General features: G+C 38.9%; 4 protein-coding genes and 2 long non-coding RNA genes across 20 annotated transcripts; 3 read left to right on the top strand and 3 right to left on the bottom strand.

Moving 5' to 3' along the window:
* The first annotated feature begins 11,090 nt into the window (after positions 1-11,090).
* On the top strand, positions 11,091-11,564 carry LOC122533337. The gene is made up of 3 exons (XR_006307685.1): positions 11,091-11,240; positions 11,321-11,388; positions 11,470-11,564. It is a non-coding gene; the product is annotated as an uncharacterized LOC122533337 (long non-coding RNA).
* A 3,608-nt stretch (positions 11,565-15,172) lies between these two features.
* Positions 15,173-22,322, bottom strand: LOC122533349 (homeobox protein six1-like). 2 transcript variants are annotated; one of them, XM_043662970.1, is made up of 4 exons: positions 21,346-22,322; positions 19,805-20,290; positions 16,478-16,803; positions 15,173-16,410 (listed from the first exon to the last, which is right to left on the bottom strand). In XM_043662970.1, the coding sequence occupies exons 1-4, from the start codon at positions 21,684-21,686 to the stop codon at positions 16,235-16,237; spliced, it is 1,329 nt and encodes a 442-aa protein (XP_043518905.1). In that variant the 5' UTR covers positions 21,687-22,322; the 3' UTR covers positions 15,173-16,234. The 2 variants fall into 2 exon arrangements, with proteins under 2 accessions (XP_043518905.1, XP_043518906.1); XM_043662971.1 differs by having other exon boundaries at positions 19,805-20,266.
* Positions 22,323-25,155: 2,833 nt separating this feature from the next.
* LOC122533356 lies at positions 25,156-47,709 on the bottom strand. The gene is made up of 3 exons (XR_006307692.1): positions 47,605-47,709; positions 37,613-37,615; positions 25,156-25,187 (listed from the first exon to the last, which is right to left on the bottom strand). It is a non-coding gene; the product is annotated as an uncharacterized LOC122533356 (long non-coding RNA).
* On the bottom strand, positions 37,108-43,956 carry LOC122533354. The gene is made up of 7 exons (XM_043662985.1): positions 43,689-43,956; positions 42,717-42,871; positions 41,151-41,339; positions 40,961-41,077; positions 40,114-40,201; positions 39,897-40,035; positions 37,108-39,308 (listed from the first exon to the last, which is right to left on the bottom strand). Exons 1-7 carry the CDS (start codon positions 43,729-43,731, stop codon positions 39,098-39,100), a joined length of 942 nt encoding a protein of 313 aa, XP_043518920.1. The 5' UTR covers positions 43,732-43,956; the 3' UTR covers positions 37,108-39,097.
* On the top strand, positions 45,000-46,647 carry LOC122533355 (macro domain-containing protein CT2219-like). Of its 2 annotated transcripts, none has more exons than XM_043662988.1 (6): positions 45,000-45,121; positions 45,327-45,456; positions 45,670-45,927; positions 46,000-46,116; positions 46,173-46,381; positions 46,459-46,647. In XM_043662988.1, the coding sequence occupies exons 2-6, from the start codon at positions 45,435-45,437 to the stop codon at positions 46,543-46,545; spliced, it is 693 nt and encodes a 230-aa protein (XP_043518923.1). In that variant the 5' UTR covers positions 45,000-45,121; positions 45,327-45,434; the 3' UTR covers positions 46,546-46,647. The 2 variants fall into 2 exon arrangements, with proteins under 2 accessions (XP_043518923.1, XP_043518922.1); XM_043662987.1 differs by having other exon boundaries at positions 45,028-45,256.
* Positions 46,838-118,642, top strand: LOC122533350 (serine/threonine-protein kinase MARK2-like). 13 transcript variants are annotated; one of them, XM_043662980.1, is made up of 15 exons: positions 46,838-46,987; positions 53,167-53,309; positions 100,598-100,681; positions 103,311-103,526; positions 104,456-104,834; positions 105,862-106,082; positions 106,594-106,705; positions 107,458-107,612; positions 107,879-108,098; positions 108,896-109,093; positions 109,835-110,036; positions 112,327-112,494; positions 114,964-115,084; positions 116,056-116,144; positions 118,222-118,642. In XM_043662980.1, the coding sequence occupies exons 2-15, from the start codon at positions 53,235-53,237 to the stop codon at positions 118,226-118,228; spliced, it is 2,247 nt and encodes a 748-aa protein (XP_043518915.1). In that variant the 5' UTR covers positions 46,838-46,987; positions 53,167-53,234; the 3' UTR covers positions 118,229-118,642. The 13 variants fall into 13 exon arrangements, with proteins under 13 accessions (XP_043518915.1, XP_043518919.1, XP_043518918.1 ...); XM_043662983.1 differs by lacking the exon at positions 46,838-46,987 and adding an exon at positions 46,994-47,133; XM_043662981.1 differs by lacking the exon at positions 46,838-46,987 and adding an exon at positions 47,786-48,196.
* Positions 118,643-118,648: the final 6 nt, after the last annotated feature.

The raw sequence follows: 118,648 nt of genomic DNA, 5'->3' as shown, positions 1-118,648 counted from the left end.
ATTCAGACCTTTCGTCCTACGACATGATTGAGTGACCGGAGGAACATAAATGCATGCGACTCACGAGATAGATGTGAAGAATGTCGATCGATGCTGTACTGGAGCAGGGAAAGTCGTGAAGCTCTTCGTCAAGGAGATTTCATTGAGAATCTCATGTTGGAAGTGGACGCCGTGAAAAATCTCTTAAAAAACATAAATATTTTGTTCGAAGGTACAGTGTTATTTGTGAAAATTTAAATTTTAATAATGATAAGAATTGGGAGTAATAATTTGAAGTGTTTTTGTTTTATAATTATAATTTCACATTCGACTTTAGTAGAAAAAGAACTATAAAAAATAAAATATAAATACAAATGCTGAAATTCTTACATTTTTAGCTTTTGAAGTAGCATAAGATTCTCTAAGAGGGGAAGTGGGGACTACAGAAGATCTGTAACAAAAGATTAGAATTTATATTTAAAAGCAAAGCAAAATCTTAAATTAGAGGTAATGAAAGATTCTTACATTCTTGGATTTGGAACCACCGTTGGATTTTCCCCAAAAAATACAAAAAAATTGATGAAGCGTCTGTAAAAAAATAAATTGAATATTATATATTGTTTATAAATTTGAAAAATCGAACAAACTGAAGTATAATATATAAAACTACTTACGATCTTGACCTCCTGAAGAGACCTTATCCTCTTGAACACTGACTCTAATACCGAGAACGAATATTCATAATAAAATACAAAAAAAGAAAAATAAAAGATTATCAACGCGCGCGTTTAAGTCTTGAATCGGCGGACTCACTGACTCTAATTTCCACGAATTATAGCTTAAATGAATTTGATTTAATAGGAGCTATTTTGCTCAGAAAAATATTTAAAAATTGCGCAATAAACACTGATTTTACCAACCGCATTGCGCGCGGTCGCAAAAATTTTCTGAAAATAACTTTACCTCCTGGAGAAGCCTTATCCTCTTGAATACTGACTCTAATACCGAGAACGAATATTCATACAGAAATATAAAAAAAGAAAAATAGAAGACTATTAACACGCACGTTTAAGTCTTAAATCGACGGACTCACTGACTCTAATTTCGCGAATTATAGCTTAAATGAATTAATTTGATTTAATAGGAGCTATTTTGCTCAGAAAAATATTTAAATACTGCGCAATAAACATTGACTCTACCAACCGCATTGCGCGCGGTCACAAAAATTTTCTGAAAATAAAGCTGATTAGTAGGGGGAGGGCAAAGAGTACATTCATTTAGAAAATACTGTTATTTTTCCAGAAAATGATTAAAAAGAAACCTGAATATATAGTAAAGATTAGTTGTAAATTATAAAATATTTCTCAATACCGAATACTGTAAGCAGAAGACAACTATTTGCAGAAACTGTATTCTGAATGTTCGATACTAGAATATGTAGTATGCACATTAATAATATATCACATATTATGTATATAATAAAATATCACACATGTTCTAAGTATTCGAAAATATTTGCAGAAATCAAAATTTCATAGCTAAATATATTTAAGAAATAATACAATGAAAAGCGCGTGTGAAATCTTGCTTTGAAACATTTCAATTGCGCGTCATCGTTCGCAAAAATATATAAATTGTATCTCAAATATATATAAATTGTATCAATAAATATTACCGAAAATGAATAAAATGTTACCAAATTTCCGTGAAAGTTCATTAAATTATGCATAATAATCATGGCACCTATGCATTCTGTGCTATCATTGCAACCAAAAAGTAACCTACAAATAGAAAGTTAGAAGAAATATGTCAAATGAAGGCAAATATGCAAAAGTGGTAACGAAAAGTCGAAAAAGAGTCACGCAAATAAATAAGTACAACATAATAGCCTTACACATGCACGTAAGCGTTATGTTTATGTTTTGAACCTCGAATTTCGAATTCCAAGGCCTTCTACGCCTTATTTTGCTTGAAAAATGAAAACTTCGATTATATTACGTACTAAAATTATCATTTTAACTATTGAACTATTACGTACATTCTTAATAAATTATTGTTGAATTTCATATAAGAATTACGCACTATGAAGTTAAAAATAAGTAGAAAATGTTATAATAGAAGTGAATGTGTAAAGGCATATAATAAAATACGTACATGCATACAACATGTAACAGTGAGTTAGTCAATTATAAGGTTACAATATTTGTATTGAATAGAATTGAAATTAAATTTTAGTATACAATTATAAATAACTTTTAGCACAGTACGTCCTATTTAAATATTTATATGCTATTATTTTTTTAATTGTTGAAAATTATATGTAATAATCATTTGGTTAAATCTTACCTCGAGTTGATGCATAAAATATATGTTTTATTTTAAAAATACAAAACACAAACTAAATCTAACTATTGATGTAAATTTTTACTTGAGAACTTCTGAATGATACGTCTTTCTGGATAATTCTTCTGAATAACACTTCCTTCTTTACAGACGAGATGTGCTTCCTTCCGCCATGTTCCCGCTTTAAAATCGATCGTGAGAAATATCGATATATTCGAGAATCGTAGGAAGTGATTTCCATATTTCGCCGTTGGGGCGCTGTAATCGCATGTTTTGCAGGAAATACTGAGAATAAAAATCTAAATCAAATACACAAAATTCATAAAAAATGCTTTTCGCAAGGAACGAAAATATTCATACGAATATTTAAATATGATATGATTTATATTTAATTAAATATGATTTAATTGAAATTTGAATTAAATTGTGATTTATTCTAAAAGATATTTAAATTATTATAATTTTTATTAATTACTATATATTACTGTATATGTATGTATGTATGTATATATGTATTTGTATATATATATATATATTACTATATAATTATATATTATAGTATAAGTATATAATTATATATTATTACAAGAATTGGAATTTCATTGTCAAAATACAAAATTAGATTTTATTAATTAATAATAATCGAAGTAAAAGAAGAAGAAAGAATGGGAGGCTCGTTTAATCTTGTCGACTTTCATCTTGTTGTTAGTGTCCTTTATAAACTTTTGTATAATAATATTATATAGTTTTGCAATATTATATATAAATTACGAAGCATGTACATATATTGATTAAATATCGAACAAACGTGTTAACAATTATGCAATAAAAAGAGCGAGACATATAAATACCTCTGCCTTCAATGCAAGAAATCAAATTTTAATACATCTTCATGAAGCTCTATCGGATTTATGAATAATTATAATGATGTCCGTTGGAATTTCGCAGCGCCATTTTTAATTTCATGGCGCCCTCTGATACTTCGAAATTTCACTCGCAATTCACCAGTAATCTGTAGAAAAGGAAATCAAGACTTCCAAATGAATGTATAAAAGGAACAAATTATATAAAATCAAAGGAACAATAATTGAAATCAAGTCAGGCTACATCGAAACTTTCATAACCAAAATACTTTCGAAAATTTTCATGACAAAAGAAAACAATCAATGAGAAAAGGATAGTCAGTTATAAAGTACAGTAATATTCGATAAATTATTGAATAAAAAGTACCTAGATGAAATGAAGTTCACGTAGTTAATGTGGATACGAACGTCGAAAAAATAATGAAAGTTTCATGCAGCCAATAAACATTACGCACAATAACACATCCTGTCATCTTCACGATCAACGATACAATGACATCACTGCCAATAAGTTCCCGCCATAAACTGAGGGGTGGGGGAACATGAGCGCGCGAAAATACGATTCGATCGATTTATTGAAAAAGCAGTATTCTATAGTATTCTAAGAGTACTTTCCACAATGAGCATATTATGCTGTACATAGTTACACATGAATATCTGTGTACAATCTTATGCATTAATTTATCCTATTCGAGCCAAATTGACTATTAATTAGTAAATGTACAATTTAATTAAAAGAAATAAATAATTTTAATGATTTACACCAATAATTTGCATTTATTATGTATATATTTCGAAGATGATATTACAGATTACGTTCACAATCAACTTTTATTACAATATTCAATGTAGTTTGTGAAAATTTGAAAACTACTTGCAAAAAATTTTCGATCTAATAAACAAAATTTGGAAATTTCTAACAATTCATTTTAAATATGCAAATGGCACATAAAATAAAAGCTAGGCATCTTAAAAGGACGATGCAATTTCAAAAGTTGACAAATTATGCCCATTTATTAGTGTTTCTCTACATTTAATGTAAATTAGCTCGGTTTTGACATAGTGGCGCCATCTATCGGCAACATAGAGGTACTATTTATTTTCAAAAATGTTTATTTATGAATTTTACGTTTCAAAAGGGATATAAAAAGAAAGCTGGGGATGTAATTAAAAAGATAAAATTATAAAAGTTTGCAATTTCATTCTCTAAATTATTTTTTTTCGCAAATGAAAATTTCTCTGTTTTGCGCAGTAGCAAACACTAGTGCCGCGTTGTGGCGAAATGGAGGCACTAAACCCTATGTATTTATAATAAAGAAAATAATTAATTTTAATTATTTACATCAATAATTTGCATTTGTTACGTATATATTTCGAAGGTAATGAGACCGATTACGTTCAAAAATAACCCTTATTGCAAAATTCAATGTGATTTGAGAGAAATTAAACTCCACTTTACAAAACTTCCGATATATTAAATAAAATTAACAAATTTTCATTAATACGTTCTAAACGGCAAATGTATCATAAAATAAAGCCAGGTGTCTGAAACGGATGACACAGCTTCAAAAGTTGACAAATTATTCCTCTTTATTGGTTTTTTTTCAAATTACTGCCCAAATTTCCAGTTAGAGGTGGTGGTGCCATCTCCCGGTAATTGTAGGGTACTAACTATTTTGTTACCTCGGTAGAAATAAAATTTTTTTTTGCAAAAAAAATAGTTTAGAGAATTCAATTGCGCACTTTTGTCATTTCATTTTGTTAATTAGATCCCCAGCTTTCGTTATATACCTTATTTAATCCGTAAAACGCAGGAATAAAAATTTTAAAAAATAATTAGTACCACGAAGTTACCGATAGATGGCGCCACCATATCCAAGTGGAAGCATTTTTCAGTAATTTGAAAAAAAAGCCAATAAAGAAGAATAATTTGTCAACTTTTGAAATTGTGTCGTTCGTTTAAGATACCTGGCTTTCATTCTGTGTTTCATTTGCCGTTTAGAATGTATTAATGAAAATTTTTTAATTTCGTTTAATAGATCGAAAGTTTTGTAAAGTGGAATTTAATTTCTCTCAAATCACATTGAATTTTGGAATAAGGGTTGTTTGTGAACGTAATCGGTCTCATTACCTTCGAAATATATACGTAACAAATGCAAATTATTGGTGTAAATAATTAAAATTAATTATTTTCTTTATTATGAATACATAGGGTTTAGTGCCTCCATTTCGCCACAACGCGGCGCTAGTGTTTGCTACTCTATAGCGATTATGATAATTTATATTTATATCACATATATTACTATAAATAAATAATAACTCCGTAATTAAGTTTAGTTGTTTATATAAAAATATTATCAATATCACAAAATACAATTACTAATAATTTAATGAAGATTACATAATGGAAGTTAAATGACGAATAATTTCTATAAATGAAAGTTAAATAACGAAATAACGAATGAAGAATTTCTACTATGGCTACAATATATATAAATGTCAGTAAACATTTCCATGGTGATAATAAAATTAATAGCTATTTTTAAATATTCTATTGTTTATATTAAATACACATCTCGATGGAACATAGATGTCGTTGATCTAAATTCTTCGAAGTAGAGGTCGCTACAAACCTAGTCCATTTGCACTAATTGCTAAAAAATCCTTGTTCAAAGGAATAATTTATCAAGTTTTGAAACTGAATCGTTCGTTTAAGACTCTTAGCTCTTGTTTTATGTTCTATTTTCGTCTCAAGATTAATAAAGATTTTCAGAATTGGTCATTGTTAAATAAAATAACTCTGGTGGAAGGTGCTAGGAAGTGTTTATACGAATATTTTGTGTTTCTTTGTGTTTTTTTGTATCTTTTTGTGTCTTACTTGGAGCAAAATCTGTTCCTCATTAATCCCTGATCTACTATTCCTTTTTTCTTTAAATGTTTCTAATTACAGGGACACTTAACCTCAACTGAACCTAAAATCATGGATTTCCTCATTCAAAATGTTTTTTTCAAAGTCTCATACACTCTAGCTGCGCAGCAATCACAGTATCATACACGAGAACGCTCAGTCATGTTAGACTGCATCAAAGGTACTTTGATTTAAGAATATATTGTTGAAATTGGAAGTTTAACGGGCTGCCGAATATCAGATTATATCTAGGAATTTCTCAAGGACTAGTTTGCTTATACCAAGATAGCAAGCACATGGCTGACAGGTTAACTGAGTCATATGGAACATCAAATCTCATTCTATAGAAATTCGACCCGTCATTTCTAAATGAAAATGCATAATATTCTGTACCTTATAATTTCACACTGTGTCATTCTTGAAGAGCATATATTAGACGCAATATATTAGACCCATCTTTTAGGCCACCTTCATTAGAACAAGTCTAAATGATTTAGGATACACACACAACTTGATCCTTTTGTTGTCAGATGTATTTCTAATCTGAAGACATTCCAAATGTACCTGAATCCAACTAAATTATGATAATACATCTTACTGGGTATATTTATCAGCAGACAAAGTAGCTTTCTTATGCAAGGAAGAGGATCATGTGGGTAAATTCCGCATAAACTTCGACTCCCAGCCCATGGTTTTGCACAATTCTAGCATCATATTACAACAAAATAATTACTGATCCAGTCGTCCAAGCTGAACAGTCAAAATCTTTTCCTGTGTTACCTTCATTCCAGATTTCTGTTACATCGTTACCTCAAATATATAAACTGAAAGCTAAAAACATCATAAACCGTCCTATTGCCACCCCCAAGATGCATCAAGAGACAGCTTATTAACTTCAGTTCTTCCAAGAACTCTTTCAGTGATTTGAATACTGTCAAAGATGATAGACCTAAAACAGTTATTTGTGTACTAAAGAAATCAAGAAACGCAATAGTTAACAGGACAAAGACTACCATAGAAGAAATCTCCTTGCTATTGCTGCCTGTCAAGGATTACATTTTGGATCCTACTCAAAATCACCCATTTTTAAAGTTTTCAGTAGTTCCTACTAGATACGACAATCCCAAAATCTAAGAAACAGCGTTAAACCATTCAAAGGATATACCAGCTCTAATAAAGATGCTTTCCTCTTCTTTACAGAACTTAAAATAAAAGCCTCTTAACTTAAAATAAAAAGCCTCATCATAAGAATTGTCAAACGCCTCAACAGTTCCTATCCAGAAGATACTGTGAGTGAGGATTTCTCTCTTCTAGAAGAAGATCCTAATTAGATTAAAGTTATTCATACAACAGTTATTCAGCTACAACTGTTACATTGTTACGAATTTTCTTTTGGAACTGAAGAAGTCTTCGCTCTAAGCGCCTGGAAATTCAGTCCATATTAGTCAATTATGACATCCTCATCTTTATTGAAACGTGGCTGACTCACAAGGAAAACTTTAATTTCCCATGATTCATAGAGTTTAGAAAGGATAGAACTCATTCAAAAGGTAGTGGAATTCTAATTTTGTAAAAACGTGACTTTCAAGCAAATTACTAACATCAAATCTCCTGAAATCTCAGTAAAACTATGAGAAGTTAATCGTTATTTAAGTTATATTGAATTATAGCTCTTTATTTAAATAATGTGCAGGTAGAACTGAATATATTTCTCTGCTACAGAACTCCAAACCTCACTTTCACACAGGATCAATGAAATCTAATTGTTTAAAATATTAATGCTAAACACAACTGCATTTTAATAGGTGATTAACGCTCATTATTCTAAAAATTCGAATTGCAAATATACAGATAGCAATGGTAGAAGATATCATAATGCCTTGGAAACTTTAATCTTCTACTACATAATGATAACACTTGTACATATATTATCATACATAAAAATTTTAAATCCAATATTGATCTCTATTCTTTACTTTTAATATTTCTGGCAAAATTGATACTGTTGTGTATCATGAGACTTGGGGTTCTGATCATTTCCCGATTTGTTCTAATATTAAGATGGATTAAAACTATTACCAGAAAAATTAAACAATATAGACATAAATATATATAATTTATTGGATTGAATATAGTGATATTTCATCAGTAAAAGAATATAAATATGATAAGAATATGAAATATAAAATAAGAATATAAAAAAAATATAAAGATTGGCACTGGGATTGATAGTAATTAAGACGAAAAAAAATTTTATTATATACTTGATTATTTACATTCATTTAAAAATATAAGAAAAAATTGAAATTATAAAATATATTTTTATTTTATTTTATATAAAGGGCGTAACAATATTTCTATAAATATTGTTATTTTTTATCTCATGGTAGTTTCGTATGAACCGCGCTCGTATTGGAGTTAGTTAACGATTACAGCGCCACTACTCGGTGAAACACGCAACATAGTACCTACGATTCTCGAATGTAATCGATATTTCTCGTGATCGATTTTTAAGCGGGGAAGAAGCTTCTTCATGGCGGAAGAAGCACAATTTTGTCTGTAAAGAACAAAGTTTCATCCAAAAAGAGGTATCGTCCAAAAGTTTTCAAGTAACTATAGATCAATAGCTGTTAGACTTGCGTTTGTGTTGTAAATTTTTAAATTAAAACTTGCATTTTTAGCTTGAACTCATCGAAATCTGCCAGAATTCAGTTCTAACAGTACAATTGTTGTGACATTGTAACTGTTGACTAACTTACAATTGTGATGTTAATGTTCGTGCATACTCAGTAGGTCGTAAGTTATCTTCTTTCATTTTTACGAGTTCTCGATTCACAGGAAAGTGTCTGAGACAGTATAACCACAGATGAAATATCTTGGCACAAAAGATTTGAATTTAATAAAATATTATACATTAACGGATGAAAGCAATCATTCTTGGTGAAAAATTGTTAAGTTTTAAACTGTGAATGAAAATATGTATAAAACTTACTTTATGAAAGAAAATATGTATAAAAAAATGTTCACTTGGGTCTCATTTGAATCTCAAGCATGAAGCATTTACTTTTACAATCCTAAGTTCGTTTTGTTGAGAGATAATTCTACATGATACAGTGAGTAAGAAACTAATGATATTTTTCTTATTGAAAAAATTGTAAAAATTCTAACTTCTCAAAATTCGCTAAAAAAATATTTTTCATGATCAGAGTTACAATGATCTTGAAGATTATAGTTTTCCCTTTACAATGAGTCCTTAAAAACTGCTGTACAATTTTTTCTAGATTTTATTAAATTTCATCAGAGCTAAACGACGAAATGTTAGAATTTCTTGAATAGTTATCATTCAATCCTAATGATTTAAGTTCAATAAAACGACGAGAAAATATCGTACAGCTAGTTTTAAGGAGTCATTATAAAAAAAATATTTCAATCTTCAAAATCATGATTGATCTAGTCATGGAGAAAATTTTTCACTGATGAAAAATTTCTCTTCGATGAAAAAGATTTTTGAATATCTTTGAAAGAAATGACCTCAGGATTATTAAAGTATTTTTATTATTATTATTATTATTATTATTATTAGTGTATGAATATTTTCGTTCTTATTTAAGAATTTTAATGAATTTTGTGTATTTGATTTAGACCAGAGTTTTTTACTTTTTATTCTCAGTATTTTCTGCAAAACGTGCGATTACAGCGCCCTAACGGTGAAATATGGAATACTCTTCCTACGATTCTCGAACATATCGATATTTCTCACGATCGATTTTAAAGCGGGAACATGGCGGAAGGAAGCACACCTCGTCTGTAAAGAAGAAAGTGTTATTCAGAAGAATTATCCAGAAAGACCTATTATTCGGAAGTTCTCAGGTAAAAATTTACATCAATAGTTGGATTTGTTTTTTGTGTTTTGCATTTTTAAGATAAAATATGTATTTTTTGCATGAACTCAAGGTAAGATTTAACCAAATAATTATTACACATAATTTTCAACAATTAAGGAAATAATAGCACATAAACGTTTAAACAGAATATACTATGCTAAAAGTTATATATCATTTTATACCAAAATTTAATTTCACTTCTATTCAATACAAATATTGTAACTTTATAATTGACTAACTCACTGTTACATGTTGTATGTATGTACATATTTTACTATATGCCTTTATACACTCACTTCTATTATAACATTTTCTACTTATTTTTAACTTCATAGTGCGTAATTCTTATATGAAATTCTTATATGAAATTCAACAATAATTTATTAAGAATGTACGTAATAGTTTAATAGTTAAAATGATAATTTTAATACGTAATATAATCGAAGTTTTCATTTTTCAAACATAATAAGGCGTAGAAGGCCTTGGAGCTCGAAATTCGGGGTTCAAAACATAAACATAACGCTTACGTGTATGTGTAAGGCTCTTATGTGTGCTTATTTACTTGCGTGACTCCTTTTCGACTTTTCGTTCCCACTTTGTCGAGACAAGTCGAGACAAGACATTCAGTTATCAGATTTCGAGACAGTAAGACGTATTACATCGCATTAGGTTTGACGGCGTCGTTTCTTCGATACTCTTTTACTTACATTTATAGTATCATTTAATTAATACCCGTGTGTTTCGTTGAGCATCAAGATAACGAAATCGAGTAAGATTTTAGAGATTTTCTTGCTGATTTTTCTTCAATCACTCTTACAATCACATATACCTTGTCTCGTACACTAGCGTCGTTTTGACATACTCTTTTACTTCCATTCTTTAATACTTATTATTCTTCATAATTATTTTCTAGAAAAATAGCAGTATTTTCTGAATGAACGTTTCTTCTGTCCTTCCCCTACTAATCAGATTTATTTCAATTTTTCAGAAAATTTTTGTGACCGCGCGCAATGCGGTTGGTAGAGTCAGTGTTTGTTGCGCAATATTTTAATATTTCTCTGAGCAGAATGGCTCCTATTAAATCAAATTAATTCATTTAAGCTATAATTCGCGAAATTAGAGTCAGTGAGTCCGCCGATTTAAGACTTAAACGCGCGCGTTGATAGTATTTTATTTTTCTTTTTTTATATTTTCTCTTATTCAACATTCGGTATATTAGAGTCAGTGCTCAAGAGGATAAGGCCTCTCCTGGAGATCAAGATCGTAAGTAGTTTTATATATTGTAATTCAGTTTACTCAATTTTTCAAATTTCACAAAGTATAATGTTTGATATTTGTTACAGATGCATCACAGCATCAATTCTTTTGCATTTTTTGCGGAAAATCCAGCGGTGGCTCTAAAACTAAGAATGTAAGAATCTTTTATTATCTCGAACTTAAAATTCTGCTTATAAATATTGTACAAATTCTAATGTTTTATATTTCATTACAGATCCTCCACAGTCTCCAATACTCCTTTACCTATTCAAGGAGGATCTTCACAACGACTTTCCTTGGTCCAGCATCGATTGTAACGTTCTTCACATCTATCTCGTGAGTCGCATGCATTTATGTTCCTCCGGTCACTCAATCATGTCGTAGGACGAAAGGTCTGAATNATATGTACATTTATAGTAATATTAAAAACTTATAAAATCAGAATATCTTCAGTATAAATCTTCAGTATAAAATATCCATGTAAACAAATAAATTATAAATATTTATAAATAATTATTATTAAAACGATTTCGTTTGAGCACTTCATAGAAGAGAAGACGGATATCCTCCGACTTCGTTGCTATGAAAGATGCAGTTATTACTTACTAATACTGATGATATGTTTTGTTATAATAAATAATACTTAATAATTACTAATTTCATCTTCTCAATAATAGTATTGATTGATTGAATTAATTAAGTTAATAATTAATTTAATAATTATGAACTTCAGTAGAAATTGAAATATAATAGATTAGAAATAATATTTCTTTCCGTAGAAATATGTATGAAGTTTTATGTGCAAGAAGATACTTCGCGACAGGCAGATTTTTGAATCAAAGCAACAAGTTTGAACACTGCAAATACTTTCGTATTTTCGAAAATGTGCTTTGATAAAGAAGTCGCCTGAGGTTGTTTCTATTAATACTTAATTTAATACTTTAGAGTCAGTTGTTTAATTGTGATTGTTTGAGTCAATAATTATTAAATTTCAGAATATCTTTTTTAATGAATATAATTCTTGTTCATTGTCTTTATTCTCTTGCAATTTCATTAAATTCTGAAAGAGTAGAGTCATTAGAGTTTGAAATAAAATGATAAAATAGTCCGTTAGATACAACTATATAAATTAATCATTTTTTTAGTTCAGGATTTCCAGGTTTAACCCCTTCCGTGTTCATTGTCAGGATCTCACTCACGTGCTCAGGTGCTACTTGGGTGAGTGAAAGACATTGGGCACGATGACTATAGATTGTAATTTTATGAAAAATTTCTCAGCGACTGACAATGTATTAGCGTATCGTGCACGACGTATTTTCCGCATATGTGTGTGTGGTTAGGATGTGGAATTGCGTCGTTTTTATTGTATTTCATTCATTATAAGTTGTAATATTCGAAATATTTATGCACATGATTTGAAATTCGCATTTATTATACAATGATACTTATTAAATATTTTGTAATTACATTATTTATCAATTATCCGGTCAATTGTAGTAATGATTCCAAGTCAACTTGCACATAAGTTGTAATTTCTATAGAAATTATATGTATTTTTTTCGGTTATTAATATTAGCTGTAAATATAAACGTGTTTTATTCACGTTTTACGCAATGATCGCTAGCCATTGTCAGTCGATTTCAGGAAAATGGTACGTAAATTAGAGTGTGAAAGTTGTATGTTAAACTCGGGTGTCGGAGGCGTCTCGGGATGTCCTCTCTAGTTTAGGTCTGCGCCCGAGCGGTATGTGTGAGAACCGTGGAATGAGTGTGTTGGTGTGCCTGTTTTGCCATTTTTTAAATATAGGGCGACTGTTAGGATAGGTAGCATACTCTCTGGTGTGAATGTGTTTAATTATAAGTAGGTAGGGCCGGGCAGGTTGGCACAGTCTCTGGTCGCGTGTCCTTTTTTCGCGTGTCCAACCTGTTTCAGGAAATCTAATTTGAAAAATCGACAGCGAAATTGGTAGAAATGGAGCATGCCACTTGTTTCTGGTTTTACTCTTCGATTTTTCGAATTTAGTACCGCGGTCGTGGTCGCGGATAGGTCGCGACTAGGTCCCGAAACGAACGTTTATGTAGGTATTGCTCGAGCATGCACATGCGAGCGGACAACGATCACTGTGATCGATAGTCGTCCATGTGTATTGAGGTCAGCTATCGCTGTTTATTTTTTCATTTCACCTTTATAAATTGTTTTTTGGTTTGTGATTAGAAAGACTCGAGCTAGATGTAAGTTTCAGCGGGCATTGCGCTCGAAGAAAGAAAAGGCTAAAAGCCGAAGAGGCCCGGCAAACTGCCACGAAGAGGGTCACAACAAATGGCTTCTCATCCTCTGGATCATTTAAATGATTCCAAAGCATGGGAAATCATTCTCGTTACTACTTTGTCACTATGCTCTTTTAGTATTTGTAGTTGTACCTTTTCTCTCTTCTCCATCATCGTTCATCATTATTGTGGGCAAATCGCGGTTTTTCTTGTTAGTGTTGCGAAAGATTGATTACGGGTTGAATTAGAGTTGCGAAGAAATTATAATCGTGTTTGCTTTAGAGTTGCGAATTATAATACCGCGATTATTTTTGCAGTTTTGATTTTTAATTTTCATAGTTGGCTTAGTGTTATGTAAATTTATTTTGCGTTTTGTTATTTTAAATCATATTATAGATTCATTGCTTTTAATTAATTTTAGAATGTTAGAATATTTAAAGTAGTTCCTAGCCAATGATTTAACGCGCAAGCAACCAAGGTATCTCGTTTGCTTTTCAATCGTGTCCGTCACTTCTGTCATCGGTGTGATTAAATTCCAACAAATCATAAGTTTCTAAACGTCGTGTTACACCATACATGTTAATTACTGTTGTCGGAAGATGCACCCGGTCGTTGTTTCGCCGATTTTAAAATCAATCAGTGTCGTCTTCGGTTGCACCGGTGTTTTTACGTTATTCGATATTAATCAACGATTTATTTCCAACTTTACTACTCGTTTGGCCGCAAAGCGATAGGATTTCGCGTCGCGTCTTTGTTTTAATACGTTTTTCGATACTGTTCAAAGCATAAATCGAATAACATGTTATACCGTAATTGATGTATGTATTGTAATCGATATGTTATCCAAACATATGTATGCAGTCGACGCCGAAGCACGGATGAAGTTTTCGCCCAGTTTCCTTGGTCCTTTTCGCCGACTACATCGATCATTTTCTGAAATGGTGAGTTTAAATTTTGCATAACACGTGTATTGGTTCGACTAACGAAATGTCATTTATTCGAAGTTTAAACTTGTCAATTGTCAATCATATGGAAGAAAAATAAATTTGTTACAATCCGTATGAATGTTCATTGTTAAGGATTTATAATGAAAATATAAAATTCCGAAATTACATATATATTTCAAAGTTTATCTTTAAAACTGTTCCAACAGTTGCTGGAAATAGACATTTAAAATTTATCAACGAAAAAATACATATTTTGAAGGAGCTGTATACAGGATGGAAATCATACAAAAATGATATTTCAAGTGCAGCAATCCATAAAATAATTTCATTGTCGAATTAAATTAGTTTTTATGTACGTTCGTTGGGATATTTTAAGTATTGAATTAAATCTCGTAGATCGGAAGGAGGAGAATATGGCGGGAAAAAGCATGCACTACGAATTTGATTATCGTATAGGTTAGAGCGTGTTATTTATGATCGGTAATCTAATTATCCGTCGATAATATTAAAAAAAAAATAGTGTTTTGTAAAATTAAACAATTTACGATTTCAAATTCAAAACAACTAGGATCGTATGCTACTCCAATTAAAAATAGATCATAGCGATTGACTACTTTTTATCATTGATTGTCATTGTTGTTATTATTATTGCGATTAAAGGATTGCAAACGTCATAAGGAAAGAAATGTGAAAATTTGGTCTAACAAGAATCAAGACATGATTCACAGATTTATGATTTACTTAAACTATACATCTAACGCATCTCGCACATGGTTGTACAATAAAATTTTCGTCAAAGCGATACATCGTTCTGCGAGAGATCGTTTCATTCCAGTTGTGGGACACGAGAATCGAGTTGTCCAAGCGTACTCTGTTTATTCGTAGGCTCGATTCCACGGTCGAAAAATATATTTTGCACCAGAAATTGAACACTGTGATCAACCTATATTTACATACTACATGCATACACACATACTTACATGCACACGTACATAATACATACGTATGTACATACGTCGACGTACTGCCGACACACGCATGCACGTGACTCAAGCGAGTAGCAAACGTTGCTTTCGTCGCGTCGAAATAATCCGATATTTCCGAGTGAAGGAACATTAACTCGTTCGATCGTCCTCGAATCGATTAAAAAAGGAAAGTGAATGGTAACTGCGGCAACTTGCGACCGGTTCGCGTCGCAAGCGGATCGTTTTCAAGAGCTAGAAGGAGACAGAGCTTCGTCCTGGTAAACCCACGACGCGTTCGCGTAGAATTCGCGAAGGGATACTACGCGAAACGAGCGAGACTTGGGCGCAAGGAAGCGATCCGCGCAGCGACACGATATCGATTTGCATCGGTGAAATGCGCTCGTTTGCACGGTCGTTTTTCTCGCACACAGAGGGAGGAGGGAGGAGGAGCAGCTGAGAAAACTCCATGGCGAACACCTTTTGAGAAGGGTGCGCCTTCGAAACCAGTTCTCCTTCGAGGGAAGGCTCCTCCCAGAACATTTTACGGACGAGGTTGCGCCTTCATTGGCCAGGGAACGAGGCGTACGATCGCGCGAACGTTGGATCGCCTCGTTCCTCCGAAACCGAACGTCCGCGGATAGAAAAAATGTACAAGAAACGTTACGCGACACGAAGGAACAGACCGATTGCGTCGCGTGACGCAACGCCACGTCGATTGTGCGTGGGAGACCGAGTCAGGCAAACGCGTGAACACGCGAGAACACGTCGTCGATTTGACCAGGGTGAGCCGCGTCGTTCCGATCGTTCCCGTAATCGGTTGGTCACGTCGAGTGCTGAGGAGGCGGAAGCGTAATTTCGTATCCGGTCGGCATCCCCTGTTGATGGTGCTGATAATGATGAGCGCTGGACATCATTTGATGATGCGTCTGCTGGTAATACTGATGATGCATGCTCGAATGGCTCGAGTAGTAGACCGAGGTCTGCTCCGTGTCCTTGCCTGGAACAAGAGTAACGATCGATAACGATCGATCGAGAGGGAAGAGCAAGGTGTAAAGGAAACTTACCGGTTTCGCAAACGCCGCGTCCGTAGCACAGCGTTTTCACGTCGTTCATGGGACTGAGGCCGCCGCTGTGAGGATGCGTAGTGTGCACGGAGGACGGAACCACGGGTGTCGCGTATCTGGGATGACGGGGAGCCATAGGACTCATGCCCATCGGGCTGCACGGGTTCACAGCGATCGGCGACATGCTCATCGTCGAGAGCGGCGACATCGCCAGATTCGTGCCGTTCGAATCGATACTCTGCAACGATTGAATGCTTTCCCCGTTGCTCACCGTGCTGCCGATCACGTTGCCGGCGTTATTCTGGCAGTTTAACGGCAACATGTCCCTGAAACGAGGAAAACGAAGGAGTTGTTGAGGCAACTCGATCGAATGAACTTCGCAACGCTCGACAGGATGCCGCTCGAACGAAAACGAAACGCGAGAGACACGTTGTACGTTACGGAGTCGATACAAATGCGAAAAAGAGTCAGTTCAAAGAAATCTCCCCGTCGCCCCGCAATAAATCGTCCGCGGGTGTCCTGTGAAATGTCGATGGGGATGAAAAATCGGAGAAAAGGTCGGAACTGAGAAACACATGCGAGCTTCTCGCATTGTCTTACGAGTCAGAAAAAATATCCACGACCCTTGGCCTAGGAAGGTCCGAACGATTAGAGGTTCGTAGGCGCGCACACACGCGTCCCTCTCTCGTTCCGAGAATTTCTTCGTCTTTCGGCGAGGAAGGTTCCGGGCGGAGGAAAGAAGAAAAGGAGAGAAAAGGCGGTCTGTTCGCTGCGCATTGTTCCGCGGTCGGCGGAATGAAACGCTCTCCGACCATTTGCACGCGCGAACGTTCCTCCCTTTGACCTCTGGCCGCGCTACCCCGCCGTAGCGATCTTTGCACAGCTAGTCGCACAGCGAGCCGTATATGCGTGTATATGCGTACACGTACGTGTTTTCGCCGCGTCGGCGTTGGTACTTAACGTTAACGTTGGCGACACGCACGTGCACGCACGGTGGTCCATGTGCAACCAGCTCCGCCCCTGACCACTTGGTTCCTGCCACTTCGTTCGCTTCGTTCACCTCCTCCCCGACGTCGACCTTCTCTCACCGCCCTGCTACGAACCGCGCATTTTTATGGTCGCGCTCCAAGGTCTGAACCACCGAACGCGTTTCTCCCTTTCTTTTTTTTTTTTTTTCCTCATTATCGAGCCGATTTCTTTCGGAGCCCACCTACAACTCGCCAATGACCGAGGCGATACGTACGTTCACGGGGGAATCTTGGCCGAGATCCGAACGATACGAACCACGATAAACGGAATAATGACAGGATGGAAACGGAGAAAAGTAAGCGTCGGAGAGTAAAACGCGCTCGAGATAAATGGGAGTGAGCGTCGGGAGGGCCGGTCGTGGCCTTTATGTATATAAACTATTGGTAGTGCGAACAGCTCAATGGTGAAACGAGAGACGTAACCGAAGCTGCGTCATAAAACGGTAATAGGGCGTCGCGTTTCCTTTTCGAGTGGGACCGAGTTAGGGGCCGAACGAGGAGAACGCTCGGACGGTGGATTTTCGCGATCGAGAACGATTTTTCCCGGTCGACGACGAGTCTCGCGAGGAGGCTCGTGAACGAAGAACCAACGGCGATGGACGAAACGTGAAAAATCTTCGGGGAACTCTTTTTTTTTTCCATCGAAGCGAGCGATGTTGCGTCAGCGTACGGTCCAAAGCCGGAGCGTGACCACCGAGCTACGTCGTAGCCATAACAATGTTCTTCTCTCTCTCTCTCTCTCTCTCTTTCTCTCTCTCTCTCTCTCTCTCTCTCTCTCCTATTACCCTTATCCATTATATACGCGCGCGATCTACACAGCGGCGAAATTCGAGCAAAATTTTCTGGGATGAATTTCACGGAAACGAGGAAACGAAACATCGAGCAGAGCAGAGGTTAACAGACGATCGACGCGATCGGTTCACAAGGTCGGCAACCTTCTCGTTAAAGAGGGCGCAACGATTAGCTTGTGAAAAAGAAGGCCTAATTTTAATCTCGTTGAAGCTGCAAGCTCAAAATTATTAGCATTTAATTTCTATTTGATTTAAACAGATTTATCGATACAAAATTCTACTTGCAAACTCAAGTATGCGTGTACGTACAGTAAAGAATTCTTTATCCAAACCATATTTGTTTAAAATGTATCGCTGGAATAAAATATCTGCTAGTGACTGAAAAGATCATCACTTGGTAGCAAATTACTGCGATTTATTGCAGTAATGTAACATTCAGGTATTAAAATATTCTAAAAATAAAAGTTCAAGTTCTAAAAAAAGAAAGATTAACACTAGAACTATCAGCGATTAAAACGTAGTTTCAGAGATGTTAGTGGGTAAAAGAAAATAAAAAACTTCATAGTATAATGAAGTATACAAGCTTTTCTTTATACATTTTACGAAAAATCATTTAAATCTCTAAAAATACACTGTTTCATGTCTATAAAGTATCCAATAAAAATTACAAATTGATCATTTTGATCATTTTGATAGTTCTGATGTGAAAGACGAAACGAATATATCAATATTTGACATTATAGATCTTCAATTAACTTATCAATTTTTAAATGAAAATCGTTGAGTAATGATCGATGTTTGGATTTCAAATGTACCTATTCTATACTTAAAGGAATAATGAATTTCTCCGAAGATCTGTTGAAGATCTATTAAGTGCCAAGTATCACGTTAATCTCATCTTTTAACGTATACCTGACTTTGTAAGTAAGGAAATTGTCGAACTTTGATTGCTTCAAGAGTACATTTTCTTAAATGATACTTTTGAATTCCAAGTGTTCCACGTTACTAATCTGACGCTTGTAAATCAAGCACAATAACGCGAGTATTTGTGAAAATGCGTTGCGGACACACGGCTACGGCAAAGAACCGAAGACAGAGCAAGACGTGGGTAGTATAAACGTCGTAATTTCGTTTGCAAACGTGAATAGAAAAGTGAATGGAAAAAAAAAAAATGGTAGGTCAACGTTGTCGACGAGTTGAAATGTTTCCTGCAAAGATGCACGCACCCCGATGATTACCCCGACTCATTCCGGGAATGATTTACCGTCTTGGAAGCGGCCAACCTCTCGAAAAGGAGGGAAAAACGCACGACCCTGTACACATGTCGAAACACTTATCGCTCGGTGGAAAAGCCGGTGACCCCCCGTTGACACACGTGCCATCCATGCAAGAAAGTTGCGAGAGCAGGGCACGCTTGCGTCTCAGAGCAACTTCTCTGGCAAGGAGAATTTCCCCGCGAGAGGCGAAAGAGGAAGGAACGCCTGAGAGAGAAAGGAAGACTGACTTACGGTCTCGTCTGCGGCGTGCGATCCCTTTGCCGTCGATTCTTGAACCAATTGGCCACCTGCGTCAAGGTCAGGCCGGTCTCCTTCGCCAGGTTCTTCTTCTCCTCGGAGAGCGGGTACTTGGTCCTCATGTAGCATTGCTTCAACGCGTTCCTCGATCGTTCCTTGAAGCAGTACACCACCTCCTCGCCGTCCCAAATGGTCTTTGGCAGCGGGTACTTCTTCCGTAGCCGGTATTTGTCCACCGCGCCAAGCGGCCTGCCGCGGATCTTCTCCGCCTCGCTGTAATGCGACTTGAACCACATCTGCTGCAGCTCCGGGTGCCGATCAGGTGAGAAAGGATGGCTCTCCAGGATGGAGTAGAGCTCGTGGTAAGCGCCTCGATGAAAGGCCACCGTGGCTCTCGCTATCAACACGTTCTCGTCACGGCGGAGCAACTCGCCGGGCGGCAAAGACCATAGGAGCCTGTTATCGAAACAACGTCGTGCCCTTCTTTTAGATTCGCGGTATCCGTCGTACCGTGCGACCAATTCGAAAGATCCAAATGTGGACGAAATGGAAATATCACCGTTTCGAAAGTATATCAAGCGTTTAAGTGCGTTGATCTTTTTGACTAATGATTGTTTAATGATGTTGTATTTGTTGTTATATTTATATTAATATATTAAGAGATTCTTGATATAAATGAATCGCACGAATCACGTAAACCGGCAAGTAATTTCGACTCGGTGTTGTGCACATCGTCGAGGAAAATCACGCAAGAGGAAGTACACAGATTTTCGTTCCAATTTCAATTTCATATGTTTCGAAATTTAAATTTCCAACTTCAATTCATAGAAACGCTAGTATGAGATAAAATATTAGCGAAGAATGTGTGAATACGTCTTTCAATGAATTTGAATCCACCTAGATCGTTCAAATTGGCCAGTGGATTGATCAATCGTCGTCGACCACGAGTTCTTTGATCCGCGAATAACGTTAACAGAAAGTTATGGAAAGAAGTCACAGAAACGCACACGGTTCTGGTTTGGAGCTTTCAAAGATGAAGCCGGCAGAAAGCGGTTCGACCAATGATGATTATTTGAGATTCCCAGAAGAATTCTCAGAAAACAAAATAAAAAAAAGAACTTTTGTTTTCTTCTAAAAGGAAGATCGCAGAAAGCGGATCCAGATGATCCCGAACTGAAACTCGTAAAGGGCGAATTTTTTCGTGATACAGAAGAGGTCGATATAGAACGACGATTGTTTGCAATCCTCCGAGAAATCGAGCATCGGGTCGACGGAAAAAAAAGAAGAAAATAAAATAAAGGAGAGGTAAAGAGCGAAGAAGGAACAGAAAACTTCCCGAATTGGAACTTATACATAAGAATAGGTCGTGAATTCTTGCAACAAATAGATAGAGACCCGGCTGACGATAGTTGCGTGGCATCTCTCAAAGTATCCAAGCATCGAGTCGACAAAGGAGAAATTAGAAGAAGGCAGAATGAAAGAGGAGGGAAGAAAAGAGAAAGAAAAAATGGCACGGAACAAGGAACGATGATTACCTCGTAAGCTTCTCGATATCCTGTCTCTGCGATAACGCCTTGCACATACAAGATATCTGATCCGGCGTATAGTTACTGGCTGTAATTCCCAGAGAAAGCCCGCCGATGTTTCCGATATTGGCGGGCGTATTCGCGGAACTGCAAGTGGTCAGCTCCTGCGGATACTGAAGGCCGCCGTTCGACGCCGCCGTCAGATTTTGGGAATGCGAGTGATGCGTCAACGAGAGCCCGGACATCGACGAGTCGTCAAATTGCCCGGTGGACGCGTTCCGGTGCATGCCACCGATCTGACTGTTGCATTCGCTGTTCGGCGACGATAGTTGGTCCGAGCTATCGGGCATTCTCGGTGTCGATTCTCCGTTTCTCGCCGATCATTCGAGGCTCATCTCTCCGACGTTCTCTTCGCGTCGCACGCAGCTTTCGCGACGTCCGAGCGTTCCAGCCGCGACCGCACGATCGTCTCGCGACTCGCGTTATCGATCGTCGAATAAACACACGCCCGTACGTGTACCTACGATCCGACGTAGCTTATCGCGGGAACAAGCACTCGCTGCACGAACGATCGACGTTTATTCGATGAGCCGCGCTTCATTCACGTCCCCGCCATCCGTGTCTTCATTCATAAATCCTTGCCGCCGGGTGCGCGTCACTCGCGTCTCTGATGCAGCACAGTTCCATCGAAGCCAGAAGCCGGAAGCATCCTTCAACCTTCGCTACCTTCGTACCTTCTATGCATCTTGTTCTTAACGAAACCAGCCACTGCACACCGCACCAATATCCGCCGATAATTTACTTCCACGATTGGAAACTTCGCACTTAATGATAAATTAGACGGTTGAGACTGGTCGGTCGATCAATTATGAGAGAAACTATCGGGATAAATCTGACCGCGTGAAGACGCGTTAACGCGGTTCTACTGCAACTGGCATCAACTCAAATGACTATCGTGGTGGTGCCAATGGTACTGCCGATCGCTCCGCACCGATGCCGATGCCGATGCAGTTGGTGGAGGAGGTTGTCACGACGGGTGTTCTCTCTCTTGCTTTCACTCTTGGTCTCTGCCTCTCGGTCTCGTTTTCTCTCCCTCCCTCTCTCTCTCTCTCTCTCTCTATCATTCTCTCTTCATCTTCCAGTCGACCTTCTTTTTCGTTTTTCGTGGCGCATTCGCACGACGAGGAGTGGAGCGCAGCACGACGCGGTCCGAAGCGGTCGGTCCTCGCGATTGGTCGCCGAGGAGCGTGCAAACTCGTCCTATTGGAGGTCGCCGGGGGCGGCGCAAACTTCTACCCCCCGGCCGGAAGCCACCCCATTCGGTGTCCACGGAAACCGGCTTCTTCTCTACGCTGTCACCTCACCTGTGAACGTCTCCGACCGACGCGAATCGTTTCCCTTCCCTCCAAATCGTTTCTGAACTTCTGAAATTCTCCGGCCGTGTATATTTCGTGTAACTTTCTGTTTCCGTTCGAACTTTCGAACCCCCTTCCCCCCGAAAATTGCGCGACAGCAGATTGTACGTACGTGCGAGCGAAACAAGGACTCGTGGAGGCGAGTTGGCGGGTTGCTGGAGAACCGCGCGAGGCGAACGACAAACACCGGAAACGGAACGCGACAACGTTACCGTACACCGTGTTGTGATTCTACGCGGTGCTATCACGCCTCGCGTTCAATTAATTTCAACAACACCGGCAACCGATTCTCTCACTTGGTCTGTACTCTTCTTTCGTGCTCGTCACTTCGACTCCGACCGCGCTTCTTTCTCCGTCACCGTCTTGAGGACGCGCGTGTATCGAACAAACGGAAACTTATCGGCAAACGGTGCGCGCCGTTTGTCGTTCTTCGTCTTCCTCTCGCCTCCCGCGCGAATTCATTTTCGCTTACAATTAGTAAGTCCCCACGTTTTCGCATGATTCGAGTTGGATTGCAGGCGACGAGACGCGTCTATTGAATGTACGTATCGCGTTGACATTTATTATTACACAGAGCGAGTTAACGTTACTAACGTTAGCTAAGAGCGACGAAAATACGAAAAATACTGAATTTAAAGAGAAACAAACGAATACAGGAAAACAGCAAACCCTCGAACTGCCAATTAACACTGGAGCTTAACCAAATTGGTCAAAATGGCCGATTTGCAATTTTTATTAGAAATTTTATGGATGTAAAATAGGATGTATTTTTAGAGGTTTAAACGATTTATATATACTATATATTCTATTGCATTGTTTTTCTATCTCTTTTGACTTTAGTGTCTTTCTAATGGAAATTCTATGCATTAGTCGCTGGTAGTTCTAACGGTAGTTCTAATAGATAAAAATTTGCCGACTCGTAGGTAACTCTTGATTCACAGCAGAATTGTAGATGTTCATCTTCCAGCGAAAGTTATACTATATTGGGGCGGGAAAATTGGAAATTTAGGGGAAGATAAATTTCCATTCTCAAATTCAAGAGTAAATTCAAGATTTTTTGTTTATTTGCAATTAATATAGAAAATGGTAACTCGCGTAGACACGGCTTGACAGTTCAAGAGTTAATACGGTAGTTAATACGCTACTTCAACAAATACAATAACCTAATTCCAAAGGTAGGCCCGGAACCTGGGACCTGTCTAAAAGGTCCAACGAATTGCCTGGAGAGTTTGTAAATGTACAGATCCTGCGGATAGGATCAGTAAACATGACGTCGAAGGCCTGAACAGGTGTGCGTCTCTGAAATGGAGCTTTCCATCAGAGTGCAATTACTGCTAATTGAAAGCATCAGATATATTTATACGATACATAGGTGGACAGGACCTTGTTTCGTCCGTCGGCAGGAAACGGATGAAAATAGCATCGAGCCTGACGGGCCACCGTCGGCGTTACATAGATCAATGAAAGCCGATGTTCTGGCAGAGACACAAACGAGCGCGTCTTTCGACAGTCGAGAAAATCTCGATCTCGTCCGCCACGCCTCGGCAATCCTTTGAATCTGCTCCGCCTTTCCCGACTAATTATCCCAGTGGCTGATTCTCTAAGCTGACTTCACCGAGTGACAAATCGCGTCCGCGCGACTTTGACGATTTCCCGTGACCAAACTCACCCTGTCACATTGCCATCGACTGTTCTCCTCCCTGCACGCTGATGGAACATGAACGTGCACATACGTGTATAATATATATTTATAGAATTTGCACGCGGTGAACGCGTGATCGCAGCGAGAGGATAATTTTCGAGCGGGATACGCTCGAGACACGCGGACGTATCGACCAGACATTTTCGGTTCGCCTGCAGGGAAAGTTACTTGAATTTGGAAAGCGCGCGCGTCAGACGGAACGATGACACTCCAGGTAGAAGCAAGAACCGATGATAGATAGGGGCGGTGCCGCGCTTTGCGATGGCGTCTCCTTCGATTTGGTGTCGGATGACCTCCGAGCCGCCATTTTCCCGCCCTCTCCCCCCCCCCTCTCTCTCACTCGCGCTCTCTCTCTCTCTCTCTCTCTCTCTCTCCCCCTCTTCCTCTTCCTCTTCCTCATCCTCCTTCTCCCTCTCTCGCCTTCATCCCCCGAGAACCCTCTTTGTATTGTCCCCGGCGCAGCTCCCCCGTAGGACAGGGGTGCGCTTTCTTATCAAAACGATTCCCCGAACGAGTCGAGTACAGCCGAGTCGATCGCTCCTCTCGCTCCGCTTCTTCTTTCTACTTTCACCTCTCCTCGTACGTTCACCACCCCTTTCGTAGGACTGTCGCAAAAATTTATTATTAGCAAGATATATCAAAGTTTTGTTTCGTTGTTTGCCTGTAGTCGTTCGACGAATAATTTTGATTTTGGAAGGAACACGATGAGTGAAGAGAGAGAGAGAGAGAGAGAGCTTTGAACTCGGTCGAGCAAAGAGCAAGTTCGTACCTGGATAAACGGAGGTATTTCCTAGCTCGGCGAGTAGGAGGTGAGTGGAAATGGGGGTGGATGGGAGGGGGCGAAGGCTCGCTACGATGGGACCAGAAGGGAGGGTGAACAACGTGAAGGGGGCGAAGCAAAGCGGAACGCAGCGGAACGGAGCGGAGCACCGTCACTGGTAGTAGCACAGCGCCGAGCAGCGTCGTATTTCGTTGTACCGCGTTTAATTGCATTCCAAAATGGCTCTGTGCAAAATCGACTCGACGATCCTCCGTTTGTCCTCGTTCAGACCCTCGAAGCTCATCGGAGCAGCAGCGGAGCGGACTGCGAGCGGGCATCTTCACTGCCGGGCGTAAATCCAGATAAATTAAACCGGACTCTCTCTCGCGTCTCTCTCGCTGATTCGAACTTTCTCGGCGCCTCGCGAGCGACGCGGCTCGACGCGACCGACCCGTTCGTTCAGCCACTGTCCACGACGATGTCAAGTATTCTACGGTTTCACCTAAACCGGCCTGTGGAACAAAGCGCACAGAGCGAGGAGAGGAGAGATGAGAATAGAGGGCTTTGCGACGACGCGCTCGTAAGTGGCGCGAGCACCGCTCTGATGGAAGAAGAGACGCGTCCCCCGTACAGACGCTATTAAATCGCGTACGGTTTAGAACTCCGTTTACGTGAATCTGCATAAGGGGGATAAATCGTTTGTATATACATACATACATACATACATACATACATACATACGTGTATGATTGGAGCAGGATTTCTCCTCTCGATTAATGATTTTTCGTTCGCGCGATTCGGCAGTTCGGGTTCAAACCGAAGTGGATTCAACCGGCAAGAGTTCATTTAATCGGGTATTGACTAAAATTCGAATCGAATAAATGGAATTCGTATAAACGTACTTGTGATTTTGGATGTATATTGAAATACACGTGTGCGTGTGGCTTGTGAGAGGCACACGTGTATTAAGAAATCGAAGATTTTTGGTTTTAATACGCATGTATATATTATACACGTATTATTTTTATTACAAATTACCGACACGTATTACACACATATTGTGTGTATTACACATCTTTTAATAATCGTAAGCTTACACATGCTTTTCTGGTATCGTTTCTATCATGTAACGTACAATTAGTTTAGGAAACCTTCAAATATTACAAGTGAATGATTTTAGGTGTCAGAAATGATTTGATTAAACATGCTTCCTGTAAAACTTATCTATTCTAATAAATAGCTACAGTCAATTGATAAGTACGACTACGAATTTCGCATTTATAAGAAATTGCAACATGCGCACAATGTCCAAAAATATATAAAATATCCAAAATATAGTGCTTATTGCAACAGTTAGCGTGTAAAATAATTTCCTGTTATTTAACTATATCTTCAAAAATATAAATTTACATAAAAATCTTCACCTGCTATAGGTAGACAAAATTGTGGCTTTAGGAAGTCGGTTAGTCTTTTCTTCTAACTGAAAATCATTCATTTCATATTTTTGTAATCGTTTGTTGATAAAGTACAAAATATTGAAGCGTGTAACTTTCAAATTACACGAGAGATGTTATAGAGGATACGCTTGTTAACTCCACATATACGTCGTTTAGTTGAAAGATTTCCTGAATGTTATAGATGAACGATTTTTAGTATTACAGAGATTTTTCTGATTTAACGAGACATGCTCCTGATTTTTAAATGTCGCAATATAAAAAAATAAAATTATTGTTATAGACACTTATAAAGATTATCGTGCATAAGTATTTAGATAGTTCTAAGTTATTGCAAATACATGAAATACAGCTCTAATCTTTTTAATTTAATTGTAACATATACAGTTAACAAATCATCTGATATCACATAAGTAAAAAAAAAAGCAATAATTGAAGATGGCCGATAATTAATTTTGCAAGGGCGCGTTAATTAGCAATCTAAAATACATTCGTTCAATGTTGAGATATTAGAAGAATTGTCAGTTATTTATTGGAAATGAACATGAAACTTTAGTGATGCAGGTATATTCCCTGTTTCAGATTAAATATAACAGAGTATGAGTTACGATAAAATGCAGAAAATTAACAATAACATACCCACCCTTCAATAGCATTGCATTAGATATGCAATTATTTATGCACGATAATGTTATATGCATATTTAAATATACGTGATGTGTATGTAGCAGAAATATTCATGTATTAAAAATTACACGGATTGATTTACTACACGTGTACACGTATACAGAGTGTCCGGTTTCAATCTATAAATGGAATTATTCCATTTATAGATTCCATTCTAAATGTTTCAGGCGAATCTTCTTACGCTTCGTGGGGAAAGTAATTTGATGAAATCAGGTGGTGGCATTTCGGAGATTTCAGGATCAACTTAATGTTTTCAAATAGTATCCTATATCCAATTGATGCATCTCCTTCTGTAAGAAAAAAAAAAAGTATTAATCTACTTGCTAAGCTATTACATATAATTTGGGAGATATTTTAACTTCAACTTCTAAAATTTATACATAAAGGACGAGGAAACGCAAGGATAGTACTCTTATGTTCATGCTGTTCTTATCTTTCATGCATAGATTTTATAAAATTGAATATTAAATTAAATATTTTAAAAATACTAATAGCATTATAGCAAATAGGTTAATACCATTTTATAGAAAACAAAAGGATACGTCGATTGGTGCACAAAAAATATAAGGTTCCATTCGAAAAGATTAAAGATATGATAGTTTAGTGTATATATAACGTATATTTCACACATGTACATCAACAAACGACACACAGGTTGAATTTCACGAAAAAAAAAAAAAAAAAAAACAAAGAACCTGGCTCCGTTCGTCAATGAATTTCCACGTTTGATCGGCGTTCCTGTTCGACTCGCATATTTTATATCTCGTATTTCCACGTGCAAACCCGTACGTCGTTGCATGCGCGCGCGTATTAGTGTCTGTAAAATTAATATCGGCGAACAATAAGCAGCGGGTTGGGCACGCGGGGTGTCGAAAGTACCGGCATGACGCGATGCAACGCGGCGGTCGCGTTGGTGGCCGACATCGGACACCGGCTCGTCGAGATAGCGGCTATCTTCGCGCGGCCGTGTATCGCGTATAAGCGAGGCGACTAGAATCGTCGACGATTATTTTTAGAAGCTATATATTCGTACGTACGCGCTTACCTACCGCGTCTCACGAACGGCGAACACGTCTAAGCAGGTGAGCGAATGCGGGTCCAAAAGTTCTACTCTCCTTTTCCCTTTCCTTCCCCTTTTGAACTTCGTCGTACGTCGCACGACGTACTTTCGAACAGAGTTTCCGAGAGAATGGCCGATGGCTCGAGATATTTCCCACTTCCAATCCCGAGATACCTATCTACTTAACGCTGGAAACCATCGATGACCAAGAGATATATAAAATTCGTGTCAATGGATTGCGAATTCGTGCTTTTGAGGACATCGTTTCAGAAAATGGAATCTCGGTAGTGGCACATCTTTTTTTGGACGCTTTATGTATCTTTTGCGCGTTGCGCGGGCTTTTGTACAACTTTGGGATGAATACACAAAAGACTGCAAAATCTATTTATATATAAAGCAACGATGAACGTTAGTCTTTCTGTGAGAAATTATTAAAATCTCTACTGCAAAATGCAGAAAATTTCTGTACAAAATAAGACCAAATTGACTGTATCTTTCCATTAATAAACGCGTATCCTGAAATTGTTAATTTTAAAGCACACGTTGCGCATCTCCGCGACCCCGCTTCTTAGAATCGCAGAGATGGCATGGGACTTCGATCGAAAATCTCGGGGGCGAAAAGAAACGAGAAAAAGATATAGCGAGATTCCTCCCGTTCCACTCGGGACAATGAGATATCGCGTTAGCTAGTGGATTAGGCGAACGTAATCCGTCGGTTATTTCCCCATTAACGGCCGGTGGAAAGATCGGCGCGGCCGATTCTTTGGATGGAGAGCGCGAACAGGCGTGAACACAGGTAGCTCTTGGAAAGACCTTTCTAATACCAGAAAATATGCCCTTTATGTGTCACTGGCCACTTTATGTCACGGTTCCATGTCAATGGATTCGCGTTCCAGATTCGAAGGACCGATTGGTCCGGCAGCCTCGCTCCGTACCACCCTGTCGTTCATCCCCATGTACCTTTCCCTTGTTTTTTTCTCTGATTCCCACCGCAGTTAGTTTCACAGTTGACAAATATGCTCAGCAATTTTATTAAATTCTTTTGTGAACGTAATTAACTCGTCAGCGCGTACGTGGAAAGGATCCAGCGGAATCACTGATCTGATAATTGGATTGAAGTTATCCAATTGTAAACGTTATTTCTTCAGTTCTTTTGTATGTATATCTATATACGCATGTATTAATTATTATTTTTACAAAGGAGCATAAAACGTACAGATAATATGTATATTTACTGGGTGTCCGCGTAATTACTTCCGTTTCGAAAAGCCACGTGTGTACTGCCGGTTTAAAGGAATGGAATTTAGATAGAAATATCTAAATTCGTAGGTTTAATTTAATTTATTTTATTTTAACGGACACGTATAACTTTTAACAATTGCACAATATAGTAATTAAATGATCACAGCAATGATTAACATTTATGATGCATTTAGATCAAACAAACGAATGCTCGTTCAGCCTTTGCTTTCACTAAATCTGTGCTTGGATCATTGTAGTATAATCAATGAGCAGGAATTTGTCAAAGTGGCGAACATTAAACTTAAACGTCTTTATGGAAAATGTTCAATCGTATAACCTATAGAATCTTGTAACGGACTCCAACCAAATCCAGATCAAAAATTTTTAATATTTTATATAATATATACTCTACAAATACTTAGATATTTTGTAAATTTTTTACATTTACTTAAATTTCTCAAAAAATACATCCACGATTTTAAATAACTGGAGTTTCTCGCGTGTTCCTCGAAGCTCCAAATAGATAAATATAATCTATCTGACGCTTTGGACTTTAATCCTGAGGTGAACTCGCGATAGAACACCGAAATTCGTTAATCGCTGTTTGTTGTTTCGCGTTTGTTTGTTCTGTCCATCTATCGTGGCCTATCGTGTAGTTTGCAAGGGGGTACGCGCGGTGCAAACGTAGGACGTGCTAATAGGCTGAAATTGTCGATTACACGGTTAGTTAGGCGCGCTCGGTGATTTGAGGGTAGTCGAAACGACGGACTGTCATCGTCCCTGTTGTAACGTGCATCGGCTAGACGCGTCGCGCGTGAAACGAACCCGACGGTAAGCAGTCGCTGGATTAAAAGGGGGTTTTCAAATGAACATCCTCGAAAGGAAAATGCGCGATCCTTTTTTACTTTCTCGCCTTTGTTCGAGAAATCGCGGTTCTGAATGTGTTGTACTGAAGTACGCGTGTACACGTGGCACGAAAAATGTGTCTTCAGAACGTTAAGAATGTTCGTAATACACGCGGCATTACTTTATACATGTCTTCGGTATCACACGTCTTCTTAGTATTTTTAATACAGCATTACACATTTTTTTATACATTTATTATATATGTATATACATGCATGCATATAAGTATAATATATACTTATATTATATATATTATCTTTAAGTACAGTCTTCATCACACGTACGCATGTATGTTTTTTAATTCAGGGAATCGTCGAATGTCACAGGATGAACGATTTTTAGCGAAGAACAGAGAATGTGCCGATTGGATGAAGCATGGATTGGACATGTTTCTCCATTATGTTACGATTAATTAATAACATTCTCCTCCTGCAAGTATAAATTTCGATTGTGCAGGGTTAATTGTAGCTATTTGCGCCAATTGAAAATTTGACAACTAATAATCGTTGTAAATCATTCACTCGATGTTTTTGAAATGGTGTACAGACAAAGTACAATTGTGGATGCATGTAACTTTTTAAGTTACGTGATATTGTAGAGGGTTGAAACGTATGCTCATCAATTATTTACTTTATTCCGATTGAAAATCTATTAGGCAACTCATAATCGTTGTAAATTATTTACTCGATGTTTTTTGTAATGATGTATTGGTAAAATACAACTATCACACCTGTTACAAACAATTATAAAGAGTTGAAATGTATAATTATCCGATTTTTATATTAACAATCAATTCAAATCACAAGTGCAACATGAAATCAGATGTTGCATTTTCGTTCTTGAAAGTTGTACATTGTACATCGAAGTATTTCGAAAATGTTGGTATATTATTTTCAACTAGAACTTCGCCTATTCTTTGCTCGTTAATCAGGAATTTGTGCCATATTATATCGTCCCGTAGAAAACAGGAAATGCATTTGCAAGGCTCGCGTGTTGAAACGTGTTTCGCGCCTGTTTGGTATTTTGATTTGACGTTGTGGCACGTGTCGCTCGCCGTACTCGGCGAAACCGTTCCTGATATATATGCTACCTGGCATATTCGACCTCGTCTTATCTGCGAGGCTTGTGTCAGGTGAGTTTTGTGGGAAAAAAAGGTGGACGCAGGTCTCTAACGAGAGTCGTCTTACGCTGACTCGCACGATTTATCTGCAGGTAAAGTACGATTCTTGCATCGTGGCATCGTGGCATAAATCTGCCAAGTCCCAGAAACACGTTCTCACACTCGGTATTTCTTCCCTCTTTTTTCTTTTTGCGTTTCAAAATTTCGTGGCCGAGACAGACAGACAGACAGACAATCAGTTGGAAGGCCAGGGTCGGAACTGGCGTTTCTCGTTCGCAAAACGAAAAAGGACAGATGTTTATCCTGGACGCGCCGCAACGTCGAAACGTTGGTCTCCGTAGGTGGAGAGAGTATCGATTCGAGCTCGTCGACAAATTTTTTCGAAAAAATTCTCCTCCCCGGTTCCGCTTCCTGTCCGTGGCCGCGGCCGCGCCCGCGCCTCGCACCAACAATAAAAGGCTTGACGCCATACAAGTATTTCGCCGCTGTTATGTCGACAATATGTTCCGGATCCTTAATAACGTCGACGAGCGAGCGGTATTAAGAGGTATTACAAAGCGGCGACACTTGAATGCGCGTCGAGGAGGGTTCTCACTCTTGAAAAGAGCATCTGAACACAGAGAACCCTGTTGCTCCCTCGATGTTATTATGAACTCCCTCCATTCACGCCACGTTCCTGTCTTTCCCTGTAACCTTTCCCCTCTTGCGTTCTCCCTCTCTTTCTCCGCTCCCTTCCGCCCCTCTATTTTCATCCTCCTCCCAATCCGATGAAACTTTCTCCGGCCATCTTTTACCCTCGTACCTATTCGATGCAACTACCTACCGAAAATACACGTGCATACATATGTATGTATATACGCGACATCCTGCGTGCATTTACCACCGCCGAATTGAAAATCCTGCGTCGCGAAATTCCTTCTCGTGTCGTTCGACGTCGATGGTTCTCGCGTGATAAAACGTAACACGTTAGCGATACGTAGAAACGAGGTAGAAACGGCGTAGAGCCGGGTGTGAAAGAAGGAGAAAAGAAACGCGAAACAAACGAAGAGAAAGTTTGGTGGGCTTCGCGTTACATCGTTGAATCTGTCGGTTCGGAGCACCCCAGTAGGGGTAGATGTTCACATACGTGGACGACCAAGCAGCGTGTTGCCAGCCCTCCAACGTTTCTCCTTCGTGCACGTGTGTCTGTGTATGTGTACGCGTATCATTGTCCCCTTTTCCTCTCGGGGGCTGGCTATCGAGCGACGAAATCGTCCATACCGCAACCAAGATTTATTTAATTAGAGGTTACACCCTCGTTTCGCGTTCGTGATTTATTCCCGGGGAATTAAGCAAATTTTACACGACGACCGAGCAGCGACGACGTCGCTTTTTGAACATTTTTTTCTAACGGGAGAACAGCAATCTAGCCAATTAAATCTCATTCGATCAGTTTGTGGGAAAATTATCGAGAAGATGGCCGCGCGATACTTTTCGAGATACACGACGATAGTCTGTTAAATCGTTCCACGGCGCATCGCAAGCTCGTGCACGTATGCGAGTTGTATTAGGGACGAAACGCGCTGTTACCACGATTCTTCGCGCTGATCGTGCAAACATTTCAAGGCCGCGCCATCCCTTTATCGGCTTATCACCGACGAGTTGACCAAGCAACTGGCTATGCTGTGAGAATCGAGTAATTATCGCGTCATACCTCCGAGAGTTGTATTTATAGCATCTCCAGGAAGCGTCTCCCCGATCTATCCACGTGTACTGCCGATTAAAACGCGAATGCCCAGCGTTTCGGAGAAGACGTTTAAGTCTTCTGCTCCAGAGCTGACGCTCTTTTTTTTTTTTACAGTAGACGGATGCAAAATTTTCTTATGCACGTTGTTGAATCTTTTTTTTTTTTCCTTTTACTTTAGAATAAATTCTAAAAAAAAAAAAAAAAAAATCGAATTTTGAAAAGTAGTCGAAGAATAATCATCGCGTCGTTTAGTCGGTGTTGACATCCGATCATGGTGGTAGCATTAGTTTCTTCAGTTTACACAAACTGCTTAAACAAACACTTGGAGTTCTGCAGCTTGTCAAAATATAGGTGCAACTTGTTTTCTGCCTCGTAGCCACACGAGACTGAGGGCCAGGTAGTTCGAGCGGTTTTTGTTGCGGACTAAACGGATTCCCAGCGACCTAACAACCGAACCACGATGCGCATTTCGCTCAACGAGGTGTGAAGTAAAGCCTTAAAGAGGAAACGAAAAGCCTGTCCGACCGTTAAAGTCGCGTGTAGAAAATCTGTACAAATGTCAGGTACAGTGTTTACGATTGTTTCCCCGAGGATTTTGTACTTGAACCGCATTATAGAATTAGAGATTAGTGTGTTTGCGGATCCATGACCCTGTACAATGGGAAAGACATTTTTGTTAATGATGCGGCTGTAAAGAGGGGATTTCTAACGAGTGTTGGTCCCTTGACGTCAGAAACTTTCGACAAAGCACATTTCGATCCTTTCTTTATTATTTGCTTTTCCTGTTTTCAAACGTCCATTGCAGTTAATTAAATCCACCCTGATAATTAATGAGAAAGCTACTAAACAAGCAATTGACAATGTATCTCTTAGTTTAATTTTTGGTGTACATCGAGATGTTTAACTTGAACGAAACACACTTGGTTCTGTTGAAAATCACATACAAAATAGAAACATACTTCTGATGCTTATAGGAAATGCTGCCTTAAATCCAAATGAAGATTTCTTTCTTTCTGTCACATATTTATATATTATCTGTTGTGACTCAATTTTTAATTTGCACATGTATTTCATAATACAATTGTTAATTATGACGCTTATTCTTTCTTGTATAAAGTACTATTTAATAGTTCCCGTTTTGAAACAAATTTGTGGTATTTATTTATTTATTGCCGACCTTGAACACATGTAGCAGAAACTTATGGGTCATATTATGGACACCGATATATTAAAAATTATATACACCTATCGAAATCCAGATTCGTTCATCGCTCGTGTATTTACACGCGCGCGAAACAGGGAAGTTCCGTCCCCTCTCCTCTTCACCCAATTATTTTCCAACGATCGTTCCGTTTCGACGCGTTCCATTTCTTCGCCGGTCGTTCTTTTTTAATCACGAACGCGACGAAAATTAAAGCAGCGCCATCAAACGGAAGTGCAAAAGCCGCGATTTATTAAGAGGACCCTCGCGCGACGGTGTCACGCGTGACGTAACTTATGGTTGGACAGCGATGCGAACGATACACGGCACGAGAGAATGAATAGCCGTATATAACGAAGGTTATGGTGTTACCGGTGGATGCTGGAGTGGCAGGGTGTCCAGTGACTCCCATGTCGGCTTGTTATCCGGACCGCCCCATCGTTATCTGCAATTACCCCAAAACAGCCCCTAGTTTATAAATTATAGACCATCCCCGTCCCCCATCCCTATCCCTCCTTCTTCGTTCGTCCGTTCCCGCCTTGTGCCTCGAAACCCCCTAGCTCCCTCTCCCTCTCCCACCCCCTCCCCCGCAGCCAGGGTCGCATCTGTCATCAAACCTGACCAATTACGCTCAATTATCTTGCCAACTTGCCCCTTTTACATCCTGACGAGATCTCTCCTGGTGTCTCGCGATGTCGTTGTTACGTGTTGTTACGTCATTCTCCGCAAACGATTTTCGATTTCGTTTCGAGAGGAATACGAAGAGAGATCGACGAAGAGAGAAAGGTAACAGCCACCGTAAGATCAGGGGAGATTAACGGACGTAATCTTTCCTTACCCGGGGCCCGATCTTTCCAAAAGATGGAGTCGGCCAGTCAGTCAGCCAGCCAGCCAGGGACTGGAGATGCACGCGGACGACAATACGATCGGCCTGTTCCACCCATTGTCGCGGAGATTTCAATGGACATCGCGACAATGAACTGTATCGACAACTGTGCGCCGTGTTGCGCAAAGCCCCCCCGGGGGGATTGCCCGTTCGACGCGAGCAAGCCCCGCTTGACTGTACTTTTCACGCCCTTCTCCACAGACCGCCACCCGAAATTATTATGTCGCTCGACTTCCCTTCTTCCTCTTCCCGCCGAATCTCACCGTCGAACACGCATCTGCTATTACACCTACGTACTTACCTACGTAGGGGTGCACATGCAAGTTTTAACCCCCCGCTCTGAGCCCTAATCGGCTCTCGTCGCCGATCGCCCCGGTGAATATCGGGTCAATCGATCACGCAACCAACGAACTTGTATAACAGCCTTTATTTTTATCGGTATCATACAATTTTCTTCGGCACGCGTTAACGTAACTCCTCCGTTCCGCGTCGTTCTGCGTTACGCGTTACATCGATTCTTACGAGGCTCAAAGTCGCGGATATATCTCCGCAATATAATAGGTCAAGCAAATATTCATTTCGCAGTCGATTCAATTTTCTGCCCGAGTGTGTGGCCACGCGTATTTCATTGAAATATTCACCTGCGTTAATCTCTCTTCTCGTAAATTATAATGTGTGTGTGTGTGTGTGTATTTTATTGTTCGCTGACGTGACGACAGTTGGCTAACGCCTCATAACGGCGGGAGTCTTTGAAAGTCGCAAGTATCGAACTGCCGAACTTCGATCAACCGCTACCTATTGATAATGTTTATAATAAGATTGACTTTTAGCACAAAAATACATTTTTATAATTACATCTAGACCATATTTTCTGCGTGTCGCCGGTAACCGGCGATATCACGTTCCTAGGTATTTGTATCGTATCGAAATATATTCAAACGGACATTGCACGCCATCCTACAGAGAGTCGATATATTCTTGATTCCACGGCGCGCGGCTTCTGAATGTCTGGAAATGCGTAAAAAGAAACACATTCCTTCATTCTGCCGACGTAACATCGCGAATCGACCGCTATCACGTCATTTCTGTTATAGATACATGCTGAAAAGAGATATACGATATCCGTAATATCTTCTCTTCTCCTTGCTCTCTCATTCTCTCTCTCTCTCTCTCTCTCTCTCTCTCTCTCTCTCTCTCTCTCTCTCTCTCTTGTTCTCCAAATAGATTTTCGGTGTGTACATGTGTGTGTATGTGTGTGTGTGTGTATGTATATGTATGTATACAGTGTATATAATATATGTGTGTACATATCCATTAGTATATGCATATATATTTGTATATATTATATGTGCAATACGTGTGTATAATATAAATGTACACATGTATGTGTGTATGTACACATATATGCATGTACGTATACATATATGTACATACACACGAAAGTTCAACTTCAATACACGCTTGGAAGACAGAGGTTCGTGTTACGCACATATCCCTAATTGTAAGTTTATTCCTGCTGGAAACACGCGTGAATATATATGCACGCGTGCGAATTATGGTTAAGTACGACGTTACTCTTCCGATTATCCTTTTTTTTTTTTCTTTTTTTTTCTTTTTCTTTTTGACTCGATACGTTATATTTCCCTGTAGTTCAGTATTTTAGGTAGGACAACTCCAACCAACGAGGTGGTTAGTACATGAATGAAAATCCCAACACTAGAGGAATCTCTATCGGTGGATGTTAGAGGGGACGTTGGAACATCAACTTTCGTTCAAAAATTACGATCAGATACTAAACTTCTGGCCATTCTTCCGTACGTTATTTCCCCGAGCTTCGTCTCCTTTCGTACCTGCGCGAAATCATCGCAACGTGATTGAAGATCGACGACGATCCTTCGTCGGCTCTTCATCGTTCGACCATCCTCAGGACAAATTTACGCGTCAAGATATGCACTTATGCGACAATGGGCTATCCATTGGCTCTAGAGTAACGAATTCGCGACATGTTGTTAAAGGTAGTTCAAAACACGACGCGATCGTTAAAGCTCGCGGAATGCGTCACCGTTTCGTTTCGCGAACGAAACAGAAAGCGTAGGGAAAATGCTAAGGAGATAAACAGACTGAAAAAGACAAGTGACACAGGTAATCATCTGTTGCGTACTCCCTCGAGCTGACAAAGCCGTTTGTTTCTCACGGGGAAAGCGAGCTTGCTCGATCGCGTCCTATAACGTATTTACACGATATGTTACATCGAGAATTAGAAGATAAAAATGAAACGATCTAACCTAGCGATCGTCACACATATAAAATGTAGATACCACACCTTGATCCACAAATAATTTGCAAATCGTATCGCTGTTTCACTTGAACCAGTTATTTCTTGTGAAGTAATTTTTAATTCACGCGCAGCGTAGACTCTATCAACGCGTTTGTTCGATCGTTAACAATAGATATCGTACTTGAGTCTTGTTATTTGGGACACGACACGCAACTCACGGTTGTTAAATATGATACTATGTACATTATTTGAGAAACGGAAGGAATTATGAGAGCTTAAACTAACCTGAATGATCTGTGTATCGCCGCCGAGATGGAATCGTGCTCGTGTTTTTTTGTTATGCTATTCGTTTCTCTAACGAGTCTAAAGAGTATTCTTAGCTGCCGATTCAGGGCTTCCTCTCCACGACGAGGAGATCGAGGACGCTTTTGGGCAACTCGTCATTTTATAATAAAAAAAAAAGAAAAAGACAAGCGAAGCGAGAGAGAATTCGCTAACCATCGGAAGCAAACAGCGCCAACTCAAACACGCGCAAACGCGTACAAACGAGAGCATCGTGAACGTAAAAAGGATTAGTCCGTTTACAGGCTACGAACTACGTATACGATATTTCTCGCGACTCACATTGCTATCGATAAAAAATATGAAACACGATATACTTTAGTCGAGTATACAAGATTTGTTACAGGAAGAAAGTGGTGGTGTTTCTCATAAAGCTTTCATCCTCCGAGTGTTCTACGATGGACGATGTTAAATTGTTACCGACAGCAGAGGAGAGTGGATCAATGCCACTGTACGATAATCGAAGATCTATCGATACAACCATCAGAGCTTGCGAACACGAATTTGACGCGAACACGGTTTGTCTCGTAATACTTACAACGTACTCGGTTGATTGCTTTTGGCGTGTCCTAATCAAGTTGCAGCCGTTTGCGACCGGTCTAAAGGTAGAAACCGAAACAATTTCTTCGAGGCGTCACGTCTACGCACGCGTTGGACAATCGGGACTCTCTTCTCTTCTCGACTAAAAACCTCGAATAGGACAATTCGATTATATTCGTGTATAAACTAACGATCACAAACGGTTTCACGGATCATGAACGAAACGTTGACGGTGTTCTATCATAGGGTTTCAAGCGAATGTTGCTTGGGATTCTAGAAGGAACGCTTGTATCAATCGTGTTGTATAAGGATCGAGCACAAGACAGGCGTCCGTCACGTTGACGTCAGCGACGACTGACACCAGAGAAGAGCATCTTGTAGAAAAGACTGGTCGTTCTCTAAGCGTTGCATCGTCTTAGGCAGCGTTTCCAGAGATGGTGGTTTACTCCATGGTGTCGTACTTGACTTTCTTCACCTTGAAGTAGCGATAGGCCGCGTATCCGGTGATGGTGAGGAGAACGGCAGCAGCCAACGTGGAACCAACCGCGACAGGCGCTGTTTCATCTCGAAATCCGCGTGCGCTCAACGACGTACATGAGAACTCGGTGGCAAACTCGTTGTTCTTGAATTTGAACGGCTGCAGTTTCATGTCTCTGAAATTTTTAGCATATTCGTTACATCGTGAGCGTAATCAGGCTGTGGCAGGTGGGCAAAAGTGTGAATGAAGTTTCAATGAACAACGACACGAAGAAAATGACGTATACCTTGAAGTACAATGGAATATGTTGTCAACTTTTCAGGAACCAAAATCTAACTTAATTTCACATTGCACTTTGAATTTAAATCCTTTTTTGCAAACTAACAATTCTGCCCGCTTACTATAAAATTATTAATACGATTCTGTAACACGTTATACAGGATATGCTGTGGCATATGAGCCGTTTAATGTAGATACGTAAACATTTAAGTAAGAAAAAGTAACAACGAGGGAAGAAGTGAAAGTTCTGTGAAATTCAATAACATCAAAGAACATTGCGTCGCTTTTACGCGAGCCCCACTGTAAAGTTATACTTTTTACCACAGAATAAAGTTTTAGTCTGCACAGAAAATAGACAAAAAGATGGACCACTTTCGCATCGAATGATCTATATATAAAATATAGAGACAGTATAAATATAGAAATACAGGGAGAGATATTTAAAATTAGTTTTCACGTTCATTGGATATTGCGTTTTATATACCTGAGAAGCACAACAGCATGATTTTTCCCATCGGTTAGGGGAACTTCCGTCTCTTCGTTACAGGCGTACGACTTTCCAACCGGTGTCGGGAACAACATGGGGCTGTGCTTTTGTCCAGTGCTCAGCCTAATTGTTTTATCTGGAAACAGAAATGACTCGAGATGATCACCTCATTGGTAAAACGAGTATCTCGTGCGAGCTTTTAAATCGAACTTACTCGGTTGATCGATATTCACAAAGTGTCGGTCGCTAGAATTATATGTTAGTTCGATCTTCTCCACGTACCATCGTTCACCACCAGGTGTCTGAAAAAAAAAAAGAAATGAATTTTTTCTTTCATTAAACATTCGACATCGTCTTTGAATTCATACTACAACCACATCTCGACGATGATTTATCAAAATTAACAATGAATTTTTTCGATATAATGCATTAAATCGTATTAATAATAAAATGGTAGTGAAACAGTAAAAAAATATAGAAAAAGGAAGAAGGACTGGTCGAGTATCGATTTGTAGAAAAAGAGAGAGAAAGAAAAAAGAGAAAAAGAATAATTTCACGGTAACGCAATATTCGTGACCTCAGCCATTTCTAGGAACAAACTGTGTCGTGAGTTACATACATGTGTATGAAAGAAGGGAAATTGAGTTGCGTGACAACGCATTTACTTATCGCCCTAAAAATACAACTCTGAAGCATGATATTTTCACTAAAATAATATCAACGCATATTCATTGCACGTCAAGTTACGTACGATTTATCGTACGACGCGATCACCAGTTTGGATGGTGATTATTCAGAATGTTATGAAGATCTTGGTAAAATCACTAGACGGCCTTGATAAATTCTAAATCAGAAATAAATAAAATAAATGTCAAGTATCGCATTAATTCCTTTGAGTTTAGTCCGTACTAATTCTATAGATAATTTCATAATCAATGCCCTTATTTATAAATTAATAATCACTCGTGACTTCTGCTCTAACTAATAAAAACCCTCAAGAAGAAACTAGAACTATAATAATAAAAAGAATCTGATTGAGTAGTATGCTACATATTATCTACCTTTGCGAAGCTCCATGATAGTACGTATGCATCCCACTTAAGCGACATCGTCACCGTATTTTGGTTATCGCAATTGCCGGTCACAGTGGCATAAGTCGGCACGTAAATATTCGCCTCCTGAAAAAAAAAATAGCATACTCGATGCTACTCTTTCCTCGATAGTTTTTCTTATATTATTTCCCATACTTACATCGTCATCTCCAGTTTTCGTTCGGTATTTCACCGTGATCAGGGCGTCTACTTGCAAAAGAATACAAGCTTGTCCATTACTGCCGTCCAAACGATAAAGAGGCTGCTCCGTGGAAAATGATCTGTGCGTCGTCGTTGACTCCGAAGTTATCGTAGCAGTACTTTTTGCTTCGTTCAAGTTCCCAACCGGCTTTAAAACGCATCGATATTTAAACGATTATTCAGCAAAAGGTGGTTTAAATATTGCCTTTAATTAATTAAATAATATCGCCTTCGGTTGGTTAATCGAAATAAAACAAATGCCCTCTCTGATAAATGTAGGTTACGTTTTTATAAATCGTAAGAAACCAATAATAAAATAATTGTGATCACTAGATTGCGAATTTTTATGCATTTTTATATTTTTAAGAATGCAATTGAACAAGTTAAATCTAAGTAGAAGCTTATTTTACTGACTAAATATCATAACGAGTGTGATACTTTGAATATTTTCTTGCATATTATATGCATTGTGTGCATTTTGATACTTTTAGATTTCGTTCCAGTAATAGATTTTTAAAATATTCATATTTTTCAGAAGATAAATTTAAAAAATAGAACTTTCATAATTATTTTTTTTTAGTCATTATCTATTAAATGTTACAAAAACAACTGTATTTCGGATATTTTATGTGTATATGTGTTTATGTGTATATATTTTTTTATTGTATTTTTATATTATATACAATTTATTGCTTTAAAGTATAGTGCATAAAAATCCGTGACCACAATCCATGTATAGTTTCAGCTTATTATCATGGTGCTTTTATTCATTCATTTTTTGCAAATTACGAATTGAATTACTAGAAATTATCTAGAAATTAACTAGGAAAATATGTACTAGAAATATAAAATATTAACTAAAAATAATGTAACATGATCGAACGCGTATGTGATTCGTGAAACGTAAACAGGAAAAGCAACAGGTTATACTTAATGAACTATTTATTTAAAAAAGAAGAAGAAAAATAAGTTGTCACTCATGATTCCATAGTTACATACGGCGACGTATGACTTTTTGATCATTTTCACAAAATTAAATTATATTAATAATAATAATATTAACGATCACATGTTGGTTTTGTTTATATACAATTATGAAATTTAGTACTGGTGAAATAATTCTCTAATAGAAATTGTAAAAGAGTTATTATGATGGACACACGTCGTTCCTGAATAGTTAAGGACACCAATGAGTTAAGGGTCATTCCCCATGAAAAGGTCAATTTTGTCACTATGCAAACTTGGCTATAGTAGATACATGTTATAACAAAAGGTCAACATTATTTAAGCGGAATGAATAAAAGGAATTTTAGTTAGTCATCTTGGAACATTCAAATCGACAAGTGATCGACAAAATATATATACCAAGAATTCATTTAAAATTAAATAATTGTTCTTGCATGTATGTATCTCGATTATGAAAATATATAATAGATGCACGCATTTTCCAAAATAAATAAAATAAATATTCATAACGTTTAAACGATTGACAATTACGTTTATTTTTTCAGGACAGTACTCTTACCAAAATCTGAGGTGCCGAGGTTCTGGACTTGGACTTGTAGCCAGGTAAGTCGATGAGAACTTTCGGTGTTCGACGTGTCGTGTACAGTTCCTCCTCTAATTTTTGCGGCGTTAATGACGAGCTAGGCACACTGAACGCCGTACTCAAGACACACCCTGCAGAAAAGGTCGTTTGTTACGGGGTGAGCTAGGTTTCTTGATCATAACTTTTCGCCACTATCCTACCCAAAAGAGTGCGCGCGTCGATGACATCTCGATTGAAAAATTTCTTACCCCTCAAATTCAAGATAATTGATCTTACGAGAAACGATTATCGTATGCAACATTTAGTAAGATGTTCTTCTTTTATCTTTGTATGTTGGAATCTTACTTCTCGATTTAAAACGAAATCTTATTTCTCGATAAAACGAATTAATCCTCTGAGAGTTTAGCTCGTACTGGAGTATGGTACAGACAATTCGTAGGAAATTCGTTATAAGTTGCTTACTAGAGACTCGCAATATACCAAAAGATAATTTAATTTGTTATATACTTCTCATTCGGTATTAAACTTTTAGATGTTTGATGTATAATTTTAGTAATCACTCAGAGAGTTAAATATAAACGTCCGGCACGGTTTTTCGTTCGATTCGAAAGGAAGAGGCAATACAACGCTGCCAAGTAACACCATCAAATTGAATTATCGTAATTCCGTGAAAATTTCAGCAAAATTCGGATTGACACGATGTCATTCCAGCTATTACCAAATCCTTAGATTCTACGACACGATATTCGGACATTGTAATGTTGCAAACGAGATGAAAGCACAGCAAGGCAACTTGATAGTTAATCAGCACGACAAGTCGATGGTTAATCGTCACGATCAGATCGGTTGGATTTTCGATTTGATCAAACAGACAGAGATTGAACGCGCACAATTGTCGTCGTTATACGAATCGACACCAATACGAATTAATCAAACTCGCAAACTCACAGAATACAAATATCGTTTTGGTGTTATCCATACGACGCGGCATCCTTTTCCCTTTGCGTGTACTCAGTACGGCGATAAATATGAAACGAATATCTGTCTGATCTGGGCTCGGTTGTGTCGACCACACGTATATAAGACGATTTCACCTAGACGAAGTACGCGAAGCTTATGTGCCGGACGCGAAAGCTCAGGCGCATATGGATCGATAATTGAAGCTTTCAGCATGCGCTACGAAGCTCCCCCTTATACACATAAACGTGCAAAAGCGGAACAGGAATACGATTCGTTCGGTCTTTCTCTTCGGGGTGGCGTTGCTGATGACGTTGAATGTTGGCATTAGCGTTGGCGTTGGCGTTGGCGTTGGCGTCGGTGTCGGCGTCGACGTCGTCAGCGTTGTTCATCAATTTTCTGTATTTTGAGTATACGCTACTTCGACTTTACAATGATTCATATCCGCAATGAATGAAATCACGATGAATGGTATGATCGATCGATAGTCGATGTTTAAGGTGAAATCATGATTTTCGTGTTCCATCGGATAGTTGAAGTAGTATTCCAGCAAAAACGAACTCGCGGAAGAACTTACGATTTTATTTACGGCTCGTAACAAAGGAGATACGTATAATGTAAATACCTAGGTATGTAATCACCCTCGTACATAGGGGCGCTGCATTTAAACTTCGAGTCTTTTAAAGATCGTGTCGTTGTTGTTGAATCGAACTTTTTAATAGAATATACGCTTGACCTAGAAATAGAACGAAATTTACAACCTTGTTTCGTTATTCGATGCACAAGCCTCCGAGTAGAAATCGCGGTAATGACGTTGATCATTTGAATGCTTACACGTTATCATTCCTCTAGCTTTCGTTGATTAAAATTGCATAATTAAAATTTCATCCAAAGCCAATAAATTGATATCCACATACTTTATACACTTTAAATTACAGCCACGCTGTGATACGTGTCACCATCTATTATAATAAACGCCAACACGAATTTCATCCGCTTTGTATTTCATTATACGATTTAATGCACGTTACAGAATGCTTGATTTTGGATAATTAGTTGTAGGATAGTTATAAAAGTAAGAAACAAATTATATACGCAGTATACAGTGCATATAACGTAAAAAGCGAAAAAATGGTAAGCGAGAGAATTTGCATTAGCATAAAGTTGCAACGTGAAAGGCCAAATGAATCTTGCACATAAATATGAATGATCAGCGCCAATTTAAATACAGTACTCGATACTCGCAGCAGATGGCGCATCCACATTGCAAAAGCACAGATATGTTTGCACCGCCTTCCACTAGATGTCTACATTGAAGCTTCGTTGCGGCAACAACGATTCTCCCAACTAAGTTCGTTTTTCACCGGTCACTGTCGCAGCTGAGAGACGGAAACAAAACAAGACTTTGCCATAGTTTAGCCTCCGTGAGTAAACTCGAGTTCGTTACAAAAAGGTGAAAAGGTTCGAATTTGAACGTCTCGTTTTGCGGAAGTAGAGATTGATGATTGACAAAGGTTGTTAACGATTTTTCCGAGCGGAAGACTATGTTGGCTCTCAGAGTAAGGGACGAGGGGATGTCAAGGGCCGAGTGAACTGCGTAGTGAGAAGAGAATTATTTCTGATTTGCAGGCGAACGTCGTCGATCGTTTCGCAGTTACCACCGTTGTACGACCTATAGTTGAGAATTTCCTCGTTCGAAAGAGTTCCGCTGCGTCTGTCAATCACCCTGAAGCGAAGATGTCGTTCGAGGTTGAGAAACGTAAGAGCATACACGATCATTTTGTTTATTTGGGTAGTTACATAAAAGTTTGTAGTTTCGATCGCTCGATACGATAGCAAACGTCGATATGTAGATTGCGCCGTTTAAAAGTAGCAAAAAGCAAGGTCACTGCGATCGGTCCTGTTCGTAGAAACATTAGGTAGTAAAAGGTCACAAGGCATCGTTGATCATCGTCTGCCTCTATTTGAACAGAGAAATTCTTGACCATGTCGCTAGAAGAGAAAAGAAAATACTACAAGGGAAGCGTGATCACGTTGGACCAAATTCCGACATGGGTGGAATATTGGACAAAAAACAAAGGAAATATCGGCATAATGAACCTTGAGAAAGCTGAGAAAGTCGATGAGGAACTGGCCAAGAAAATCTCGATATGGCAAGGAGACATCACCTCCCTTGAAATAGACGCGATCGTCAATGCAGCAAATTCAAGTCTCCTTGGTGGTGGCGGAGGTACTACAAGTAGAAATTAAAGAAAAAAAACTCTAGTCCGGTATGTTAAAAGATGTAAAATCTGTTTCCTAGTTGACGGAGCTATTCACAAAGCTGCTGGGCCAAATTTAAAGAAAGAGTGTGCTACTTTAGGAGGATGCCGTGTCGGCGAAGCAAAAATAACTGGGGGTTACATGCTACCTGCAAAGCGTTAGTATAACAAACAATGATCAAAGGTAGCATTCTTATGGGTACAATGTTTTTAGATGTCATTCACACAGTCGGCCCGCAAGGAGAAAAACCGGAAAAATTGAAAGAGTGTTATGAGAACAGTTTGACTGTTGCCAAAGAAAATCAATTGCGCACAATTGCTTTCCCCTGCATATCTACAGGTATATACGGATATCCGCAAAAACCAGCAGCCAAAGTGGCTTTATCAACGGTCAAAAAGTTCCTACTCGATAACAAAGACAGTGTAAGATTTTATTTTTGGTTCATCATGGTTTAGTATAACACGTCAGGATATTCATTGGTCTCCGTTTGAAATTGCAGGTGGACAGAGTAATCTTTTGTCTGTTCTTAAAAACCGACAAAGACATATACGAGGAATTGTTACAGAAATATTTTGCTATCGATTAGACCACTTTCTAGCCGGGAGAACCGTTTCGAGGTTGAACTCGAAACTTGAGCAAAGCTAAACTGTATCAGTGTACATTCATCGAATAATATTCGTAGAAAACTGATATGAAAGCAAGATATTTTTCCTAGAATCATCTCCTCCGTTTCGAAAGATATTCGGGAATCGCGATAGCTCGTAGATACATTCACTAGCCGTTCGCTCGCTGATATAAGGCGATTCGAAAATTAGCGGGCAAACGCGTTGTCATTTATCGCCGCGTAGCGTCGGTGATCAGCGCGATCGCAGCGCCGCGACTTTACGTCCCATCCACATCGTGTTTCGACCCGACGACGGTGCGTCGCCATCTTGAAAAATCGAAGTGTGGTAATGTCTGTATGTGGTAATAGGTGGGGGACGGTCGTTAATGTGGTGCGTCTCGTACGGAAAATCTGTCACAAATGGGTAAATATCTCTTGTATTGAAGCCGCTCGATCAAAGGGTCGCACGGTTTTGATTTACAATCCGGCGATCGGAACGTAAGAACGCTGGCAAAAGAAGCACACCCATAGTTCCGTAGTGCTCTTGCTTGCCGATCTGTCGTGGCGAAGGTGCGTTCTCTCGACCAAGATCGCGGCTAGTGAGTAGTGCTTGCGTCCCAAGGAGTACAGTGTCATTTCTGTGGACAGTCTCCACGATTCTAATATCAATCGCGGCGTCGAGGTTGCATTTCGTCTCACTGCTAGGAAAGGAACCGTCGCCGTCGTCATCGTCTTCATCATCATCATCATCGTCGTCGCGGTTGTATTGTCGGACGTTGAAAAACGGGATATTGTGCGTACGTGCGTTCGCGGCGTGAAATTCATCGAACCAGTCGAAGTCGGATATCAAACATTGGGATATTTCATGGTTGTGACGAGACGTAGGTTGTAATCTCGTCCCCTCGGTCGATCGGTTGGACAAGGCGGACGTACGGACGGAGTCCCGTAATCCTGAATGGCCGCCGCCACCGCTTTCTAGGTTACTGACGGACACCCAAAGAGAGTGACAGAGAACGAGCGAGTGAAAGAGTAAACGCGCACGCGAGAGAGAAAGAGAGAGAGAGAGAGAGTGAGTGAGTGAGTGTGTGTGAACAAGAGAAAGACCGGAAAGGAGGCGTAGTGGCAAGAGAGCAAACGAGAGGGAACGTCATCCAAAGAGAAAGAAAGAAAAGAAAAGGAAAGAAGAGAAGAGCAAGGAAAAAGTGGAAAAGAAAAAAAGAAAAATAGAGGAAAAGAGAAAAGGAGAAAAAGAGAGAGAGAGAGACGAAGGAAAAATAACGAGCAAGTGTGTGCGCGCGCGAGCGAGCGAGCGAGCGCTCACTCACACGTTCGTACATCAGCGAGTATCGATGCGCGGCCTCCGAGGTGCCCGATCACCATCGTTCCCCGGGAGAATTTCTTCTCGCGTTCGTCGCCGATCTCCGATCGGAGATTCGTTGCATGTGGCAGACCAAGCTTGAATCGCCGGTGCTGCTACTGCCGCTGGTGCTGCTACCACCGCTGCCACCACCGTCACCGCCGCTTCCACCGCTGTCTTCGTCGTGCACCTTCCGACTTCGACGCTGAGACTTTACCTTAGATAAACGCGTGCCGTTTTCGTACTCGTACGCGTGTTATATGCATCTCTCGACGCGTACGTATCTTAACGGACTGGTAATATATCCCCGTGTTGCGTCCTTCCTGGCAGTACAAGTGGGTGTGGGTTTCGTTCGTATGACTGGCGTGTATGAATGCGCGTGTGTCGCGTCGTACGTGCCGTATGTAATTGCGCTCGCGCGCGTCGTGTCCAATGTACGATCGCTCGCTTGTATGCACGCTCGTGTTAACGGTGGTAAGTATCAAAAGAATCAGGCTCGAGAGAGGAAGGAGTTACAGGCGAACCACGTCGCGAGAACGTTGTCTCCCCTTTTTTTTCTTTCTTCCTCCGTTTTTCTGTCTCCCTCTGTCTATTGTGGTGTCTGCTCCGATTTGGCTCTTAACTCGGAAAAGGTTTCGCTGCCCCTTTTGACTAACCGAGGCTCCCATATCACTCGTGTTTCCTCGCTCGTTCATGCGCCTCGTGCTCACGCTCGCGTCCGGCAACCTAACCCCACATTTCGCTCGTTCGCGTCTGTCATGAGCACGCCTCGACCGATGAGTATCGCGTTCCTCGTTGACGTGTTATCCCGGTGCCGAGGATATACACGTATTGTTTCTATCTGAAAAATTGGCTAGAATGCGGGAGATCTACGTGTAACTACGAGAAGATTCACGTGCGTATAATTGCCAACGCTTGTGTCTCTCCCGCAACATACGTGTATACGCGTTCCACCGTTTTAATCGAAATATATTTTTACCTGAGGGTCTGAGAGACCCCTTGCTCCTTCTGCAATGCTGTTCGATGCTGTCGACGTTTCTCTCCGACTCGAGTCGAATCAAATTATCGATGTCGTCGGACCACCGCGTCTATCTCGGTAAATAAGCTCGAACAATTTAGATTTATTATTCCGTGTCTGCTCTTGTTCAGATTTCGTTCATTAGTTTTGAACTGTTTCGTGAATCCCAGTGAAAAAAGAGACGTGAAAGTCGATGTTTTGCATCAACGGCGATCGATTCGATCGGACGATGTTCATGGAACGTTACACGCGACACGCGTTCGAACGCGATATATATCGCGGGTATCGATCATCTTTATCAGCCCAGTTTGTGCTTTCACGAGTGCTTTAGTTCACGATCATCGAGATATTCGAGCATTGTTCTCCGAGAGGCGGCGTTTCTTGAAAGGCAAACACGCTCGATGCGTGAAAAAGCTTGGCATTTCGTCTCTCGTTGGTCGTGTCCCTTCCGACCTGTCTCTATACACCGTGTCTGTGTATTTACGTCTGTGCGTGCACGATCGTCGGTTAAATATCGGTGGGTTTTGTTGTTGAATAGCCTGGCGTTTATCGTCGAAGTTTACACCGTTTCGCCTCACGTTTGTCTCGTTGCCATTTCTTTTCTCGATCGATCGGCGAACTTTATGTCTCCCGAAACGAAGGAAATAGATGGATAGGTATTGTAGTTAGGTAGGTAGAAGGTGAGAGAGAGAGAGAGGAAAGAGATATGAGAGCGTTAGTCGTTACTTGTTAGCCAACAATTTATTCTTGGATTACGTTATGGAACCCTGGTTCGCGAGTTTATGTAATAGAGCGCGTGGTCCGTGGCCAGCGCGCTGCAATTAACGGAAAGACGAAACAACAAAGCGAGGCAAACAAACATATGGGGAAACTCTCCTCGTAATTCGCGAAATCGCTGAATCGAAGTAGGAAACGTTTTTTTTTTTTTTTTTTTTCTTTCCCTCACTCGGTCGAGTGCGAACGACCGAGTTCGATTCGGTTCGGTTCAGTTCAGTTCGGTTCGGTTTGGCTCGGCTGGATTTTCGGAGCTCGAAGCGATTTGCGCGCAAAGATAACCGCGAAAGGGGCGGGCGGTGTGGCCGGCCGCGACGATTTCGGAGTATAGTTTTGCGGCTGTTCGCCTCTCGAACACGCTGCGCGTGTGCCGCTGACCCAGTTCGTAGGGATGGTCTAGAACCTAATTTCGACCGACGGCGCTCCTACTTCGACCCACTTTCGCGACGATCTTTCGCGTGGCTTTACGTGGATGCAGCTTCTGACGAACGAGATCTCCCGAATAAACAGCAACACACACGACAAACAACCGCGAGTCTATACCGGCGCACGCGCCTCGTCGTTCGCCGCGAAATTTCCAATTGAATTTTTCCTCGGAGCCGCGTGAACGCGAACGCAATCCGGTGATCCGCCACCGATTCGCGCACTCTCGCTCTCGTTGATTCTATTATTAGCTGGAAATGTTCTGCAGGTGTCCGCCGAACAAGACTATCTTCGAAACACCTGTTTCTCGTCCGCTCGGACTCGCGCCCCGCTGACAGATCTCCGATGTAGCCGACGCCAGCCGGTGGATACTTAGGATAGTTAGGCGTATAAATATTCTTAATATTGTCTATCTCTGTCGGAGCTGTCGGTTTGCAGCTTTTGTGTCGTAAAGTAGCCGATCAGTCGACGAAAGTCAGTCGTGTCGATGCTGCTCTCGCATTTTATGTTTCGTGATATCGATAAGGGGTGCGCGTTGCGCAGCGAACGTTGAAAAATTCATTCGCCGATCGATGTCAACGCAGGATAGTTTCGTCACGTATCGTCTCGCGCAGCGATGATTTGGAATGGAGCAAAACTTGAATGTTTCGCGAATTTTTTCTCCATTGGTAATTATTGAAATGAGAACTTGCAGTGTTTTTGAAACATTCAGTCCTTGAAAAGGGATATTCACTTAACTATTAGAACGTGGATTGTTCTTGTATGCCTGATGTGAAACAAAACTATTGGTTTTCATAATGTAGGGCTTTTTTTACCGGAAATATTGTAGCCCTTTTCCATCGTAGCAATTAATAATCGACATATAATTTCGAATTTCATAAACAACTCCATCTTGTTGAATATTAAGAAAAGGAAAAAAAAATTGATAATACAGGGCTGAAAATCATAATTATATATCTGCAGAAAATTGCAACTTTCCATCTAGTAGCTACTTAAAAAAATTCGCGAATTCTACTTATTTTTCTGTGACTCAGAATGTTCTGCATTCTTAATCACAAATTTCACAACGTGGATTTACGTCGAAACTTAAGCCAAAGCGAGAGTACTACCAACACCACAAATTACGCTTTTTGCAAACTTCCTTCTGTTTCTTATTACCCTGTCAACCCCTTCCCCTGAAGAGTGTTGATTCCATCCGAGGAGACACGCGATGGAAGCGTTTATTTGAAACGCGCGAATGTTTGTCGTTTTCTCCTTGCCGCTTTCCCCTAGTCGATACGTTCGCACGCAATTTTCCTATTTTCCGGCGTTTCGTTCGCTCTGATTGCACGATCACTGTATGTGTAAACACAAAGCGCGAGACTTTTACCGCGGATCAGACAGGCAAGAGCCAAAGTTGGCCCGATGTTACATTCCGATGTGCAGTCGGTAGCGAGGTATGATTCACTCTCTCGCCTACCTGTGCAGGTCCGTTTCTACGGGTGACTTAATTCAACAGGATTCACGTGCTCGTTCGCGTGTCAAATCGTGGAAGGTCGGATCTTTCCGTCCGAAAAGATCCATTTGTTCGTTTAGATATACAAATACGCAGAGCCCCGTCTTTGTAGAGAATAATGAGAAAAGTGTAGCAGGGGCAAATGTTAATTCAACTACGGACGAGCGAAATTAAAGTTAGAGATAAAATAAGCAAAATTACATTAGACAAAATTGTGGACATACATTGTGATATATTGTAAGGCAATAGCTTTATATACATTAGTCTTAATACTTTGAACGTTCCGTACTTTTATACTTCCCGTATAGATAACTTGAGATGCTTAAAATAATTTATTTATTTATATTAGAGGTACGAAGGGGATCACAGATTTTGATAAAATAAATAAATATACTAAAAAGTAGGTGTACAGTCTCGTTTAGTATTAAACTTATATTTTTGATCATTTTAACGAGCACTCAAAAGATTAAGAATTCAGGAAACTGATAAAAAGAAAATCCAATTTACCGCATAGAGGAAATTCGCTGAGGTGTAAACTTTGTTGATCTAGTTGACTAGTATAGTCGCGAGTGAAAGACTTACGAGTGCCTAGTTTCCCCTTCCGGTGCATTAAAATTCAGCAAGTGTAATAGATTAAGATCAGCGAATTATCAGTAAATGGTTGGTAGATTCAAAGAGAAGGAAACTGCTCTTGAAGAGAAAGACACGTAGATCGAACCTCGAAATTATCGACGAACGATTTTTCGCGCTCACTGGACGAAAGATTACTATCGCGAACGATCTCGAGCCTGAACTTTGCGAACTTAGCGAAAGGAGTCGAAGAAGCTCCGTTTTTCAGTCACGTGCATCAAGGCGATCGGCAACGTTGTCGACAAACGGAAAGCATCTGCTTTCGTGCGATCCACGTTCGAATCCTGGGTGCAGCGTGTAGAACCCCCGAGCATCCACGGATTCACGATGAGAGAAACGCACGCGCCGCGACGGAGCAGGTGCGTTAGACTCGTTACCATTTGAAACGAACGTGCTCGGTCCGCCAAGTTATTAATAAAGAACAGTCGGACGATAATCGGTAGACCAGATGCGCGTTATTAGACGGGAATGGTGGTCATTGATGATCGTCGTTAGTCGTGAGAACAGCTGTTCCTTTCGAATTAAAGAGCTGCAATAGAACTCCGTTTATATTATACCTCTATATTATAATTTATCGAGAGACAAATTGTTCGTCCTTCAATTGAATGTATATCAAATTGTTGTATCATACACATGGTGTATGATGTACACACGTTATAGTTCATAATGGTTCATATAATAGAAGTCGATTGATTCTTCTCCTCGTACGATAGGAGTTTAGGTTCGAATAAATGGATATGACCAGCGAGAGTTTATTTAACCGCGTATCGGTCAAACATTTGGCTCGAGCAACAAACGGAGTTCTGCTGTACATTTTCGACGAATGTCACATACCAAAAAAAAAAAAAATAAAAAAAATATAAAAAATGAAAGATTCTGATCGTTGGTTCAAACATTTTGTTTCAGGCGTAGGGGGAGAGGGTGCATCGTCGAAGCGTTGGAGGGTTTGAGGCAGTGAAACTGGCTGGCCTACAATGTCCGCTAGTATGCGGAGCACTTTGCAAACCGTTCCAGAATCAGTGCCGGCCGACCACGTCACAAACTCCAAAGTAAGTACGAAAACATAAGGAACGCCAAGCCCGTTACGCTCGTGTCATCGTAACTGTTCTTTCGAGGACGAAACGGCTGGCCGTGTTCTCCAAAAAGATCGTGCTCGTTCGAGACCTTTGCGGACACGTTGCTTCGAAGCGTACGAAAAGGGGCTTGAAAATGCCGGGAATGCCCCTCTATCGGATCGTACGTTCGTGTTTTATTTTTTCGTTTTTCTGTTTCTTTTATTTTCCTGTTCGAAAAGAAAAGGGAATTGCACAGGAACAAACACGATAGCCGCTTCGTCGATCGATAATGTGCCTTGTCACGCAAAACGTGTTAAGGGTATGGTTGAAGGTTGAACGATTACGTTTGGAGGAAGGCGTTACGTCTGCGGAAAGAAAAAAAACAAAATCGCACAGCTCGACCAAGAAAACTCGACTTGTCGAGTTGCAAGTAGAATCGATAAAAGATAAGACAGTGGTCTGAGACACTTCAAATCACCTCGAGTCTGTATATCCGACGAAAATTCGAATCGATTCGAAACTTCAAGTCTTGAAAATCTTGATCGTCGCTGTAGCCTTGAAAGGCCTGATCGTTTTGAATGTCTTGAAAGTTTTGAAAGTTGCGATGTAGGGTTTTGATAGGTGAGGCGAGGAGTATTTAATATCAACGAATATAAAATTATAAAATTTGCTACGAATATATTATAAAATATAAATATCGAAGAAAATCCATAAAATCCGAATAGATCTTAAGATTTTGAAGGCGATCAAGATTTCCAGGACTTGAGACTTATCAAGACGTTCGAAGAGTTTCAAACTCCAGATTATACGGAAAGTGATTTGGATTTGTAGCCACAGTGTCGTATTATAATGAAATAATATAATACTAATTTGTTCTAAAGAATTCAGTGTAAAGAAGTATAAAGACTAAGAACGCAGAACATCGGTATTGCCTGATTTTAAATATTATTGATTACAAGAAGATGAAACCAGATTCAGCAATTAATTAAAGTTTAAGAACTTGAAATATCTATGAATATATAGATTCTGTAATTAGCAATAGTCGGGATCTAAAGTAAAAGATTTAAGCATTGGAAGTTAAATATTATATTGTATAATATTTATAATAAATATTTACATTAGTATTAAAAAATACTTATTTCAGAATAAATGAGTTTAATAAAACTATATATATATATATATATGCTGTTATATATTACAATAAATAATAACTTAACGTTCATTTTATCTGAATACGAAATGAAGATAATACAAATTCGAATCGATTCGAAGTGTTTCTTTCATCGCTGTTGGCACCAAAAGGAGTATGGTTGTCACGTCAACCTCTGAACGTAATCGTCGTACGTTTGGTAATGTTGCTCTATTGTGACGGACGCGTAATTGAAAGGTGCTTCGTGACGTCTTTGGTTAACGGTTCGAGGTATCAGCAGTGTACTAACGTGTAACACTTCTCAATGAAAAAAAAAAATACATGATCGAGAACCCAAACGATCATAAAGAGATCAAAAGACCCGCGTTTCTACTTGCGATAGAAATTTCGCGGAAAACCGAAACGTTGGTTGATCCGATTCGAAAAATTATCTCAAACGTAACGCGTATTCGAGTATTCCATTTCTTTTTTTTTCTTTTTTTTTCTTTCCATCGCTCGATTAGCTGCAGTTCCGTCCTCACGGGATCAGGGCACGAGCAACGATATACCTGATGACTCGGCTGAACAGGTTTTCACGACTGGTTGCTTTCGAATTTTCTCTCGGTAGTAGCCGGCGAACGTTCTTTATTCCCGAGCAGCTCTGGTCGACCCGGCCGAGCTTTCACGTCTTCGTTTCGTATGCGTATACCGAAACGATCGGTTTAATGCTTTCTCGATCGCGTCCAATGCTGCCGGGCTAACGTCCTTTAACGCAGATCTTGAATAGGGCTCTCCGAGCGTACGTGGTTTCGTCAGTGAGTACGTATTCGGTAGTACGGTACGACGACACGCCGATTAAACAGCCGAAATCCTCGTACATCCGGTGTGTTGATCCGCGCCACGCTGTCGAGTTTTGCATCCTTCTTTTGCTTGTATAATACCAACGAACACAGTACAGTACTAACGAATTTCACGCGTCTTCAAGGCTTTATGGCTGTTGACGTTTTCAATGAAAATCTCACACTCTGATCGATCAGCGATAACCTTCGTCCGACGAACATTGAATTTATCACTATTTAACTTGACTGATAATTATGGGGGGGGGGGCGGAGGGGAGAGACCTAGTAAAAGTACAGGCAATTGTATGAAAAAATAAGGGTATGTAATGAATTCGTAGTAATAACAATGTTATTTTGAAGAAGGGAAACAGGTACTCGTTTAGTTTAACCCCAGGTTCGTACTTGGAGAAACATTGAGAGGTTATAGAAGACCATTAGTCATCGGGGGTGAGACTGGGCCCAGCGGTCGTACCGCGCCAAATTCAACGCCGCGAGACACCGACACGTTATTTTCGAGCGATCTGGGCGTAGTCGACGCCGTCAATGACGACTTCTTGTATTTCAAACGGGTCGTACCATCCTCTCGAATCGTCCAAGCGCCGTCGTCTCTCCTTAACGTTGTTCGACCTAACAATCGTCTTACCTAACAATAAGTCGTCTTCTTCGATTAAAAGTTTTAGCTAACCTGGAAAGGGGATCGGGGTGGGTAGGGGAATTTTGTGCGAAACCAAATTTTCTAAAGAATTCGACGGGTATGTTTAGCATTACCGGCTCGTCGAATCGCGGCGACAATCGGGACAATGCGTCGGTCAGAATTGTATGGACGCTGACTCGTTTACAAAGGTCGTACACCAGTCGAGTTTAATTCGCCTTGCGTGACACTCTGTCACTGTCATTCTTTTTTTTCCCCCTCTTTATTCTCTCTCTCTCTCTCTCTCTCTCTTTCTCTTCCTTTCTGTCTCTCCTTTGGCTTTCAACCATCCAAGTGTCTCTCTTTTCGTCGACAAAGTGCACACATCACCGACGTGCTTAGTCGTTGGCGTTGATAATTGGTCGTTGAGCTGAATTTCAGCTGGCCAATACCGGGCGACGAGAAGTCGGATCGATCGAGCGATCGCTCTCCGGACTCGTTCTTCACCTCCTTCCGGATATCGTGGAGGAAGCGGTCCGCAAAGCTTTAAATCGTCGTCCAGTTTTTCTCTCGTAACACCCCGAACACTGTCTCCGATTGTCCTCGTTTCTCGAAGCAACGAGTCGAACCAGCTAAACCAGCTTCCGCGACGTTGGACCGACGGCAGGGGTGTGTTTTTGAACTGTCTATTAGATTGGCGCGTACGAAATGTATCGTTCATTTGAAGTTTGAATTTGACAAGTTGATATCGTCGTCAATTAAGAATCGTATCAAAAAAAAAAAAAAAAAACAGGAAATTTATTATAAACCGCATATATTCAAGAAAATTTATAATAAATACAGACTATTCCTGAATGTTCGGTTAATTTTTTTTTTTTTTTTGCATGAGAATGGGCGTGCGATTCATTTCAAAATGACTTGTAATAATTTCATTTAAAGTTAATGAAACTATTTGGAAAAATATATAAAATTGCAAGGGAATTGTTTCAATGTAACATAGATATTCTTCTAATTTTCAACTTGTACGATCAACTATTTTCTTATTGCAAAGAATCTGATCGTTCTGTCTGTAAACGAAGAGAGATTAAATAAACGTTGCGAGATAGTTACGTGCTATTAAAAAGTTTCATCTGAAAATGTACGACGTTTTGTCTGCACCAACTTAATGCACAATTATGTACGTATAATCAAAAAAAAAAGAATAGAGGGAAACGTTGCCAGGAATCGGGATTGAGATCGCGATTACCTGTAGATTCGTTCGTGAGAGGAACTATATATCGATGTGTTCTCGTTTTCGACCCGACGGGGTTATCGGTTCACCTTGAATCGCGCAAATCCGATTGACCGCGAACTCTGATGCTCACTAGCTGATGCCTAACTTTAGCCACTTTCTTAAACGTACTCGTTATAATTATTCGTTAAGTGTGAATTTAGTTCACGGCATTTCGCCAATTCGCCGCAGACCCTGACGCGTATTACCGTGGCACGCGCGTCTCGCGTCTCTGGTAATCCTCTTCACTTGGCTGGCAAACAAAAGCTTCCCCTCTTCATTTTGCGGAACGTTGCTTTAAACACTTCGGTAACATTGAAACGATCGAAGCAGTTTATACAGGTATACAGCGAGAGTCAAAAATGAGTGTACACCTAACAAAAATGGAGGTGGAGAGATTGAGGTTTGTACAATCTGTATAGTGAGAGTCAAAAATGTATATATGTACAAAAGTGAGGAGCATTATGGAGTATATCGTTTATATTATTCACTTTTATTAATGGAGTGTATTAAAAAGACTGAGAGACAATAATATAGCAGTATCTAATGTTTATCTGATATTTATAGTATTTCGAACATACGAAGATAAGAAATATAAAACTATGAAAAGTCTTGTAAATATTATCAAACGCAATAATGTTTTTGAGATGGTTTCGAGAGTCGGAAAATTGTTAAAACATTAATTTCTATTAATGTTATTAAAATAAATAGATTCGATAGTTTAAAAATTAAATCGAATTTATCTGCAAGTCTAGTTACAAAAACTAAATTGTCAGATTCACAAATTTTTTTGACAAGATCGAGAGCCGAAGCGTATCGCGAAAATATAGTAATTAATGATCTGAACTAATTATTTCTCTATTACGATCTCCAATGAGCTAATGGAAAATCAAGGTAATAATAGACAAATTTCGTGCTTTCGAGGTGTGTATTCACTTTTGTCTTTCACTGTACATCCCCAGTTAGACCTATATCCCTATTTAGCCTCCTCTATTCAACAAGTAAAGTCGTTATTGGAGAGTATTCAGCATAAATTTATTAGACTCGAGGCGCATAAAAAGGGCACGAATTTTACGGTCATAATTGTAACCTCATTGTAGTTAGAAATCTTCGGTCTCGCCTTGAAGTGTCTAGGTAATGGGTACAGATTTATAACTTTTGGAAGAACAAATATGGACAATAAATTACATTGTGGTAAAAAGGACTTTATGAATAATACAGAAAATATATTGCGTTCAAATTGAATAGAATGAAATAGAAGATATTGTAGGACGAATAACTTGAAACAATGTCGATGATTTTCTACAGGCAGGAAATTGTTGACGATATTAATATAATCAGGGTAGATCTGAAAAATTCTGCTAAGTACGTTCTTTTATGCTCTTGGCTGTGAATGACAAATATAACTCGTCATGAAGAAATGGCAATTTCTTGCGTAATGACGAGCATACTCGTCACGCGAGAAAATTAATTACAATTTGTTACGCGAATTAAATTTTTCGCGGGAAATAAAACATATTTGTAAATTTTAGACATTTTGGAATATTTTTAAACTAGACTTGACTAATTCTTTTTACATCGTTTCTAAATATTTTCTTGCTATTAATATTAATTATCATTAATTATTAATCAATATTAATTAAGTTAAACAATAAAATTGTTGATTTTTTCGAAAAAGAAACTAGTATTATTTCCTTGTAATTTAATTTAATTTTACAACAGCTACACATAGTCTGTGTCTGACGAGTATAATCGTCATCGCGTCGTTCCGCCGACACAATGTCGAATACACGCACTGTTAAAAACGGCATTACAGCCAAGAGGTCAACGAAATGAATAACAAGAGACTCTTTTTTGCTTTTTCATAAACATATCCGAACGTGTATACATACTCATGCAAGTTTTGTGTTGCGATTCAATTTTTAAATAGTGAGTATACGACAGGCAGGACATCGATAGAGTTTTAAAGTCGCTTGACACGGCTAACGCCAGATGGCGAGCGTTGTCTTTCCGCTCGAATCCGTATAATGGTCGAAGAGCCTGAGACGGGGAGGGAGAGACAAAAGAGAGATTGACGATGCACTTTGTTGGCTTCGCTGGTATCGAACGAGAACCGTGGCATTCACTGTGTAAAGTTTTCTCCTTCTCGGACGTCCGTCGATGAAAGTTTTCGGGAACGTTAAACAAATCCGCCATGCTCGAGAGAACAAAGGTGAACACAGCGGTTTTTTGGAGTAACAACACACGTTATGATCCGAATAACAAGATCGAATAACTCGTTGTTTCTCCAGATTCTCGAGACCGACGCGTTTTCGCTCGTTACTTCACAAAATAACGCGAGACAATTGGTTGGTCAGGCGAACTCCATAAATGGCAGCAGCGGTCATTTATCGAGGAATAATTGTCCTCGTTCGGTCGGCTCTCCCTCGAGTTCGCTGTCTCGACTCTCAGTCAATTGTTTCCACGTCGATCTCCACCTACGAAGCCGGCTCTCCGTGTCTCGCTGTTCGCTGCATCACAAGCCATCGTTGCGTATTTCGCGTCTATAATTTTAATTAGTCAGTCTGAAAAAAGTCATGCGCCTCGCTGTCGCGAGTCAACGAGTCTACGATCGTTTATTCTGGCATCGTGAACAAATTCACTCTCTGGTAATTGCTGGCAGATGCTTGCGCGTTTAAAATTGTCAATTATCTCGGTAATTGTGCCGAACTACACGAGTAACACAGAGTGCATTTGTTTTTCACTTCAGTTAGGCGATATGAAAAAAAATTACGATCGTCATAAAGTCTACGAAAGTCTTATGTCACAGCGCTTTTTGCAAGACTATTGCAACATCTTTCTACACTTTGTTATCTATTTTTAAAGGCTTTTACGCAAAATTATGTAAAATATTTTACATTTGTGTAAAAGTGTTTTTACGTAACGCCTGTGCTTCAGTAAATTGAACGCGAGCGACTAAAGCGTAAAACTAATGTCGGAGAAATAAAAGTGCAAGGAATAGAAGTGAGTTGGTTGATGAAAGAAAGGACACAAACGTTTGTTCGTGCATTTTACGAATAATCGTTCAAATTTCTGGAAAATACGTCGAATCTTGCGTTTGATGATATAAGCATTTCACCGAATTGAGAAAGTAGATCAGCAACGATCGAGAAACCTTGGGACCTGAAGGTTTTCTCTCGACCATACTGAAGCATCTTCTTCATCCTAGATTTTCATCGCGAGGGAAAAAGTCGTCTTTGCGATTTCGCCCGTGGAAGAAAAGAAAACGTTCGTGTTGCGCGACGTGCGTGACCGCGTTTCACTTTTTGCGAGAACCCCGATTCTACCAATCGAGGCAAGCTCGGAGCCTTCGATGTTCGAACGAAGTCAGAAAACACCACCTGAAGTTAAAAAGATCTTGACATGGTCAATCCATTGAACGAGAAGTTGGCGCGCAAATAAATTCCACTTGACATCGATGCAAGTTTTTTAATTGTAATTCAACGATTTACAGTAATTGTCGCCTTGTCATTCAGAACGCTAAACGAACGAATGCTCATTCGCCTCCATTTCGACAAATTTACGCTCATTTGTTACAATAACATTCGTTTAATGAACACGCGGACATTGACAAACTCAAATTTGATCGTGGCAGAGAACGATTTCACGTGAAAGAGCAAAAATCTGCAAAACGAAATTTTTTGGAGCCAATTTTGACACGTGTGGATTTTACATAATATCTTTTTCACACGCTTCGCAAATATTTTTTACTGTTTCTGCGAGAAGTAAATTCTTTTTCTCCGAAAGTAATGTACGATACGTGTGTGTATCTTAATAATAGTCATTTTTTCATGGATTTTTAACAACGAGGAAGCAAAAATGTAACGCTTAAAATATATAGGTATACTTGTAATTATGACAAGAGATAGAATAATTAAAATTACACGGGAACAAAAGAATAATTATATCTAGAATTTTTCACGTGATATACACGTAATATGTAGACACGGTGATTCGGAGTTAAAAACTGTAGATTTAATTATTCTCGTTCTCGTTTATCGTACCAGTTTTCACCTTTTCTTTAGCAATTAATCAACTCCTTACGTTACGATTTTCTCCTCAGTCTTCAGTAAACATTATTCTAAATTATATATAATTTCGATCTATTAATCTTCAATTTGAATCGAGTTAATTCTATAGGACTCCAAATCATGAGACTATAATTCCTATCACGATGTTATATAATTCAAAGGATCGTTGCGACATTAAAACACATTAAGAGTAAAGAATTACAAATCAGTTACACAGCAGAAGGATATAAAGACATTCAGACACCGACATATCGTCATCATCTTCCCCAGGATGGGAGAACGTGCGGAACCATTTTATCGCTGATCCCTCGATAGCTAGGAACAATACCCTCGAAAGTAGCTTGTACGCGATTTCGTGTCACTTTGGGCATCGCTCTTGATTCACACTAGCAGGGGTACACAAGTTTTTTGCAGATTAATCGAATATCGACGAGATCAGGGGACAAAAGCAACCGTCGAGTGATCAACTCGACTTGAGCTCGGCTATAGACGTGTCTCGCGTGTCTCGTCCTCCTCCTCCTCTTCGAGTTTGATCTTGGCGCTGATCGTTGATGGGAATAGCAAACGTTGCACAGACTCGTGTTCGTCGTGTGTCGTTTGCATGTTGCATTTCAATCTTCCTAAAGTGTCTGCCCTCCCTCTTTCTCTCCTCCTCCCTCTCGCGGACAAGTGGCTCGTTAAAAGGAACCTGCGCTTTAGAAAACCTTTCTTTCATGGTTATGTCGCTCCCGGAGTTACGCAACCGTGTTCCACTAGCTTCCTACTCTCGATATCATTACGTTGAGATTGGAACTGTCACTGGCCTGTTTAGATGTTCGGATGAACGAAGGATAGATACTCGAGGATATACTACACGTGTTTACTCTCGGCATAATTTGTATTTTTGCGCGTGAAACAACGAAACAATATCTTCGTTTCTCTCTATACAGACGCGATTTAAGTAGAACAGAAAAAAAGAGTGCCTCGATTTGTTTTTTAGATCACAAGACTCGTACGTTCAACTGCCATATTTTGTAACTAGAACGTAAGCCCTAAAAAGATATTTCGTAGAAGATTGTCATTCGACGAAGGAGTCGGTTATTAATTGCAGGGTATGCTACAAATTTGTAATCTACCAAATTTGTAATTTTTGGCTTGCTTCTGTTTGATGATAGAGGCACTCGGATAACATTCGAGTGACATTCTATATGTAGAATATCTCGAGATAGAACTGCGTAGTTACGATCGAGACGAAAACGGTGCCATAATATCGACGCGTGTCGTTTGCCCTGCTATTTACGAATATCTCGGGGAAAACGTACGCTGCAAGGGTGTACGCTATAACGAGCAAGTACCTACGTTACGTGTTTCTCGCATAAAAGAATACGTGAGAAAGGAGAACGGAAGAGAAGGTCGGTGTTGGGCGGTGGGTCATTTAGCTCGAACGAGCGCGAACGTGCAACAAGAGATCGACGAGGTGGTGCTCTTCGATCGTATCGTCCTTGAAAGTACACGCTCTTAACTGCTGTTAAGAGTAAAAGTTCGTGCTTCGCCCTTGAAGTAACGCGCGTAACTTCGCGCTTTTCTCAAACGGTGCTTCGCTTTCCAAGAGCAAGGAACTTGCCTCCCCAGCAGCCAGGCGAGAAGAAAAACCGGAGTTCCGCGATGAGTCACAACCTCGTCGACAAAATTTTCCCACACGTTTTTAATAACGTGGAATGCGTTACGATCGTCGTCCTTCACTTTCTCGTCCAGGTGGCTCCTAAACGTCTAATTCCCCTGGGAGAAACTGTGCTTCTATTCTTAATGCAATGCCAAGGACGCGCGCATCACCCACTTTGCATTGATTATACGAGTTTGGGGGGGATCGATAAATCGAAGGTTAAATACACGCGGCACGTGTGTGGAGAATAATAATATCCGTGTCGCACGGGGTTCCTACGAAAAGTGTTAATCTTTTACAAAGTATAAGGGTCTTCTTCGCGAAACCTTACCCCATTCCTCGGCCTGGTGGGAAGTTATTTTTGTTCTTTTATCATTTCCTTCGTCGATCGAAGGAAAGGGGCAAAGTTTTCAAGGAGGAACGAAAACGAGAAGTCGACGGAGCCCGGAGACCTCTTTTTGTTGGTCGAAGTGACGTTAATAGAAAGGATGACGTCGACGTTGCGTCACTCTCTTGTTGGAATTGACTATGACTCGCGGTGAACTTGGAAGGAAAAGGTTGAGATTTAATCGGTCGGCTGCCGGTAATCGCGAGTGAGTCAGAGGGAATAGAACTGGAGAATCGGTTTAATGAACACATCTACTTTCTGTAAGTACGAAAGTTTAATTCAATTTTAACGTAATTTATTAACATACTGTTGCTGATGATTCAGTTATGTACAAAGATGAGGGGATACGGGCGATCGTGTAAGATAGAAATACAAAATATATGGGCAAATGTATAGCGTTGAGAAAGTAGAGAAACAGAGTGAAATGAGCTCAACATTTAAACTATTAACTATGAGTGTAATTTATTAGTAATTGCAGGAAAAATATATATATATATATATATCCATAAATGTTTGAACTGTTGACGAAATTCGATTAAAAGATCAACACGGGTTGTTACATTTTTGAACTTTTATAATGGAGGAATAAATGTTTCTGTACCATTATTTCTTTGCTTCTTGCAATAACTGGGCCCAAATGATTCGCAACGAATATATACGTAACGAGTACTTGATACTTATAGAAACTTTCATAGAAACTTATACAAACCTATTGTAGCTAAAACCACTTAAATATTCATCTATTTCCTTCTTATTAGTAGGTACAATTCTTCTGTTAGTATCTTAGTATATATTCTTGTAAAGATCCACGACTGAAGTATTTAAATTAATAGATACATCTTTTATATTATCCATTTTACATAATATGCAATTAATCAGTTAAGATCAGGGACGAAAGTTAGATTAAATAATTATTATTTTGCATATTTGGAAGTGTCAAAATACTTACAGTATACGTATCTATAATCTAATCTAACTCGCAGGGAGACTCTTTAATACTTTAATTACCAACGATTAAAGCATAAAATTCACTATCAGAGACATTGAAATCCAAAAATTGGAGAAACTTTATAATACAATGGAGAGTATATACGAGCTTTTGTTCATATATTCTACGAAAAATTATTTAAATTTTTAGAGACACACTGTTTTACACCTATAAAAATGCCTGGCAGAAATTACAAATTGGCCAATTTAATAGTTCTATTTGGTAGCTCTAAAAAGACTCCACACGAGAAGATTCATTCTGTGTCGTTACATAAGTTCACATGTGTCACATGTGTCCTACAGAAAAGGTCAATTCGTTGTTAAAAAATTGATAGTTCCGCGCAATTTCCCGAGGCTTAGTTTCACAAACTTACAATTTCACGATATATCGATCGGTGGATCGGCGATCTCGCGCCTCATCTCAACGCGCGTTGCATTTTACACGTTTAAAATAAAATTTCCTCCCTCGCGCTCGGCTCACCGTAGCAAATGGCACAAGCCGACCGATTAACTAGGTCGATATCTAGATACGCGTGTAAGCAGATCGTGTCAAGGATGCGTACGCGAAGCTGACGGTTACTCGGGAATCGATAACCGTTCTCTCTCTCTCTCTCTCTCTCTCTCACTCGCTTTCACGATCTATCGACTTGGGTACCGTTGCACAGAGTTCGCTTTCTATGCTGGATGCGCCCGCGGACTTCTTCGGGTCGAGAAACTTGAGAGACCGTTGAACGTACTGACCCCAAACTTCACCGCTGTAAGAATCGAATCTTTTTTTCGCGGCGTTATCGAGTGCGCTATATCGATAGATCGATCCATCTAGTTTCCTCTAGCGTGTCGAGGATAGGAAAATGAAAAAGAAACCGCGGTATTGAAAAAAANAAAAAAAAAAAAAAAAAAAAAAACGGAACAAAGTGATTAAAGAAACACGTAAAAGTCAAACCGGTTTACCTTGACATTAAACTTTTTAGCCACGGGCCGATTCTCGGGAGGCTCGTTCCGTGCATCTTATACCATGCTCCCAGTCCCAAAGTCAATTAATTTAATGGACCTCCGACTCTCTGTGTCGCTGCTAGTGATGGGACCGAGTATGCAGTGAGTACAATTGACGCTAGATTCGAAGAACGTTGCAAGCACTTTTACGAATACACAGCGTTTGTTTAAATAAAATCGAGACCACGCGAAACACACATCGAGAAGTATTATCTCTGTACTGATAAAAACACATTTCAACGCATTGTAAGCGAGTGACAAATCAAATTTATGGACCATCGCTGTATGACATTTTAATCTCTCTTTGAAATTATTTACTCCGGCTTGGTTGCGTAATTTTCGAAAAAAAAAAAAAAAAAAAAAAAAAAAAAAAACCGAAAAGATAAAAACAATTCACGTGACGATCTTAAACACGGGATTTATAACTTGCAATATTACAAGCTTGAGCAAAAACTTTCAGATTTCGAATCGGTTCGATTCGTACAAATGTCAAAGCGGTACATACCGTTGAACATCATCGTTGTTGGGTTCGATCTCTCGCGTGTACGCGTTGAACTTAATCCCTATCCTCCGTACTCTATGTTATCTCCTCTACACGCTTCAAACGGCCTCTCCCGCTTTCCAACCATCTCTCTCTCTCTCTCTCGTCCTCTTGCGTGTTGGTTCGCTTTAAATGTATTCGTTGCACAACGAACGCATCTAGGCGCGGTACCGTCTGTTTAATTTCTATTCAAGCGGCGGCATCCGATGCACGCAGAAATGCATGCACGTTCAACGGTGTTGTACGTGACCAGGGTAAACGCACGGTGCATGAAAGAGGGCCGTGTCGTTGAAGTCATAAGCGCGCTTGTTAGTGACCTCACTGGCTAGCCGGCCGGTTAAACGCTATCGATACTTACACGGCCGATGTCTCGTCTCTGGATGATGGATCAATCGGTATCGAAACTCGATGGGAGCGAGGGGGGGAGAGCGAGGAATGTCGCGAAATAGCTCTGTCGAGAATACGTGACTCGTTTGTTCATTTTTAACTTTAATATTGTTTAAATTAGTTTCTCGTATTATCTGCGTTCTAATATTGTTTGTTCCAATTTGTTCATGGATAAGTGCCCAAGCGAAAATTTAAAAAAAATTAAGCACGGCGGTTGATGGTTTAAAATTAATTTAAAGTCGAAGACGCTGTTCAACTTGAAGCTATTGAAATGAATTTAATGAATCTCTAAATATTAATAATAGATTTATTTTAGTTTGCTGGTAAAAGAAAACATTTAATGAATTTGCAGAGAGAGAATTGTTTGTTAGGTTCAACCTTTCCAAAAGTCTGTGAATTTAACGCCAAACGAGAAGCGTATAATATCTTTACTGGTACTGATATTCTGCGTTCTTAGTTTTTGTATTTCTTCTACATCGTCTTTATATTTTTTAAGAACAGCGAATTAATACTATATCAGCACCTTTTGATATATCGTGACACGTTATCTTTTTTAAATCTCTAATGAATAGATTTTTATCGTTTGTGGAAAATATGAAGACAACAAAAAGTGCACAGAACGCGCGTACTGTACAAAAATATATAAAATCCTCAAAGTGGAACACCGATTACAATATTTGGTAGATGAATCGGTCTTCTAACCGGATCCCGCTGTTTTAATTATCTTCGTGGAAAATATGAATTTTTATGAAAATCCACAATCCAATCGTTTTAAGCTTTTCCAATTTGTCTGTACAATAATTCAGTAGTAGACTGAACATTGAAGAGCAGAAAAATGAATATTCCCCTTTACCCTTCGACAACTCTCGACTCAAGGGATCGTACGCATCACTGCCCTCTGAAAATGCTTTTTCGACCACTGACGAACTTCTCCGAAACGAGAGAAAGTCTCTCTCGATCGAAGAAAAATACTCATCGGCGATTTGTAGTAACAAGTGACGACACTCGCGTTTATGCATTGCATCGGATACATTGGTTGGTGCGCGTGGACAAGAGACGAGTGATAGAAAGAGAGAGAGAGAGAGAAGGAGCAGCAGAGAGAAAGATGCGTGCCAGAAGGACAGAGACCGATCGTGAAAGGGGGAGGGGGAGAGAGAGAGAGAGAGAGAGAGTGAGTGTGTGTATGCATCGGCGGTGTAAGATCCAGTAACGAAAGAGCTCGGGTCGAGCGGAGCTCGCGTGTCTCCGTCACGGCCGTTCCACGCTCAGTTAGCAAGAGACTCGCGATCGAGCAGCATACTCGCTCGACTCGTTTGTCAATTCCCCGTTGATTCGGTTCGGGCGTCGATCGTGATTTGCTCGACGCGAGTCGTCGCTCTTCCGTTCGATTATTCGACCGATACGCGGCGAACGCGAGCGAAAAACCACGTGGCAACGCGACGCGACAGCTCTTCGACTCCTCGTTTCGTGTCTCTTTAAAAAAAAAAGAAATATACGCAAATCGAAATCAACTTGCAAACGCGTGTGTCGACTGTGTGAGAACTACTCGTCTTTGAGAACGTTCCTCGTCTCGTTGCCGTGTTGCTCGAGATGCTGTGCTCGAAGGAAGGTGAACAAGTTTCTTCAAGGTACACGTCGTGTCTCTTTCCCTTCGTCGTGCCGTTCCATTCTAATTCCAAATCCCGAAAATTCCAAAGACGAAAACGAAGCGATCGGTTCGAAAAATCGTCTCCCGGGAAATTCCTGTTACGAACGGAACTGTTCGAAGTTGTAAGTCAGTCAGCGCGATTAGCATGCCGATAGAACGAGTCGGGAACGTTAATCGTATCGACGATAACTGTACGGCAACCGCTCGATACAGTGACGTTGACACATTAGACCGATTTGGCCTAAAATGCCCTCGGCTAACATCGAGTTCGTTGCTTTCTCTAGCAAGCAATTTTCATCCTCTTTTTTTTTTTTTTTTTTTTTTTTTAATCGATATTTGCACGCATCGATCACGGGGGGAATTTACATTATCGCTCGTGACTCGTCGACCGGCGAGATCGCCGATCGAAAGTTTCGCGCGAGCAGGGAACAACAAAGAAACGCGTGACGCGAGTAACGATCGGTGACATTGCGCGATTGGTTGGTACGCTTGGTTGCGCGCTATACACCGTCGCCTTTTAATTCGCTGTCCCGCTGATGCAACAGGTTTGGCCATCGTCGTTCGGTCACAGCTATTCCCTGCAGAAGTTTCGTTTTCTCGCGAAGTTCGATGAGACGAAACTCCGGGATTTCGGACGTTTCGCGGCGACGCGAAAATGCACCCCGTGCCGCACGGTGCGAATGTTCGCACTTTCGACGTGGAATCTAGTCGAACCGGTCTTTCTACCGATACTCTCTCGTTCGCCTAAACAGCGAGCCGCGCGTATACTTATTATTACGTTGACCGAGTGGTCCGGTCGACCAAGAACGATTCTCAACGTGAATTCTCGTGTCCATTTTTTTTTATTTATTGCAGCAGGAAGAAGACGGCTCCATTTTTTATGTTTTTTGTTATATATCGGTGTTTCTTCATCCCTTCTAGATAATAAATATATATTATGTACTGTATAATTATATATGAATATCATATATATTACAATATGAGGATATATGAATTGTAATATGTTATGTACAATAATAATATGTAATATATATAATTTTATATATATACACAATATATTTCAAATTATAATATTACTAATATATTTAAAAAATGATCTGCATTTCAAATTCTTTATTTCATTCTATAGTAAAATGTGTATCGTTTACATACATGATAGATTAAGAAACACTGTCCCATTTCAATCAAAAAAACATGATCTTTCATATGATGTAAAAAGCTTCAAGCAATAAGCATGGTGATGAAATATTATTATCTGTTAGTTTTTTAAAAAGTATCTCATTTTTATTTGTTTTTTTCCTTGTTGATTTATTAAAATAACCAAAAGTGGAACTGTCTTCTTATTGCAGCAACCACTTCAATTACAAAACATAATCATCTGATATCTAGGTCTGTTATCTACGTAAAAATTTAAACTGAAATCATTTTAACATTTTACTAGGCATTTGGAATATAATTTTCTTTTCTCTCCAAATTTTGCCCTGTTGGTAGCTGTAACGTCGACTCTCTCAAAAATCATATCAGACAGAGAGCGTATCTATCCATTGAATACTTTACAAGAATAAGCCAGGTCAAGGGCAATCCTTCTATGCTCTCTAAGCTCGTAATGCTCGCCGAGCGCGTAACATCCGAATAGTTATGATCAGTGGTAGTCGTAGCCGTCGTCAGAGCTGGATTCAGATTAAACGCGTATAATGTATTTCACTCGACGAGATGGAATGCGTTTGCGCGTCGTCGTTGATTATGTCAACGTTGTTATTGTTGTCGTCGTTGTTCACCATGCGCGTGCGAGTCGCGTGAAAATCGTAAACCATCCGCTGGCTCGTTGGAAATGATTACGCGACCAAGAGCACCTCGTGGTCAGATCATGCGTCATAGACTCAACTCGCGATCCGCGATTCACTCCAATAGGCTGCACAGCCTAAGGTTACGTACTTGTCCGGGTGTATATATCGGAGAACTGGCCTAATTCGTTTAACTTAACGACATTAGGAAGTCGGGTGCGCGCTCTCTCTCGTTCTCTTTCCCTCCTGGCTCTCCTTCCACTCCTATCTCTCCCCCACCGCTCTCCGTCTGTTTCCATAGTTCGTCTGTTTGTCTGGCTGTGTCTTTCTGAAATCTCGTAGTCGCATAGTTCCGGCCGAAGTGTGTTCGCGACAGGAGCTACTCGCGTCGATCGCGCAAAAATCGAGAACACCCTTGAAATCCCCCCCGAGTGTGCCCGCGTTTGGTGTCGATTCTCACTTGGTGAAGTCGAAACGCGGATTCCGTGTGATACGAGTGGCAAACGAGTTTGAGCAAGAGTTGGAGCTTGATCGAATGATCGACAAATCGATCGATTTAGCCGAGAATAAATAAATCTTTCGGAAGTAGGGGGGGGGGGGGGGCAAATGACCTCTTCTCGGTGCGCGATCGACAACAATAATACTCGTTCTCGAGAGCGTTGATTCTCGCGTTAGTTCTACGAGGCTCCAGGCAAGACGTCGTGCAGACGTCGATGACGAGCTAGAACGAATCTAAATAGAGAGGTACATGGATTTTGGTGTTCTCAAGGGGAATTTCTTGTAAAAATTCGATAGGTACCTTTAAAATAGCTTAAGGTCTTTAGGATATAGGCATGGAAGGAACTCGAATTTGCCAAACACGCGTCAAAACGTGTTTAATATTGGGTTTGTCGATCACAGTTGAAGGAACGTACTCTGCCATAAGTCATCGGATACTTGCTCATTTTGATCAAAATGATCATTACAATATTAAAATTACTGTAGCTTGATTATATTCATTTTAATTCACAAGAAAAATTAATAACATATATGCGTAACAAATGTTATCGAGTGATGAGCCGAAATTTGGACTCTTTGACAAATAACAAACTTTGTACTTACATTCGAAGCAGACCAAACGAGATATTAATTGCGCCAACTGTAAAACGTAGGGCTCGTTTAATGAATGTTGAAAGAATTTCTCGAGAAAGAAAAACGCTTGAACATTCTATGCAATCGTGTGTCAAATGGTTAACAAGACGAAACTATAAAATAATCGAAAATTATTTAGAGAATAATGAAAGACAGTAATGAAATTGAGATTGCAGATTCGCGATCGCGAATGATCAAAAGTCTCATTTTTAGTCTAAATCGTCTCGATTTATTCAAATTGTTCAGTAACTTGTAAATTTATAAAATCTATTGTTCGTTGAATAATTATTGCGTTACGCATGTTTTTATGTTCGATTGGTATCAATGAATTCCGATTCTTAGGCAGAGAATATCTTCTTCATCCGATATAATCCTCTATTACGTTAGAAAGGGGTTAGCCACGATCGAATGGATTACGTAATTTAGATAGACGATTAAGTAATAGATCGAAGACAAAGTCGGCTTGTCGGATTATCGGACTCTGCTTTACGAATCTAACGTCATTCGCCGTTTGTCCTTCTTCAGAAAGCAAGGAAGATGTATCCTCTGTGTTGTTCGACGAGTCGATTGTTCAGCATTTACGATGTAGTAACTGGAACAGAATTGGGCAGAAAAAAAAAAAGATTAATCGACGATGGACGATTAAATTTTTCCAATCGCAATTAATAAATAAAAGAAACTTAATCGGACTTGCAACTATATATATATATATATATATTGACAGTGTCAGGGATGTGTTTCATTTGTATTAAATTCGATTTAATTCTAAAGTGTAGATTTCGCTTTCAAAGTATATCTTTAGTACAATTTCATCACATACTTTTATTACAATTTCGTACGCCGACAAAATTGCAATTAAGTTCGATGTAACAGCTGTAACAATTAAATAATTGACGATCAGCAGTTAGTAATGTTTCGACGAATTTAATACATATTAACATGAACATTGATCGGTCGATGGAATAACAAATTTTAGTCGATTAATGCCTGACGTTGAACTGAAACAACGCTCGAATCGCGTAATCTCGGAGCGGTTGCGTTCACTTCGCAAAAGTTTCCATTATCATCGACGCGTGACAAAGAGCAAAGACACGACGAGGTTTGCTCGTCAGAGTCGCGGTAACGGTATTGGGACATGGTTCGAAAGACAGTGTACTCTGTTTGATAAAATCAAGGGATTCAACGTTGATTCTCGTTATCGCCCGTCCGTTCTTCCAACTTCCTATTAGATTGGTGCATGTGGAATGTTTTATCAGATGGAATTTTAACGCCACTGTGGTTTCTTCACAGATATAGCGTAATATTTAAAGCTTCTGGCGTTATTATAAATTGGTACATTGTTCTCTCTGTCTTCAACATTTCGCAGTTTCAATGTTTTTAGTAAATTTATATCGAAGAGTCTGAATGCGCTTCAACAGTAAGTTTCATTAATTATTTAAGTATACTGAACAAGTATAAAATACAGAGTATACACATGACAATCTGTGTTTTCCTATTTAATCAATGTTTTCGTTGCAGCACGTAATCTTTTCGTATTCTCTGTACGTTGCTTTATCGTCTGTTCTCTTTTCTGAAGTTCACTCTCCACGATGAATTTATTTTTAAACACGTATCTTTCGATATGCTTGTTCAACGTATCATATCGTAATATACGTTATCCTCTTTGAGCCTGCAACAAATAAATTCAATTAATAATTATTTCAAGTGTCCTTGATCGTAGTCACGGGGCAAACAAGAGTTGAGCAAGAGTTAATAGAGTGGCTCGTCAAATTCAAATCTCGGACAAACGACATTTCACACGCACCAACCTGATACAATCGAATACGAATTATCTTGTAATCGGGGATTTTCTTTCACGATTTTGCAAAGGTAATCCGATCGTTTCGATGGTGGTGGTCGCCGTTTGACAGACGGTAGACTTTGGAACAAAAACCGCTCGTGTGACTCTCGCTCGTTCGTTGTGCATGTCGAAATTTAAAGTATCCTTAAGGAACAAGTTCTTGAATTCTCCACCTGCTGCGCCAATCTGGCGACACACCTGCTCCCCGTACAGATTCATACCTGCATTCGAATTCGCGCTCACGGTCGCTTCGTTTCGCTGTCCGATCGGCAACAGCCCAGTGGAAAAATGAAAGCAAAGTCAAGTTGCACGCGGTTATTTCTCTTCTCCTTCCGGTAGATAGCACCACGCCGATAAACGTGCGACAAAGAATAGCCTGATTCGATTCCTCGAAATTCACGAGACTCCAACTTCGTAGTCGCACGCGTTGACGATTCGAACGAACCAGCCCACGAATCGATGGTTCCCGCGGCGAAGAACATTAAAGGATCGTTCCACTTTTAATCGGTGTATCGTCGAGATACACGATCGTGAGCTCACTCGTTGCTCGGCGTCGACGAGTTGTGTGAATTTCTGTGAAGGGAGTGCATCGAGGGGCAGCGAATCTCGGCCGGACATATATACCGTTCGCGGGGGAGAGATTTCAGAAAGAAAGAAAGAAAAGGAACAAAAAGAAAAGTGGGGAATATCGCGCCTCAGGTGGACAACGTGGCTGGAATGTACGTGACGGAGACGGGTAGTCACAAAGTGGCACCTGCTCCTACTGTCAGAGCGAAAATGGTCGAGTACAAAACGTCCAACGAGACTGGTGAACGCGGTGGCGGCGGCGGCGGCGGCGGCGGTGGAGGCGGTGGTGGTACCCACCTGGCCGCCACCGTGAAAAACACGGTGCGCCGTTTGCTTCGTCGGACGAAAAGCCACCGGGACGCGCCGTCCTCGAACGCCGCGTCGATCGTGCAAACGGCGAACGGAAATCGCGCGAATAATCTCGCCATCGTGAGGAACAAGACGAACAACGCGAACGACCCAACAGCAAGGAGATCTCAACCCCCTGTACCGCCGTCTTTCGAGCAACACTCGAGCAGAAACAGTTACGCCAGGCGGCATTCCAGGCTGCGCGTCAGACTTCAGGTAAGAGAAACGTTAACGTCGCGTCGTTTTCGGGGAAAAATCTTTCTCGCGGTATGATTCTTCGAGCGCCTCGTCCAGTCTGACGTTTAACCTGCAATCTGCGTACGTTGTTCGCGCACGTGGATAAAATAGAAATCGATACAGACGAATTATTGGTACCAACGTTTGCCTGTATAACTTATATTTGGAATTGTTATTGGGTGTAAAAGTTAATTTTTGAATTAATCATCTGGGACAATGAAATGTTTCGTACATTTGTAAAAGATATATGTACAAAATGTATGAAACGTGTACATTTGTACATTTTATATGTGCATTTTGTACGAAATATACAAAAATATGTTAAATGTAATATGCATATTATAATATAAACATACTATACGTATATTACAAAATACGTATGCATATTTACAGTAATGTAGTACATTTTCCAATCAAAAGATTCTCCATTACTTTCGATAACTTTCTTCCATATCTGCGAGAAATATATCTAAGAAATCCCATCTCTGAAAGAAGATGGTTAGTTTTGATTAGTTTTGATACGACGAACCTCATTTAATTTTTTAAAATGTATATCCGCCAAATAAGAAAATACTTCAATCAACGTGAGTTGATTGTACCTTTCGAACAAAGGAGCAAATGACATCCTTTGTCTCTTTTACGACGTGTAGCATTTTTCTTTAATCGAAATGCGGAAAATACTTGAGGTAATGTCACTCGATGCTTAAGACTGATTTGAAATCCCAATGTAAATGTTTCGATTTAGAACAGATATGTAACTTCAAAATTATCAAAAGTTTAATATTGAACAGGAAGAGATATAGAATGAATTAGGAATTCATTCGCCTTTATTAAACATTTAGTTTCTGACGCGTTCGTTCGCTCCTTGATCCTCTAATAAATAGATCAATTGTTATTAATTGTAGGGAATAACGTTTAAAAGCATCGAATCAATTTCTACAGTCAATATTTTGTTTTCTGTCAATCGTATGTGGAACTTCCTGCGAACGAAGCTTTGCTCTCTCAACGCGTCTGCGAGTACCACACTCCGAATATCTCTCCCTGTATCTAAGCGATACATGAAGCAGCTATCTTCGCGAGCCGAGAGCGTTTTACTCGCGGAAACCTCGCCTCTTCACGACTGTGAACATTCTCGACGTTCGTCGTCTCTTTCTTTCCACCGGTTTTATCCGTCCAGCGTTGGCTCGAGGGCCCTCGTCGTGTCGTTTCCACATCCGTCTGTATAAATTTTTCCGCGTAATCGATCGGGTCGATGTTTCGTTCGTCGCAGCGCGATTCGTTCCCGACTCGGTCGATTCACCCGTTTACGTAATCGCGTTTGCGACCAACTTCTTCGCCAACTACCGATTTGTAGTTTCTTTCCGTTGTCCAATGACGAGATACCGAGAATATCGTCGACGCTTACGCAACGAATACGAATCGATGATTTCACCCAGACCACGAATCTTCGCCGTTTGAAAGTAATGTACGATCGAGCTTGGGGAGGAGGAAAAAAGAAAAAAAAAAGAGAAAGACTCGGTATGACGAAGGACAAAAGCTCGAAACAAAGAGGACGACGTTCTCGCGTTCGATCGCGCAGGCATGTCGCAGCGAGTTTTCGACGAACCGTCTTTGTGGATCTTGTTGAACGGGTATTGTAAAGAAGGTCCCCGCGAACCAGCTGCCAGTCGTCAACAGCATAATTGGACTGGAGCTTAATTGCCCTTCGAATATATACGAGTCGCAAAAGGTCGGTTACGATGGGCAGAGACGTCGCGAAGCGACTTGGTACTCGTCGGCTCTTCGTACGTGTCATCAGTTTCGAGCGTGTCTCACGGTGGATGGTCGTGCATCTGTAACCTCCAACCGTGATAATTACTTCCTTCGTGGCAAAACAATGAAAATTCACGTAGGTGTATCGGGCTGGTGAAACGCTCCTTTGTCTCGAACAGGAGCTCCTCTCGAACGCGTCTCACGTTAGGTCGTGCTGGTAAAGCGGCCGATCGGATCGATCGATCGATGCTCGTTTTAAAAGGAGACGAACAACTATCGCCGCGAATGAAAATGTATTCGCTTCGCGTTATCCAGCTCTTCTATTGGGAAAAAAAAAAAAAAAAAACGCTTGCGTCACGCTTACATAATAATCGAGAAATAAATTCTCGATATCTAATCTATCGTAGGAGTCTGCGTTTGTCTTCGCGGAGACTCGTACATACGTAGATGTCTCTCGAGATGTCTATTAATACTTATCCGTGTCTTCATTTTGTTGAATCGTTTCGTCGTATCTTGTAAGATCTGACAGAGGCGTGTAACTTGCAATTGCTCGCGTAATTGTAGTTTGTAGGAATTTCTTTTGGGGTGAGGGAGGGATACGTGTATTGTGCGAAACATTTTGAAATTATTCACTATTAACACCGGAGCGAGACTCAACTGATTATGTGAATCAAGTTTGAAACAGATCTAGAGAATGTATGCTTTGAACGAGCTATTATATTAATATTCTTAGAGATTATAGCGAAAACTTTTAGCATATACTTGAGATGATTCACTCGCTGAAATAATTCATTACTCAGTGCATAAGTTTGCGATAAATATCTTGTATTTCTTTTGTATACATTTTCCAATTGACTTCGTTACAGTTGTGTTAATCAAATTTCAAATAACATGTTACAATCTCACGTGTCGCATGTTCTATAAAAAAAAATTCCCCGAATTATTCCTTTCGTGAGTCACTGTATATTATCAAATTGGTTTTATAATCATAATAATATTGGTAACATTGTCACAACACTCTCGTTTCTCGTAATAATAAAAACCCTGCTGTGATCGATAGATGTTCGAATATTTTCGCAAGTACGTAAGAAAGATGAATTTATTAACGATCGGTTACGTTCCTCGGTACCTGTGGCACGGCGCACCTTGGCGCAGTTACTTCTCGCCGCTTTCCTTTCACCGTCGAACAATGCGCGAGCGTATCGCGTAGCTTAATGAACCGCCCAACGATCCCCAGTCTACTCGAGCAAATACAAAGTTTCTTTCAATAACCGGAGCAACGTTGCTCCGAGGAAATAACGTGATCCCCGTTCTCTTTCTCGCGGTCTCCTTCGAGGGAAAAGAAAGGAAATATCACCTCGTTCGTCTCCATCGTTTTTTTTTTTTTTTTTTTTTTACGTAATTCCGATGGTAACGGAGGAATCGTCGAATCGGCGCGCCTCTGCACCGGCAAGATAGCGATACGGTTATGAAACACACGCGGTGACCTTGATAGACAGTGAACTGGCCGCGCGATTTTATCGCGCTATTAGGTTAGTGGAACGAAACGAATTTATTTGTTAGGTACGCGACTAACGTTTAGCTAGTCTGCCTTTGAATGCGCGAGCGTGTTCCGCTCGCCACGCGAAATGAAGGACTGAAAGCAGCCAGTAGCGAGCGAGTAGTGGATGTTGTCTTTCGGCATCAGCAGCGGCGACGTCCACCCTCCGCTGCACGCTCGTTCGAAATTTTCACATAATCGTAGAGAAAATGGAGGAAGAGACGAGAAGGCGGTGTATCGAAACGACAGCGGTTCTCGCGGTTCAATTCGCCACGTTTACCAACACGCAACCTGAGATAATATTTCACCAGTTGCCGACCAGTTAGAAACTGCTTGTTCGTGATCTGCGATCAAAGGCACATTTTTATCAACTGGTGTGCTTACCAAAACTTTCATTTGCGCAGGGTTGACAGAGAATGACGTAAAATTGTTGAAATTCACTTGGCCCGTGTGATCGTTTTATGTATTATGCGTCAGGGTTCGGCGAGTGTGGTTTCTTTTTTGTTGAAAAATTCAACGTTGTTGAAAAGCATCGAACTGGACGTTTAGATATGCTTAGAAAGGAATAGCTTTCTATAAAGATCAGAATATTATTGAAGGAGAGAGATGATTCGGCAAGTGTCGAATTTTATTTTTTTAAGTTTTATATATATATATATGTATTAAATTTATTTATTTATTTATTACGATGTATTAAGTTAATTAATTTATCTAACGTGTTTATTAACATACGTGACACAAGTATATAAAATGCAAACGTATCAGATACGACGTAGTTATTAACAACATATATTACTAATGTGATTGATAGCTTAACTTTTATGAGAAAATAGAAAACACAAGAGTGCATATCATATGCAAAAATATATAAGCATAATATTTATCATAACATATAGTAAATAAAACAAATTTCTCTTTAGAGTCTCTTTAAATGTCTTAAAATTTGCTTGGATGCCATAAAAATCCACAGTCTAGTGATCATTAATCACGAAATGTGATTATTAATTATAATACAGCATTTTAAATTTTATCGTTTTATAGTATTCAAACATTTTGTATATTTTGTATATCGATGTTTTATTACATGATAATGATTATATCGATAAAGTTTGCAACCAGTTTGATAATATGTACAAGTTACAATTTATTTATTTAATAGAAAAGATTAAACATCTGAAAGCTACTAAACATTAAAGCTACTAATAAATCTTAAGCAATGATAATGATTGTTTAAATAATTTTATGATGTTTGAGAAATAGATATGCATTCGTTATATACATTTTTATCGAAGTATACATTTAGATTTGTTCCATGTAATCACGATAATTAAGCCTCGCTACATCGTCAATAAAATTCCAAAATGTCCTACATAACGCGCATAACATTTGTATAAAAAGTTTTTGTAATTATGCGAACAATTATAAGTGCCCTTTCTTTCGTGAGCAGTTGCACGTCGAATTATACAAATTAGGACACCGTAAATAGACAATGATCAATTACGAATGAGTAGAATTGATACTCGAATGAATATCGAAATGATCAGGTTTCCCCCGGTATTGGTATACAGTTTTACGAAATCGGTGGTGAAATCCGCTGGAAAGAGACCAGTTGTCCATCGGTGATGGTAAACTATTCTTCGACGGGACCGGTTAACAACGGCTCGTATGTATTTTAAACGATTCACTTCCGTGATAGTCATCAGGGGACTGTTCATCCGTACATGCATAGGCGACGTTTGTACGAACATTGGATGGGAGTTTTATCAAGGCCGTTTCCATCTAACGAATCGACATTCCCCTGCCGTGCCCAACTGTAATCTCACTGGGAATTATTTTGGACATCATTTAAAATATTATCAATAACACGCGGTCTACAAGCAGCTCTGGCGAGTTCGATGATTTTTTTGGAATTTCTAAGCTCGCGTCGTCCAAAGTTACGCAGAAACTTATCAACCCTCAAAATCACGAAAAACTGATGAAACGCAGCACAGATCCTGTAATTTTGCGATCTTTATTTTGGCAAAAGTTCACCAACTGTTATATCATACAAACCATAGTTACACAATTCTAAACTTGTTTATTTATTATACTATTAACTACTTACAATTAAACGAGTATTAAAGAATATTGCAACGTAAAAGCAACAAGTAAAATAGACATAATAGAAATTAATTAGATTTATTCAATTTCGGATCATTTGTCAATGAAATAAGAAGTAGGACAAATCGTTTGAACTCGAAATCGATGATAATAGCAGCTACTTACGTATCTATGAATTTAATTTATTCACGAGATAAATTTCTTTCTTTTAAATGGCGACATTAAAAGCATAACGGAGATAAAATTATAATAAATATAATATATATATATTAGGTTCGAATTTATCAATCATTAGCTAACAACTCTGAATCATCCGAAAATTAACTGTACAAATTTGTTGACCTCGAGAAAATTGTAATTTTTCATTTAGTAATTCAGGAAAGAAAAGTAATGTACTATTTTGTACAAAAATCATATCACAAAATCATACGCATATATGCATGTTGTGTATCATAGATATAAGTCATACACATTCAACGTATGAGGTTCATAATACGATCAAAATTCTGTATCGTTTAAAAAATGACATTTCATAACAGATAACGCTTAACACCTTTCCAGGATATTTTAAAATGACATTTGCATGCAAGCAATTTACATTTATGTAAGAACTGTCATTATAAAAGTTCTACGAACAACTGCACAATTTTATTATTTTAATACTATAACAATTGAACCCGTCGACGTGACAGATTTCAGGCTTTCGTTTTTTACATTTTTTACCGCTTAAAAGCAAGTATTCTTGTCAAAATAAAATTAATTTCTATTTAGACAAAGACGTAATTCTATAAATCTTTTACTTTACTTTAATTATCACTCAAATTATGATGACTTATGCGCGGAATATTCTAATATTGTTAATAGATATTTTTATTCGTTTATTTGTATTAATAATTAATATTTTTGGACAACCAAAGTCAAGTATACATGCGACACCCGCCGTGAAAGTAAAATAGAACTTAATAAACTTAATTCGTTGTTTCACCTAGTCATCGGATATTCGAGAAACAGGTTTCGAACATCGTTTGCATGCATGTTGAAGCATGTCGTGTATCAACTATCGATTCATCTAGGATGAAGATCGACAATTTAGGATCGTGGTAACCGCGTCGTATATCGATTCGAAACTTGCAACTACGGTCACAACGCTGATTAACCCTTTGAGTCCTACGGATGAATATATGCGTTTATCAATCTCTTCCATCTCACGTGTATTGCAGTGGCAATTATTAGTGTGTTAGGCAAATACAGTCTTATCACTCCCAAATGAGTTAGTTAAGTTTAGTGGATTTTAAATGCATAAAATTTGTAAATTTTTTACAAAATACATATTAAATAGTTCAATTATTTTGTGAAAAATTTAAATTATATATTTAAAATCCACGAAAACTTATATGTTTTATTTTTTTGCGAAAATTAAATCTAAAATAGATACAAAACTATTTATGTCACAATTTGAAAATGAATATTTCGTTGTTTGGAATATAAAGTTAAAAATTTTCCACACTTGTGTTTGTCAGGTTCAAATGTTCAGATTTATTCAAGGCACGTTTTAAATTTAAATTTAAATTTTAACGTTTCTAATAAAATAATCTACGCTCAGAAATAGCCTTCCTGCATTATTCAGTTCGGCACAATTGAAAAATCACAATTGCAACTTTGTTGCGCCTTGTGCCAGAGTCCGTCGATCTTTGGCGGTGAGCCAAAAGCGAGAAAGCGTGTATTCCGTGTCCACGCGGGGATAGTCAGACGCTGAAAGGGTTAACAAGGAATTATGTAAACCGGAGCTTGGATATTTTTATTCGCGTTGGTCGCACAGCTGACGAAAGCCGACGACGCTAGATCGCGTTTCATGATAAACAATTAGCAGCGCTAGACCTTGTTTTCTGATTCAGATGGTTTACGCGCTTCGAGTTGTTCTCGTTTATTACTCGTAACGATTGTCGCCGCCGAGACAATCTCTGCCCAACAGAGTTGCTCAACAACGCTCTCGGCCATTCGTATTATCTATTCTACAATACTTTTCGAAAACAACGGAGCCCGTGTCGCAAACAAATTCCACGAAAGTCGTAAACCTGTTACCGCTGTCGAGACATGCGTTCGTTCTCTCGTTCGTTATTATTTTCTTTTTCTTTTTTCTCTCTCTCCTTAAAAGGACCGAGACGGTTCGTTATCTCGCGAGCACAAGGAGGAGCGTCGAGAAAGGTCTTTGATAAGCAACGACTAACAAACACACAGGCGTGTAGGTAGATAGATACACACGCGTTCCTGGAAGAAGAAGAAAGTTGGGCTCGTTTTGACAAACAGAAAAGTTTCCGCAAAATTGTCGATATTCTAAACTCTTGTCGACTTCGTGAAAGAAAAAGCTCGTACAAGAAGTTTGGTAATATAGTAGTCTCACGCTCGATGAAAGAACTATTGATACTTCAAACTGCTGTGGCTTTTTAGAAAAAAGTCGATCTTGTAGTCTAATTTTGAAGCGTGAAGCTTCTACTTTCGCAGTACGGTAAAATCTCCAATCGCGATTGAGTGAACTCTTGCTGATTGAATTGCGAACGAAAAATCACTAATAAAACAGGGAGTCAATAATGAAAGGGAGTGTATGTATTTCTGCGTTTAGTAAAATTAGATACTAAGGTACTACAATAACGAAATATGATAAAATTTATTATTGAATATATTGCGTTCAAATTCGTCAAATGTTACTAAAAATTAAGAGTGTTTGTCATTCAATAGCTTCGCTTTTATTTGGCATTGTATAAAATAACATAACACGTTATTTTTGAAAACGTATGAAATTGATGGCAGCGTAGCAATATAAATCGAAAGCCATCATCGTGATTCGATTTTGAAATCGTGGAAATGAGAGGAGCTCTCTCGACCATTGCGAACCAAAAGAACGGAAAAGAAAAAGGCAAAAGTACGTTAACGGAAACCTAACCAGTTCGTGTAGAGGCGGTGATCGTGTGGTTTTTCTTTTTAAATCTTTCTTTTTTCTCTCTCTCTTTCTCTCTCCCAAGCCGCGGCCGTAACAACGCGCTCGACCGTGCAAAAACAAGATTTCTCATTGAAGCAAATTCCCCTTATGATAGCGCGCGAGGCGAATATAAGTCAGTTTTCTCCTCAACTGAAATTTTTTCCAATTAATCGACAGACAAATTGGACACGTTCCCGATCATCTCTAATGTACTGGAATAAATTTAACATTTTTTCAAATTAATACTCGACGATATTCAGATTATCCTGATTCTTGTTGTTCGACATCATTTCTAGGAGTTATCGTTTCGATAAATAGATTTATTTGAACAGTATCAAGTTTTATTTTATATCAATATTTAATGTTTGAATATTATCGTTATAGATAAGGCATAGACTTTACGTATGAAAAACACATGGAATAGTAGATACATCCTTGAAACATAATCACACTGGCTTCTGAAGTAAATCATATATTTATTATTCCATGGAGGATAAAATTTGTCATGTCAAGCTTGATTATCAAAGCATATTTTAAATATAAAAAGTCGAGCGCCAGACGATTGATTTGGCACTGAAATTAAAAGAAAATTCCAAAGGCAGAGTGTTAATCAACCAATCCAATGAAAAGGAAAACGAAAAAGTCTATTGTGATCTTTGATCAATTTTCCTTAAACAATCTTTTATCCACTTTCGAACTCCTTTGTCCTCTGTGCTATGTGTCATTGATTCGAATTATTCACCATGAAAACAGATAGAAATACCAGTGGTCTAATCTAATCAGTACGAGTTTTCTTCTCTCCTGTAACTGACCATAAAACCACGAATCACAATCTGTGTTTTTCCGAAACGTAGATGGAACGCTATGAAAATTCACGCCTCGTTATAAACTAACTATAGGATGGGCCAAAACTGTCTTTCTAATTTTTTTTCAATAAAACATCAAAATATGAGAAAAAACTAATTTTATCAATTTCAAATTAAATTGAAGTTCAAACAGTTATATAATTTTTTTTATTATGTTTTCAAAATTATTCGTTTATTTCAAACGTTGACCGCCAGAGCGTGTTGACAAATTTAAAAAATATATATAATAAAAAAATGACGGATTTATTTTAGTAGGAAGTGATTTTTAACCCATGCTATAATTAAACCCCCAACTGTGAATCATATATAGAAATAATATAAAAGATTGAGTTTAAGTATGATTCTTTTACCTTCTGTTTTCTGGTTTTTAATTACTAAGGCATGTGTAAGAGTTGTGTTTTCTCGATCCGTCTATGATATCTGAGATCGTTATATTAGCCAAATGACTATTATTTATAATGTTCGGCTATTACGAATAACGACTTAAATGAATTATGAATAATGACTTAAACGGGCGCAACCTGATAAATTAATTCATCAAATTAATTCTCGACACGAACGAAGCTATGTTCTCTTTTGGATTAGTTCTAGAAAATTGATTGCAGCGCTCGATTTCGTTTCTCTCTCTATTGATCGCTTCTTGCAACTTTTGCGCAAATCACGATAATGTAGGAAAATCAAGATTTCTTTCCACGTGTTTTTCAAATGGAAAAAGAGATTGTTCCGGCGTTTTAAAATCTTCATTGGTTAAAAATCTGAGGTCCAAATAGAAATTTGTTTTACCCACGATACGAATAATAAATAAATAAAAATACTTTACTTTAGATATTTTATACGTCGTTGCATCCTTTAATTATTATAACACATTTATTATACCAACACTCGTTTAACGAACGCAGGCACAAATTTGCATTTGTTTGCGCATAATTACAAATACGAACGAGCGTTCGTTCGTTCGATGTAAACGCGCCATTACTTATACAGGGTGTTCCGTTACTACTGACACAGCCGAGTAGGAGATGATTCTACGTGGAGAAACGAGAAGAAAGAAATGAAACATTTTTTTTCACTGAAGCCTTCGTTTTTGAGAAAACCGAGTTTAAAATTTTATCAGGTATACTTGAATTTAGCTAATTCTGGACGAAAAGAATGATTGACAGAAGGTGAAAATAAGTAAAAAATATAGAATAAAATCGTCGTTTTATTTTTTTCCTACGACGTTCGAGAGAATTGAGTTTGAAAATTCGCCGGGGATACACGTGGGCCGAGGTAATTTTCAACGAAAAACATATTCAAACTCTGTCTTTCTCTTAAAAATTATGCTTTAAACGAAAAAAAATGTTATTCCACGCTCTCCATTAATTTTTTGCGCGTATTAATATCCCCGCGTCGATTATTATTCGAGCCTATCCTATATTTAGCTAATTAGCTAAATTCAGGGTACGCTCGATAAAAACATGATCGAACTCAATTCTCTCGGAAACGAAGCATCGTATATTTTTACTTCTTTAATGAAAAAGTTTCTACTGCTTCAACGAAAAAGTTTTTATTCCTTTCTTTTCGACTTTGTTGCGGGACACCCTGTGTATATTACGACCAGCAAAGATTGAACGAGGGCCAAACTTCGAGACACTGTCGGAAGCTGTTGCGACCGTTCATCGAAAGTTGGCCCGATTTGAAATGAGAAAATACGAAATGGAGCGTCGCGTCAATGCACGCCGACTTTCATTTTTATCCGGCATAAAGCGTTGCGGGCACTGAAACGCGATAAATCTTTCGCACGAAAAGGTTAGAGACTTTCTAAGCTCTCAGTACGATGTGAACGCAGCTAGCCTGCGGAGGTCACGAAAAGTCGCGAACTGTATCACGTTTAGCTTGCCAAGTCCGTTCATTCTTATTGAAAATCCATCTCCGTGATCCGTCGATATCGGTCCTCGACTACGTGTCTGCTACTCGATGACCCCTCGAGTTCTCGATGTCTATCGTTTCTGCACAATGCAGAAAGATAAGTATTAGACAGACGTAACGAATCGCGACAAATACGACCGTGAAATGTAAAATTTCGAATAGAAAAATCGTTATTTGCAAACTGTCCAAGTGAACAGGCGAGGGAATAACGTTTCTACATTTACGATACGTCAGAAGTATGTACATACGTATCTAGGCGAAAGTATTAGGTTGGTGTGTGTGAAGTGTTTTCTCAAATGAAATTTCTCAATTTCATGCATCTTCTTTGAAATATTATTAGAATGCTTGATGCTTAATTAGAATAATTTCTAGAGCAATTAATTTCGTTATTGTAATAGAATTATATCAGTTCTGGAATTGAGACACTCTTGGGGGACGAAATTTCTTTTCTTTTAAATCATTTGCACGTCAAAAGTCTTCTGTAAGAACGAAAGGAGAGAAATTTAATTATTCTGATTATTCGTAATAGCCGCTAATAAGATTCTGATGTTCTTATTGCAACTTTTTTAACGTCGAATATAGTACAATGAGTCACACAAATAATCGTATAATTCTCGACGAGTGGCCAGCTTTGAACAATTCTTATCTTTTTACAACGCAAGTTTGAAAATCTGCAACAGTAAGAATGTTGGATCAACTTAAAGCTTAATTATTTCGATATACATTTAATCAATTCGATAAGAATTTTTGGATATTATAAACCAATATCAATCAATTTCAAAGTCAATAATTACAGAGGTACGAATATTTCGTAGAGGTGATTTACGATACGTGTGATTTATAATAAATTTCCTGTTTCTTAATATAATTGTTCATTAACAATAAAATAAAATTTAGTACTCGTGATATTCGAACCAATAAACGATATTTACTGATACGAACCAATCAGTGTTGGGTATTTCATTAAATTTTTATTTAAATAAATATTTGGTGGCATGTAACGTTATTTGTTATTTGAGAGCGAAAATTATTGGTTATTTGAACAGATCAACACAAATAGATTATTAAAGATAATAGAATTAATTGTTACTTGCAAATACAATTTTATTTATTATTTATTATTCGTGTAGGTTTGGAATGATGGTACGTTAAAATTTACTTCACGTTTCAATTGCTTCTCTCGCTTTTCTCGTGGTTGGTTGAAACCGCGCGATTTCAAAAGTAAAGAGAGCAGTTTAACATCGGATGTTACCCGTGCAATAAATTAAATGGATTTTCAGATAGTTTGTCTGAAAAAAAAAGAAGAATAGTTTCGAAAGCAAACACAAGCTGCGAGCTATTTGTTGAGAAGGGGAATTAACATTCAGAGGATTGCATGCCTAAAAAACAATAGTATTTGCGCGGTTCTTTCATTATGTAAAATGCAACAGACAACAGAAAACTAAAAATTATTCGTTGGCTCTGTTTTGCCTAATCCAAGTAAGAAATAACCATTTATTTGCAAATCAGAAATAAAGAATGAATTGTTTCTGAACGTTTAATTAAACGACACTTGTTGTTCAAATAAAAAATTTATTTTTTGCAATTAAAAAATTAATTCATCACCCAGGCAAAACAAATGATTATTACTTCCTAATAATTTCTATCCAGTGATATATCATACCGACGTGTTCAAAAGAAAAAGGGAGCGACGAATTATCGTAGACGGTTCGGTCACTCGTTATGGTCCGCGAACCAGTTGCCAGCGCCAAGGGGTTGAAGATTGAAATCTCCCCCTGAAAAAAATTTAACGCTCCTTCGATTTTACGTGTCTCGTACCGCTCGCGACACTCGTAAAAACGAAGAGAGAGAGAGAGAGAGAGAGAGAGAGAGAGAGAGAGAGAGAGAGAGAGGATAGCATAGTATAGTGCACCGGGCACTGTGACGATCGAATACAGGCCTGTTATCGGCAGTTGCACTTTGAGCTCTTAACACGATAGGTGATCGCGTTCGTTGGAAGAGAGGCGTGGACAAGCGTGAGGGACGAGAGACACGAAGGTTTACTCGATCGGCTCGTTGATCACTGACGCGCGCGCGTGACTCACGAGCACGGCTTTCGTCGATCGCGGCGCGCACAGTTGACCGCAATTGGTGGCGTACCTCGCGGCCGCGAGAAGTTTTCGCGTCGAGTCGCGTCGAAGACAACGTGTGGCTCTCGCGGTGGATTGGATCGGTTTGGTTTGACTTGGCTTGGCTTGGCTTGGCTTGGCTTGGCTTGACTTGACATGGCGTGGCACAACACCGCGCGTATTTAACGCGCATCGTCGCGTCCACCGGATGCAGTCTCATCGAGGATCGGCGAGACTGCTCGACGCTGCCGGGGCCGTTTCAGTGGCGATTCGCCGAGTACGCGCGCACCACATCCTCTCACGGTTTCGCCGTTTTCGTACGCGAGACCGCGGTCGCGAAAAACATACAACGGTGAATAAGTGCGAAAACTGGCGCGCCGGTGATAACTCGGACGTAGACGTTAGTGATGGGATCGAGTTAAATACGATACAAAATTCGTTCGTTTTATGTGGGATTCGATAGGATGATTTTTAATTTGTATGTATTTCTACAGTCAACTCGCCGTGGTTTCCAAGCTTGGAGATGTATATGTAGATGTAGATGTTCCACGCCTAGCTACGTACAAGTATTTCGATTGTTGTACGAATTGTATCTTCCGAGAGTAGTAATCGAACGAATACATTGAAAGTTCGCTCGAATTATTATGAACTTGTTAAAGCCATCGATGACAGTTCTATGGACTAATTATTTTTATAGAGAACAATTCGATCAAATGGACTAAATAATTCTCTGTAGATAAAAGGGAAAATTAAAATGTCGCGTAACGAATAATTTCGTCTCTTACTTGCAATTAGTATATTGTAATGTATCTATCAGCGCGGGTAATACTTTTTGATGTAACTATAATCAGTCTTTGTACAGTCTTGATTTTATTTGATCTTAGTCAGTAAAATCAAATAAATCTTCAGTATCCAAAGTAAACTTGTTAAAATACCTGAGGTACAATCCAACTGAGGATTCGATATATTTTCTGAATACTTACCTTTATAATTCTTGAATTGAAAGTTAATGAGGACAGATCAATTTCAATTAGATTGATTTTAGTCCTTGAATATATTATTTTTAATTAAAAAGTGCAAGATCATTTTTTATATTATATTATATTATATTATTTTTTATATTATTTTTTTATTCATTTTTTGGTACATACTTGGATCCCATCACTATATTACACGATGTGTCAACTCGATCGCTCATTTTTCCAACTCTTCCCCTAATTTCAGTATCGACCGAGTGGTTTTATGTACAGAATGTTTCGCAGACTATGTGTACATTACTTCATTGATGGTTTTAGCACATTAAAACAAGAAAAGAAGTTCGCATAAAAATATTCCCTTTCTGGGAATTCCGTCTTCTAATAATTCTTTTAATAAATTGAGCTTTTCACTTAGCGCTAGAACTACCGACGACTGAGGTGTAAAATTTATAACAGAGAAATTAGAATGCCACAGGAGAAAGTTTATAATAAAACCTCTATTTATGCATTTTACTAATAATCATTCGAGTTTTCTGAAAATACACTGTTATATAAAATTTCTATATAATTATGTATAGACTTGGTCGTACATGTTCGATACATTATCAGTACAATCTTATATATATTCTATAACATTTTGTATTGTATAAAAATTCCCCTGTAACATTTCTAAATGATAAATCAATCAAGTTGTATTATTCGTAATAACAATACGTTAATTAAATGTTTGATATTGTCATTGTGAACAATGACAGATTATACAAACGCAGAAATGGCACACGTGCATTCATAGTCTTGCTGAATGGAAATGAAGAACACTAGAATTATTTGTTAGAAAAGTATTGTGTATTAGAAGACAGACATTCAGCCGGAAACAAGGTTATACGTGAACTTTTTTTTCTCACTTTAGTGAGCTGAATCTCCACTAGTAGAAGTTCGGCCCACATATTCTAAAACACTCTGCATGTAAAGTTTCTTTTGTTAACTCGACCGGCCAAGAAAAATTATTATCCTTATCACTTGTACACAGCGCCTCGGGAAATACTGCGACGCGACAGTTCTATTTGCTTTTTTAATTTTTATCTCGCGAATAAGATACATATAAGAGCTAGAAATGAACGAATGAAAAAGGAAAAAAAAAAATGAAACTTGAGAACGAAGAGCAAGATCTGCATCAAGGTTTTACGTAACTTGCATGTAATTCCACGTTTCGCGAGGATCGTACGAATAATTGTTAGTTCGCAAGTACGGATTTTTTCTCGTACGAGAGAACATTCTCTCATTGTCAGTATTGTTTGTCTTGTTCCTTGGATAACTCGAATCGTGAATTAATATCCTATTTAACACTAAACGTATCGACGCTTTATGCATACGTACTTATTTTTAACGTAGCTAGTTGTAAAATAAAGATCGTCTTTTACATATTTTATAAGTACAAACTTAAATTTGTCGATTTAACCCATTTGCATCGTGAAGTGAGGTCATAAGACGCGGAATAATTCGCAAGCAGCAATTAAGAGTCTTATATTTTTTTAATATATAGAAGATTTAACTAGCTGCTCATTAAAAATTGCATTATACCATGCAAATATCCTTTAATATTAAAATTCTCAATCGACGAAACGATTTAATCATTATTTTTAATAATATTTTAAATAGCAAAAAGTTACTTTGACGATGTTTTTTTAATATTCTAATAATTATGTTACAATGATCGTATAATGATGACTAAACTGTTCCATTGACTGAAGTCAAAAAGTCTTTTTATCAAAGAAGAAAGAATGTTTTCATAGCAGAAAAATTATTCTTAATCGAAAGTAACTTACGCTGATTAGATTACGAACTCTCCGCATAATATTATGTATTCTGACATTTCATCACAATTAGCTGGCATTAATAGAGAATAATAAACATTTTTAAATCGAGATTTGGTAAATTATAATACACGTGGACATGTTACAAATGGGTTAATCTAAGAAAATAACTAATACACAATAAGATTTAATATAAAAAAATTACATATTAGTCTTCTTTTTAACAAGAGTCGAATGAAGAAAAGAGATAACAGTGAATGCGGAATTTTAGGTCAAACTTTTTTTAAACCGTTGCGGCGATACGTTTAATGTGTGATATACAACTTAGCGCATCAAACGTGGAACGTGTGCGGAAAAACGATGGAAAATCGTCGTTTAAAAATTCAACACTGTTCAAGTTTCCTTCATCTCGCGACGAACAATACCTGCTAGGCGTTTCATAGTTCTCTGCTGTCCGGCGTCTTGATTGTTTTCACGTTATTTAAACTGTATACACACGGTATAATGGCAAATTCTAATCGCACGTTGCCGCGCGAGGTGAATTCAAACGAGAACACCTTCGGCATCGAGTTCGCGTGGGCGAAGCGCGAGCCCGATCGGACGTGAGTTAGGTATCTTTTCCTGGTTAGCCTTGCTAACCACCTGTTCCATCCTTAACCACGACTTACGCTTTGCTGCCTCGTACGTTCCAACGCAAACAGAACACGTTTAATGCTTAATCGGTTAATCGGTAATTCGACAACGAATCTATCATTCAGACATATACACACAGATACGCTCGGGTCGTTTCAACTTTCTTTTGGAACTGGCGTTCAATCATCATTCTATCTCTCTCTCTCTCTCTCTCTCTCTCTTTTTCTCTCTATTCTGGCTTTATCGTACGCTTCCTGTCCGATCGTTCGACGTGAAGAACATCGATAAGACGAGTTTCTCGTTATCAATCGCGACACACAGCTCTCTCGAGGAAGACTAGCCTTTTTCCGAGCAAGGTCGCAAATTATGAAATGAAAATCCGCTCGTCGCATGACGTCAGCGTCGGTGATCGAGAGCTCTGCTTTGTCGGAGGATATTGAACGATCTTGTTGGGACTTACGCGAATTGACTACAACGTAAACGCACTTTGGGAAAAATTTTCGATCTCAAAACATATAACTCTTTCGTATAATTCTTGAACGATATCTAGACTAGTATACATGTATTAGTTGAGTATACTGTATTAGTCATACGAACAATGTAACTTGGCCGAAATAATTCAGTGCAGGAGAGATTTCAATTCTACAAAATCTGTACGAATCGTACGAAAGACGATTGTTCTTGTAAATTTGTCTTTCGCGCGTGAATTTTACAAAATTGAACTTCAAATATTTACTAAATATAAATGATCTTTCGACGTATATAAGTTAGTACTCTTTTTCGTAAAGGATTAATGGAGCAAAAAATGTATCATTCCATTTAAAAAAAAAAAAAAAAAATGAAAGTGGACTTTGAAACGACATTGAGCCTTTCCATCTACAGAAAAATCTCTGTGCTGACTAATTTTTGTTAATAAAGTTCTTTCATATCTCCGAAAACGATGAAAGTATTCAAGGTGATCAAGTTTACGTTGTTCAGCCTGTACATGTACTACATATGTTGATCTTAAACGTTCTTAATTCTAGACTAGTCTTGTCCAATTTTTTCACATGCATGATTACACAAGCTATAAACAACAACACTAATTTACTACGATTTTTGCAATTAAATATAAACGCTCGTGCTTCTTCTTATATAGCTCTGATGTTTTTAGAACGATTTTTCTTTACGAAGAAAGAGCTAAAACGTTTAATGTTTAAACAAAAAAAAAACAATTGAAAACTAATAAAAACCGCTGCGATTACTTGAATTAACTTTTTTTCGGTTTCATGTAAAATATTCTTTGATCCAAATTGAGTCGAGCCTGTTGTATGGACTGAATTTATACGCGATCGGCTATATTATTTTTGTCCCCGACTATAGTCAGACTCGAATGTTTTAAACTCTAATCTTGGTATATTATTACTAAATCGATAATTTAAAAAAAATAGATGATTTTTATCAGATTTTTTAAAAATAAGTGATGAAATAATAGTTAGATAAAGGAGCATCGACACGTGTTATTCCTTGAAAGCCGCGCCTCTATCAACTTTCACTGTATTATTCGTGTTATCTCTATCGTTTCTTACTATCTTCTATTTCAGTTTAAAAAAAAAAAAAAAAAAAAAAAAAAAAATTCGATTAACCTCTAACCGATGTAGGAGCCATAAGATTGGATATTAGAAGCCACGAAAAATTTAGATTTCACAGTTCTCAGTTTTGGAATTTTTAATTCGATTTAATTGTATGTATTAATATTGTATGTATTCTAATCTTTATTAGAGAGATAGAGACACTTTATAAACTGCTCCATACGATACTACTCCAATATTCATTCCGGCACCAGAACTACACTCCAGCATATACTCTCATTAACATCTAGCTTTCTTACTTCCATATTTCGATACAAATGATAAAAGGAACTCAATTGTCACGTTACACCAATTCGTTTCGTATACCCACAGACATATTCTATCTATACTCAGTACATTTTATTTCTACACACATACTCTGAAAAGGACGTCGCCTCCTTTAAGTCAGATTAAATTAGATTAAATTTTAAATTAAAATAGGAAAGAAAATTGAATACTTTAAATGTTATACAAATTACTGTATAATCTATGATCCCACTTGAAGGTTAATACAGAGTATTATGAACAATTACGAGAAGCACCTCATCGAGTCAGAGCTCTGTGCCAACGCAAATATATTTTTCTTGGCGCGGCCGTGTTGGAGATTCTCGCAAACTCGGGCGTCGGAATCCAGCTCGAGTTAGGTAGATGGTATCGCTTATCAGCATCTACCGCTGATAACGGTCTAACGAAGTCAAGTTGGCCGGTCGAGCGCTTATCGTTGGGGGGAAATGGACCCAGTTGTTCGTAACCGGCCGTTGACGCGCAACCTCGCGCCGTTCGTTTTCATTTTTCTCGACGATCGATCCGTCTGTGCTTTCTCGCCAAACTGTGTGTCACTCCGCCGCGCCGAATGTGCCTTCAAATCTGGACGATCGACCGACTCTTCCGATGATCGCGCGTAATTTCCAACGATAACGATTGATATAATATTGATCGGCTGAAAAACTTGCGATCATCCCTCGACGTTTCTTTGTTGTACGCTGTAGCTCGAGATTCGTTGCTTTCATTTTCCTTTTTTTTTTTTTTTCTTTTTGTCTCTTCTCTTCTCCTTTCTTGCCCACTCGCGTTGATAACGCGTAAAGGTGTGTACACATTTGTCACCGTAACTTGCTCCGTTATCGTTACCCAATGTGTTCGCGGTGAAAAATAAAGACTGTTACTGTGCATTGTTAGCTAATAAAATTATTCGGGAAAGCGACCTGCTCCATAAGAAATATTAATAAATACCAATATATTATATTACGTAATATTAAAAAATTGTTTATTATTAAATTTTTATCTATAATCCGAGATGTATCGTTACCTCTTCGCAACGAAACAACAGCGGATAACTGTGAACGCAGATATTGTTCGACAGATTTACAGACAGGTACTGCGAATCGAATCTCGTTACAACCGAACAAAATAACACAGAGTGTGCAAGATTAAGTAACAAATGTGTACGCAGTCTAAAAGTTTGCCAATGTCTTCGCAGGTTTGTACGAGAAATCGGTAGTACGGTTTCCAGATATCGCGCCGCCATCGAGGCCAACCGCGAGATTACCGCAAACGGTAAAGAGAGACGCGTTCAGTTTCTTATCGCAATTACTAACCCGCAATCGAAACGATTCCAACTTTTCCATCGGACACAACCCGATCCGCGTGTGTCGCTGTGACGAATTCCTCCGTTCTTCGAGTGTTTCACCTGCGCATTTCATACACAATTTCCATCGAAATCTTTATCCGATTGATTCCAATTATCGCGTTCACGGCGAACAGAAGAACGTGCGTGTTCGTGCGGTATTCGAACGCGATAAGTCACCGAAAAAATAAACTCGAAGATCGACGAATCAACACCTTGGAAACACGCGTGCGTGGCACGTCTTTATCAGTCGGTATGGCGCTGTTTGAGTGCGGTGTTTCAACATCGTCGCGTTCGTCATTCCGGTGCCTATCACTTCTGTTTCTCGTTGATTGTTTTTCACCTCCGTTTCTCCCTCGTTCCCCCCCTATCCCTTTCGTATGTACGCCGACATCCTCTATCGTCGATCTCTAACAATGTACAGAAAGCTTACACGTTCACACACGCAAATTCGTCGAAGGCGTAATCACTGTCGCTGTTCGGTCTTTCGAACGATCGAGACCGCTTGCGCTCGCGTGTTGAACAACACGAGTCGAAGTCACGGGTACTTGGCAAAATCTCCAATCCATCGAGCCAAGGTGAAACAATCACGGATCACGGTTCGCCGTTTTTTGAGCTTACCCGCTCCCTCATTAGTCAACTGTGCCTATTACGCGTCGCTGCTTTTTTTTTTTTTTTCTTCCTGCTTATCGATACTTCTGTCTACACATATGTACGTGTCATTGTTGCCAACAACGAGAGAGAGAAAGGTGTAAAGACCGAGGGCGAGGGATGATCGGCTGGATCGTGTCCTCGGCGCCTCGTTCCCTCGTTCCTCTCGTGCTCCCGGGGTTTTGGGTAATCTAAGTGTGAAAACGTGTCAAGAGTGATAATCGTCCCTTCGTCGGCGAGAGGATCGTCGTCCCAGCGAAGCGATCAGCGGCACCTTAACGAGGATAACGCATGTTTTTCTAACAGAGAACGACGAGCGAGCTGCCAAACTGCTGCCTACGGACGCCGTACTACTCGGTCGATGAAGGATCGTCCATGTTGAGGAATTACCACCGCTGCTCGACGTTCGAACGTTTCGCCAAAGTTTGCTGACGACAAAACTATCGAATCCCCGAGCAATCTTTTCTTTTCTTTTCTTTTCTTTTTTTTTTTTCTTTTTTCTTTTTTTTTTCGAAGTGACGCGTGCGAAGTTGATCGGAGACGCGCGTTCGAACCTTGAACTTCGTCGAGACCATGGAGGGTCGCGAAGGTCTGTTCTCGCGAAACGAACCGAGCAGAAGTTCGATTCGGCCGCAGAGTGGACGAAAGAGCCTCGAGACGGCGGAGAACAAGCAACGTCAGATGATCGGTGGATACCGAGGCGGAAACAGAGAATCGGCGAGCATTACCTCGCCCACTGCCAAGTACGTGGCGACAGCTCACACGCCGATGGACAATCTGAAGCAGTGGGAACTGGTGGAGTGCGATCGTCGCCTCCAGGTAATTGAGAAGAGGAGCGCCTCGTCCAAGGGCGAACGCACGCCGAGCTTCAACCGCAAGAACGCAACCCCGATCGCCGACAGAAAGATCCTCGCGATCGACGCGAGCCTCGAGGAGAAACTGAAGGCGTTCAAAGAGTCGAACATCATCCAGCCAGTCGTGGCGCCTCGCCGCGACGACGAGGCCAACCGAGTCCCGATTAATCTCGATCTGATCCTGAAGCAGCGAAAAGGCTCGGCCGTCGAGAGCACGGACATGCTTCAGCGATTGGAGCAGCAGGTCAAGGCCATCGAAATGGACACTCTCGCAGCCAGAACGCGCCAGTTGGAGTTCAGCTCGGATTTCGAGCCAGAAATTCGATACACGGACCTTCGGTACAGGGAACACGAGGATCTACTTCGAAACGTGACGGATGACGAAGCCGAGGGGTAACATTTTCTCTCTCTTCTCACACCGCCTGTCCAGTGTAATTCTTCCGCGCGTGTACGCTCCGCGGACGCGTGCTCTGCCCGGATACTCCATCCCCCTTTTGTCTCGTTTTCTTTCTTTCTTTTTTTTTTTTCTTTTTTTTTTTTTTACTTTGTTTACTTTTCAACTTTTGTTCGGCGATCATGCAGTTCAGCGATCTTTTACCAATTCTTGGTTGTTTCAGTGTTCAGGTTCTTTCGTTTTTCGTAAAGCTGGAATTCAGTTGGCTGTGAAAGATCGGGAAAGTAACTTTAGTTTAACGTTATTCAGATAGCAAAATTCAAAAGTTCCAAAACGAGGGTTGTTTTTCAAGATTTTCTTTAAAAAAAATTTACAATGAATAGTACCTATGTATGCGTTTATAAATTGAGCAGCTTGTATGCATCAGTATTGATTATCCGAACCCAATTCTTAGCCCACGTTCTAGAGTTTGAATGTTCCCGAAGGCAATATTTACGCGCAGGCGAAACCTGTTTTTGTTTCTTTTCACCAAATAAGAAGAATTCTTAACTGCACACTTTGCTCAAAGAAATAGCAAAAATCTTCTTCGATCTGCCCCGACTGATTGAAGCTTTGAAAAAATGAGTTGGAATGAAACAGCCAAAATCGGAGAAGATTACCGAACCACATATTTGCCAATCTTCTTTCTCTCTTATCCATATTAACCTTTTGTTCATTCTCGGTTCTTCTCCCTCCGAAACTATCCGATTCTCGATGATTCGTTCGCGTTGGAGGCACGCGTCGATCTAAAGTCATAAGAAAAAAAAAAAAAAAAAAAAAGAAAGAAAAGAAAAAAGGTAAACGAGAGAGTTTGGAATGACCACGATGAATTGAAATGAAAAGGGCCTCGCCGTTGCATCGAGGAGACGCGACGAGGAATTCGACGGGGAACGCGGGCGTTACGACGAAGAAAGCTTCGACCAAGTTGTCGAGGACAGCCTCGGACACGAGGCGGGGACAGGAAGCGGAAGTGCCCCTTCGAGCGCAGACGAGGGTGCAGCAAGCGCGCGCATTGGTCGCTGCGCGGGTCAACAACGCGAAGAAAGATCACCGGCATCAACAGCAACGACAAACCACTACGGTTAGCAGCGCGATCAAACCATTGTCAGACGTCACGCAGAAGAGTGGCGTAAATGAGAAGGAGGTAGATATTGTTTATAGTGTGGACGGCAATTAAATAGAACCTAGTAAGCTCTTTCGAGAAAGAAAAAAGAGAGAAAGAGTGAGAGAGAGAGAGAGAAAGAGAGAGGGTTGGGAGAAAGATAGAGAAAGAAGGGGAATGACACAAGCGTTCATCTTTTTTTTCTTTTTCTTTTTTTGGAACCTTTTCTTTTCGGCAGAAGTTTAGTAATTAGGATGACACGTTTATGTAGCGTGGCACGTCAATAGAGAAAGCTTGTCGCTGCAGGGGAACACGGTAGGAGATCTCAAATTGTTGGAAAGCTTCCATTCAAACGTTGTGGTCATTTTTAGAAAGGGGCCAATTTACGTTATTCGTGTGTTAGAACTAATGGACAAATCCCGAGACAAGAATTGTTTGATTCGGGTGATAGAATCAAACCACTTCTTTCATGTTAAATTACGTTAAATCGTTTGAGAATTTTTGTCTTTTCCTGGATATTAAAAATACCTAATTTCAATCTTTTATTATGGTACATTTTTCGTGGACTTCGAGAGAAGAATTATCTTTTGTTTCAGCATAAGAAGCTACTTCTTCATAATTTTCCTTGAAATTATCTATATGTATGACATATAGATAATTCCTCACTCACAAATGAAACGTACGTTTCATCGCCGGATTAAGCGATAAACGTAATCTCTATATATTTCACGTTTAAAATTTTGTATCTCGAATTTTAATGGAAGGATTTTAATGAAATTTTAAATTTTAATTTTTCAGTTATAGAAAACACGTCAAACATATAACGATGTGTATAAACTGTACACTTCGAACACCCACCGATAGGTTTCTCTAACGATGAGCTTTCCATTGATGTAACACATTCTTTGATTGGAGTTGTCCTAAGTACCGAATTACAGCCATCTTCTCTTTCTTTTTTCTTTCCTTTCCATTTTTCGTCTTTTCTTTCATATACTCTTTACTTCGAGCTACGACGTTAAGTCACTGCGAAATTCATACAAATCGAGCTATCAGGAATCGATAAAATACATATAACTCTTGGCTATTATATTAGGATCTAGACGCGATTTAACAATAAATTCTATCACAAACACATGAAAAACACATTGTGTATTGCATACATACATGTTACCAATTTCAATTCTCCTTTTCGCAATACAAAGTCAGCGACACTTCGTTTAATACTTGCGCACACGTTAAAAAATCCAAATTTGAGCAGTCGTTAATCTCTTTTAATTATATCTTACATTGTAAAAATGTAACATGTATGTATCATCACGTACTTTGATGAAACGTGCAATGAAATTCAAGTTAAATTTTTGTTAATAAACTAAAAACGTTTGTCTCTGATCTTGTCAAAAATACGTAAAACGTCGAAAATTCTAAATGATCCTGATTCAATGGCCAAGGACTGTAGATCTCGAAAGCTGTGCAATAACCGACGGTCGACAACGTCCGTCGTACACGTTCATCGACGTGGCCAGGATCCCCCAGCTGACCAGTCGAGTATAACAGGCACAGCAGCGTAAACGCATCCACATACACGCTCGTATCACGTACACGACGGCAGAGCCTGTAGCTCGTCCGTTTCAGCTAGTATGACGTGGATGGATTGGCTGCCTGCTCGCTCGTACGAGGGTGGTGTGTATCGTCTAACGATCGTGAGACCAGTCAAAGTCGATTTCCCCGACTTTTGCGTTACACGCTTTACCCCCCCTCCCCGACATGTCCTGTTTCTTATTATCATTTTTTTTATCCCCCCCCCCTCCCCCTTCCGTTCTTCCTCGAATCAAGCAGATTGGAAACCAGCGATCGGTGCCAAAATATTCTCGATATACCCGATACCCGGCTGATCTTTTTACGCGTTAAGCTTGGCTTGCCAAGCCCCACATTCGCGATGTTTAACGCGCGAATCATCGTATCTCGTTGCTATCTAATCCGCGTTACGTAACTCGCGCCGAACCTCCTCCCCTTTCGTTTCTTTCATCGTCTTTTCCTTGGATCGAATTCTAACGTCATGAATTCGGACGACGGCGGCGTCGGATCGAACGGTGTGATCAGCTGACGACGCGAGAACTTCGGTTTCGATCGCACGCCACGGAAAACGGGGGTGATTCGCGAAAGTTGTCAAGAGAGAAAGAGAGAGGGAGAGAGAAAGAGAGAGAGAGAGGGGTTGTTGGTAGTCGGGACAGCGATGGTACGTACTTCCGAGGCTGACGCATGCGCAGACGCGATCGTCGTTGGCATCGTCGCCGTGCTCATCGTCGTTTGTCGCCGTTGTCGCGGCCGTCGTCGTCGTCGTCGTAGTCGTCGTCGTCGTCGTCGTTGTCATCGTTGTCGTCTTCGTCGTCGTAGTAGTCATCGTAGTTGTCGTAGTCGTCATCGCCATGATCGCGATAGCGTAGCCTGATCATCGTGGCTGTGATTGTGATCTCGTTGCCCTGACGCGTCACGTTCGTGAACAATCGTGGAGAGAAGACGGTGAAGACGGAAGAGTTGGGAGAGCTCGATTACCAAGGGTGGTTCGTTTGCACGCTCAGCAGCAAGCAGGGGGTGGCGGCATTACGCGTATTGATTCTCCTTTCGCATCCCTCGGCTGTGTGGACTCCTCTGGCCGCTCGAGCGACTCTCTGTCCGCCGGCACAGGCAGAACTCGAGAGGGAGAGAAGAGAATAGCCGGAGGACGACCGTGCAACAAACCTCTCTCTGGACGTCTCGCGCGTCTCTCGCTTTTTTCGTCTGCTATTCGGCGTAGCGACGGCTTCGAGTTGGCTCTGTTGCCGACCGGGGGACGAGGATGCGGCTCGCTCGGTCCTCGCGCGACCTAACCCAGAGACGAAGGCCGCCAATTGTGATTAGTGACGTCAGACGCGTACGCGCTCGCGCTCGCGTTCGCGTTCGCGGCACGCCTCGGGGATCTTGTCTTCTTCAATCGTCCATCGCTTCGTTTCGACACGTTTAACGAATTCCCGGCTGGATCGACGCGGCGCACCAGCCACAGGGTGAGGAGGGAATCCACGTCCCTCGCGCTGTCGACGCGCACTCGTCTGCCTTTCCTCCGCTCTTCTTCGTTACCACCAATGGAGGAACTCGTCGTCGGTGAATTCACCACCGAAACGACAGTGCGAACAGCCGAGCTACTACCTCCTTCACTTTCCTCGTTGCTCCTGAACGATCGAACCTCCGATGCAGTACGCGCCGAATAGCGCGTCGAGTGAATACGTGACTCCCTGATTCGCGAACGACTCTTTCTGATTTCGATGTGCTTTCTCGACTGACTCGACTCGCGCGAGAGGAAGAGGAGATCGCAAACGATGTTTCGTTTCGTTTTTGGACACGCGCACGTAGTTACATGGCCACCGATCGGCAACCGTTCCAAACCTTCTTTCCTCCCTTCTGTCGTCGACGTTTTCGTTGAAAGTTTAACGTAATTTCCGTCGTTGCCTCGGGAAAAGTCTTTCGTCGTCTCCGATCGAGTTTCCGCAACACGGTTTAACTGAAGAAACGGGAAAGAACGTGAAAGAAAACGAGCGTGTGCCACGTATTATGCGATACGCAGGGATGCGACCCTCGCGGAAAGACGCTTGATGCACCTTTCGATCTTTGTGATGTTATGTGTGCGTGTTTTGTTCGATCTATGGATAAAGTGATGTGGATTCGGAATCGAAGAACGAGTATGGCCAGGAAGGAGAACGACGGAGAAACGAGAGATCCTCGTTCGGGTGTTCCGTTCGTTGAAACGCTTTTCTACTAACCCCCGAAGCAGCCGCTTGTTTTGATCGAGTCAGTCGCATAAAAGGGAAGGTGTTGCGAGCGAAACGTCTTCTCGATTCCACGTCGATTTTTCTTCGTACCGTTGCAGCCGAGAGCAAAACCGATCAAACTGGCGGCCTCGAAAGTTGCTGCAGCCTCCTCTTGCAAAATGGTCACCCGTGGCCATACGCGGGTAATTGACCTCACGTAAATTACAATTGCTCGCGAATATATTCGTACACTTGCCGTAGGGAAGCTTTTTTTATACTTGTGATTTGGATATATCTGTGTATATTCGTCGAATGTCAGAAATAAAACTAAATTAGAAATAAATTCGGTATTAAAGACGATTCCAAATTCAAGTAATTTACTTGACCGGAATCAGAACGATGTAATGAATTACTATTGCTATTACTAATTAATATTACCGATGAATCATTGAAATTTTCAACAATTTATGACAATTCTCTTTCAAATACCTTTTTAATGCTCTAGTACATTATTCTCTGTTGTAATATATTTTGTAAATTTTGTACGTTTGATTTCGATCGCTTAAAGTTGTTCGTATCTAAATAAAATAAACTACTAATAAAATAAGAACTAATAAAGAAATTATTCTATAAAATATTTTGATATTTTATCGTAATTGTAAGTATCAAAAGCAACTTGATAAATATATATAAAAGTTATAAGATGTGTTGTAAACATACATTTAATAATAAAGAATGTATAACATGAATAACCATATCTTAAGTATATAAGTATTTAATGAATAATAACTCTTTAGATACTTTTATGATTTTCACAAAACATATACTTGTAATAAATGTGTAGTAATTTCTGTGGATATTTTCAAAATCGCTAAAAATTTCACCAAATCGTGTAATCATGATAGTGTTCACAATAAAGTTTCTATAGTAAAGGTAACATGTTCATAAAAGTGTACGAATACATTCGCGAATCACTGAGTAGCTACATCTATATATTTTCAAACAATTTCAACGTTTGTTTCAAATGCAGTTCCATTGTTTAATTGGGTTTCAGATTTTCAAAGAAATGTCACAAAGGCAATCTGCTTTCAATGCGTTAAGAGCCAGCGTAAACGCAACATTCCATTTGCGATTTTTTTTTTTCTATCATTTTACGTATCAAGTTTGTTTCTTAATAATACTGTAATTATGAGATGCAATTTCGAGAATTCGTTTAACATTTTCTTCGCTGCCAGTTCTCCCTGGCAGGGTCTATGATTGCATAAAATTGGAAGAAATTGAAGTATTCTCAACGTTATGGGAAATTATTGCCCGGTTCGATTAATCCAATCGACGAGTCTCTGTCCTTGAAACGCTCCACCCAGATATACGAGGAAGAAATTGACATTTTGCCTGACCAATTTCTAATTAAACTGGAATAACGAAACTAATGGATTGTCAGAAAAATAAATGAGATCGTATGGAGATTGTTTTTATTAAATATTATCTCTCCATCTAGATTATTCTTTCACAAGAGTATAATAGATAGCATATTCTTAAGAATCACAAAATTCCAGCAGATCTATCATTTCTGTTGAAAATTGTTAACAACATAATCGTTTATTGCCTACCTCGTTTAGGAAAAACAAATTTATACGCTCCACCCAGATATATGAGAAAGAAATTGACATTTCTCCTCATCAATCTCTAAAACGTATATATAGTCGAGACTCAACAAACAGGATCGCTAAATTAGCCAACTTATACACTGACAAGGTTGACTTTTTTCCCCGAGCGTACGACCACATCTAAAAACGAAGTTCTTCGGTGTACTTTCAACACATCTTTACATCGTATTACTTTATCCTTTTTCCCTCTTTTTGTCCTGCCATTTATCGTTTAGCAATAGACCGCAAATTTTGGTGCATTTATGGGAAATTCTAAATTTACTGTTTCTAAAAATTGCACTGTACGCAAATAATACCAAAGGATGTATAAAATATCGAAAGTAGTACAGTGCTTTCTATAATAATTGGCTCGTGAATAAATAATTTTCTATCCAGGTTGAAATGAAAACGTGGGTTCGCATAAAAATCCTCAGTCAAATAGTCATTACTTAATCTATAGTTTAAATACTAATTTATTACTAAATATTACTAGTAATTTATTAATAATAAATATTGCAGCTCCTAAACGTTCTCGACGTTTTTTTGAAACGTGATTTCATTGTTGAATCGCGAGTGCAAGAATTCGTAGACAGATCTTCCAAGACTTATTTACGTTAATTGCGTTACAAAGATAATTTGCATTCAATGCAGCTTTGACCGAGGTTCGATTAATCTCGTCAACGAGTTTCCGTTCCTGGAAATGTGAAACGTGGTCATCTGGCCGCGTAATCATGGCAAGCAAATTGCACATGTAACGCTCGTTGTAGGCTAGTGTCGAATAACGTTGATGAAATCAGGCAAAATTCGAAAGAACCAACTCACAGCGATGTAATAAAATACACGAATTGAAAATTCGGTTAAATCCGTCAGTAGAATTTAGTTTTGTTTGCAACAGTTAATGTCGTCGAATAAAATTGAATTAAAGAATAAAATAATTCTGATTTAGCTCGATGCGTGGTAATAACGTCGAATAAAATTGGGATAAAAGAAATCAGCTCAGAGTGATACGGGTAAAATGAAATACGATAATCGTGGGTGCCGATTTGAAAATAGAAACCGAGATGTTAGATCGATCGTTACGATTTTTAATTATCACGACAGCTGTATCATTATCATGCGAGAACAATCATCTGTGACCATTTCGTGTTCGTTTTTGCTAACAAAATCTGTTTGTTGTTTATTTCAGACAGGGGATGGCGTGGGAGTGTCGAGTAGCGGTGGTCGACTCTCGTCACGAAGTCGGACTTCGGAAGAGCCCCACATTGGCAAGTACAAATTACTCAAAACAATTGGCAAGGGTAATTTCGCCAAGGTAAAACTTGCCAAGCACGTGCCTACCGGGAAGGAAGTGGCTATCAAAATTATCGACAAAACTCAACTGAATCCCGGTAGCCTTCAAAAGGTGAGAGGAATGTCTATATGTAGTTGACCCTCGAAAAAGGCGGAGGCTTAGGGACACAGTTACCCCGCGTAGTCGAGAATTCCAGTATAATTTCTACAAGAACTTAATTATCTATAATAACCCGTCGTTGACTGGATTGGCCCTATTTTGCATCCTATGTTTCTTATGTGTTGTTATTTTTAGAATAAAATAAGTTTGAGGAGAGAAAATGTTATTAGGAAAATTATAAAGGAGAAAAAATACATACATACACATATACAGGACGAATCACCTAACTCTGCTCCCTTGAATTACTCGTAAACCATTTATTGTAGAAAACCTGTTTCGAGTTCAAGTTTGTGTGGTATTAACGAAATCGTAATAATTACAAATACAAATGTCGTCTGGAGCTTTTTAAACATAATACATAATGATTGATCTCTCGATTCAAAGGAAAATCTCGAGAGATATTTTGAAAATTGATCATTTTCGATCGTTTTTGTGCATTCAGTATTCATGTTCTTTCGAATTGCGAGATTAAATGTTACATATTACATTTAAAAAGAAATTTATAAATTACATTGCATTCAAGAAATTCAAGAAATTAATTATTATGTTACACGACTTCCTTAATACAATACGACTTTTTGTTTAAGACATTTGTTCATATGACAAATGAGTTTCAAGTATGTAATTTCATTATACACTGATATGTGCCTTTTATTTACGCAAATATGTTATATTTTGTTTCTTTCAAACAGTTCTTCGTTAGCCATCTAATTTATTGAAAAAGTCACAGTCTATTAACAATATCCCTTCGCAAAAACTTTCATAATATTGAGACAGAAAAAGAACTGCATACAATCAAATCCACATTATTCGAGGGTCAACTGTGATTAAATCGTCTGCCGAATAAATCTATTGACACGTCGATGTCGATGTTGTTGCAGTTGTTCCGGGAAGTAAGAATAATGAAGATGCTCGATCATCCAAACATAGTGAAGCTATTCCAAGTGATCGAGACCGACAAAACATTGTACCTGGTAATGGAGTACGCTAGTGGTGGCGAGGTTTTCGACTACTTGGTACTACACGGTAGAATGAAGGAAAAAGAGGCCAGAGCAAAGTTCCGGCAGATTGTCTCTGCCGTGCAATACTGCCATCAAAAAAAGATCATTCACAGGGATTTGAAGGCTGAGAATTTGCTACTCGACAGCGAGATGAACATCAAAATCGCCGATTTCGGTTTCAGCAATGAATTCACTCCGGGCAATAAATTGGATACCTTCTGCGGTTCACCCCCTTATGCAGCGCCTGAACTTTTTCAGGGTATACCGTCATAAATTAACTATTTTTTCTATTGAAGTTTCGAGGCTTACAATCGCTTGAAGTGAAACATGTTTTCAGAGTTGGACAAAATGTGATCTGTGGACTACCGATTTTTATGGCAAAATATTTTATATTTTTGAGAATCAGTAATCAGAAAAAGAGAACCCGAATATAGGATTGTTTCATGTATCAAATATTGTAGAAAGCACTGTATTTTTAATATTTTATATAACATGCATTCTATACACTTTTACAATTTTAGATCTCTCTCAAATACATAAAAATCCATAGTTTACTAATCTAATTAATGTTTGAAGATTACGACTAATGTGAAATGCAAAATCATGATTACTAATTATTAAATAATCAGGACAATCACAATATACAATAAGAGCAATCTATAATTATGACCATTAATTTAAAAATCATTGATCGTGAGATAATTACTCTTTCAGATTATGCTTCATTCAGTATTTTATTTGTATTGTCGTTTTTATGTTCCAAAATACTTTTATGATGAGAACTCTTTTGTGAATTCAAATCATGCAACCTAGATTACACATTCTATATTTGCCAATTATTAAAAACATTATAAAGGATTTTAAGGATTATCGTATCTCATACATTTTTCCGATTTGTAATTTCATTACATAATTAAAAGATTAAAGTTATGTAAAGAATTTTTTGGATATACTCATTGAATGATGTAAATATTGATTAACGATTATTCATAATGGTTTAACTTACAATGATTGATTAATTATCTGATTACGATAATCGATTACAGAAAGGATTACAAAAAAAGTCACTTATTGTCCAACTCTGCTTGTTTTTAAGTTCAAGGCAAAAGGAATCCCTAAAGAAGCTATTGTGTAATACTTGCTTTGTTGTGTAATGCTAGTAAAAAGTCTCAAGAAAAAATTTCTTCTGAACATAATTTTCGTCTGAAAGTTTCAAACTTAATATTTTTACTGTTTTCTTCTCTTTTCGTAAAAAATCAGCGATATCAACGATGTTTGTTCTTTAGGTAAAAAGTACGACGGACCCGAAGTAGACGTCTGGTCGTTGGGAGTAATATTGTACACTTTAGTGTCTGGATCACTGCCCTTCGACGGTTCGACGTTGAGAGAACTGAGGGAACGAGTACTACGAGGGAAATACCGAATACCGTTTTACATGTCTACGGATTGTGAAAACCTGCTGAAAAAGTTTTTGGTGCTCAACCCGACGAAACGGGCCTCCTTAGAGGTAAGCATTTCAGACAAGTAACAGAGACAGCATAAATCTGACGATTTTTCACATGTAATACAATTTTCAAATTCATAATTTTGTAGTAGTTTCTCTTTATTATCAGTACAATGAGAGTCTACTCTGAAAATTTTCTACTATCCTCTGAATCATTTAATCGAGAATCGCTGCTCTTGAAGTGTACTTTATGTTCTTGAGGTAACGCCGTGATCTATGATTATTGTGTAATAAATTCAATCTTAGAAAGGTGGAATAAAAATGTCGTTATATCATGAAACCAAATATCTAGAAAACATTTCATGCAACACTGTCATTATTTTCCCCATGATGTGCGAAGTTTCATTACGTTTTACGATCAATTCCATTATTAATGAAATCGAATCAACTATTTTCCTTGTATTAATTGAAATAAATGACGCTACTCGACCGTAAAAATTCGTCAGATTTCTATGCTCCACTCTGTATAATACATTTTTTGGCACCGTATCATTCGCTGTTTCTATATTTCCAGACTATTATGAAAGACAAATGGATGAACATGGGATATGACGACGACGAACTGAAACCGTACTTAGAACCTGAACCTGATTATAAAGACCACAAGAGGATAGGTGAGTCTGCCAGTATGTACATAACACTTACTATTTATTGTTTCTTCATATAAATAATATAATTGCATGATTTACGACCACCCAGTTGTTACGTTAATTAACGTCGCGTCATATCGTGTAATGCTGAACTTGCTATACAGTTTTGTAAGCGTTGTCTTGTTTTAATGGAGCAACGGTTGGTCGTAATTAAACGATTCTTGAACTTTTCGCGTAAATAGATACGTCAGAGGATCTTACTACGTACGAGCTGACGGTCATTTTAATGTCTACGCCGAACTATGCGCAATAACGATAGTAATAGCGATAGTTCTAGGAACAGCAATTTTAGTAGTACTAACAGTAGTAATAATAGCTATAGTGGCCATAGCATTATCAGTAGTAAGATACGTCTGTGAATGCATTTCTTTTCGCACAGCAAAGCACCGGGCTTCTTTTGAAAATGTTTCTTTTGCATCATGGTTTTGGATTAAAAATACACGTGTACACGTGTACTTGTATAATAGAAATGTATATCCGTCTCTTAATCTGTTTTTAGTTTTTAATACGCGGGTATATATATATATGTGTGTGTGTATGTGTGTACAAAATATACGATATAGATATATTAACAAATTCAAGTTTTGTGTAATTATTGATGTAATAGATATCTCTAGTACGAAGCCGCGAAAAGTCGTAGTGAACGTGTTTCTTGTGTCGTATCGATCGTGTCGTCGTTCTAGTATTTTTAGTGGTTGTGACTATGCCGTTACACCTGTTTGTTTTAGAGGCCCTGGCTAGTATGGGATACACGAGAAGCGAAATAGAAGATTCCTTAGGACAAGCAAAGTACGATGACGTATTCGCCACGTACTTGCTCTTAGGAAGAAAAACAACCGATGTGAGTAGGAGAAGGATCGATTTAGGAACTTGTCGTATAAATGTATGTGAAGTTAACCCATTAAGGGCCAACGTTGCATTTGCAATTATTGTCAAATTCTGTATCTTTAACATTGACATTGTAAAACGAAAATTCTGAAAGTTCTCGATATTACTGTGCTCCATCTATATGGTCTTACAAAATTTCAAAAAATTCCAACATTTACAATACTGTGCTAAATTATTTCTTGGTCCTTAATGGTTCGAGGTGATGGACGAGAAAATATAAATTAAAATGATCGGTTGAAATATAAATTAAAATGATCGTAGCCTGAATCCGATGGTTCGCGGTCAGGCAGTTCACTGTCGCTGCGCAACATTCCACCGCAAGCTGGTTCTGGTGGCGGCGGAGGAGGCGGTGGAGGTGGAGGAAGCGGTGGAGGCACAGGTGGAGCTGTGCAGAGTCCATCGCATAGGGGTGTTCATAGAAGTATTTCCGCTAGCAATCCAAAACCAAGCAGACGAGTTTCGTCCGGTCTCGAAACGCTTCGTAAGTGAATACTGTCTAGTCAATCAAATCTCACGTTCGAGTACAGATTACTAATAAATTTACGTTCGTAAACTTATTAATAATTTACGTCAATCCTAATTGAATGTATCCTTTAATACTGTACCTATTCTCTGCTGCACTTGGATAAAAAGGAAGTAAATCTGTTAGTAACCAGATCGATATCTTATAGGTATTATTATTTATAAGAAGTATCGATTGAAATTTTAGGTATCTACTATCAATTTTTGATACTGATAAATCTTGAATCAATATTAAATCGAAAAGTACTTACACCCGTTTGATACCTCCGCTAATGTATTGATACTTCAACATACATTTCGATATTCGTGTAATACATGAATACCTATTGATATTAAATTAAGCAGTCAATTAAACATAGTGATGTAAAGGTGATCACGATATCTTTATGTAAATATGAAGCGAATATCGAATATACTTTCTTGAGATATCAAGTGAGAATATTGATATTTTCATAGAAGTATCAAGCTGGTGTCAATTATTTTTGATACTTTGGATGTAATGTTCGATTGACATTGTCATGATTCAGTATCGGTCGTTGAAATCTATCAATTGATTAAGAGATCGTTAAGAGACTATGTATGTTAGGCGACATCTGATTTAAACCGGTCTGTGTTTCAGTGAGGATTTTCAGAGATTCCTGTGCTAAAGGATTAACAATTACCAGGATATTCATAGAAAAACGATTAAACGAATGTTTTTACATGCGTACGTATCTTGTCCTATTCTTGTTTTGTAAACGATTTTTATTTCATTAGGAGCAGCACCGAGTCCAGGAAATGCAACGAACCATAATCACGCGACTGCTACGACTGGTGGAACAGTGACTGGAAGCAGTGGTAGTAATTTTAAGAGACAAAATACCGTGGATGCGGCCACGATCAAGGAGAACACTGCTCGTGTTTCAGCGAGTCGACCTTCGGCTCCTAAAAACAGCCCTGGCCAATTAGATACCAGTGAGTTTTTTTCGTTATCCTGTGACTTTTACCACCGCAATCCAACCGATATTTGTGCAATTGTTTTTTTTTTTTGCGTCGCTATACTTTTGTAAAGCTTTTGCAAAAGTACTTATCTACATCCGCTTTGGATAAGGTAATTCATGCCCTAATCCAACGTTAAATTAATTCGTTAATATTTTCGTTCCTCTTTTTTATCCTAACTCTTTCCTCGTTTTTTTTTTTTTTTTTTTTTTTTAATGTAACGTTACGTATATATATTTCTCATTTATAAACGGTACAGGAACGTATCGGTGCTATACGCTAACTGTAGATCGCTGTAATCCTAGAGAGGGTAATGAAGTCATCGTGTACATTGATAGTAATCACATTTTTTTCAACGTCTATATTACTTAACGTGATGAAGATACCATTACGAACTATTAATCTAGAGTTAAAAAGTTACGACCGTACATGTATATAACTTGAGCATAGCATCTGCTTTCTCTTTAATCCTTACCCTTATACAGAATTTACCACGCGTTTGCCATTTCAATAAATGATTAGAGAACGTTCTAAAAGATTTTGGTTAATAGACGGAAGCAGATGAGACGTTGCACACGGTCGTTTTACACGGTTTAACACACGGAAATGTGTATACACCTCGGCCAATTTTATTTGTATTCGTTGCGTTGCTTGTTTATCATTTAGTAAAGTACGCTGCTTTGTTTTGTGTTGAACTATATCTAATGAGGCTTGCAGTGACAATGTTCATTCTAGGCGTGGGTACAAGTCCTGGTGGTAGGGCATGGGCAGGCAAGAGCAACACGATGAATACAGGGGTAGGTGGTGGTCGGCCTCTTACCTCACCTGCCCCTGGTTCTGTTGGTCGACGAAGTACCATCTCCTATGATCAAGCGAAAACGTCCTCCTCATCTACCGAAAGAACCAACGACGCACCCAGGTATAGTGATATCCAGTTGTTTATCAGATTTATCGTATTATTAAAAAAATATCTTTTTCTTTTTTCTCTTGCGACGAATTGAAAGACGAAGGAATATATAGCGCAGCTTCAACGAAAAGTGGACGCTGGATCCGTACGATCGTTGTGCAATAATTAAACTGCGGATTTTTATGATATATATATATATTTAATATAATATATTTTTTATTTTTATAACTTTATATTTTGAAGAGGATAATCAACAAGTTCGCCATGCCATGTATCATATGCGATGTTGCATCGTAACATATCTTTTGACGTACACATACGATCAATATTGAATGAATTTTATTTGTATAATTATAATTATATTTATACAAATTATAATTTATTATAAATAACATTATAATTATAGTTATATAAATAAAATCCATACGTCATAAAATGCAATACGTGTAGGAGGAACGACAAAGTCTGGACAGTGAATATATTTAAAAAATAGAATTTCGATAGAAAATTGTTTTACATACTCAGTGTTATAGAAGGTATTATACTTTGGATGTTTCAAGTATTTTTCATTATGCGTACATTTGTGTACACCTTCAAATTTCCTGTAAACGCATAAAAATCCGCAGTGTAATAATGTTCTTCCTGCGTTCAATTTCAGTGTTATAAAGCTGGAATTAGTTGCCCGACGAATATTCGAAATATATATGGTCCAGTATCTACCATCGATCGAACACAAATAAATTTCGCTAACGCGCAGCCCGTGTTAATCGTATATACGTTACAGTATTCCGTTGTTGTTGACTAAACAGTAAAGTTTTCTTTGTACTAACCACATAATAGGTGATTAACTCTTACTTTAACAAACAGCCTGGAAATATTGGACGATCGATAACAAAAAAAAAAAAAAAAAGAAAGAAAATCTGTCATAATAAGCCCTAGGGAGTTTCTTTGTTTGTTGCGTTGCTCTAGCATGTTGGCTGCTGCCTGCCAATCGTTCATTGCAGATCACTTTCTTTATGGCTTGACAGATCTACCGAACAGATAGTCTAATTCAAACGTGTATACATATACAAGTGCTTGCTAAAATGATACCGAATCACAGTTACATTCACATGTCTCTTTACTCTGTTTTTTACCAGCGTATGTCTAGATTTACCAGCGTGTGTGTATAAAAACAGCCATTAACATCATCATACATACGTCACTATTTATGTTTTAGCGTCACATTCCGTTCCTCTTGCCGTAGAAATTCTCGCGTGCTAAATGTCATTGGCAACACGAGATAGAACTTTCATTATATCATCCGCCCCATAACTTCAACCTACCCTATCATACCCATAGCACACCCTGTTCCTCTAGTTTTCAGTGAATTCGATCGCGTCCTATAGAATATATATCTACATATGTACGTGTGTAGTACGATCAGCGTAGATGTTTAAACACGTGGAACAACATTCACCATCGAGTCATTCTATTCCAGAATCATGGCTCAGTCTTCTGATGGGCTGTAAATTGTTTCAATAATTCATTTTAATAATCGTTCTTTTAGCATTATGTTTGTTTGAAGGAAGTCCCAAGAAATAGATTGTAACAAACTAGACTTTTGACCATCAGTGTTTTCAACCGAGAATTTATCCGCACTAGATTAATACATCTTTCCTTTAAAAAAGTTAAATTGTAATTTTTAATAATATTAATTCAGAGTGAAACTAATCCCTGGTCAGCAACATTATCAGTTTCGTTTCAGTTTTTGCTAATATCTCGAGAACTAAGAGAACTCGACATACGCAAGAAGAAGTTCTTTAAAAAGTTTCCTGCAATACATTTAAAATTCAAGGAAATTTGGCAATTCAAATGATTACCAAAATCTCTCCTTTACAACTTTTTTCTTAGGGCTTTCTGTAAACAAACAATAATTGTTACAATACTAGAGAATTGATTAACTTCATAGATGATGCGATGATTCGGAATAATTTACTCCATTCCCCTCTGTGCCGTCCCTTTCTTTTTCTCCCAACTTTTCGAACAGTTTACAATGAAAAAAGAGTTACGTTGAAGCAACAAGGAAACATATCACGAAGAAATTCGAATGTAAAATATATGACAACCTAGAAATCGTATAAAAGAAAGAAAGAGAGTAAAGTAAAAGGGAGGAAGGAGAAGAAGAAGAAAAAGAAAGGCTAAAGTAGGGAAAAAGAAAAAGAAGTTTGAAGGGAAGGAAAAGTTAAAGATCTACGTGAATAGCTATAGAAATCGTAGAAAAAGTAGGGCCGGGCAGTTTGCTGATTAGTTTTGTACACAGCCTTGGCGAGGGCACTAGACCAACGCGGGGTCACACCAAGTCTGCGAGCATCAGCGCAGGTCACCGTTCCTCGAGTGGCGTACCCCCCAGCGACCATTCACTACTGGACCCTCAACCACGCAACGCCCACAACTCCTTACTCGCCACTGCTGACCCTCTTAGACAGAGGTACAGATCCTCAGAGCCTTATCAGCCAACCTGTATACAGTCCTCTATTAGATATGCGACAAAAGTCTAACGTACGCTCTACCGATGACCAATTATCTAATTACGCGCGTCTTCGCATCGCTTGAACCCATCAAGGGCCAACGTTGTAACGCAACATTTCATTTGCAATTCTCTCTCTCGGTCACTTTTCTATTACCAGATTTTTCATTTTTGATGTTAGGAAAATTACTGCGGAAAGACACATCTCAAAGATTCGCTTAATATTATTCTTTCATCGTTGTGTTTTCCACCTAAATATTATAGTTTCAAGAAACTCTCAGGAGGAGTATTTATAATGTTCTAATAGATATTTAGTCCTTAATGGGTCAAATCATCGCGCGTCTCGCTCGAAAGATTCGATCGGCGATCGATCGCGGTCGTCGAACTTGCTCTCCATCCGCTGATTTCAACAACAGCTCGGTAGAATTCTACGCTAGACTATTGGAGCAGCCTGCAAAACTGCGAACGATATTCGAGTATACATTTCTTTTTTTTTTTCACCCGTTCATTTATTTACTTCCTCTTCTTTTTTTTGGGCCACTAACTCTCTTAGGGTTCTACAAAAAAAAAAGAAAAAGAACTAGAATTTGTTTCGTGCGTTCGTGCTGCGAAAGAAACGTAACAAAAAGGTTGCACAACGCGTTGCTCACGACGCGAATTATTCACGTAGGTTCTCTAGGACAGTTTCTGGTCATTTATACTCGTTATAATCCCCCCTTCGTTTTATCTGACTTTTGTTTCTAATTTGCATGAACATACCACGTTGTTAGTTTTCTATTCCGATCATCGGCTTCTCATTTTATATATCTGGTCATCGGTTTTCACATTTAGCCTCAGCTACCCTGTTTCTCGCACATAGTTCTCCGCTACGATTTTACAATCACCGTGTTCACACACGTCAGACAGGCAAACGTCATGCTGCATTGTTCGCCTCCAACTTGTTTTTTGTCTTTTGCTCCAGATTAGCGGAAAACCATGATATATATACAATTTTGTATGTTATTCACGAAACGGTTTAACGTTGACGCCTCGTCGATGCGACAATAATTTGCGTGTGCCTTGTATTCGCGTATTCTTTCCAAAGCGATAGCAAATACCTCGACAAATGAAGAATTTCGCAACGTGACGATCGTAATCATATCCACGTACAATCATCGCGATATCGCCATCCTATCAATTGGTTATCATCTTGAACGAAATTTTCCGTGCATCGTGTGCATACACGCTACACAAAACACACACACACACATGCACGCAAGCACGCACGTCCGTAAGTCATTAGACACTTGTTCATTAATACAATTAATACAATTCTCTCGCATGATTTTGTTATATTTATATAGTTTATAGCAAATCTTTTAATTTTCAACAAAATTAACATACGTAATATCACGAAATATATCGATTGACTAGTCGAAATTTGAAGTCGTCGATGCAAAGAGACGAGTTTTTTTTTTTTTTTTTTTTTTTTTTTTTAAGAAAACCAAGTGATTGTATTACATCAACTATAAAACGTGGGAGTCACTTGGTGAAAATTTCAGAAATTTAAAACAAGGAAGGACAGTGCTATATTATTATATTCATGCAGTGCATTAGATAGAGAAAAGATATAATTATTATGAGATGTTAATTAAATACGTTCCCTAATACGGTACAACTAGAATACATAAAATTACCCATACATAAATTTATCAAAGCATTTCGCATATTTTTTTTTGTCCACATACTTTTGACCAACAATGTACACACGTACATGCACATACACACGCACACGCAAATGTCGATGCTCGATCCCCAAAATCGAGTCCATTCTTTCTCCTTCAATGTACGAATTGAATCGTGTGCACCGATAGAGTTAATTCGAAGGGGCAAATTATCTCGAAACAATATATCGTACGTGCAATTGCATACGCAAATAAAACGCAAACTGTTTCAGTACATTCTATACTCGCCAATCATTTAACTCTCATTAGATGAACCAAACTAATTCTGTATTGAAATTCCGCTTTCTTAGCTCAGACACTGTCGAAGCTTGTTTTGCAAGACATAGAAATAATCGCTTGCGCATTATCTACTTTTACCAATCGTCCCTCGAACCTCACCGGAAGAATATCGCGTGAAAAGTGAATATTTTATTTTTACATCCTACTTTTATTTTGCATCCTGTCTTCTGCTTCTTTTTTACGTAAGGAAACATGTTCAAAAAAAAAAAAAAAAAAATAGAAAGAAACGAAAGCGAGATCGAGTCGTTTGTATCGTTTAAATGCACAAATCTCTAGCGAAGAATCGACACGGGCGCAAAGCAAACATTATTTATATGTATATACATATAAGTACACACATGTATATACGTATGTGCACTGATAGACACACGCGTGTTATACGACAGTTTTGAAATTAATGCTAAAAGAACGATCTTTTTCCAATCAGTTTGGGTGTATCACCAAGCAATAGACTGGCAACACCTACAACACCAGCATTTCCGAGAAATGTTCCAAGTCGTAGTACGTTCCACTCTGGCCAGAATAGAGCTCAGCGAAATCATACTCAGGTTCGTAAATTTTGATATTTTTTCGTAATATCGTAATATCGAGTTTCCCGAAAGTTTAATTTTAAAGCGCTAACTTTAAAGTTTTTCCTGTCGTTGATTGTAATTGCATTAACAAGGGAAGATTTTATTATAAAACAGATACTGAGGAAATTCGTAATAAAAATATGACACTTCAACTTAAATTTGAAAAAGAAGAATATCGTACAAATACATACTTTAGTATCACTTAAACTTCTCTGAAAATGTAAATTTAGCATTTAAGTGACTTTTTCATTCGTAAATTATTTTAAAGAAATCTATAGACGAAGAAATTATAATAGCTTCGTTCTAAGACTTCTGAAATTCTAAAATTAATAGTTGCTACGAATTTAAGATGCTGAAACAAAATAGCATACTACTGATACCATAAATATTTGACCATCTTCATTTTATGCACCAATCTAGACATGTAAGCAACACAAAGAAGATCTATGGTTTGATTTAGTACCTTACGTGTATTATAATTGCTCACGAAAGTGAAACAGTCATAGGAAGTTCTTATAAATATATTATAGATGTTATGTAAAACATTTTAATATTTCAAGTTTGAAACAAATTTAAATATATGGACATATATAAAAAGTGTTTAAATAACCACAATCCATTATATCAATAAATATTCAATGCATTTAATACTCATTATATACTTGAGACTATTCGTGCAGTAATTTTTTTATCAAATGTATGATTGCAATAAATATCGTGTAGCTTTCACGCATACTCTCAGATTGATTTCAAATTGTACAAATATAATCACACTTTCGTATTACAATATTAATACAATTTCAAAACGTAGTATATGTGTAACTGTTATTTTATGACAAACTTTCGTGAGCCATTGTAAACGTTTGCAAGTCAACTACTCGTTTCTGCCCATTTACCACGTATCTTTAACATTACCTGTGTACATTTGTATTCTATGAACTTTCTAGGGTCATACGCATACACAGGACACAAATGCAATTAGCCCATTAGCGAGACCGTCCTTCTTCTCCAAGTTATCCTCGAGGTTCTCCAAACGGTAAGTTCTCTCGACTGGTTATATGTACATCGAGCAAACGGTTTCTCGTATTCGACAGCATGCTAGTACATGTACCACTGTAAAGTACCACCGTTCGTCCACAAACTATATCTCTAAGCCTCTTTAGCTTGCGATCGAAGTTCGGCCAAGTGTCTAATCGTAACAATTCGAATGGACGACAATCGATCAACCTTGTACGATAAACGATAAAATTCTTTTCGGAAGTGCAAATCTCCGACCGGTATCGTTAACACCGAACGTGAAAATCGCGGTTTTGAGCCACACTTGTCTGAGAAACCACACCCTTTCTTCGAAAAGCTAGAGTAGAAGTAAAAAAATACGAAAGTTAAAAAAAAAAAAAAAAAGAAAAGAGTGAAAGAAAAAGAGAGAAAGGAAGAAGAAACGGATGCAGAAGAAGAAGAAAAAAAAAGAACTAGGAAAAGAAAGAGACGAAAGGGGAGAAAGTGGTGTACGAGATACGTTTCGAATCCAATTCGCGTAACAGGCGTGCATTTAATAAGTACATCATTTATTGCAAACCCGGCTGTCCAGTTATTAAGACACACAACACACATCGCGCAAAGAAACGATTGAGAACACAACAGCTTTTGCAGTGGGCCTTCGATGCATGCGTAGAAATTATTAATTCCCCCGTAAAACGAACGATTTTTTGAACTTGTACTTATATATTTATATATGCTCTGCAATAGTTTTCAACGAGTCGAACCTATCGTTTTGCATGTGATATGATATTTCTGTTTTTAAGGATGCACAATGACTATGTAATTCTAAAAAAAAAAGAAGAAAAAAATTTAAAAAAAGAAACGTTTTCTACCGATACGTCTCAAGTATCGCATTTTACGTAACATTTTTCTACAAGTGTATATATATATACATATATACATACACATATATATATACGTAATATACTGCAAAAACGATATACAGTACGATCGATTAGTAACCCGATGAGCGAGCAGCGACCATTATCAGTGAAAGCCACGAAAAACGTAGCTTGTTCACAAATATATCTCGTAGTTGTATTTGTTTCTACGCCGTTTTCGCCGTTTCTTTATCCCGTAAGCATCTGCTTCTCAGGTTTCAATTGCACCCTTTTTAGTTGGACTCTTTTAATTGACCGATCTCGTTACACACCTATACATACATACGGACACGTACACGTACACTTCTCTCTCTCTCTCTCTCTCTCTCTCTCTCTCTCTATTATCTATCATCTATCTAACTACTTTCTTGACTGTTCTGAATCTCACCTGTCTTTATCTATTTTCCACTTTTCCACCGATTCCTGCCTTACTTCCCTACATATAAGAATAATGATTCATTACCGAGAAAGAAAGCATAAAGATATCGAAGTATATATTCGTCATCCATTCTGTGTCCTTCATAGCGAGCGTACCGTTATCGTATCTGCTTAATGTTCGATTGTTCCTATTTGTAAAAAAAAAAAAAAAAAAGATAATGAAAAAAATAAAATAAAAAAAAAAAAAGAACACAACCCTGAGAATTCATCAGATGAAAGTAACTACCAGCTTGGCCAGCTCGAGTTCAGGCCACCTCGCATACTCATTGTGCATCCCTTTTTTTGACTCGACTGTAGCGAGGCATATCCTTGACTTAGTACTTTACCTTATACTTTGTATATGGGAACCTTTGATTTTTGTCGCATACAGCAATCGTTTACCAATAATCCGAGAATACTAAAACCGGACAACCAGAGCGTGTTGCTATATACTGAACGCGTAGACTAGAGTAGAGTAGAGGGATAAAGCGTAGGCGATAGAACGGTTTCGAAGCGAGGACGCAAGGCCACAGAATAACGAGAGCAATCCAGAGCCTGTTCGTCTCCGCCGTCTCAGCATCTTTTTTTCTACTTTCACGATATGGTCACTGTACGCATCGTCGATGTACCGTATACTACTATAGACGCAACTGTTTCGATCAAAAGCTCGAAAAATCTCGGTCCAATTGTTGCCGACACAGCATAGCCATTGGTGCATCGCTCAAAATTCCCAAAACACGTTGGATTAATGTTATACCGGTGTATTCTATGCTACAGGACATGAGCCCGATGTAAAGCTTGACGCATCGCTCGAGCTTCGTCGAGAACGATGGCCATAGAGACGCGCGATACTTAACCGGCCGAGATGCGCCCGGGTGAAACTTTGCGCAAACGCAGCGAACTCCAGCACACGCAAGCGACCATAACGCGTCGCATTCTATTGACCTGGATATACACACTGGTGTACAGCATCCGTGTTTACCGGCTCGAGAGCATCCAGCGCGAACGAAATGAAAAGAACGAGGCAGTACGAAGTGGAATGAAAAAGAAAAGAAAAGAGAAACGAAAAAGAGGAAAGGGGGAAGAGTAACGAAAAGAAGAGAAAATGAAGTGACATGCCCCCGCGTCTCTCGCTCCGTTATTCTGTGGTGTATCGTCAAGCTTTTCAGACGTCGACAGATACTCGTCGTTAGTTTTTGAAAAA

This window comes from Frieseomelitta varia, unplaced genomic scaffold, assembly GCF_011392965.1.
Source record: "Frieseomelitta varia isolate USP_RPSP 00005682 unplaced genomic scaffold, Fvar_1.2 scaffold_520, whole genome shotgun sequence".
In the NCBI taxonomy this organism is placed as follows: Eukaryota; Metazoa; Arthropoda; class Insecta; order Hymenoptera; family Apidae; genus Frieseomelitta; species Frieseomelitta varia.
This window is presented reverse-complemented; position numbering and strand designations above follow the sequence as displayed.

What these genes read in the sequence shown, in the direction of transcription:
- LOC122533350 (XM_043662973.1), top strand. Translation starts at nt 94,881, where the DNA reads ATGGAGGGTCGCGAAGGTCTGTTCTCGCGAAACGAACCGAGCAGAAGT. An exon ending in AGAACCAACGACGCACCCAG is followed by an intron (nt 110,037 to 112,326) that starts GTATAGTGATAT and finishes TTTTGTACACAG; the next exon opens with CCTTGGCGAGGGCACTAGAC. An exon ending in CTCAGCGAAATCATACTCAG is followed by an intron (nt 115,085 to 116,055) that starts GTTCGTAAATTT and finishes TGAACTTTCTAG; the next exon opens with GGTCATACGCATACACAGGA.
- LOC122533349 (XM_043662970.1), bottom strand. Translation starts at nt 21,686, where the DNA reads ATGCCCGATAGCTCGGACCAACTATCGTCGCCGAACAGCGAATGCAAC. An exon ending in GATATCGAGAAGCTTACGAG is followed by an intron (nt 20,291 to 21,345) that starts GTAATCATCGTT and finishes ATCTAAAAGAAG; the next exon opens with GGCACGACGTTGTTTCGATA. An exon ending in ACGCGGCGTTTGCGAAACCG is followed by an intron (nt 16,411 to 16,477) that starts GTAAGTTTCCTT and finishes CTCTTGTTCCAG; the next exon opens with GCAAGGACACGGAGCAGACC.
- LOC122533354 (XM_043662985.1), bottom strand. Translation starts at nt 43,731, where the DNA reads ATGCCGCGTCGTATGGATAACACCAAAACGATATTTGTATTCT. An exon ending in CCTCGGCACCTCAGATTTTG is followed by an intron (nt 41,340 to 42,716) that starts GTAAGAGTACTG and finishes TGCGTTTTAAAG; the next exon opens with CCGGTTGGGAACTTGAACGA. An exon ending in CGAAAACTGGAGATGACGAT is followed by an intron (nt 41,078 to 41,150) that starts GTAAGTATGGGA and finishes TTTTTTTTTCAG; the next exon opens with GAGGCGAATATTTACGTGCC.
- LOC122533355 (XM_043662987.1), top strand. An exon ending in GTCGTTCGAGGTTGAGAAAC is followed by an intron (nt 45,457 to 45,669) that starts GTAAGAGCATAC and finishes CTATTTGAACAG; the next exon opens with AGAAATTCTTGACCATGTCG. An exon ending in TTACATGCTACCTGCAAAGC is followed by an intron (nt 46,117 to 46,172) that starts GTTAGTATAACA and finishes CAATGTTTTTAG; the next exon opens with ATGTCATTCACACAGTCGGC.